The sequence below is a fragment of the Phyllobates terribilis genome, unplaced genomic scaffold (genome assembly GCF_046119375.1).
Source record: "Phyllobates terribilis strain yellow unplaced genomic scaffold, ASM4611937v1 Scaffold_8__6_contigs__length_399053987, whole genome shotgun sequence".
NCBI lineage: Eukaryota > Metazoa > Chordata > Amphibia > Anura > Dendrobatidae > Phyllobates > Phyllobates terribilis.
The window spans coordinates 289308802-289452980 of record NW_027362768.1 but is presented as its reverse complement, the minus strand read 5'-3'; the positions used below and the strand labels follow the sequence as shown (position 1 = coordinate 289452980).

Below are 144179 nucleotides of genomic sequence, written 5' to 3'. Positions count from 1 at the left end.
CTCCCCACGGGAAGAGTGCGGCCCCAGGGCAGTGTAGTGGATGGTGGGAGTGATGGTGGTGAGAGTCCCAGTACCGGTAGTGCTGGAGGCGCGAAGGAGCACACAGACAACAAGTTACAGTCCAGGGTCTTTACTCACAGTTCATTTGTTCCGGGTCACTTCTGTCAGCAGTGACCGCCCGAGCCGTGCTGCGTCCACCAGGTGTGGGGCTCGGTCAACTCCCAAGCAGTTCAGGAGCATGGCACAGGACCCCCTTTAGTCCTTTCTCTGGCCTGCCTCACCAGTGACCCACTTTTGTCCAGCTGCCGCGGACTTGTGCGGTTAAACGTGGGCCCCGTCCTCCGCTGTCCTATATGGTGCCTTCCTAGCAGGTTTGATGAGGTGTCGCACCAATAGATGATCACGACGACCGGTCTTTGGCTGAGGGTTGTTTCTCCTCCACCAACTTGGGATCCGGTACCCTTAATCTGCCTGACCCTGCACCCTGGATTCTCGTGGGTTCTTAGGGTCCCTTCCACCTTCTTGTTCCTGAGCCCTTCTGTTTCTCTGTCTCTCCTTCTCTTTCTTTCCTGTTCTGTTCCTTTCTCTTGGAGCTGAGATGAGCCAAAATCTCAGCTCCCCTTCACCTCCTCCTCGGCCTCTCACTAGGCCCTTCTGGAGTAGAGCTCCTACAGAGCCTCTACTCCCTGTCTTCTCCTCTGGCTGAACGAACCTAGAACTAAGATGGTGCCCACCTTTTATACCTCCCTCTAGCCATGAGCCCAGGTGACCAGCAACCAATGGGCTCCTACCTACGCTCAGGAACCGCCCCCTATCTGCCCCTACAGCACTGGGTGTTCCACCCCTCCCTCCCCACTCCAGCAGGGACATGGTCGGTCGTGCCTGCACTTCTGTCTAGTGGGAGCACCGTTGAGCTGTCCCTCGGAAATGGGGTGTGTGTGCTGTATGCAGCTAACTGAGCCCTGGTCCACACTCCATCCTTACCTGGGAGTGGAATATCACACCTCTGGGCTGAGGTGCAATACCCCTGTAGCGGCCGAACCCTCGGGGCGCTACATTTCCATCTCTCCTTCCCGTGGTGGAGAGGTCTAATAAAATGTTGCAGTACCAGAAGTCCCTTCTTGTAGAATTATTAAAAAAATTCTCATCTGAAAACGCTGGTGGCAGAGGTCACAGTTTGTTGGACAACCAAGGAGTATAGGCGAGGGAGGCACAAATACGATGCAGCAGAGGCAGGGGAACACTGTCAAAGGTCTGGGACAGTTTTCTCAGCCCCTCCTAGCGCCCATGCCCTGATGCGCTTGTTACTCTGACAAGGAGGGAAAAATTTGGGAAGATGCTGAAGGAGTACCTTGCTGACCGTACCAACGTCCTCCGTGATTCCTCTGTGCCTTATAACTATTGAGTATCCAAGCTGGACATATGGCATGAACTGGCTCTACGCCTTGGAGGTCCTGGCTTTGCAATGCCACTAGTATTTTGTCAGAGCGGGTTTTTAGTGCCTGAAAACCTGAAAATGCTGACAGGTTGAATGTTATCAAATTGAACAAGGGCTGGATTGGGCCAGAATTCTCAACACCACCGAATGATAGCAGCGGAACATAAAGTAAAATCCAGTGATTTTTTTTTGGGGGGGGGGGCTATTCCCATGCACCTCTTCACACCCAGACATGGGTATATGCTTCCTGATTCTGTCTATTTTATGTCACCCTCCTCCTTCTCCTTCTCCTCATCCTCCACCACCATATCAACAGGGTGACCACCATGCAACACTCACATCATTTTTTTAAGGGTGTTTATGATACCCGTAGGAATTTTTTTTAGAGACTTACCTCTAATATTCTATATGTTATACAGTATGTTCATGTATACCCACTAGGGGTAAATGTTTTTCAGCCCATGCACTTAGTGCATGGGCATTACCACTCTAGGAGACCCATTCTTTAATAATGGGAAATTTTTGAATGAAGACCTCCACTATGTCTCTTCAAAGGGGTATTGGAGTTTGTCCAAATTTTTGGCAGCACTTGTAGTCACTGCATGAGCATTACCACTATAGGAGACCCACTTCTTAATAATGGGAACAATTTTTTAAATGAGGACCTCCTCTACGTCTCTTCAAAGGGGTATTGGAGTGCGTTCAAATTTTTGGCAGCTCTTGCAGTCACTGCATGGGCATTACCACTATAGGAGACCCACTCATTAATAATGGGAAAAGCAAAGCATAGCTGGCTGATTGCTCTCTAACAATAGTAAGGGCCGCCTGATGGCCTTATAAAAATAGGCTTTGTGACTTTCACAGTCCCTCCTTCATAAATGAAACAGGATGTGTCTGATCATGTCTCACACACCTCTTGGCCAGATTAGGTAGTAACATGTTAAAATTACATTTACTGGTGAATGTATTTTTCACCGTTGAAAGCAATGCAAAAGTGCAAAAACACATAAAAAACATTACATGTGAACATAGCCCAAGGTGTGGAGGTGCATTTTTGTTTTTGGTTATTTATTTTGCCTTATATACAAGTCATTACCCTGGAAAGAATGTTCCTTAGCATTTTTTCCAGGAAAATCCATTCTGACTTCGTTTTTGTATGTTTTATTGTCAGTCCGTAAAAGTGGCGTAATACTCTGACAACATTGTTCACAGCAGTGACCTGGGAGTCAGAGATGCTTCCAGGGGTCTTCCCCATGCTGTTCCCATATCATTTGATGACTGTTTCCATTGATTTGGCCAATTTTTAGCCCCCCCTCCAGACCTCCAGGGGGGTAGGGAGCGCCGGAAAAATGCTTGAGTTTCCCATAGACTTAAATTGGGCTAGTTGCTCGGGTCGAGCTCACGAGCATTACTATTTGCTCGAGCCGAGCACCCGAGCATTTTGGTGCTCTCTCATCACTAGCTCCCCCATTAGTCCCCAAACTGTATAATGGCCACCATATTAGCCCCTAAACTGCATATCCCCCAACACAGTATGACCCCCCAACTGTGACCCCCACACAGTCCTTCATTCAGTATAATGGGCGTACACAGTATAATGGCCCCACACCTCTCCACACTGTATAATGGCCTGCACTACCCCTCCAAACAGTATAATCGCCTCCACACAGCCCTCATCACAATATGATGGACCCCCAACAAACCTTTACACTGTATAACTGCTTGCATACAGTATAATCGCCCCCACATAGCCCTCCATAAAGTATAAAGGCTTCCACATAGCCTTCCATATAGTATAATGGACCTCAACTAGACCTCCTTATAGTACACTGGGACCCACATTGCTTTCCATATAGTATGATGCACTACCCATAGTCCTCCATGCAGTATAATGCACTCCTCATAGTCTTCCATATACAAGTGCTCCTCACTACATTAGAATATCATCAAAAAGTTAATTTATTTCAGTTCTTTCATATATTATATAGAGTCATTACAAACAGAGGGATCTTTTTTTTTAAGTGTTTATTTCTGTTAATGTTGATGATTATGACTTACAGCCAATGAAAACACAAAAGTCATTATCTCAGCAAATTAGAATACTTTATAACAACAGCTTGAAAAATGTTTTTAACATCTGAAATGTTGTCCTACTGAAATGTATGTTCAGTAAATGCCCTCAATACTTGGTCGGGGCTCCTTTGGCATGGAGGCGATCAGCCTGTGGCACTGCTGAGGTGTTATGGAAGCCCAGGTTGCTTTGATAGCAGCCTTCAGCTCGTCTGCATTGTTGGGTCTGGTGTCTCTCATCTTCCTCTTGACAACACTCCATAGATTCTCTATGGGGATAAGGTCAGGCGAGTTTGCAGCCAATCAAGCACAGTGACACTGTTGTTTTTAAACCAGGTATTGGTACTTTTGGCAGTGTGGACAGGTGCCAAGTCCTGCTGGAGAATGAAATTTCCATCTCCAAAAAGCTTGTCGGCAGAGGGAAGCATGAAGTGATATAAAATTTCCTGGTAGACGACTGCGCTGACTTTGGTCTTGATAAAACACAGTGGACCTACAGCAGCAGATGACATGGCTCCCCAAACCATCACTGATTGTGGAAACTTCACACTAGACCTCAAGCAGCTTGGATTGTGGCCTCTCCACTCTTCCTCCAGACTCTGGGACCTTGATTTCCAAATGAAATGCAAAATTTACTTTCATCTGAAAACAACAACTTGGACCACTGAGCAACAGTCCAGGTCTTTTTCTCCATAGCCCAGGTAAGACGCTTCTGGCGTTGTCTATTGGTCATGAGTGGCTTGAGACAAGGAATGTGTGTCACGCTGTCTCTGTATACTAGAGGTAGGGGGCCTAAGCTGACCCTAAGCTGGGGCCCTGACTAATCCCTCAACCTGGAGGTACTGTTAAAGGTACAGAGGTCCATGCCGCCAGCGTAACCCCTACCTCCTGAGGATCCCTGCACCTAAGTAATCTAGTCCTGAGAAGGACCCCGATCACAACAAAAGGGGACAAGTAATAATATGCCCACACACAGTACTTAGACGAACGAGACAGTACAAGGGAAAAACCAAAACCACCTTGCATACAAAAACTACACAACTACAACAGAGGGAACACCAACGGGAAAGGAGATAAATGATAAAGCGAGGAAGGGAAAAAACACTCCAAATGCACTTATCTCTGAAACTCCAAATACCACGATCCGCTCTGTTAGTCTGCATGAAATGCTTTCACCGACACTTCCCTAACAGACCAGCAGGCATTTGAAGGAGCCTCACTACAGCAGCATTGATTGCAGCTGGGCGAGGCTGGACCTCGTCTAGCACAGAGAGAGAGAGAATTAACTCCCTCACTGCCGAAAAACACAAAGCACCGAAAAGTCAGCTGCGAGAAGTCAGGCTGTGTAATCGTGACGATCTTCGTGGCGACACACCCGTGACAGTACCTCCCCTTCTACGAGGGGCCTCCGGACCCTCAGGGCCAGGTTTATCCGGGTGAGTCGTGTGGAAGGCCCGAACTAATCGGTCTGCGTTAATATCCGACGCAGGAACCCACATCCTCTCCTCAGGACCATACCCTTTCCAATGAACCAGGTACTGAAGGGACCGGCGATTAAAGCGTGAATCGATGACCCTCGATACCTGGAACTCCAAGTTACCCTTGACCACCACTGGAGGGGGAGGTAAAGGTGACGGTACCACCGGCGCCACATACCTCTTAAGCAACGATCTGTGGAACACGTTGTGAATTTTAAACGTAGGGGGGAGGTCAAGACAGAATGCCACCGGATTAATAATAGAACTGATTCTGTACGGCCCGATGAACCTGGGACCCAGTTTCCAGGAGGGAACCTTAAGTTTTATATTCCTGGTAGACAACCATACCCGATCGTTCACACTTAGGTCCGGACCAGACACTCTCCTCCTATCAGCCATACGTTTGTATCGGTTCCCCATAGTATTCAGATTCTTCAGCACCCCTCTCCATACTGAAGCGAGTGATGAGGAAAATCGTTCCTCCTCAGGAACCCCCGAAGAGCCCCCCCTACTGAAAGTACAAAACTGGGGGTGAAAACCATATGCCCCAAAAAACGGGGACTTACCAGTGGACTCGCTCCGCCTATTATTAAGAGCAAACTCTGCCAGAAAGAAGCCCAGTCCTCCTGGTTCTCTGACACAAAACACCGGAGATATGTCTCCAAGCTCTGGTTCATACATTCCGTCTGACCATTGGTCTGAGGATGAAAAGCCGATGAGAACGACAAATGCATCCCCCGCTGTGCACAAAACGCCTTCCAGAACTTGGACACAAACTGAGACCCCCGATCAGACACCACCTCGGAGGGTACCCCGTGAAGCCTCACAATCTCCCCAATGAACACCTGCGCAAGAGTTTTAGCATTAGGGAGAGCCGGAAGAGCGATAAAATGTGCCATCTTGCTGAACCTGTCCACTACAACGAGTATGACCGTTTTACCCGAAGACGGAGGGAGGTCCGTAATAAAGTCCATAGACAGATGAGTCCAAGGACGCTCCGGGATCTTCAAAGGTAAGAGGGCCCCAGACGGACGGGTATGTGAGGTCTTAGAGCGCGCACAAACCCCACAGGACGCGACAAATGTTACCACCTCCTTATGTAAGTTAGGCCACCAAAACCGACGCGAGAGGAGATCCACAGTTGCTCTACTCCCCGGGTGTCCTGCAAAAACTGAGTTATGGTGTGCCTCGATCACCTTTTGTCGCAACTGATCTGGAACAAACAGTCTCCCCGGAGGTCCAACAGGGGCGTCCCCCTGAGCCTCCAATACCTCCTCCTCCAGCTCAGAGCATACTGCCGAAACCACCACCCCCTCCTGAAGGATAGGAATCGGGTCGTCCGTATTCCCGGCCCCAGGGAAACTACGAGATAAGGCATCCGCCTTTACATTTTTTGTCCCAGGACGATATGTAACGACAAAATTAAACCGGGTAAAAAACAATGACCACCTAGCTTGTCTGGGATTCAGACGTTTCGCGGACTCCAGATATAGCAGGTTCTTGTGATCGGTGATGACGGTGACCGGATGGACTGCCCCCTCCAAAAAATGGCGCCACTCCTCAAAAGCTAACTTAATGGCCAAGAGTTCCCTATTGCCGACATCGTAATTCCTCTCAGCGGACGACAATTTTTTAGAGAAAAAGGCGCACGGATGCCACTTACCAGGGGACGAACCTTGTGACAATACTGCTCCCACCCCTACCTCGGAAGCGTCTACCTCTACAATGAATGGCTGTGACGCATCAGGTTGAATGAGTATGGGCGCCGAGGCAAAACATTTTTTCAAGGAGGAGAATGCTTGACAAGCCTTGTCAGACCACCTAGAAAAATCCGTCCCCTTTTTAGTCATGTCTGTGAGAGGCTTAACCATGGACGAGAAATTACGAATGAACTTCCGGTAATAATTAGCAAACCCCAGGAAACGTTGTAGTGCCTTAAGATTCTCTGGCCGATCCCACTCAAGAACTGCCCGCACTTTCCCAGGGTCCATACGAAAACCGGACGCTGAAACCAGGAAGCCTAAAAACTGGAGTTCCTGTACGGCGAACACACACTTTTCCCATTTGGCATACAGTTTATTATCCCGCAAGATCTGTAACACCTGCCTAACGTGCTCCTGATGAGACACCAGATCCAGCGAGTAAATTAAGATATCATCCAGATATATGACAACAAACTGTCCCACCAGGCGGCGAAAAATGTCATTAACAAAGTGTTGGAACACCGCCGGGGCATTAGTCAGACCGAATGGCATGACAAGGTTCTCATAATGCCCCTCCGGAGTGTTAAACGCCGTCTTCCACTCATCCCCCTCCTTCATCCTAATCAGATTGTACGCCCCCCTGAGATCCAACTTAGAGAACCATTTGGCGCCCACGATCTGATTAAAGAGATCGGGAATAAGTGGGAGCGGATACGGATCTCGGACCGTAATCCGATTAAGTTCACGGAAATCCAGGCAAGGGCGTAGGCCTCCATCTTTCTTCTTAACAAAGAAGAACCCCGCAGCCACCGGTGAAGATGAAGGTCTAATATGCCCCTTAGCCAGACTTTCTGAAATATAATCCTTCATGGCCTGCCTCTCAGGACCAGAAAGGTTATACAACCTAGCTTTAGGTAACTTGGCCTCAGGGAGCAGTTTTACAGAACAGTCATACTCGCGATGAGGAGGTAGTTCCTGACACCCTTTCTCCGAGAATACATCTTCAAAGTCCACCAGAAATGGAGGTAAGACCCAAGGAGTAACTGCACCGATGACCGTGTTCATGCATTTTTTATTACAGAATTTACTCCATTGGCTTATCTCTCTGGTTTGCCAATTAATAACCGGGTTATGCTTAGTTAACCAAGGAAGGCCCAACACTATAGGAGTGGGAAGACCCTCCAACACGTAGCAAGACAACAGTTCTTTATGTATCGCCCCCACTTGAAGTTTTACGTCATGCACAGCTTGCAAAAAACTTCCCTGACCGAGAGGCCTGGCATCGATCGAGAATATGGGGATGGGTTTAGCCAACTCACTCAATCGCATACCTTGAACCCGGGCAAACCGAGCATCAACCAGATTAGCCCCGGCCCCACTATCCAGAAGAACAGATATCCTCTCAGTTCTCGTACCCACCACCACCTCCGCCGGTACGAGAAACTGAGACGAACCTAGGGACGAAATACCTACTCCCAGATTGCCGTCCACCACACAACCTGGGATCAACAGTTTTCCGACGACTCTTCACTCTGCAAGGGACGGGATGGACACCCTCCAATAAAATGTCCCTTTCTCCCGCAGAAGAAACACCTTCCTGTCTTATGGCGCACCACCGGTCCCCTCCCCCGAAATGATGTCCCTCCTAATTGCATAGGCTCCTCTGGACTGACCAGGGGAACCACCATATGAGGGGACCTTGTAGGAGGTGGAGTCATCACAGGGGGTAGAGTTATCCCGCACCTCTCCCGAAGCCGTCTGTCAACGCGAATAGCAAGGGCCATAGCGGCTTCCAGTGACGCGGGAGAGTCATACTGTGCCAACACATCCTGTAATTTGTCGGATAAACCTTGACAAAACTGGCTCCTAAGAGCCGGGTCATTCCACTGGGTGTCCGTGGCCCACCTACGGAACTCCGAACAGAATTCCTCCGCCGGACGATCTCCCTGCTGAATCCTACGTAACTTAGACTCAGCAAGGGAGATCCGATCTGGGTCATCATATACGAGTCCCAGAGCAGCGAAAAACCTATCCACTGACTGGAGAGCCGGGGAGCCCGGGGGAAGAGAGAACGCCCAAGATTGTGGGTCCCCTTGTAGGAGCGAGATGACAATTCCCACCCTTTGTTCTTCACTCCCCGATGACCGAGGCCGCAGCCGAAAGTACAACTTGCATGCCTCCCGGAAAACAAAAAACTTGTCCCGCCCCCCAGTGAACCTGTCAGGGAGAGGTACTTTAGGTTCTGGTCCGGCTTGCTCCTGAGGATACAAAACCTTGGACCTAACGTCCGCCAGCTCCATGGACAAACTCTGCAACTGCCGAGCTAGACCGGCTACTGGATCCATGGTAGCTGGAGAAAAACTAAGTGGTCGGTGAAAATGTCACGCTGTCTCTGTATACTAGAGGTAGGGGGCCTAAGCTGACCCTAAGCTGGGGCCCTGACTAATCCCTCAACCTGGAGGTACTGTTAAAGGTACAGAGGTCCAGGCCGCCAGCGTAACCCCTACCTCCTGAGGATCCCTGCACCTAAGTAATCTAGTCCTGAGAAGGACCCCGATCACAACAAAAGGGGACAAGTAATAATATGCCCACACACAGTACTTAGACGAACGAGACAGTGCAAGGGAAAAACCAAAGCCACCTTGCATACAAAAACTACACAACTACAACAGAGGGAACACCAACGGGAAAGGAGATAAATGATAAAGCGAGGAAGGGAAAAAACACTCCAAATGCACTTATCTCTGAAACTCCAAATACCACGATCCGCTCTGTTAGTCTGCATGAAATGCTTTCACCGACACTTTCTTAACAGACCAGCAGGCATTTGAAGGAGTCTCACTACAGCAGCATTGATTGCAGCTGGGCGAGGCTGGACCTCGTCTAGCACAGAGAGAGAGATAATTAACTCCCTCACTGCCGAAAAACACAAAGCACCAAAAAGTCAGCTGCGAGAAGTCAGGCTGTGTAATCGTGACGATCTTCGTGGCGACACACCCGTGACAATGTGACACTTGTAGCCCATGTCCTGGATACGCCTGTGTGTGGTGGCTCTTGAAGCAATGACTCCAGCAGCAGTCCACTCCTTGTGATTCTACCTCATTTTTGAATGGCCTTTTCTTATTAATCCTTTCAAGGCTGTGGTTATCCCGGTTGCTTGTGCACCTTTTTCTACCACACTTTTTCCTTTCACTCAACTCTCCATGTTGATACAGCACTCTGTGAACAGCCAGCTTCTTTAGCAATGACCTTTTGTGGCTTACACTCCTTATGGAGTGTGTCAATGACTGCCTTCTGGACATCTGTCAAGTCAGCAGTCCCCATGATTGTGGAGCCTACTGAAACAAACTAAGGGACCTTTTTAAATGCGTAGGAAGCCTTTGGAGGTGTTTTTTGTTAATTATTCTAATTTACTGAGATAATGACTTTTGTGTTTTCATTGGCTGTAAGCCATAATCATCAACATCAACAGAAATAAACACTTGAAATAGATCCCTCTGTTTGTAATGACTCTATATAATATATGAGTTTCACTTTTTGTATTGAAGAACTGAAATAAATTAACTTTTTGATGATATTCTAATTTTGTGAGAAGCACCTGTGCAGGATTTTCCCGGGCTGAGACACCATTTTACAGTAAGGACTCTTGGTGTCTGCCCTCCCTCTCTGTCATCAGCCACTAAAATGTTTTTAAGTCCAGGGGATAATTTAGGTTATATGAGTTATTAGTAGGTTTAGGCTTTTAATTATAGAGCTGTTAAGTGTTGTACACAGTGGCTGGTCCTTGGTAACAAGAAGGGGCTCCATTTCATATCTAGTGGCACTCACCAGTTTTAATAGTTAATTAATATACAATTATCTCCTCTAGGGGGCGGACCCTGGGGAGTCAGGTCTGATGATTTGGTGGCCGTTGTACACCACTGTAGCTGATCAGAGGTTTTAGCGGCCAGTGGTGGAGGCCAACGCTGCACGTATCTGTACTCATTGGCGTATACGTGGAGACGTATACATAATTCTGTGGGTTGGTGGTTAACAAGGGAGCCATTTTTGCCAAGGACTTGACCTGCAAGGTACTTATGTATTTTTTATATTTATAGGTTGTAATTTTAATAAAAAGCTGTAACCAGTCACCTTCCAACTGAAAAGCCGTGTCTGATTATTTAGGGAAGGTGGGTGGTTGGGCCGGTATTTATTTAATCCCCCCCTTCAAGCTTGGCACTTATAATGTCATGTTATATAAGAAATATTAGTTAGTTATTATTATTAGTTCAGTTAGTCCATGAATGTCTTGCAACCCTGTTAATTGAATGTGAGGGGTCCCATAACTGAGCCGTCGCTTTAATTTCTAAGCAACACACAAGCATCTGTCTTTCATCTATACTATCCCATTGGTATAAGAAAGGTATATGAGCAGAATTTTGAATATACTTGTACTAGGAAATGTTATGATTTCCTATTCTTTTTATTTATTCTGTAAAAACAATCGATACATTTGGGAAAGGTGGTGACAACAGCTCTGCATATTTATGCCACAGAAACAATATGATATAACCTGTCTGTATTAGTAGTTCAATTAAAAAATACAAGAAGACCAAAAAGGAGTGATAGACTTTACGATATAACTAAAATCTATCTAAAATCTAGACTTAACATTTAAGGCTGTCCTTCTCCGTATCTTCAATGTCAAACATGTCACCACAGAAAATAAGAAATTCCAGTGAAAAGTTACAAGGAGAACCATGCTTGCTAAATGTCTCTCCATCATCGCATGTCTTGGAGCTAGTCAGACACAGAATTGCTAAGGGACATGTGTCTTTTAAACGCCATCTATGGCGCGCTCTGTGGGAAATTACCAAATGTCTCTGGGCTTTTATCACTCATTTGCGCAGACATAGCTTGGAGTGCAGCCTCAGGCAAGATTCCTATCTTTTCTTCACATACATCTCGATCTATACTGATTCTCCAACTCTGTGGCTTAAAAGAGATTTAATAAAAGCAGCATTTATATGTCCAGTCCGAATTCATTATATTATCAGTTCTTTATATAATCCAACCTAAGTATTGGAGTATTGGAAGCTGTGAATACTATGGGTGGATACATGTAACTTAGAATCCGTAATCCATTCTAGGTTATGGTCTCTGAAAAATATATACTATATAAATAAACTGCTCAAAAAAATAAAGGGAACTCTAAAATACCACATCCTAGATATCACTGAATGAAATATTCCAGTTGCAAATCACTATTTATTACATAGTGGAATGCGTTGAGAACAATAAAACATAAAAATGATTAATGTAAATCAAAATTAATATCCCATGGAGGTCTGGATTTGGAATGATACTCAAAATCAAAGTGGAAAATCAAATTACAGTCTGATCCAACTTCAGTGAAAATGTGTCACACCAGGTGTGAGAAAGACTTAGTGCAACACAGAGGGAAAAGGGAAAGGGAGCCCAGACACTAGGGAAAGGGGGAAGTGGAGACCTCCTAGTCTGGTCTAGCATCACCCTGTCTCAACTATCGTCCCTATATTGCCTCCTCAGCAATCGCCGCATGAGCGCCTCGCCCTACTCTCTCTGGCGTATGGCTGCGGCTAGGGATGGAAGGAGATGAGCACTAGTCAACCTCCACTAAACTCTATAGACAACAAGGGTGGACAAAACAGGGGAAATGGCTTAGCTTTAGATGAACTCCAAATAAGCACACGGCCTCAAGCTCCAGAGAGGATGAAGTACTGCTCCTGCTAAGCTTCACAAGTAGAAATGGATATGGCCGGCGACTCCCTCTCAGACACTCCAGGTATATATACACCCAGGCCAGAGAGCTAATTAGTAAGACAGAGGTAGCAGCTCGGTCCTAAAGACAGCCTCTTATCTAAGAAACTGTCTGCAATGCCAAACATAGAGATCTCCTGCAACCCACTGAAGGGCGACTGTCTGTCACCTCTGACACACCTGTGACAAAATGCCTCAAGACAAGGAAATGATGCTCAGTAGTGTGTGTGGCCTCCACGTGCCTGTATGACCTCCCTACAAAGCCTGGGCATGCTCCTGATGAGGCGGCGGATGTTCTCTTGCGGGATCTCTTCCCAGACCAGGATTAAAGCATCAGTCAACTCCTGGACAGTCTGTGGTATAACATAGGGTTGGTGGATAGAGCGAGACATGATGCCCCAGATGTTCTCGATTGGATTCAGGTCTGGGGAACGATCAGGCCAGTCCAAAGGATCAGTGCCTTCATCATGTAAGAACTGCTGACACATTTCAGACACATGAGGCCTAGCATTGTCATGCATCAGAAGGAACCCAGGGCCCAGTGCACCTTCATATGGTCTCACAGTGGGTCTGAGGATCTCATTCCAGTTCCTAATGGCAGTCAGGGTACCTCTGGCTAGCACATGGGTGACTGTGTTGCCCTCCAAATAAATGTTTCCCCACACCATTACTGACCCACCTCAGTGTGAACCTGCTCTCATCCGTGAAGAGCACCGGGCGCCAATGTTGAATCTGCCAATCTCGGTGTTCTCTAGCAAATGCCAATCGCCTTGCACAGTGTTGGGCTGTAAGTACAACACCCACTTGTGGACGTCAGGCACTCATACCACCCTCATGGAGTCTGTTTCTGACAGGTTGAGCAGATACATGGATGTTAATGACCTGCTGGAGGTCATTTTGTAGGGCTCTGGCACTGCTCCTCCTGTTCCTCCTTGCACAAAAGAGAAGGTAGCAGTCCTACTGCTGGGTTGTTGCCCTCCTATGGCCCCCTCCATGTCCCTTGTGTACTGGCCTGACTCCTGGTATCTGCTCCATGCTCTGGACAATGTGCTGACAGACACAGCTACCATTCTTGCTACAGCTCACATTGCTGTGACATCCTCGATGAGCTGCACTACCTGAGCAACTTCTGTGGTTTGTACTGTAGACACCGCCTCATACTACTGTAAAGGACATATTGATATTCATGCTATGGCAACTCCATTTTGTCTGCTTGCTTCAAAATCATGTTATTATACTCTTTGCATAACATACATTCTTTCCTTCTTTCCTCTTGATTCACATGCAACTTTCCCACACTAACCTTTTCTCTCAAGAACATTCTATGAGACACCCTGATCCTGTTATCTAGCTAGTCTGAGCCGGGATGTATAACCTTGTAACTTTCCATCGTACACCGAACTAACGATAATATGACCATATGTGTATTTCCGTAATAATTGTACTAACATTGGTTCAAGCTTGTAGTATGGGTGTAGGTGATTGGCTATTGATATACTCAAAACAATATAAAATGCTAAGTAGAAATAAACGGGGTTAGAGATTCTCGAATCCTCCCAAACAGAGCTTTGCCTCCGTCTGGTTTTCTGTTGGATTGCGCAATCAACCTTGTAACATAATAATTTGACACTCACTTGGTCAACCGTGAAGGGTCATTACTGCCCTCCCTCAACACTACTGTACCTCTAGGGGTGAAAGCAATGACAAAATGCAAAAGTGACCAAAACAACCACCAAAAAGGATTAGAACAAAGAACTGGTCTATGATCACCACCTGCAGAACCACTCCTTTATAGAGGGTGTCTTGCTAATTGCCTATCATTTTTACCTGTTGTCTGTTCCATTTGCACAACAGCAGGAGAAATTGATTCACAATCAGTGTTACTTCATTACTGGAGAGGTTGATGTCACAGAAGTGTGATTGACTTGGAGTTACAATATGTTGTTTAAGTGTTCCCTTTATTTTTATGAGCAATGTATATACATATATATATTGCAGTAGGATCCTTCCTACCCACAAATGCAGGCTGTAGCCTAGGAGAGGATTCACATTAGATAGGTTCCCAGCAAACCAGAGTGCGCCTTGCGTGGGCATGGGCATGCATGAATTGGCCAAATTATGTGCTAAGCATCTCCATTTTTTCCTTATTATCTAGAGCAGTAATGCTATTCAAATTTCATATATTTCATGTTTACATGCTTTAGCACTACAGAGTGCTACTTTATTTGTTTGATATGTATAGAGATGGCTATTCTTAGTTCGCACCTGTACACACCAGTTTTCTAATTTGGAAGTGCCAGTCAGTCTTTTGCTATTTATACATATATATTGTTTCATATTTAAAAGCATACTGAATAATTCACACAAAAAAAAAGTTGTGCTGAGTTGAGATTCCATTACAGACACAGACACACATAAAATCAAGTTGTAATCTGAGGATGAGAATAAAATACAGTAGAGACCAGTTAGTAGTGGGTCACACATAACAGTGGTTTACCACAGGAGGGGTCAGTATTGGGCCATCTTCCTTTTTACTATATTAAATAATGAGTTTGTGGAGGACATAAAGAGTAGAATTTCAATATCAGTATTTGCACATGATAAGTTCCACAAGGCAATCAACACAGAGCAGGATAATTTAATGTTACAGAGGGATTGGGGAAGCTGGAAGGTTGGGCCGAGAAATGGCAATTGAAATTCAATGTAGATAAAAGTAAGGTTTGGACTGCGGAAACAAAATATACAATTATGTACTGAATGGTTAAACAATCGGAAAAGCTGTCACTGATAAAGACTTGGGTGTATAACAGCAAACTCAACTCAACTTTGGTGACCAGTGCCAGGCAGATGCTGCCAAGGCAAATAAAATAATGGGATGTATTAAAAAGAGGAATAGATGCTCACTTTGTTGCCTCTATACAAGTCACTAGTCAAGCCACACTTAAAATAATGTATACAATTTTTCTCTCAAGTTTATAAGCAGGTACATACAGTAGTGACCAACGTTATTAAAGGAATGGGTAAATTTCAGGAAAACGATGTGTTATCAAGGGTGTGTGGTTATTTAGTTGGGAAAAACAAAAGCTTATGGCCCATCATATTACAATGTACAAATATATGAAGGAACATTACAGAGATCTGTACAATGGTGATAAGGGGGCATCCTCTACATCTAGAGGAAAGAAGGTTTCTCCATCATCACAGATGGCGATTTTTTATTGTGAGAGCAGTGAGATTATGGAACTCTTTGACATGAGGTTGTGATAGTCGGTTCACTTAAAAAAAAATTCAAGCAGGGCATGGATACCGTTCCTCAACCCCTTGCCGACCTTAGACATATCTGTACTTACCAACCTTAGACGTACTGAGTACGTCATGGCTAAAATGCGGCACATGGCGCCGCAACTACGGTTGCTGTGATTGGCTGTTCAAGCAATCAGATTGCCTGAAACACTGATATTCAGACTAGGATCATTGCTGTAACAGCACCAATCATAGGCTGGGGCCTAGCAACGCTGGCGTCACCAGGGCCAGCTCTGATTGGTTCAATCGACGATGATGTTGATGGCACCAATCAGAGCACACAGAGGCGATCTGACCTCATGATGACTGCCCTCTACTTCCTCATTCTAGCTGCGAATTTGTACAGGGCGGCCACTCTGTCCCTCTGTGCGCCGTGCTGGGCCTTCGGTTCCACAGAAGCCTGTGCATCACAGATTTTGCTGTTGCTGCCTGTGCATCGCTATTCCTGCTTCTGCTGAAAATAAGAAGAAGGAAAAAAGAAGAGTTCCTAATGCCTAATCCTTGCCTGATCTTTCCTAATCCACCCCAATCCCCCTCTCCCACCTTTGGAGATTTTACACACACACACACACACACACACACACACACACACACACACACACACGTGAAAAAATGTCCTGCTCATCCCAAACCTGATATTCAGCAGAGAAGGCATATGCCTTCCTTGCCTCAAACACTCACAGTGAGGGAGAGGATCCCACCTTCCTTTATTTTTCCGACTCATCCTTTTCCTCAAGTGATACCGAACCGCCACGTAGATGCCCCAGGACAGAAAATGAACCACAGCCCACCATTACCCGTATGGACCTCATTCCCCGAAGACTGTAAGCCACATATTCCTGATTTTGTGGTGCAATCAGGAATTCAATTTGACACCACCAGCCTCCCAGAAATTGACTTTTTCAAAGTTTTTTTCTCTTAGGATCTTGTAAACCTCATGGTGGCCAAGATAAATTTGTACGCCCAGAAATTTATGTCACAAAACCGCCCTTCATCATTTTCTAACTGGACCCCAGTAGATGCAGTAGAAATAATGACGTTTTGGGGCCTGGTTCTTCACATGTGGTTAGTGAAGAAGCCAGAACTTCGGCAATATTGGAATGTTGACGTTTGTATAACAATCCAGTGTTCTAAATGGCCATGACCCATACATCTTTTGAGGCCATCCACAAATTCTTGCATTATAATGATAATGCACGGTGTCCTCCCCAAGATGACACCAACTTTGAATGACTTTTCAAACTTCGGCTGTCATCAAGCACTTCAGCAACAAATTTGCTGAGGTGGACTTTCCCCAAAGGGATATCTGCATGGATGAGTCCTTAATCCATTTGAAGGGGCGGCTCACATTCCAACAGTACCTGCCTAGTAAGCGGGCCAGGTACGGAATTAAACTCTACAAGTTGTGCGAGAGTACCTCAGGGTTACCACACAGGTTTAGAGTTTATAAAGGGAAGCACTCCCGGATTGAACCCCCTGAATGCCCCCCTGTCCTGGAGGTGAGTGGGAAAATTGTGTGAGATTTGGTGCACCCACTGCTGGATCAAGATTATCACAAAGTAGATCACTTTTATAACAGCATCCCTCTCTTCAAGTTCCTCTCTGCGTGAGGTACCGCAGTCTGTGGTACTGTCTGCAAAAATCTCAGGGGACTCCCTAAGACGCTAATTGGCCAGCTGATCAGAAATGGCGAGCGCAGAGCCCAATGTAGCGACCACCTGCTGGTGGTCAAGTACAAGGACAAGAGGAATGTCCTTTTCTTGACCACCATATATGGTGATGGTAGCACCCACAGCACTGTACGAGGTACCTCTACACAGGTCCACAAACCACACTGTGTAGTGGGGTACAACAAGTACATGTTGAGAGTTGATCTTTCTGATCAAGTCCTCAAGCCGTGCAGTGCCATGAGAAAGGCCAAGGTATGGTACAAGAAGCTGGCTGTGCATATCGTAAAGATGGCAATGTACAACGCTTTTGTGCTATCATGAATTGCAGGCCAGACTGCTATGTCGTACCTTCAGTTCCAGGAGGTAGTGATTAAGGCCCTGATATTTGGTAGTCATTAAGGAATGGGCCCCAGTACTTCCAGAACTGAATGTGCTCGTATCGTACCAGGCCAGCATTTCCCGGGGGAGGTCCCTCAAACTGCAAAGAAAAGAAGGTCACAAAAAAGGTGCTGAGTCTGTTACAATTGGCGGACACTGTTTGGCAATGCGACACCTGACCTGACAAACCTGGCCTGTGCACAAAAGAATGCTTCAGATTGTACCACACATCCATGGACTACTAAATTCATTTCTGACTTACACTACTCACATATGCCAACCTGACAAACACTACACAACTCATGTATGCCAACCTGATGCACTGTACACAATTTACATATGCCACCACATTATACAATTCACATACCAGGAAAACACTAGATCAATTCCAATACAGGATCACTTGTGGGGATTTCTACTGTTTAGGCACATCAGGGACTCTGCAAACGCGACATGACGCCCGCAGACCATTCCATCAAAGTCTGCATTCCAAAACGTCACTCCTTCCCTTTCGAGCTCTGATGTGCGCCCAAACAGTAGTTTTCTTCCACATATAGGGTATCATCGTACTCAGGAGAAATTGCACAACAACTTTTGGGGTCCAATTTCTCCTGTTACCCTTGTGAAAATAAAAAAAATGGGGTTAAAAGATAATTTTTGTGAAAAAAAAGTGATTTTTTTATTTTCACGGCTCTACGTTATAAACTTTTGTGAAACACTTGGGGGTTCATAGTGCTCACCACACATCTAGATAAGTTCCTTAAGGGGTCTAGTTTCCAAAAAAGGGTTACTTGTGTTTTTTTTCACTGTTTAGGCACAACAGGGGCTCTCCAAAAGCGACATGGTGTCCGCTCTCAATTCCACAGTTTTGAGTTGAAAAAGTCAAAACGGTGCTCCTTCCCTTCTGAGCCCTGCCATGCGCCGAAACAAATGCCCATACTACTGTATGGAGGACTATGTAGTGCCCATAATACTGTTTGGAGGTCTATGTGGTGCCCATAATACTGTATGGAGGACTATGTGGTGCCCATTATACTGTATGGAGGACTATACTGTCCGGTCTAAAATGAAAACTTTTGAATCCCCCCAGAGCGCGCACAGTGCACTGCGAGGATTCGCCGGTTTCTGAGCTATTGTAGAATTTACAATAGATATTGCTCATATAATGTAAGAAGTGAAATCTTTGGCCTTGTACTATACCTATATTTCTCTGCCGTATTTGTGCAGTATGAATCATGGTATGTGTTAAAGGGGCCCACGAAAACCTGGAGCCAGCCCTGCCTGTAGATACAGCTATCCAGCCAATCAGCAGCCTGCAGGCATATCTGTATGGGAAGTTGGCAGCCTGCAGTCATATCTATATGGGCAGCCAGCAGGCATATCTGTACGGCAGTCAGCAGCCTGCAGGCATATCTGTAGGGACAGCCTGCAGGCATATCTGTACGGGCAGTCGGCAGCCTGCAGGCATATCTGTACGGGCAGTCAGCAGCTTGCAGGCATATCTATACGAGCAGTCAGCAGACTGCAGGCATATCTGTACAGGCAGGTGGCAGCTTGCAGGCATATCTGTATGGGCAGTCGGCAGCCTGCAGGCATATCTGTACGGGCAGTCGGCTGCCTGCAGGCAAATCTGTATGGGCAGTCGGCAGCCTGCAGGCATATCTGTAGGGGCAGCCTACAGGCATATCTGTACAGGCAGTCGACAGCCTGCAGGCATATCTGTACGGGCAGTCGGCAGCCTGCAGGCATATCTGTAGGGGCAGCCTGCAGGCATATCTGTACGGGCAGCCTGCAGGCATATCTATACGGGCAATCGGCAGCCTGCATGCATATCTGTAGGGGAAGCCTGCAGGCATATCTGTACGGGCAGTCGGCAGCCTGCAGGCATATCTGTAGGGGCAGCCTGCAGGCATATCTGTACGGGCAGCCTGCAGGCATATCTGTACGGGCAATCGGCAGCCTGCAGGCATATCTGTAGGGGAAGCCTGCAGGCATATCTGTATGGGCAGCCTGCAGGCATATCTGTACGGGCAGTCGGCAGCCTGCAGGCATATCTGTACGGGCAGTCGGCAGCCTGCAGGCATATCTGTACGGGCAGTCGGCAGCCTGCAGGCATATCTGTAAGGGCAGTCGGCAGCCTGAAGGCATATTTGCAAGGGCAGTTGGCAGTCTGCAGGCATATCTGTAAGGGCAGTCGGCTACAGAAGAGGATCCTGCAAGGCGTGGGAGCGGAGGGAATCTGAGTAGAATCGTTTTGGGTTTTTTTATGCATTAAAGGAAAGTGGCATAACGGGGACATATACCAGGGTGGGTCTCATGCCAGGTGTGGGAAAGACTTAGTGCAACACAGAGGGAAGAAGGAAAGGAAGCCCAGACACTAGGGAAAGGGGGAAGTGGAGACCTCCTAGTCTGGTCTAGTTTCACCCTGTCTCAACTACCGTCCGTATATTGCCTCTTCAGCAATCGCCCTGTCTTTCCCTGGCGTTTGGCTAAGGCTAGAGATGGGAGGAGATGAGCACTAGTCGATCTCCACTAAACTCTATAGACAACAAGGGTAGACAAACAGGGGGAGAATGCTTAGCTTTAGACGACTCCAGACAAATGCGAAATTAGCCTCAAGCTCCAGAGAGCACGAAGTATTGCTCTTGCTAAGCTTTCACAAGTAGAAATGAATATAGCTGGCACCTCCCTCTCAGACACACCAGGTATATATACACCCAGGCAAGGGAGCTAATTACCAGAGGGAGGTAGCCGCTAGGTCCCAGAGATGGCCTCTTATCTAAGAAGATGTCTGTAATGCCAAACGTAGAGATCTCCTGCAACCAACTGCAGGGCGACTGTCTGTCACCTCTGATACACCGTGACAATGGGATCAAGGCGAGTATTCCGCAACAAATCGGGGTGAATTTCAATTAATTAAAATGCAAATTGCTTCTTCAGAGAAGAAGAGGACTTGTACTCTATAGCGCCACCTATTGGAAGTAGCAATCCTACAAGTCACAATCAACCCTTTAACGAGTCATGCAATATGACTTAGGATAAAAGCCAAATCAGAATCTCAATTTGCAGACACGGTGTTTCGGGCTGTTGGCCCTCGTCAGTGCAAAGTATGAGAACTGATTTGGCTAGGTGAGAGGCTCTAGACTTCCAATAGGTGGCGCTATAGAGTACAAGTCCTCTTTTTCTCTGTATACTGTATATACAGTATATATATATATATATATATATATATATATATACATACACACGAGGATGGGGGATATATATACCAGGATGGTTAAATTTTAGTTTCATCAGACAACAGGACAAGTCTCCAAAAATTAAGGTCTTAGTTCCTGTGTGCATTTGCAAACATTAATCTGGCTTTTTTATTTGTCTTTTGGAGGAAAGGCTTCTTCCTGGCCGAGTGGCCTTTCAGCCCATGTTAATACAGTACTCGTTTTACTGTGGACATTGACACAATCTTACCAGCTTCCGTCATCCTCTTCACAAGGTCTTTTGCTCTTGTCCTTGGGTTGATATGCACATGTCGGACCAAAGCATGTTCATCTCTGGGACACAGAACCCATCTCTTTCCTGAACGGTATGATGGCTGGACATTCCCATCTTGATTTTCCTTGCTGTGACAGAGTCACTGGTGAAGTATGTGATGGGGGACAAAAACACACGAGGATGGGGGACAAAAATACTAGGATGGGTGACTTATATATCAGGATGAAATGGGTGCCCAGAAGAAAAAGTATCATGAAATTTGACATAAAATATCTTCGGCACACTAGAAGCAACAATACTTATGTAATAGTGAGGAAGGATGTAACCCTCCTTTGGCACTCAAGTAGTTAAAGAAAATGTTCCCGTAGTTAGACCTCTCTGAACTGTTGTTAGGCCAAGCTAAGGGGTTAGCTGCAGTGGTCCAGTTCGTAGAGTAGAGGGGGAACTTAGTGCCATGATCAAGCATAGAGTGTGTATAAAGCTTGTTTCTGATATAATTCCTTGTGGGCTGTAGTATCGGTAACCAGCCCCAAGATGCCACTGTCCCAGGTGCAGATGCCAGTTTGAGTCTGCCAGCAGTATTGTAGACAGTGACGGGGGTTAATGGTGTGTGATGACAACCGACAGAGGGTGGGCACATTAGGAAAATCTTTGCTTAGTTTCGAGAAGCAGGAAGTGATGAGTCAGTGAGAGTTGGGACAGTGAACCGTACGGGCAGCCTGATTATATGGTGGCTGCTAGGGTAGACGGGAGCTCTGTACCCTCAGACAGTAGGATCACCAGTGTGAAGATTTCCCTATGCAAGAGTCCTGTTAGCTGGCCGGAGAAACGGAGGTATTGAGGACCCGGGGCACTTTCAGTCTGCAGGCTCCAGAGGAAGATAGGACTCCAGGCTAAGACGTGGGGGAGATATAGGATCCGGATACGCTGTTGGTATTGTGGAAGATTCTCTTGGGCTAGAGATTAGAGTCACAGAGATGCTTCACTTAAAGAGGTAACCAGGGCTGAAGATGTTGCCAGTGCCTGTTAGGGAGATGATAACCTGTCCGGCCTTATCCATTATATCTGCCTGTAAATACTGTATATATTCCTCTTCCCTAAGTAAAGTCCAAGTTATGATTAAGAACCTCGTGTCCTCTCAATTTATTGCTGCCCTGGTCCCAGAAGAGAAATGCCTGGAGACAGCCGCGATCGGATGGTCTGAAGTAATTGGAGAGCCCCACATACACAGCCACACATCAGAGGGAGGACACGTATTGTCTGTAGGGTGCCAGAGCGAGCAGGGGCTACAGCTTGCCCACGACTACCTCGCTGAGGCACCTTACATTTGGCGCAGTCGGCAGGATGCGAGCTCCTCGCATGAAGAAAATGGGGAAGAGCCGACGCAGAACACTGAAGAGAAAGTGTTGGAAGGTATGCGGCCCAAGATGGCGGCCCGAAGCATGGATTCCAAGATGGTTACAGTGGCGGTAAAGTACAGGAGAAGAACCGCCTATCGCGGGAGTGTACGGCGCCGGAGAGCGTGAAAAGACGTCCAGCCCCTACGAGTCCCGGCCCAGAGGAGGATGGGCCCAGCAGTGAAGATACGCCCCAAGATGGGAAGTCCAGTGAAGAAGAGGGAGCGGCGCAGAGCAAAGTCCGGCCCAGTGAGTACCAGCGCGCCCAGAGAAGGGGCGCGGCTGAAGGCAGAGCTGTCGTAAGTGATGTGTGACATGACAGTCGCGTCAGAAGACCAGCCCAGAAAGAGGAGGAGTTGGATGTGCAGGACGCGTGTCACCGGTAAGCGATCAGCGCCATTTTCTGTCCAGCGCACAAGGGGAAGGATGTGCCACAGTGGATGCTCTAGAAGAATGGCAGCCGGAGGATCCGAAAGTTTGATGGAGATGAGTGATAAGGAGGATATCCTGGAGATCACTACCCCAGGGGCCTCAGCCGGAAGCCGCCCACCCCCGGGCGCCGCCCGTGAGCCCACGCCATTACCACCGGTGGCCGTCCAGTGGTCTACCAGGCCTGAGCCCAAGGTGGGTCTGCTCGTCCACGAGCTACGTGTGTGGTGCTGGAGCCGGATGCCGGAAGATGCTTCCCCCTCGGCGGAGGACGAAGAACATCCCGGTGGGGCCGAAGCAGCAGCTGCAGCACGGCCTAGTGAAGGTGAGCAGCATATACTCTGATGGCTGGTCCCACACGCGACGCCCATAGCAATAACTCCCGAGGTGGCGGTAGAGACTCCCAGGCCTGAAGGTGATGTGACAGAGGCGAAGCCTCCAAAGAGAAAGGTCGCCCGCATAAACTGGTGGCAGATGGCGATGGAGGCCCTAAATACACCTCCAGCGAAGCGCCACTCCGAGCCTGTCACCTAAGATTGACCACGCGTAATCCCCTAATGACGCCACGGGAGCACCGGCAGCGGACCGATATTTTCCTGCAAGCCTGGCTGGAAGGGTCCAACGTGGCGGAGAGGGAGTCAGTGGAGTCTTCCCAGACCCGGGGGCAGGTCACGGAGTTCCACATAAAAGAAGGATATGGGTTACTAGAGGAGGAGTGGACCGGTCACGAAGTTTTCTTTACCCGTGAGGTGGTCAAGCGAGATTACCTGCCCGATTGGTTCCACAAACTGCACGTGGGGGACATAGTGCACTTCGTGAAGTGTGAATGCTCCAGAGGGTGGTACGCGGTTGCGCTCACTCGCTATTATGAATGGAAGGATTTCCTCGACAAGGATGAGGAAGTGTTCAGGCGGAGGGCCAAGAGGGAGGCTCTGCAGCGGTGGGTTAGAGAAGCCCCTAAAGGATTTCTACCCCCTCCCAAGGCCGGTGTCCCTCAAGAGGAGGAACAAAAAAAACGCCAATGGGGAGAGATCGATAGTGAAGAGGAGGAAGGCTTCACAAGCTGTGGGGCAGCTGACTCTCCCAGTGAGGCACACGCTGTCAGCTCCCTGCCAAAACACCCAGGAGGGTGAAGTAGTTAAAGAAAATGTTCCCATAGTTAGACCTCTTCTAACTGTTGTTAGGCCAAGCTAAGGGGTTAGCTGCAGTGGTCCAGTCCGTAGAGTAGAGGGGGAACTTAGTGCCATGATCAAGCATAGAGTGTGTATAAAGCTTGTTTCTGATATAATTCCTTGTGGGCTGTACTATCGGTAATCAGCCACAAGATGCCACTGTCCCGGGTGCAGATGCCAGTTTGAGTCTGCCAGCAGTATTGCAGACAGTGAAGAGGTTAATGGTGTGTGATGACAACCCACAGAGGGTGGGCACATTAGGAAAATCTTTGCTTAGTTTCGAGAAGCAGGAAGTAATGAATCAGTGAGAGTTGGGACAGTGTACCGTATGGGCAGCCTGATTATATGGTGGCTGCTAGGGTAGACGGGAGCTCCGTACCCTCAGACAGTAGGATCACCAGTGTGAAGATCTCCCTATGCAAGAGTCCTGTTAGCTGGCCAGAGAAACTCAATGGAGGTATTGAGGACCCGGGGCACTTTCAGTCTGCAGGCACCAGAGGAAGATAGGACTCCAGGTTAAGACGTGAGGGAGATATAGGATCCGGATACACTGTTGGTATTGCGGAAGATTCTCTTGGGCTAGAGATTAGAGTCACAGAGATGCTTCACTTAAAGAGGGAACCAGGGCTGAAGATGTTGCCAGACCCTGTTAGGGAGATGATAACCTGTCCGGCCTTATCCATTATATCTGCCTGTAAATACTGTATATATTCCTCTTCCTCAAGTAAAGTCCAAGTTATGGTTAACAACTTCATGCCCTCTGAATTTATTGCTGCCCTGGTTCCAGAAGAGAAATGCCTGGAGACAGCCGAGATCGGATGGTCTGAAGTAAGTGGAGAGCCCCACATACACAGCCACACATCAGAGGGAGGACAGGTATTGTCTGTAGGGTGCCAGAGCGAGCAGGGGCTACAGCTCGCCCACGACTACCTCGCTGAGGCACCTTACACTCACACAAAGTGGTTTAATTCTCTATTGTAGAAATTTCCAATTTACGACTTTTCAGCCCTTTAAGGTCTTTTTCAAGTATTATCTGCAAAAGGATAACACAGAACAGACATAGAATATTACAAAACAAAATGACCATCAAAACATCAGTGTTTAAAAAAACAGCTATATACAATTAATTTGCAACAGGAGCACAGAGATCAATCTACGAGATCCCAAACTTGAATTAGTATCAGGAAATGCATATGGCAAAATCACAAATGGATAGGGAGAGTAGGTCAGGGTATCATTGTACTGTACATATTGTAATGTCAGAATAGCATTGTACATAATGTGATTCCTGAAAAGAGAGGGAATACAAGAAACTGTTTCATCACAGATGTGCTTTACCAAAAAGCTCTATCTTTGTCTCATCGGTCCACAAGATACTTTCCCAGAAGGACTTTGGCTAACTTATATACATTTTGGCAAAGTGCAGTCTAGATTTTTTATATCTCTGTGTCCGTAGTAGGGTTCTCCTGGGTCTCCTGCCATAGCGTTTCATTTCATTCAATTGTTGACCGATAGTTTGACCTAACCCTACTGCACCCTAAACCTGCTAGACAGCTTGAATTTTTTTGGAACTTGACTGGGGCTACCTATCCACCATCCAAATGATCCTGCGTTGCTAGCTTTTTTCAATTTTTCTCTGTCATCCACGTCCAGGGAGATTAGCTGTAGTGCCTTAATTACGTTGTGCACCGTGGACAAAGGAACATCAAGATCTTTGGAGATGGATTTGTAACATTGAGATTGTTGATATTTTTCAACAATTTTGGATCTCAAGTCTTCAGACAGTTCTCTTCTCTTTCTGTTCTTCATGCTTAGTGTGGCACATGCAGACACACAATGCAAAGATTAAGTCATCTTCTCCCCCTTTTATCTGGTTTCATGTGTGATTTTCATATTGCCCACACCAGTTACTTGCCACAGGTGAGTTTGAATGAACATCACATGCTTGAAACAAAGTTGTATACCCATATTTTTGGAAAGGTATCAACAATTTTGTTCTGCCCATTTTTGGGGTTTTGTGTGAAATGATGTCCAATGTAACTTTTTTCAGTTTTTTTTGTGTTGTTCCAACACACACAAAGGAAATAAACGTGTTTGTAACAAAACATGATTAATTACAATAATTTTCTGGCGGAAATACTTAATTTTCTGGAACAATTTCCAGGGTGCCAACACTTTTGGCCATGACTATATGTGTAGTAGCAGTATTTTTACTAATAAGTGCTGTGAAGTCAATTTTAACTCTTGGTAGACATGTAAAGGGTTGTTTCAATAGGGATTGTCACTCTCTTCCTGCAAATATATTCTTGAACTGTGTATATGCAGTGAACTAACTAGTGGCATTTGCCATGTGATGTCATGTTGCATTGTGGTTTGCTATACATGTGCACAAATAACTGTATTTATCTGTTTACTACAAAATTATGTACTGGCCTTTTAAGAAATCTTAGGTCACATGTGCAGATGCTAAGCTGCACTGCACAGGTGGGACTAGAAATTTTAGCGCACTTTGTGGTCACACCATGAGATGACTAGACAGCGATACAGTGGCTAGTGAATGTACATAGTGGACAGTCACACACAGCAAACGTGCATCTATTCTGAGTTGAAGTGGATCAATATTTCAAGTTGGCCCTTTTAAGAAAGGTAGAAACCCCCAAGATCTGAAAGGGTAGTTACGAATTAGCACCTCATTAGACCTGCTCTGAACTGCTGTTATATTTGAGCCTACTCAGTGCTCAGTGGGTAGATGTGGCCCCAGATGTTGCATGTGGTTACTTGTGTGTATAACAAACTCAGGTATCCTGTGCATTACAATGTGAATGGTGCAACAAGATGGTTCCTGTTGTTCAAATGTATCCACAAACCTCTGTACCTCACCATTGATGTGGAACTGCCAACCACTGTGCCTCAACTTTGATGTGTAACTGCAAAGCTCTGTGACTCAACTTTGATGTAAAACTGGCAAGCTCCATGCCTCAACTTTGATGTGTAACTGCCAATCTATGGCCTCAATGTTGATGTATAACTGCCAAGCTCTGGCCTCAGTGTTGATGTATAACTGCCAAGCTCTGTGCCTCAACCTTGATGTATAACTGTAAAGTTCTGTGCCTCAACTTTGATGTGTAACTGCCAAGCTGTGTCTCAATGTTGATGTGTAAATACCAATCTCTGTGCCTCAACGTTGATGTGTAAATACCAATCTCTGTGCCTCAACGTTGATGTGTAACTGCCAAGCTCTATGCTTCAATGTTGATGTCTAGCTGCCAACCTCTGTGCCTCAATGTTGATGTGTAACTGCAAAGCTCTGTGCCTCAACGTTGATGTGTAACTGCCAATCTCTATGCTTCGACGTTGATGTCTAGCTGCCAACCTCTGTGCCTAAATATAGAGTTTAATCATCAGGGTTGTACTCATTTTGAAGTACTATTGGATCCTAAAATTATTTATTGAGTAAACGCTTGTTCAAGTTAATACCTGATGTGTCTCTGACTTACTGTGCCATACTTTAATGGAATACCGAGTAAAGGGTCCTGGCCACACACACTGACTTCATCCTCTTATAAGCATATGTAGAGTGCTTTTCAGGGGTCTAGGTTTTTTCCTTCAGGTTTATATACAGAGTGTTTACATTTCTATGACTTTATCTCCCATTTTGCTGCTAGTTTACTTCACTCAAATTCAATTTTTTTCTTCTTCCAAGAGTTAGTTTTTTTCAGATACAAAATAAGTGGTTCAGTCTGATCATTTGTGTTTTAAGCGGTAAAAGAATCTTGATTTTTTTTCAAGGATTCACTAGTTTATTTCCCTGCAGTTACTACCTACATTCAAGGACCTAGAAGGCATCAATACTTCCGTCCCACTTCTTTATTGTGCAGCTTTCACATTTCTATAGCCATCCTTACATCTGGAGATGAAGTGCCGGCCTGTAATGCATTCACTGACTGCTGGATCCTTTGTTGTTTAAACGCTATATACTTCTTTGTTTTCCCCAACAATGCAATGGTTGTCACTCTTTCTGGTTGTCACAACCTTTGCTTTTTTTCAAATTATATGAAACCCAATCTTTTCATTGTGTTCTATACCTTTCCTTTCTGTGTTGTTAAAGGAGTTTAGAAAGGACCTGTCAGCTCTCCAGAGATGTCTATTTTAGTGAATACTTCTTTTCTCTATGACAAATCTAGAGTATTATTTCTCTGTTATTCCTCCTAGAAATGTATAATAAATAAATTGACAACTGGGTGTTACCAGCTGGTGGTGTGTCCCTTCACAGTATGACACTGTCCAATCAGTGGTATGGTTTTTGTTCTAAAGAAGAAGTAGGTTACTTCGAAACGCGTCGACAATAAAAAAAAAATGCATATCCTTCTTGCGTGTATTTGGAATTGTCCTTCCATCCACCAGCAGCTCGGAATATCCACATTTTTTCCTTCTTCACTGTCCAATCAGGACTGACCCTGTTAGACTCAGGACGCAAAATGGTAACAGACATTTATTAATTTCCAGGAGGAATAATGGAGAAACAGGATAGTGCACAGTTGTAAGAATAGATGTTTCAGAGTTGTCATTTCATGGGGAACATGTCGCAAATTTGCCGCACTCTGCTGGGACCTGTAGTGTGTCTGGGATTTGAAGATCTCAGCGATTAGCTGAGCACAGGTCCTCTTTGAAATCTACATGGCCATTCATGAGTTAAACAGGTTTATGGTTTCTTGTGGCATGGCAGGGGTTGAGAGTTCCATGTTGTAACTCTGCTGAGTTTTTCTATTGGCTCTTGTGTCAGCTGCTAATTGGTAGAACTATGCCTCTTTCGTTATTTAAACCTGCTCCTGGCTTTCTCCAATGGCCAGCTATAGTATCACTATCCTGTGCCTGATTACTCCGGAGAAGGTGTTCTTGGAGAAACTGTTGTGCTTCTTTGAAGCTTGTGGATTTCCATTTGTTCGTGTGCTTTCCCGTCTGTCTCATTCCCTGTGTTGTCTGTACTGTAGTAGTAAGACTAGTGTCTTGCTGTCCTGCACATTAGCGAGGGCAAGGTGCAGGGTCAGTCAGGGCTTAGGTACGTGACGGTGCACTGGAGGAAGGACCCGTCTAGGGCGAAAGGGAGCACAGGAGTCAGCATAAGGTCAGTGTTGAGGGCACCATCTTTCCCCTCTCCCTATCATCAGGGCTTTTCCTTTACCAGCTCCCTCACCCTCTCCCTTTGCATCGCACACCGGGCATCTCCCACACCAGTATTTACTAAAACAGATATGTCTTGAGTGGTAGAAGGTCCACTTTAAGATGGTTTATAAAGGTCTCCAACTGTTTTTTTCTAGGTGTTACCATGGACAGACATATAAACGTGGCTTTCAAGTGGCTGGATTTTAGGATAGGCAAAATTAGCAATTGTCTAGCAACAACTTCGGTGCCCACGTTTCAGGAATTTCTAGCAGGAAGAAATTTAATAGGTATCACTGGAGTACATTGTGGAGTACATTGCGACAGTCCTAACAGATTGTTGTCAGATCCTGCTGATTTCAGCACCATAATAAGTTTCCATCTATTATGTGACATGGATAATATGAAGGGCACCACTTATTAATTTGTCCAGGGGCACACACTAACCTTAATCCAGCCCTTGGTATGAATAAAGTGCTTCTAAAAACTGTTTAAAGGGAACTTGTCTTCAGATCCATGCTGCCTTCACTACAGGCAGCTTGAATCAGAAAATTTCAGACCAAACATAATTAAAACCAAGCAATGTGAACTGAGGTCTAAGATGGTAGACATGCAAGAAATAGGAGCATGTTCACACTAGCAAAAAGAAGTAAAACCTACAAAAGACAAAAATATATCTCATACCCTACCATCATTATATATAAATGTAAAGCAAAGTTGCATAATAAATATAGGGTACTTAGTGAACTATTTTTGATCAAAAAAAGTATACAAGCCGTCCCACCAGCGGCAAGGTGACCCTAAATTGGGACGGTACCTATACTGCCTATATTAAAAACCTTACAGTATATCAAAGTTGAAGTAATGCATATAAAAGGGTAGACAAATAGGACCGGGTCCCAACTCCAGACCACCCAGGCCCGTGGTAAGCTACATATATACTAATCAGCTCAACAAAGGGGATGCCACACCCTTAAATTGCACAGAATGCAAACAAGACAAAAAACCAAGCAATGTGAACTGAGGTCTAAGATGGTAGACATGCAAGAAATAGGCGCATGTTCACACTAGCAAAAAGAAGTAAAACCTACAAAAGACAAAAATATATCTCATACCCTACCATCATTATATATAAATGTAAAGCAAAGTTGCATAATAAATATAGGGTACTTAGTGAACTATTTTTGATCAAAAAAAGTATACAAGCCGTCCCACCAGCGGCAAGGTGACCCTAAACTGGGACGGTACCTATACTGCCTATATTAAAAACCTTACAAAACATAATTAAAAGCAGCTTATTGCTGGAAGATGCCAGATATACTCTTGTGCTCCTCTGGTTTAGTCCTGTCTATTTAGCTCCTTGTTGTTATTATTATTATTCTTTGTTTTGATCTCAGCTTGTGTTTCTGACTATTCTTACATATTCTGATTTTGTACTTTTCCTTCCCTCTTGGCTCTGACCTGACTACTTGACCACTCCTGCCAGCCTGCACCACCGAACAGCAGCTTATTCCGTGGTCCCGGCCCAGGGGCCCCTTTTTAGGTCCAGAATGATCCCTGTACAGAGGTTAAACGGGGAAAGCCAGGGCAACACCTTGGATCTGGTAAGCAGAGGCGCCAAGTATGTCCATGGTAGCCAATTTTAGAGCTGCCAGACAGCCACTGACAGTGTTCCTACACCCTTATTATAAGACCCATGGGCAATTTGAAATCACTTTAGCAGAAGACTCAGGCAATGAAAACACCTCTTTATCAAGACTTTGACCAGTCATGGTTTCTCAAAGGGGACCCATCACTATAAATATGCTTTTTTTTACCTGGTATAAATGCTGCTGTTCTCCTGAATTCTTTTGTCCCTGCTCCTCTCCATTCCTGAGATATAACCTCCTCTTCCTTGTATATAAATCATGTCTTTTTATCAAAGTGGGCGTGGTCCCTAACAACTCCTTGAGGAAATCTTCTTGAGGACCACGCCAAAAAGACATTTATATACAAAGAAGAGGAGGCCGTATCTCGGGAACTAAATGGCGCAGGAACAAATGAAAAACAGCACCAAATTCAGGAGAACAGCGGCATTTACACCAAGTTAAAAAATAAGAAAATGACATATTTAGTGACAGATCCTTTTAGAGCATTGCTAGCATGTATATTTCTAAATCAATTCTCCGGAGCAGTTTATTACCCTATTTTATTTATTTTCTATTGTGTCACGCACATTTCTCCCTGCCACTATCTAATTTCCCTGTACCTGACAATTTCACAGGGAGCCAATTAACCTATTGATATGTTCCCGGTGTGTGGGAGGAATCGTAGAACCCAGGGGAACAAATACCTACAACGGGAAGAACATACAATTTCAATCCAGGACACTCTTGCCCTTCTGTATCTATCTGGGAATATTATATATTTATTTAAAATCTGATGTACGTTTTAATTGCCATCTTTAATCTTTTCACCCGCTTGACGGATCATACGAAAGAGAGTCGGGGCTCGCAGATTTGACGTCTGTTATAAAGCATGAGTCGATCCTGGAAGCTCTTCTATTCCTTCTTTCAATTTATTTCCTCCACACTGCGGGGTTGAAGCACTGGGATTTAACGCGGGTTCACTGATTACTAATAGGTCAGGTTGTCATTCTCACAGTATTTTACCGGGTGACATTCCTGCTGACATAATAAGAATCTATATGAGGCAGCTTGTACGACTCAACCCTACCTCTCCGAGTGCTCGTCTCTTCTCATTAGGCTTAACACCAGCACAACCATTGATTATGTGGATCTAAAGCCTATTTCTGGCCTTCTGGTTGCCCGACATGGGCACCTTGGTCAGCGACACCAATACCATGGCAATTTTATTTATTTTTTGCTTATCTAATTGCTTGCCTATCTGCATAGCAGAACTACAATCAGTGAGGCCACATAGACGTCAATTCTCCATTTATAGAGCCATGTAATCCATGTACCCAATTCAGTAAACCTTGGGCAATTTTTATTGACTGTGGAAGCTGGCAGTAATCCCACTTACAAAAAAAAAAGAAATGTGCCATTCACAAGCTCATTTTCTCCAGATCTATCCATTTCACGGACTTAACTCTTACATGGGCTCTATTTTCAGCATGGGGGTCAAAGAATAAATTCAGAAAGCATTTTTGTAAAAAAAAATAATAGAAGCGTGCAACAAGAGAATAAATCTGCACCGCATGAGAGAGATTTCTTGAGCGTTTTTTTTTTCTTTACAATGACACCTTGAAATCTGAGATAATAATGAGGCACGCAGAGATGGGATATTTAATAAAATGCTGCCCCCTAGTGAGGAAATTGAAAAATAACACTCAATTTAGGCTCCGCTCCAAAACATAAGATTTCTCCGCATGCTTCATTTTTCTCTTCCCTTTCGAGTGCAAGAAAATCAATACTACTATGCTTACAACAACTTGAATGTACGTAGGAAAGATTTATTTCAGATTAGGACTAAAGTTATAAATGATGCTTTGTTTTCTACATTTCATGGAGTCTAGAGACTAAGCAAATAAAAAATCCCTTCGGAAATAGCAAATCCACCACCAGTACACATTGCTCTTCTAGCTTGGAGGAAACATTTGACCATATTAGAAGGAGGCTAAATTCCGGGCTCCTTGCACTGACCTTACAACAATTTTTTTACCGCAAAATTGCCCATTCGGGGTATATGCCCACGTATGGGAAATATTATGGATGTTTCTTATGGATTTGTGCATTGAAAATTTGCAGCAGATAACAGTACGAGCCGTGCAGGTGAGAATTGTACAAATCTCATCCACATGTTGTGGGGATTTGTCCGCACAGATTTCTGCTGTGCAGAATATGAAACATGTCAATTTCAGAGTTTTAGAGCAAATTATACAAAGAGAAGTTATCAAGGTTCTAGAAGTCACCGGCCGGGAGACAGTAATACCCAAACACAGAGCGATATATAACCCCCATCCTCCACCCACTGTTTCATTTAGTCTAGGGATACATAGAGACTTTGGTCGCGACACTTGTTGCGCGGTCAAAGTTCGCTAGGTATTGCTGACATATCGCAACGCAATACAATGCATTGGTCCCATTTCAATCTTTAGGGTACTGTGACTGTGAAATGCAAGTGAATGGGGTTGCTGAGGGTACTGTGACTTGCTTGTTGCAGTGCCCTCTGGGTTGCAACGCAACCCCATTCCCTTGTATTGCGCTGCGATGTAGAAGTGACACCAAGCGAACTTTGGCCACTTGACAGGTGTTGTGGCCAAAGTCGCTGCGTAGTCCCAGCTTTGTTTGTGCCAAATAGTGGTTGGCTTGTAACAATACAATGTAATATGATGTTATACCAATTACATTAGTAATAACATTAGAAAATGAACAAATTAATTAATTAATTAATTAATACATTATAGATAAATATTACTGGATGTAACGCACTTAGATTTTGGAAGTTTATACATGTGTGATTTAGCTAAAACCAGTTTGCCCCTTTACAACCTGAGGCTATGAGCTTTTACACTACAGTAGCCTAGGCATGTGCCTAGAGTGCACGCCTACTACAGATAATAACCCAGGCCTCATTCTAAAATACAGCCAAGGTCATGTTCTCCTCAAATTGAGCACATAGTGATTGGTATTTGTGACGACCCAGTGTTTATTCTTAATTATGCCAGACATATTGTTCAGTAAGTCAAGCGACATGAGCCATTGTTAATATGATCCTGTACATTGACTCATGTTAATATGTGGAATGCCTGTTGATTATATATTGTATCACCCCCTTATTTTTACTAGTCTATAGACTCTGGAGGACAAATATGCAGGTTAATTGAACAATCGATGTTTGTTAATTTGTTGAATGCCTGCTGATTACATTTTGTATCAGCCCTTGCAGTTTACAAGAGCAGTGTTCCCCAACTCCAGTCCTCAAGGCCCACCAACAGATCATGTTTTCAGGATTTCCTTAGTATTGCACAGGTTTTGGAATTATTGCCTGTGCAGATGATGTAATTGTCACCTGTGCAAAACTAAGGAAATCCTGAAAACATGACCCGTTTGTTGGCCTTGAGGACTGGAGTTGGGGAACCATGTACTAGAAGGCAAATATGTAGGTTAATTGAATAATAGAACAATGAGGTATTACCTCCCCCCACCTTTCCCCAAACCTGTGGGATAATGCCCAGAATGACAACTGTAGGTATAAAAGGGACCTTTATCCCTTTCCAGTAAAACTCTACAGGATATCAGCTTAAAGGACCACGGCTCCAGCTGGTGGAATACAGAACTGCTCCACTGCCCATCACTGAAACCACAAAGACGATTGGAGAACCCAGGTTGGGGAAATCAGGTCACCTGGCCACACACCTCACTGTACTCGGCTTCCTAAGCCTACCACTACCTCCTCTCTGTGGCTGTCAGCCAAAAGCGGGGTGCTGCTGGTTGGGGTAGTTGTCCCTGGATTCCCAGAAGTAACAGAGGTTCTAATCCCCAGTGAGCCAGCAGAAGACTCTGAGACTCTGTCGTTTGCACCATTTTGGGTTTTTGCTGAGACTGTACTATATGTTGTTGACTGTTGGTGATCCAATTAAGTATCACCGCAGTGTGTTACCCTCACCCTGTGTTGTCTGAGTAGTATTCTGCCCACAGAGAAGGATTACGGGCGTTCAGTCGGATGAGCCATGGCCCGTGCAATCTTCCTAAAGACAGCCAGGCCAGAGGATGAGAACACCTACTGAGCCTCGTGTCTCCACAGTATGCAATTAAAGCGAAGCTATCATGAGGATTTTATACCTCAAGCTAATGGCATGTATATACAGGCGCTTCCATGCTGAATAAATCGATACCTTGATTGTAGAAATCTGTTTTGGGGTTTCTGAGAAATCCATCTTTGAAATCATACGGAGGAGGTGGCCCTGGGCGGGGAATAGAGCTGGAGTGACAGAGGCTTCAGATCTATGATAGTCCTTTAGACTCATTTGAGTATCAGTTCAAACACGGATTTCACAGTAATGGAGGAACGGACCGGCCATGTAAAAGTATTACTGGGCTTGTCTTTGAAAGAGCCACATGAGCATATAAATTTGTTTAGGGGGGGGTGTTAAATTCTGATGACAGATTAGCTATAAAGTAAGGGGTGAAATTTTCACCAAAATACGTAACAAAAATCCATGTTATTCTGCAGATTAAATCTACATGTAAATTTGCAGTGAAAAAAAATTCCCTTATAGTGCAGTGTATTTGAACATCACTAAGAGATGTGAAAGTGTTTGACACAGACAGACGCCTAGATATTGCAGTTTTTGTAGGGAGCAACTTACATAACAAATCTCTGCACAGATAATAATGGCTGCTCTATGATCTATTCTAAGAGTGGACCCATGTACAGTACAGAACAGCAACTATACAAATGGTTACACCAACAGATCAAAGTGTTTATTTGGGGTGTTGAGCAGAGTCTTGGGTGGTTTGTACAAAATAAAGGCTCAGTCACACGTCCGATTTTTCAATGATCAGAGTGTGGTCTGAATATCATCTTTTCCATTCTGACAGTCCATGAAAATCGGACTGTACTTGGATGTCATCAGAGTGCGGTCCAATTTTTTCATGGACCCATAGACTTGCATTGCCAATTTTGATCAGAATCCTGGATCAAAATTGGACACGTCTCCGATATTTTCCGCAAACCACTTGGTCTGAGAAAAATATTGGACATGTGCACAGCCCCATAGAATAACACTGGTCTGAGTGCAGACGATGTTTTCTCGGATCGCACTAGGACCGAAAATACGCTCGTCTGCACGAGCACTAAGGCATACTTACCAACTTTATATGAATGGCAACTGGGAGATGCAGCGCCGAGTGGTAAGAACATTGTAACACTGAAAATTTTTGGATGTCGTCATGCCAGTTTTCAAGATTAAGCCCCTGCATGCCCACTACCATCTTCCTTTTTGCCCCTTCCTGACCCTGTTTCTCGGCTTCCTCAGATGGCAGGACACAAAAAGACTTATGGAATTGCTGGATTCTAGGGGATTAGGGCAGGGCCTGAAAGATTTACCAATTTGACACATGATCGCGGGGTGTCGGTGGGTTGGCATGACAACCGGGGGTCTGCAGAAGAACCCCGTGCTTGTTATTGCTGATCTGCTATGAACATTGGCCCATGGCTGGCGTTCATAGAAGATTATGATTTTTGCTACACATAGTGTACACAGGGCTAGTGTATTCATAAGAGGAGTTCTTCGCCTGCACTCACACTACAAGGTGATGACTGACAGCTGCACTCCCCATATAAATACATTGATCTCTTAAAGGAATATTCCCATCTCAGCCATTCATGGATGAAATTAAAATATCTACCTTTGTGCAGCGGTCACAGTTAGGACTGCAGAACAGCTGAGCAGGCTGCTCTATGCTGTTTATTCAACTCCTATGGAAACGACAGACACAATTAAAGAGGTTGTTACCTTTCAGTGGTGTACCACCAATGGCGGCAGGCCACGCGGCTGCTATGGGGCCCATCAGCCAAGGGGACCCGGTGCCAGCAACGGCATCAGGCCCCTCCTCCGCCCGTCATTGCAAGTTCAACTGTATTGGCATCTTGGATGCTGTTACAGTTGAAAGAAATTATGAAAGAGGGAGCATCAGCAGACGCTTCCTCCTAGATCATTCTTCCTCAGCGATGACATCACTACATGGCGCCCGCTGTGCTGAGATGTGCAGGAGCTTCAGAATGCTCGCTGCAGAGACCGGATCAGCAGGGGAATGAGGAGGAGAGGTGAGTATTGTTTGTTTTTCTGTTATTTTTAATCAGCGAGTACATTATGGTGGTCATAATACTGTATGGAGAACTATGGGGAGTGCATTATACTATATAAAGGACTATGGGGAGTGTATTATATTGTATGAAGGACAATTGTCAATTGAAAAAAGCCTTGGACAGGCTGAAATGTTTTTTTTGAGCTGTGGAATAAACGAATTGACCACTAACACGTGAGTGCCATTATACTATGGGGAGTGCATTATACTGTATTGAGGACTATGGGGGAGTGCATTATGCTGTATGGACTATGGAGAACTAAGGGGAGTGCATCATACTGTATGGAGGACTATGGGGGAGTGCATTATGCTGTATGGACTATGGAGAACTAAGGGGAGTGCATCATACTGTATGGAGGACTATGGGGGAGTGCATTATCCTGTATGGACTATGGAGAACTAAGGGAAGTGCATTATACTGTATGGAGGACTATGGGGGAGTGCATTATCCTGTATGGACTATGGAGGACTAAGGGGCGTGCATTATACTGTATAGAGGACTAGGGAGTGCATTATACTATATAGAATATGGAGGACTAAGGGGAGTGTATTATACTGTATGGAGGACTATGGGGAGTGCATTATACTATGAGGAGTGCATTATACTGTATGGAGGACTATTGGGTGTGCATTATACTGTATGGAGGACTATGGGGGGTGCATTATACTGTATGGAGTACTATTGGGAGTGCATTATACTAAAGAGAGGACTATGTGGAGTGCATTATACTATATGGAGGTTTATGGGGAGTGCATTATACTGTATGGATGACTATGGGGAGTGCAATATACGGTATGGATAACTATGAGGAGTGTATTATACTATATGAAGGACTATGGGGAGTGCATTATTCTATATGGAGGACTATGGGGAGTGCATTATTCTATATGGAGGACTATGGGGAGTGCATTATTCTATATGGAGGACTATGGGGAGTGCATTATACTATATGGAGACATTATAGAGTGTGGAGAGGTGTGGGGCCATTATACTGTATGTAGGCCCATTATACTGCATGGAGAGCTGTGTGGGTGTCACAGTTGGGGAATTATACTGTATTGGTGTCATCATAATTTGCAGGGGGAGTTGAGGTGGGGTACAGTAGGGTCATCATACTGTGCATGTGGAGGTTACTGTGGAGGAATGCACTGTGGGAGTATCATATAGTGTTTGGGGGGCACTTTTGTTGGCATCATACTTTATGGGGACAATGAAAGAGGAATCTAGTCCTCCTTCAGCAGGAGGAAAATTACTTTGTAAAGGCTGCATTTGTGAGATCTGCTCTTCTGTGACCCTGCTAAATATTCATAATTTTTGGTTTTGTTGGGGGAAGGCAATTAGAACTTCTGCTATGGGGCCCCATGATTTCTATGTACACCCATGTTCCCTTTCAAAGATTATTGCTCCAGAGGCTCAATAAAAGCCACAATAAAAACTTGTTTTTACTAGCCCCACCCACCCAGGGTTCCAGCTCTGCCTCTTCAGTCTTTGTTGATCGGCTGCAGCGGTCACATTGTCAGCGATGCAGCCATTCACAGGGACCATTGGTATGTCGGCATGGCTGCTGCGTTAGGTGGTTGGCTGCAGTACTTGTTTTTGACGTTCTGCTGCAGACAATCAAGAAAAAATTACTCAAGCAGCTGCGAGAGGTAGGGCTGGACCCCGGGAGTGTGAGTAAAAGCTCAGTTTGTTTGTTTTTTTAATTTTGCTTCTGGAAGTTAAGGAAAAGGAAGGCACTATACATGGCACACACACCCTGTGTCACGGGTGTGGCAGATGTGACAGGCAGTCGCCCTGCAGTTGGTTGCACAAGATCTCTTCGTTTGGCATTACAGACACCTTCTTGAATCTGTCTCAATCTAGGATCCAGCGGCTACCTCCCTCCTGCTAATTGACACACAGGCTCAGTGTTTAAATACTTTCTCTTTGCAGCAGGGTGGTGCCGGTGATATTCACGTTCCCTTGTGAAGGCTTGGAGCTTCTGCAGTCAGCTTCTTCCTCCCTGGTGCTAGGAGGACGTTTGGTATAATCTCTCTGAAATCGGCTCAAGCTAAGTTACTTTTCCCCGTGTGTGTCTCCCTTGTTGTCTTTAGTTGCTAGTGGGGACTGACTAGTGCTCATCCCCCCTTCCCTATCCAGGGCCTGGCGCTAGGGAGATACAGGGCTTAGGTTCCTGTGCGGCGATTAGTGAGGAACCAATATAGGGATGATAGGGTAGTCAGGGTGATATCAGATCAGCCTAGGAGGTCTCCACTCCCCCTTACCTTAGCGTCTAGGCTCCCTTCCCCTCTTCCCTTCGTGTTGCACGTGGTCTTTCCCACACCTTGCGTGACACCCTGGCTGCATGTCTATGACAGGCACACATACCTGTGCAGCTGTCTATGACAGGCACATGGGCACACACCTCTGCAGCTATCTATGACAGGCACATGGGCACACACCTCTGCAGCTGTCTATGACAGGCACATGGGCACACACCTCTGATGCATGTTGCATACATACATGCATATAATTGCTAATCACACACCTTAGGTACCTGCCCATTACAAACTCATAGGTCAATAGGTCATACACACATATCACACACACAGAAGGATCCCCTGGCAAAGCTTGTGCAAAACACACATTGGAGTGCAGGACAGTGCAGTGCAGGCTAATCTCTGGGTGTGTGGAGGATATGCTTACCTGGATTGTGGGTATTGACATTTATTGCAAATGATAATGATTGGTTAAACTTTTCAACTATCCTATGAGCCTGTCGGACAGGTTAACAAATGTCCCAGGTGCCGCCAAAGCTTCCCTTAACCTTCCGATACACAGCGCTTCCTGAAGGTTTCCTGTGGGTGGTGATGCCAGACTAATCAGACTCACATATAGTAAGTGGGAAATGGGACCTGGGCTGTAAAAAGGGAATGTGGTTATCAAAAAAAACCAGAACACTGTGGGTGGGGGGAAACATTTATCTTTGCATTGGTACAAGTCAAATTTATTAATGTTTTACGCCATTTATCACACCCGTGTTCAGTGCCTACGCCGAAACCTAAACATGACGAGATAAGGGGGCATGATTAAATATTTGGCTTTAAAGAAGTTGTCCACTACTTTTTCAGTGATGACCTAGCCTTAGGAAAGGTCATCAATGTCTGATTGGTTGGGGTCCAACACCCGGCACCACCGCCAATCAGCTGTTATTATTAACAGGAGGTAAAGGAGGAGAGAGGACCCTGCCCACGAGGGCTCACAATCTACAAGGGATGGGTGAGGATACAATAGGTGAGGGTACAGCTAGTCGTGCAGCGGTATGGTGGAGCAAGGATTACTGCAGGTTGTACGCTTGTCGGAAGAGGCAGGTCTTCAGGTTCCTTTTGAAGGTTTCCACAGTAGGCGAGAGTCTGATATGTTGGGGTAGAGCGTTCCAGAGAAGGGGAGATGCACGGGAGAAATCTTATATGCGATTGTGGGAAGAGGAGATAAGAGGGGAGTAGAGGAGATCTTGTGAGGATCGGAGGTTGCGCGCAGGTAAGTACAGGGAGACTAGGTCACAGATGTATGGAGGAAACAGGTTGTGGATGGCTTTGTATGCCAAGGTTAGGGTTTTGAACTGGAGTCTCTGTGTAATGGGGAGCCAGTGAAGGGATTGACAGAGGGAGAGGCCGGGGAATAGCGGGAGACAGATTAATCAGTCAGGCAGCAGAGTTTAAGATAGATTGGAGGGGCGCAAGAGTGTTAGAGGGGAGTTTACAGCAGGAGGTTGCAGTAGTCGAGGTGGGAGATGATGAGGGCATGCACTAGTGTTTTTGCAGATTCTTGGTTGAGGAATGTGCAGATCTGGGAGATATTTTTGAGTTGGAGTCTGCAGAAAGTGGAAAGGGCTTGGATATGTGGTTTGAAGGAGAGATTAGAGTCCAGGGTTACCTCGAGGCAGCAAGCTTGCGGTATCTGGGAGAATGAGCAGTCATTTACTTTAAGTCATAGGTCCGTTGGGGGGTTGAGCGAGATGGGGGAAAGATGATGAATTCTGTTTTGTTCATGTTAAGTTTTAGAAACCTGGCAAAGAAGGATGAGATAGTGGACAGACATTGTGGGATTCTGGTTAGTAGGGAGGTGATATCGGGTCCAGAGAGGTAGATCTGTCTGTCATTAGCATAGATGTGATGCTGAAAGCCGTGAGACTATGAGCTGCACCAGGCTGAAGGTGTAAATGGAGAAGAGCAGGAGCCCTAGAATGGAATCTTGCGGGACACCGACAGATAGGGGGTGAAATGAGGAGGTGGTGTGTGAGTAGGAGACACTGAATGTCCGGTCTGTTAGGTATGAGGAGATCCAAGATAGGGCCAAGTCTGTGATGCCAAGAGATGAGAGAGTTTGTAGTAAGAGGGAATGTTCCACTGTGTCAAAGGCAGATGACAGGTCCAGGAGGAGGAGGACAGAGTAGTGTCGCTCGGATTTGGCGGTTAGTAGGTCGTTGGTGACTTTAGTCAGGGCGGGTTCAGTGGAATGGTGCGGTCGGAAGCCAGATTGTAAGCGGTCAAAGAGGGAGCATGAGGAGAGGTTGGAGGACAGTTCAAGATGGACGTGTTGTTCCAGTAGTTTGGAGGCATAGGGGAGAAGTGATATGAGGCGATAGCTAGACAGGGAGGATGGGTCAAGGGAGGGTTTTTTGAGGATGGGTGTGATCGAGGCATGTTTAAAGCATGAGGGGAAGACACCAGTTGTTAGTGATAGGTTGAAGAGATGGGTTATGGTTGGGGTAAAGACTGTGGTAAGGTTTGGGATGAGGTGGGACAGGATCGGGTCAAGTGCACAGGTGGCGAGATGTGATCTTGAGAGTAGAGCGGAAAGTTGATCTTCCTTGGAGGCGGAGAAGCTGGTTTTGGAGGAGGAGGGCTGAGTAGTTATGGGGAGGGGCTGTGGGGGTTGAAGGCCAAAGCTTACTCTGATGTTACCAATCTTCTGCTTGAAGAATGAGGCAAAGTCTTCAACTGAGATGAGATGAAAGGGAGGAGGCGCTGGGGGACAGAGGAGAGAATTGAAAGTGTTGAATAGCTGTTTAGGGTTGTGAGACAGGGAGGATATAAGAGATGAGAAGTAGGTGTGTTTTTCTGCAGTGAGTGTGGACTTGAAAGTAGTGAGGGACTGTTTAAATGTGATGAAGTGCTGTTTGGAGTGGGATCTTTTCCATCTCCGCTCAGCCACTCTGGAGGCCCGTTGCAGTTCTTTAGTCAGGCTGGTGTGCCAGGGTTGCCTGTTGAGTTTGCGAGCTTTGGTATGTATAAGGGGGCGACCGAATCGAGAGTTGCAGCTATTGTGGTGTTATAAAAAGCAGCAGCAGCATCTACATGGTGTAAGGAACTTATGTCTGTAAGAGGGAAAAGGGATTCAGAGAGTGAGTGTAGGTCAAGGTGTTTGAGTTTTCTGCGAGGGTGTGCAAGTTTGTGGAGTGGGGATTGTGGCCCTGGAGAGGAGAGGGTAGAGAATGTAAGTAGGTTGTGGTCAGAAAGAGGGAGAGGTGAGTTAGAGAAGTTAGATAGGGAACACAGGCGGGTGAAGATGAGGTCCAGTGTGTGGCAAATCTTTGTGAGTGGCGGCGGAAGACCATTGAGCGAGGCCAAAGGAGGAAGTGAGGGATAGAAGCTTAGAGACAGCTGAGGGGCAAGTGTCAATGGAGATGTTGAAGTCGCCCATGATGATAGTGAAGATGTCAGCGGAAAGGAAGTGAAGCAGAAGGTGGTGACTGGCCCTGGGGGGCTGTAAATGACAGCCAGTTGGAGGTTGAGTAGATGCACACACAGCGCACCTCAAAAGAAGGGAGAGTAATGGAGGGCAGCAGTGTAATTGGAGTGAAGGCGCTGTTATCTGACAGGAGAAAACCAACTCCTCCGCCATGCTTGCCAATGGGGCGGGGGGTGTGAGAAAGAAATCAATAGGAGCGGATGTGTAGTACTCTGCGGCAGCCACTATCAGAAGAAAGAGCAGTTCCGCAAGTGAGTACTTCCGGCCAGTGACCGCTGACATCGATGACAGCTGATTGGAGGGGGTGCCGGGTGCCGGACTCTGGCCGATAAGACATTGATGTCCTTTCCTAACCATAGGTCATCAATCAAAAGGCAGTGGACGACCTATTTAAGTACGACATAGTTATGATTGCGTTTCTACGTAAAAGTTGCAAAAAACAAGTCCTATATTCTAGACAGGTCATATCTATCTTAAAACAGGCGAGGGACACACAGTCGTGTTACCTTCAAATTTAACATCAATCAAGTCGCAATTTGCACAAAATTCTTCATTAAACTGCAACATTTCAATAACAGTTAACATGCATACAAAAGAGCAATCTGCAAAAAATAAAAATTTGAAATGCTGTGCTCCATCTGACACATCGCTCTCAGGCTCTTCTCTAACATTGCCAGACTTAGTGCGGTTGGCCCCACCAGCAGACTTTTTTTCTCTTTAAATAAATGCATGTATTTGGGGATAAATTAGGTTTTCGCCAAAAATGTTTGCACCAGTGTACTATTACAGAATCTTTGCTTGTCTGCAGTTTTAACTTCGATGTGGTCTCAGAAAAAGACAGCTAAAAGTGTTATAAAGTCCTCGCCATACCATCATAGAGAGCTCACTGACTGATTCTCAGTTAGCTCATTCTGCAGCCAGCACTAGACAGTGCAACCGAGGCTATAAAAGGCAAACCGTGCAAAATTGTCAATAAGACCAAATTGCAAAAACGATTTTTAGCCCAAAATACATTGGGTTAAAGGGGCAATGCAAGAACACTATGTAACAGACACTGGCTGCTTGGTTTCAGCCATGTCTCACTGTGCTCTTCACTTCCCTCTCTGCTGCACCTTCCACAGCACAGGTCACTGCACACTGGTGACAGGTCACTGCACACTGGTGACAGGTCACCTAATCACTTCTCCTAAAGCTCATGTTGAAAACAGTCCTTGCCACATCTTCAGCACAGCCCCGCCCACTTCAGTCACGATCACATGGTCAATGACGTCATGAAAGGTCCTTTACTCACCATTGAATTGGTGCAAAACGACTGACTTCTCCCCCACACGTGATCTATCACGTGTCATGACGTAAGCAAAGGTCCTTAAACCTTTCTATTTGTTGCTATGGTACCCGGAGCGTCTATAGCAAAGATTAGAGCAGTGGGTGCTGTCGGTAACGCCAGGAAATACCGACCAGAGGGGTGCTCGAGGCGGAAGGATAGCAGGGAGCATGGTGAAGCTGTCAGCCAAGTGCATCGTAGCTGGTGAGTCCTGTCCTGTCCCCCATGCAGACTGATCCTCCTGTGCAGGCGATATTCATATGTCAGCAGTAATGTCCGGCAACAGACATTGCTCGGGGTCATATACTTGTAGAAATCGGATGTAGAGACCATGGGGGAGCCAGCAGATAGTGTCATGCGGTATTACTTCTTACATGCAGCGTTTTTTTGGTGGGGAATGCAATTCTTTAGGCTATGTTCACACATTGCGTTTTTTAATTCAACTTTTCAGCTGCGTTTTACAGTACCAGCAAAGTCTATGAGATTCCAGAAATGTCATGCACACACATTGGTTTTTGTTTGATCAGGATTTTGTGCTTTGCATGTTTTTTTTTGCAGAATAGATCATGTCACTTCTTTCAGCGTTTTTTTCCCACCCATTGGAAGTAATGGGTGATGAAAAAAATGCATCAAAATCGCAGGTGTCAGGTTTTTCAGTGTTTTTTGTGCCAAAACCAGGATGAGATTTTTTTTTTTCTCTGAACTTTATATACATGCATAAAAGAGACAAAAGGACAGTGAAAAAAAAAAACGCACCAAAAAACAAGAAAAATCCTGGCAAGAGATCGGGATTTGCTGCAGAAAAAACGCAATGTGTGAACATAGCCTTATAATAAAGCCGTGTTCACACGTAGCATACATGCTGGCTGCAGTTTTGGACGTGATGTCATAAAACTAATGTCAATTGTGTGGTTAAAAACTGTTGAGCTGTGATTTTTTTTTTCCATTATTTTTCTCCATGGAGAGCCTGAAATAAGCACAGCTGTGTTTTTAGTGCACGATCAAAGCGTTTCTGTACTTAAAAAAAAAAAAAAACCATAAAAAAATGCTTCAAATCTGCACCAAAAATGCATGAAATCTAGGAATCCTGCAGAAAAATAATGTACCATTTAGGGGAATGTGTTCACACAGTGTTTTTTTTTTTTTTTTGCAAAAGCTGTTTTTTTTCCCACATGAAGAACAGGTAGGAAAAACGCTGCTTATATTACTTGTGTTTTTGATGCATTTTTCATGTGTTTTGTTGATGTGTTTTGTGATTTTTTTATTTACGGTTAATTGAATAGGTAAAAAAATGCAGCAAAAACGCTGAAAGAATTAACATCCTGCAGACTAAAAAAAAAAAAAACACTATATGAATGAGATTTTAGAAATCTAATCTATTTTGCTGGTAATGTAAAATACTGCATTTGTTTGCTGCATGGAAAAAAAACAATGTGTGAACAAGCCCTTACACTACACGCAAACAGACAGTGGTAATCAGTCAACACTATTTACTAACACAGAAAGTAAATCTATCTCTCTGTATATATACAGTGGTGAGAAAAAGTGTTAGCTCCTTTCCTGATTTCTTATTCTTTTGCATGTTTGTCACAAGTAAATGTCTCAGATCACAAAACAAATGTAAATATTAGACAAAGATAACACAAGTAATCACAAAATGCAGTTTTTAAATGAAGTTCTTTATTATTAAGGGAAAAGGAAATCCAAACCTACAGGGCCCTGTGTGAAAAAGTAATTGCCACCTAAACTGGTTGGGCCACCCTTAACAGAAACAACTGCAATCAAGCATTTGCGATAACTGGCAATGAGTCTTTTAAAACGCTCTGGAGGAATTTTGGCCTAGTAGGAATAGGAGGCGAATGTGCAGTACCTCGCGGCGGCCAATACAACAAGTTCCGCAAGTAAACACCGATAGCAACTGATCGGCGGGGGTGCCAGGTGCGAGACCCCAGCCTATCAGGCAATGATGCCCTATCCTACGGATGGGGCATCAATGTAAAAGTAATGGACAACTTCTTTAAGCCATTCTGAGGTATACTTGCTGGTGTGTTTTGGATCATTGTCCTGCTGCATAACCTAAGTGCACTTCAGCTTGAGGTCACAAACAGATGGCCGGACATTCTCCTTCAGGATTATTTGGTAGACCGCAGAATTCATGGTTTCATTTGCCGCAGCAAGTCTTCCAGGTCCTGAAGCAGCAAAACCGCCCCAGACCATCACACTACCACCACATTTTACTGTTTGTATGATGTTCCTTTTCTGAAATGCTGTGTTACTTCTACGCCAGATGTAATGGGACATACACCTTCCAAAAAAGTTCAACTTTTGTCTCGTCAGTCAACAGAATATTCTCCAAAAAGTCTTGGCGATCATCAAGATGTTTTCTGGCAAAACTGAGACAAGCCTTTATGTTCTTTTTGCTCAGCAGTGCTTTTCATCTTGTAACTCTGCCATGCATGCCATTTTTGCCCAGTCTCTTTCTTATGGTGGAGTCATGAACACCGACCTTAACTAAGGCAAGTGAGGCCTGCAGTCCTTTGGATGTTGTTGTGGGGACTTTTATGACCTCTTGGATGAGTAGTCACTGCGCTCTTGGGGTAATTTTGGTCGGTCGGCCACTCCTGGGAAGGTTCACCACTGTTCCATGTTTTCATCATTCACCATTTGTGGATAATGGCTCTCACTGTGGTTCGCTGGAGTCCCAAATCTTTAGAAATGGCTTTATAACCTTTTCCAGACTGATAGATCTCAATTACTTTGTTTCTCATTTGTTTCTGAATTTCTTTGGATCGCAGCATGATGTCAAGCTTTTGCGGATCTTTTGGTCTACTTCACTTTGTCAGGCAGGTCCTATTTAAAGGGGTATTCCCATCTACAAGATCCTATCCCATTATGTAGTAGGTGTAATAATAATATTAGCAAATACCCCCAATTAGAAATGTAGTATAGTATTTTTGATTCACTATCTCTCTTTCCTCATGTGCAGGTATTGCCGGACCTTAGGTATCCATGGTTACGTCCACTGATCAAGTCAGTTAGTTAGCTAGTTGCTAGTGTTCGTAACCATGGATACCTAAGGTCCTGCAATGCCTGCACATCAGGAAAGAGAGATAGTGAATCATAAATACTATACTACATTTCTAATTGGAGATATTTGCTAATATTACTATTATTGCACCTACTACATATTGGGATAGGATCTTGGAGATGGGAATACCCGTTTAAGTGATTTCTTGATTGAGAACAGGTGTGGCAGTAATCAGGCCTGTGTGTGGCTAGGAGAATTGAACTCAGCTTCCCATAGATGTGATAAATCACAGTTAATTTATATATTTTAAGGGAGGGGGTGGCAATCACTTTTTCACACAGGGCCCTGTAGGTTTGGATTTCTTTTTCCCTTAAAAATAAAGACCTTTATTTAAAAACTGCATTTTGTGATTACTTGTGTTATCTTTGTGTAATATTTAAATTTGTTTTGTGATCTGAAACATTTAAGTGACAAACATGCAAAAGAATAAGAAATCAGGAAGGGGGCAAACACTTTTTCACACCACTATATATTTATACAAGTAAGCATTATATTGTGGATAACAGTAGCAAGATCAATACAGTATATTATGACACTATCAGTACACTGTGATGCAAATAACTACGATCTATGCAGCGTTCTATTATATACACTGTCTTTATGATCTCTCAGTTAAACAACGGTTGATGAGTGATGCTTAGCCTTTATGTTTCAGCTTAAGGGACGTCACTCTCGCTACTAGACCCATCACAGTCTTATTCTGTTCTAGCAACTCCGATCGTTACACTGGCCCTAGTGGGGGTCACCGGTATTTCCTGCTAGGCCGCAAATCCTAGATATGTGAGTCACTTGGTAAACAGTGTACTCGTCACTGGCTGTCTCCGTTCCCTGAAGCATGGCCCAGGCCCACACCCTGTACCATACGTCTATGCTGGAAGTAACAGTCCGATTCACTCCGAGCTTCTTTTAAGCCTGACAGGCATTCCTCCTTATTCAAAGATCAGCGTCTGACCTTCGGTGCTTGACCTGCAAACTCGGGTCTTCGATGCTTGACCTGCGACGTCTAGCCTGCTCTGGGATCAGATCACTCTCAGTTAGTTCTGCTGCAGAGGTGGCCACGAGCTCCTTCCGCTGTTCACGTGTTCTCTTCCTTTCACATCTTGGCTCCAACTGAACTCTGCTTCGCAGTCCCGGCCTTTTATATTGCACCACAGCTGTCACCTGGCCCGGAGTCCCCTTCAAATTCTTCCGTCCAGGGAACAACACTCTCCATCCTTCAGTTCCTGCCTATCCAGTCCAACCAGCAGATGGCGGCATTTACTTGCAGGTACTGTGATATGTTGACTGGTTGCATCTTCTGTTCGACACCCCCTTACACAACTCCTTCTTAAATGATAAAGTGGTCTGAATAAAACAAAAAAGCACATACCTCCCGAACCATCATGTTCCAGTGATGTTGGCACTGTACTTCTGGCAGTAACTTGCCGTTCTTATTCTATGTGAGCACTGCAGATCAGAAAGGAATCTAGGTTTTTCTGTGGCAAAAATTCAGTTTGCTACCCCGTCCTATACACAGCTTATGTGATCTGAGTAGCCATCATGTGACTGCTTATATGTGATTTGCATACTTAGGCCACAGCCCTACAATCAGTATTCGGTCATTATTGTTTCTCAGGAGTGGGAGCTAAAACCAGGTGAGGAACAATCAGAGAAAAGGTATAATAGAAACAAGTCACCAATTCTGCATTTATCACCCACTCCTGGTTTTGGCTGCCACTCCTGAGAAAGAATACTGATAGTGGGGCTGTGGTCTTAGTCACATGCCGACTAGCTGCTCTTCCTAATTTTTTTAATCTTCAGTAAAAAATTATAGTCCCTGCTTCATTGAGAGAATCAGAAAGAGAAGCTAGTTAGTATGTGACCATAAGTGTGAAAATAGCATATAAGTGGTCATGTGATGACAGCTGGCATTGCAAGCTGTTACGCTCACGTCCAGACTGTTTGGCGTGAGCGTGGTTAGTGGTCCCACTGGACCATGAACCGAGGAGTGCCTGGAGGGGCGTGACTAGGGGCCTCTCCAGATCCAACCACGAACACACTGCGGCTTAATCGACTCCGTGGTCCGAGGAGGGACGTGGGAGGTGGCCCAGTTGCTACTCCAGGTCAGACCCCGGTCACAGCTGTTGACCCACACCGGGGAATGCAGGAACGGGCAGGTTTGGCTGGTATGCAGACAGGCGGGTACTGGCAGGCCCGGCTGGTATGCAGACAGGCGGGTACTGGCAGGCATGGCTGGTATGCAGACAAGCGGGTACTGGCAGGCACGGCTGGTATGCAGATATGCGGGTACTGGCAGGCTCGGTACTGGCAGGTAGGAAAACAGAGCCGCAGGTGCAGGGGGACGAGCGGAGCAGAGCAGAGCCACAGGTGCGGAGGACAAGCAGAGCAGAGCCGCAGGTGCGGAGGACAAGCAGAGCAGAGCCGCAGGTGCGGAGGACAAGGAGAGCAGAGCCGCAGGTGCGGAGGACAAGGAGAGCAGAGCCGCAGGTGCGGAGGACAAGGAGAGCAGAGCCGCAGGTGCGGAGGACAAGCAGAGCATAGGCAGAGCAAGGTAAAGCCGCAGGTGCGGACATACAGGACAGGGCTCTGTTCACATGGAACAGACAGGGAAACACAGGAAGATAGCTTGAACACAAGAGGTAGATACAGAGGCAGGGAAACGGGACAAGCAGAACCAGATACACACAAGGTACTTGCTATGAAGTAGCGAGTGGACACAAAACTCACAAACAGAAGTACAGAGACAACAAGTAGGAGTTAGGTACTGGTTCAGACACTGCAGGAAAAGGGAAGGATAGGACATAGAGACAAACAGGTAACGGGCTAGGACACAGTTCAGACAAGAACTGACACTGGAACGAGATACAGGAACGAGCCTGGGCATTCAGCCTCCAGGATGGCAGAAACAGACAAGAATCAGGACAGGACCTGGCAACTCAGTTGCACAGAACACACTGAAAGAAGGTGTTGCTCAGGCACCTCCCACTGGGTGGGGGAGGTTTAAGTATCCAGTGACTCACAGCAATAGGCTGGGGACGCATTAGGACTGCGCACACTGTAACTTTAAGAATCAGGAAGTAACAGCGCTGCCGTATAAGCCATCAGGCGAGAGACATGAACAAAGCAAGAAAGGGAGCATATTTTGCAGCCTGGACTGGTAGGTAAGTTGGCGGTCTTGCATGGTGGGAGATGGTAAGCCATGCCAGCACGCCGCCAGGGATTTTACAGAAGCAGAGCTGAAACCTGACAGTGAGTATATTACATGCTGTAGGATTGGCATGCTATAGTGCGGAATTTTATAATTAATACTGTAACCATTAACTTGTCATAAAGCACAATATCTTATTAACATAGCCATGTATCACGTTATCTGACTAGTTATGAATTGCTACAAGTGTGCAGTATCAGAACCAATAGCAGTACAGAAATACATCACCAGAACCACCAACAGTACATAAATGCATAACCAGAACCATCATTAGTATATGCATACATCACCAGTACCACCATCCAGGGGCGTATATAGGAATCATGGGGCCCCATAGCAGAAGTTCTAATTGGGCCCCCGCCCCACAAAAAATAAATAAATATTTGTCTGTGTCACAGAAGAGCAGATCTCACAACTTTCATGCCTTTACACAGTAATTTTTCCTCCTGCTGAAGTCCTAGATTCCTCAGTCATTGCCCCCATAAAGTGTGATTCCAACAAAAGTGCACCCCAAACACAGTATGATACCCCCATGGTGCATTCCACCACATTAACCTCCACATGCACAGTATAATGACCCTATTGTACTCCACCTCAACTCCCAAGGCAAAGTATGGTGACCCCAACACAGTATGATCCCCCAACTGTGACCCCCAAAGCTCTCCATACACTATAATGTGCCTACATACAGTATAATGGCCCGCACGAGCCCTCCAAACAGTATAATGGACCTCACACAACCCTTCACACTGTATAATTGCTTTCATACAGTATAATGGCCCCCCACATAGCCCTCAAAATATTATAATGGCTCCACAGCCTTCCATAGAGTATAATACACCACCGATAATCCTCCATATAGTATAGTGCGCCCCCCCATAATCCTCCATATAGTATAATGAACTTCCCATGGTCCTCCATAGAATATAATGCACTCCCCATAGTCCTCCATACAGTATATTACACACCCCATAGGGTAAAATGCAGCCCCCATATAGTATAATGCACCCCACAGTCCTGCAGTATTATGGGCACGATGTACTCACTGATTTTAAAATACCATATATTTTAAATAAGCCGACCCGAGTATAAGCCGAGGCCCCTAATTTTACCACAAAAAAACTGGGAAAACGTATTGACTTGAGTATAAGCCTAGGGTGAGAAATGCAGCAGCTATTGGTAAATTTCCCCATCCTGGTATGTGTGGCACCCCCTCATCCCCCATCCTGGTATGTGTGGCCTCCCCAACCCTGGTATGTGTGGCCTCCCCAGTCCCCCAATCCTGGTATGTGTGGCCTTCCCAGTCCCCCAATCCTGGTATGTGTGGCCTTCCCAGTCCCCCAATCCTGGTATGTGTGGCCTTCCCAGTCTCCCAATCCTGGTATGTGTGGCCTCCCCAATCCCCGTATGTGTGGCCTCCCCAGTCCCAGAATCCTGGTATGTGTGGCCTCCCCAATCCCCAACAATCCTAGTATGTGTGGCCTCCCCAATCCCCCCCAATCCTGGTATGTGTGGCCTCTCCAATCCTGGTATGTGTGGCCTCCCCAATCCCCCCCCCCAATCCTGGTATGTGTGGCCTCCCCAATCCCCCCCCCCCCCAATCCTGGTATGTATGGCCTCCTCATCCCCCAGTCCTGGTATGTGTGGCCTCCCCAATCCTGGTATGTGTGGCCTCCTCATTCCCCAATCCTACTATGTATGGCCCCAATCACTGCGCACATAAAATAATAAACACTTATACTCACCTTCCTTCCTCACCTCTGCTCCAGCGCTGAGTCCTGTCAGCTGCAGCTCATGTCGGCATCTGAGCAACGCGCACTCTCAGAAGCCGAGGTGAGCTGCTGCTGCTGCCGGCACATTCACGCTACTCCATGCCTGGACTATGGGCATGGGGAAGTGTGAATATGCTTTCTCTTTAGCAGAGGGCACTGACAGCAGGAGCTGCGACTCAGCGCTCCTCCTTGGCCGCTACTTAAGAGAATGAATATTCCCTCTTCTCCATGCCCATGGGAGTAGAGAAGAGGGAATATTCATGTCCCTTTAGCAGCGGGCACACGAGGTACAGTAGCTGCAGCAACGGCTACTATGTGTGCTCGCTCCTCCACCGCCGCAACCTCCCTCCCCCCAATACTCACCTATCCTCCTGGTTCCCACGCTGTTTGGGGACCTCCCGGCTCACAGGCCCCCTTCCGGTCACGGGCCCCATAGCAGTGGCGTGGTCTGCCGCCATTGGCGGTACGCCACTGCCACCATCAGTACATGAATACATCACCAGTACCATCATCAGTACAAGACTACATCACCAGAACCACCATCAGTACAGGAATACATCACCAGCACCACCATCAGTGCATGAACGCCACTGCCACCATCAGTACATGAATACATGACCAGTACCATCATCAGTACAAGACTACATCACCAGAACCACCATCAGTACAGGAATACATCACCAGCACCACCATCAGTGCATGAATACATCACCAAGCTTATGTGAAAAAAGGAGCAATCAGCTCACCTGTCCAGGTTCATGGCAATATATTCCAGTAATAGCAACAGTCCAAACGATAGTCAGCACTTATATCTTCTTAAAATAATTGCTTTATTGATCCAGTAGTATAAATGACACAAAAAATGGTTAAACACAGCAGCACAAAAATTAAAAAGGCAGAAAAGAAATATCCGTTGCGCTCCCAGGCAACATGTTTCAGACCTGCATGGCCCTTTGTCAGGTCAGCCCCATATGTAATTTTATCGCATGAACCTACAAATCCCAGTGTGTCCTTAAAAATGGTAAGGGGATATATATATCTCACCAGAACCACCAACATAACACAAATACATCACCAGGACCACCATAAGTATAGGAATACATTACCAACATCATTATCAGTGCGTGAATACTTCGCCAGAACTACCATGTGTTCACAAATACATCACCAGAACCACCATCAGTACAGGAATACATCACCAGAGCCACCATCAGTACAGGAATACATCACCAGAGCCACCATCAGTACAGGAATTCATCACCATACATATTGTATGAACCTACAACTCCCAGTAAATTCTTAATGGTTAGAATACACTGGGAGTTGTAGCCAGCCATCATTAGACTGTGGACCGTACAGGAACCACAGTACTGCTGAGATGAAGTGAGTATCACAAATAGACATTTACATCCAGGTACCTTTATAGATGACATCATCTGATTTGGAGTAATTTTCTTTCTTTTTTACTCCATCTTGTCCAGACGCCATGATGATTTCCCTTATCCACATCTCATCTCTGCAGGCTTCCCTCATCTCCGGTCTTCTGTAGCACATCGCCACATGATATTCCTAAAAAATAACAGTGTCATTATAATCTCCCCGATTAAAAATATCTGCCCTGCCCTGTGCCCCTGAATAAATAAATGCTACTCATTGTGCTCACTGCACAAAACATGACCCCCACATTGTCCCTCTTATGATACATGGCCTCCACAGCGTACTCTTCTTTCCATACTGTGCCCCTCTTCACACTGTCTTTTCACACTATCACCCCTATACTGAACAGTTTCTATACTGTGCTCCCTCATCACACTCCCCCTCCTCAGCAAACTGTCCCCTCCATGCTGTGCCCTTACACTGTCCCCCACGATGCCCCCTCTCTACACTACCCCTCCCCATGTTCTATCCAGTCTCTATACTGTGAGCTGCACACTGTCCAATCACTTGATTTCCCCTACCATATGTCTCCTCACACTTTTACCCCCTCCATACTTTTGCCACACAAGATCCCCTTCCTTCACCCCTCCCCCAATAACACTCTTGTTTCTTCGGCTTCATTGGAGCACTTGCCTTACCACTAACCACCTCCTCTGCGGCACAGGAGTGACGTCAGTAGCGGCCTAATGGTGCTCCCCTACTAATGTGTTCCCCGGGCAAATGCCCTGCCTCCCCCACCCCTAAATATGTCCCTGCTGCAGCCTTTCAACAGCCTCAAATGGGCTGCAGCCTTCATAGTTTCCTCAGAAGGGATAGCTCTGTCTAACAGAAGTGTGAAGGCTGCAGCTGATCAGTGGACGCTGATTGGTTGCAGTGCTCACATGGCATTACAATGGGTGACATTGCTGGTCCGGAAGGTACCGGTATGTTCTTTTTTGTTTAATTGAGGCCACTTTAACATGTAAGAAGGTTGTCTTGTAGTGGATAGCCCCTTTAAAAAAAACACGGCTCGTCGGCCTTGAAACTGGAGCGCGACCTAAAGGTGCCAATAGAATTGTTATTTATTTTTTTAGATGGAAGCCTCTATTTTAATAGCATATTTCAAGGGAATGTTCACACTCCATCTTTTTGTGATGCTTTTTGAGTGGGTCTGCTAAAAATAATGGCTGAAAAATTAATGAATGGTCCTGTTAATTTGTATGGGAGAATGACTTGCTGTTCATATCTTTAGGGTGTTGAGCGTAAAAAGATGCAGTGTGAACATACCCTAAGAGATCAATAATGACAACTCTTATTGTATGTTTCCTGCTGGTGCCAAATCGCCGTCCTCACAATCCACGTCATAACTTCTGATAAAATCCATCAAGATACTTGATCGGGAAGGTGAAACCACAGGATGTTGATGACCGCACTGAAGCATCAAGGATGGAAAGCAGAAGTGCTGTCATCAGAAAACATGCTGCTGACATGGGACTGCAACTTATTGAATGCACAATTAAAAAAATCTCCCATGTAGGGAAATGTCCCCGATAACATACAGTATGCACCGTTTTTACATGCCTGGGTTACTCTTATTAATATCCTGTAAAATTTATGTATTTCATTGCTTCCTGTAATGTTTTCTATAACTCCTCCAAATGCTGCACATAACTGCTCTCCAGAGCTCGTAAAATTGCTCAAAAAAGTGTCCAGAAACGTATATTGCTTCCCATAAATGTCCCCTATAATTCATGCTGTAGATCATATTGCAATGTAGAACTTCTTCCTATATTCTATCCACATTAGATCTTTCCATATCTGTTATAGTGGGTCTGCTCCAGCCTAATCTTGGAGCTGTCAAATTAAAGCTGCACTCTGAAACGCTGTAATATGTACACATTGAATATATGAAATTGGAGCTGCATTACTGCTGTAGAAAACATGTTACAAAATGAAGGTACTTAGCTCACAAATTGGCCAATTTGTGTGAGCCCAATAGCCAGCGGCAAGGCGTACCCCTTTATTGGGACCCTAAACCTAACATGATGCCTCTCCAGGCAGGGGCGTACATGGGAATCATGGGGCCCCATAGCAGAAGTTCTAATTGTTGCCCCCCCACCCCCTTAAAAAAAAACTGTAAATAATTGTCAGGGTCACAGAAGAGCAGATCTCACAACTTTCTAGCGTTTACATAGTAATTTTCCTCCTGCTGAAGTCCTAGATTCCTTTTTCATTGCCCCATAAAGTATGATGCCAACAAAGGTGTCCCCCAAACACTATATGATACTCCCACAGTGCATTCCTCCACATGCGCAGTATAATGACCCTACTGTACCCCACCTCAACTCCCAAGGCAAAGTATGGTGACGCCAACTGTGACTCCCACACAAAGCTCCATATAGTATAATGGGCCTACATACAATATAATGGCCCCACACCTCTCGACACTCCACAGAGTATAATGCACTCGCCATGGTCCTCCATACAGTATAAGGCACTCGCCATGGTCCTCCATACAGTATAAGGCACTCGCCATGGTCCTCCACGCAGTATAATGCACTCGCCATGGTCCTCCACGCAGTATAATGCTCTCCCCATGGTCCTGTATGCAGTATAATGCACTCTCCATGGTCCTCCTCACAGTATAATGCTCTCCCCATGGTCCTCCACGCAGTATAATGCACTCGCCATGGTCCTCCACGCAGTATAATGCTCTCCCCATGGTCCTGTATGCAGTATAATGCACTCCCCATGGTCCTCCTCACAGTATAATGCACTCCCCATGGTCCTGTATGCAGTATAATGCACTCCCCATGGTCCTCCTCGCAGTATAATGCACTCACCATGGTCCTCCACGCAGTATAATGCAGCCCCCATAGGGTAGAATGCAGCCCCAGTCCTCCAGTATTATCAGTACACACTGATTTAAAAATAAATAAATACATACTAACCGCTCCTCGTTCCCCGCTGCTTCAGTCTCTGCAGCGCGTCTCTCTCATCACCTCAGGAGCTGACAGCTCCACTGTCTGACGCCGCTGCGTTAAAAGCAGAGGAGGAACGATTGGAGAGGGAGTGTCACATGACGCTCCCTCCTCTATCATTGCTTTCAACCAGGGCCGACTCCAGGTTTTTGTGGGCCCCGGGCGAAAGAATCTCAGTGGTCCCCTTTAATACATACCACGACGATTCATGATGCACAGATAAGGCTGAGAAAATATAGGTATACAACACAGGGCCCAGCCTGCCACCACATCCTTCACATATGCAGACATGCGCACACACACAGTATGCAGGCGCACACACACACACACAGTATGCAGGCACGCACACACACACACAGTATGCAGGCACGCACACACACACACAGTACACAGACACAGCACGCACACACAGTACGCAGACACGCACGCACACACAGTACGCAGACACGCACGCACACACAGTACGCAGACACGCACGCACACACAGTACGCAGACACGCGCACACACAGTACGCAGACACGCACGCACGCATACACAGTATCCAGACACGCACGCACACACACAGTACGCAGACACGCACAGTATGCAGACACACACACACAGTACGCAGACACGCACGCACACAGTACGCAGAAATGCACACACGCACCCGGTACGCAGACATGCACGCACCCACATGGTACGCAGATATGCACATACACAAACAGATACGCAGGTATGCACACATACAGACATACGTACACATTCTTAAAAACACAAATATATATATACACAGTCAAACACACTGACATACACACAAGACACATTAGAAATATATTTAATATGGGGAATCTGGCGACAAGCCTTGCTCACCTGCCCCTTGGCCTGTGTCCGGTCCAGTTGTGCAAGGCCGCTGGCTTGTCTGATGGCCATCACAGGCCCAGGACCATCAGAGGGGCCCACTCGCCGTCGGGACCCAGACCACTCCCCCAGCATCTCCGCAGGGAGGACATCTGGCGGTGTTTGATTGCCGACACTTCATCAGGGCCACCCTTCATCAGGGCCACCCTCGGGGCCTCCCTTCATCCAGGCCTCCCTTCATCGGGGCCCCCCTCGGGGCCTTCCTTCAAGCTCCGCTGCTTGATTGCTGCCGCCACCCTCCAGCACTGTCTTCAGGCATGGTCACGCGCTGTGAGGCTGTTTCTGCTAGTAAGGACGGCAGGGGCGACACAAGCACAATTAAAAGTGCAGTGTCGCCTCTGCCGTGTCATTACTACAAGACACAGCCGCACTGCGCGCAGCCATGCCTGATGACAGTGCGGGTGGCGGCTGCTATCAAGCAGCGGAGGGGGGAGTGCTATGGGGCCCCCCTGGCTCACGGGCCCCGTAGCAGTCGCGTGGCCTGCCGCCATTGGCAGTTCGCCACTGTCTCCAGGGCTAAAAGCCTACAATTATAAGGGCAGGTAGGATCAACCTCTATTTAAAAACGCCTTAGTCTGATGGGAGGAGGGCACAGTCAGAGGACGTGTACTACAAATATCAAAAAACTGACCGGCACTTCCAAACAGAAAAAGACAAGTGTGAACAGGTGCACACGAAGTGGCCAATTTGTGCGCTAAGTACCTTCATTTTTTATATGTTTTCTACAGCAGTAATTCAGTTCCAATTTCATATATTCCATTGTTCAATACTATATCGTTTCAGAGTGGGGCTTTACTTTGTTAGTTATATAGAGTGGCTCTATTAGCTTGCACCTGTTCACACTTGTCTTTTTCTGTTTGGAAGTGCCGGTCAGTTTTTTGATATTTAATCTTAGAACTGTGTGATGTCGAACTGTATATATACTGTATTTTGCGGTTTATAATTGGTAGAGCGGGTTGCCGCTGGCTGTGGCAGGACAGGGTGTTTAAAGTTGGGAGATGGCTTCGGGCCCCATACTGTCTGCCAAGTTCTGCTGGAGGTGTTCGGTGGTGCGGGGGCTCGGCCGACATTTTGTGGAAGACGGAGCCCCGCACCTTCCATGCTGTCCTATGCGGTGGACTCCAGGAAAATGGCTGCCGGAGGCGGCGCATGCTCAGATTGAGATCTCGGCACAGATCTCGGGAGACGAGTCCACCGCATAGGACAGCATGGAATGTGCGGCGCTCCCGCTTCCACAAAATGTCGGCGGAGCCCCCGCACCACTGAACACCTCCAGCAGAACTTGGCAGACAGCATGGGGCCCGAAGCCATCTCCCGACTCCGAACACCCCGTCCTGCCTCCGCAGCATCTCCTGCCTTGCCAGCAGCAACTCTGGGACCCCGCTCCACCGCAGCCGGTAAGGTGATTTTGCTTTGTAAAGCGCACCTCTATTTTCCCCCCAAATCTGGGGGGGGGGGGAGTGCGTCTTATGAAGCGAAAATACGGTATACACATATATTTTTAAACGTTTTTGGTCTGTAGTCATTATGCAACTGCATACTGGCAAATCATGACAGTGTGTGATGTGCGTTTTTGGTTTGTTTTTTCAGCGTTTTTTTCACCACCCATTACTTCCAATGGGTGAAAAAACTGAAAGAAGTGACATGATCTATTTTGCAAAAAAACACGCAAAGCACAAAATCCTGAACAAAAAAAAAAAAAACATGATGTGTGCATGAGATTTCTGGAATCTCATAGACTTTGCTAATACTGTAAAACGCAGCTGAAAATTTGTATAAAAAACGCTGAAAAAACCATGATGTGTGAACATAGCCTTAATCATTTGGACATATCCCAATGAGCATTGGGGCCTTAGAGCAGGCCATACATGTAAGATACGAGTTGGCCAAAATGTCTGTTTTTAACCATATCAGCTGATCAACATTTACATGAACATAACCACAGATTAAGTAAACTCCCTTCATGGGACAGCTTCTTTAAATACTGTATGTTGCTGATATACAAGTTTAGTCTGGCATGTTGATCCTTTGTATGAACAATCTGACAACCTCACATACAATTCTGACCGATCACAATCTTCTGTATATGGCCAGGATTCTTCTTTATAAATTGCTCCCGAAGCCCCGTACGAGTCTGAGCTAGCACCAATAAATACCAGTTGCTGCTGCCGTGGTGAATCCTACTCGCCCATTCGTACCTAATAGGCTGTGTGCCCACGTAGCGTTTTTCAAGCGTATATGCTGCGGAATTTCCGCAGCGTAAACACTTGAAAAACGCATGTATATCCGCACCCCATGGTCCCCAATGGCATTCCGCAATGTCAATGCCCATGCTGCAGATTTTTCCGCAGCGAATATGCTGCGGTCAAAAATCCGCAGCATGTTCATTAATTTTGCGGAAGCGCTGCGGAATCAATGTGCGGATGGTACCCAAGTCTGGATGAGAGGAGACTCTCATCCAGACCTGGGTACCAAAGAACCTGTAAAAAAAAGAATAAAATAAAGTTTATACTTATCTTCTGATGTTTTCCCTCCGTCGCGCTGTTGTCTGAAGGACCTGCCACGTCATTGAGTCATGTGACCCATCACATGACTCAATGATGTCACCGCAGGTCCTGCACACAACAGCGTGAGCCGCTCAAGACTCCGGACGGGGCAGAGAATGCATCAGAAGGTGAGTATAAAGTTTATTTTTTTATTTTTTACCATTCTGAACAAGTTGTCAAGCACTTTTCCAAGTGATGCTTGGAGAAGTGCTTGATAACCCGCATGCGGAAATGCATGCAAAGACGCCTCACAAACGCTTCTACCTGGCGGGAAAACCGCATGTAATATCCGCATGCGATTTTCCCGCCAGGGAGAAGCGTAAAAAATATGCTTCAGGTCCGCAACGTGGGCACATAGCCATACAGGTGGATGTTCCTGTAAAGGGAGAGGTGGCACTAAAGCTTATGGGGCTTCAACAGGCAAAAAATGCTTATTTTGTTATTTTTAAGCATTGACTCATTTTTCTTCTTTTATTTTTAGACTCTGTATCCTGCCACAGTTACAGTGGCATGTAAAAGTTTGGGCACCCCTAATAAAAATTACTGTTATTGTGAACAGTTTAGGAAGTTGAAGATGAAATGATCTCTAAAAGGCCTAAAGTTAAAGATGACACATTTCCTTTGTATTTTAGGCATAAAAAAAATATATATATTATATATATATAATTTTTTTCATCTTTTACATTTTAAAAATTGCAAAAAGGAAAATTGGCCGATGTAAACATTTGGGCACCCTGCATGGTTAGTACCTATTAGCACCCCCGTTTGAAAGTATCACAGCTTGTAAACGCTTTTTTCAGCCAGACAAGAGTCTTTCAATCCTTGTTTGTAGCATTTTCATAAATTGTTTCTTGGAGAATTCTTCCAGTTCTGTGAGATTCCTGGGTCGTCTTGCATGCGCTGCTATTTTGAGGTCTAGTCACAGATTTTCAATGATGTTTAGATAAGGGGACTGTGAGGGCCATTGTAAAGCCTTTAGCTTGTGCCTTTTGTGGTAGTCTATTGTGGATTTTGACGTCTGTTTAGGATCATTAGGAGACGTCCAGGGGGCTACATACAGATAGCAGAGATACAGTAAATATGTAGCAGAAGTCCTGGAAGCTTTAGGCAGAACGGAGACATCACTGTAGACAGGTAGCAGAAGTACTGAAAACCGCAGACAGGACGTGGTCCACTGGCAAACTGAGAGTTAATACAAAGACACAGGTGTGTGTATTGGTAGGTCTTATATAGGCCGGTCTGATGTTGATGACTCATCGTGAATCTGTCCATACATATAAAATAAAAGTTAGCCAAAATGTCCAATTTCAACCATAATGGTATCGGTGTTTCGACTGAGGACTGACCATTGTTAGTTATTGTTGAAAATACCGGTTGGGCATATTGATTTTTTATCAGCTGCTGATATGCACTGGCTGCATTATCAACTGAGAAAATGCCACTATTTACAGTCTAAGGCTATTTTCATACTAGGTGTTTTTTTATGCAGCAAAACCTGATCTCTTGGCAGGAAAGAAGCAGCATCAAAAACCCAGTTTTTGGTGCATTTTTTGCAGCGTTTTTTGCTGCATTTTTGGTGCATTTTTCAGGATCCCAAAGTTCAGCTTTGCTTCCACCACAGAAGCATTAACACAGGTAACCAATGCAAGACATATGTTCATGAAAAAATACACATTACAAGTTTAAGTGGGGGGAGGTGCATTGGTCTGGAATAGTTTACCTAACACACTGGCAGAGCATTGAGTTTGTAGGACACTTTCACACTTTGGTTGGTCATTAAGTTGTTCAGGCATTGTTCAATTTCACACTTTGGTTGGCCACATGTATTGTTCAATCTCACACCTTGGTTGGCTAATGTTTACTTTGTACACATCACTAATTTAATTAGACTATACTCATCCTAACTGTCATCTCAGGTGACCAAAACAAGATGGTAAACTTGGAAAATCACAAAAATAAATGGGTTTCACATACTTCTGTACTTGCTTTTTTTCACTAAAAACGCAGCAAAACGTTCACACTAGATGTTTTTTCAGCATTTTTTGCACCACCCATTGCTTTCAATGGGTGAAAAACGCTGAAAGAAGTGACATGCTCTATTGTGCAAAAACAACATACAAAGCACAAAATACTGAGGACAAAAAAAACAAGATGTGTGCATGAGATTTCTGAAATGTCATAGACTTTGCTGGTACTGTAAAACGCAGCTGAAAATTTACATAAAAAAAAAAAAAAAAAACGCATTAAAAAAACGCTGAAAAAACACCTAGTGTGAACATAGCCTTAGATGTATTTTGGCCTGTCGACGAATGATGGTTTGTCAAGCCATTTTCATCTCTTGTGTGGAGGCCTTAAGGATAGATCATCAACATTATATGACCGGACAACCCCTTTAAAGGGAATCTGTCACCAGGTTTTGGCTACCTCATCCGAGAGTAGCACAATGTGAGGGCTGAGACCCTGATTCCAGTGATGTATCAGTCACTGGGCTACTTGCTGCACTTTTGATAAAATCTGTTTTCTCTGCTTTACATCTAGCAGTTCTCTAACAGCTGAGCTCTGTATAACTCCGCCCACACCACTGATTGGCCTCTTTGTTTGTACACTGTGCATAGGTAGAAAGCAGCCAATCAGTGTGGTGGTGTGGACATATAGAGCAGGAGGACTACATGGCACCAGACAGCTAGTCCTCTAATGATAATTTCCTGTTGATTAAAATAGTGATTTTATAAAAACTACAGCAAGCAGCTCAGTAAGTGACACATCGCTGGAATCAGGGTCTCTGCCTCTAAAACATGCTGCTCTCAAACTAGGTGGCAAAAACCTGGTGACAGATTCCCTTTAACTCTAGTATTACTTCCCAGAAATCATCTCATCACACTATTTCCTATCACTACGTTGCTCTAGGTCTGCTGGGTGTTATTATAGTATAACCAGTCCTTGACATATAAAGTAATCATGCTCTGTCTCTATTTACGCCATAGCCTCGTTTCATGTAATCTCTTGTAACCTGCATTACAATCACACAGTTAGCACTGACACGTTGGATTTCTAGCACCTGCGTGATACCAGTACCCGAGGAGAATGCTGGAGCCGCGATACTCGGGGCATTCTGTTTATATGACACCAAGTCACAACTCCTTATTGGTCTAAAGTGGCCGAGAAAGTGGCAGCACTTTGATTATACACATTACCATATTGGATATACAGCGCACAATACCACACTGCAGGGTACGTGATTACACGGGTAAAGGAATTGCATGTCTTGAGAAATCGAGCTCTGAGTACCTTTAAACAGACAAGAGAGCAGCAGAATTACTCTTCGTAATTACAGACCCCCGAAGAGCTTATTGCTCTCGTATTAAGGAAAGAGCGAGACCTTTATTGGGAAAGAAAGAGAGCCGATCAGCCTACCTGAGATTTTCCAGTCTCTCCATGTCCTGTCGCTGGTAATGTTATGCCTTACACTGCATGTTCAATGGCTACATTCAATGCCGAATAAACAGTCAATTTTTCCTGTTTTAAGAGAAATAAACCGTTTTTATTTAGTTGCAATTTTCTCTTAAGTTACTGCTCGTATATCTAAACTATAAGGCTTATGAAAAGGCGTCTTCTAAAAGAGCAGCTGGTATTGGCCACACATCTTATTTGGAGCACCTATCTTGGAGGTATGTTTCCGGAGAATCTCCTGACCTGTACCCCCATCAGAAGGCTGTGACGTATTCCTGTGTCCCTCTGTACAGTTAGGCAAAACTTCTGACTTATATCTAGTATGTACTGAAAAACTAGGCGTGAACATGGCTTTAAGGGCGCAGTCAGAATGCTGTATAACACGAATGACGATCGCGACGCATGCCTGGACTGGCCGGCGGCTCTCCTGACCCGAGCGTGACAGCTGCATGGAAATACATGCTGTCACGCTTGGGTCAGGAGAACCGCCGGCCAGTCCGAGCATTGCAATGTGATCGTTTGACTGCTCCCTAATAGGTATGGAGATTCTTATAACTGGAGATATGGAATGTCACGCTCGCAGGTGGCGCACGTGGTTCGTGGACCCACTGTGCCACGGGTCCTGGAGTGCCTGGGAGGGGTGTAGCTAAGCGTCTACTTGGTGTTCACTGGAGCTCCTGAAGGTGGAGTCAGACTAGAGCTGCAGGAAGCCACCAGGTACCATTCCCAGGTAGTCCCTTGTACCGTAGCTGCCAATCCCAAGGGATCGAGTTCGCTGGACGGGAAGACATGACCAGAGTCACTGGAGAGTAGGATTCGGAGACTGACTGACAGTCTGGATAACGTGGATCTCGGAGATAGGTTCTCTTTCAGACACGCAGTTTATCGGGAAACAGTTCATATACCGCCGACCCGGTTTCAGAGTTCGGATACCACCAAAGCGACCACAGGATCACGTACACACCATAGTAGACTAATGGGATGACACAGGATAAGGAAATAACTATAACAGACTAAGGATGTTGGACCAGGCAACATACAGTTGCAAACACCAAGACCACTAACAAACTAGCTATAGGGGTTTCTCAGGCACCTCCCTATTGGGAAGGATGCCTTATATACAAGATACCTCCCAGCTATTGGCTGGAGGCATGTCCGCACACTGCCCCTTTAAGAGCAGTGGAGCTCGCAACTAGCCGCGCTGCTGGAAGACAGTGTGGCGTGCACAGAGGGAGGAGGAGGAGCGCAAGGAAGTTGCTGCGGTTGGGTCAGTGAGTATGTGGGCGACCCCGCATAGAGAGAGCTGGGGAACCATGCGGAGGCGCTAGCAATGGCTGTTACATGGAAGATCAAGTGGTGAGCATTGGTGCCTCCTCTGTTATCCTTTTACATTAGATATGTCACAAGGCCCTTTTTATAGAGTTATCACGTAAACAGAAATTTTCATCCGCACCACCCTTTAGGCCTTACTCAGATGTCTGATTTTTTTTTTTTGTGTTCGAGAAATTCAGACCGATTGTTCTGATCAGAGTGTGGTCCAAGTGCAAAATCGTACCGTGCTCAGATGTCATTAGTTTGGTCCGATTTTTTTTCACAGACCCATTGACTTGCATTGCCGATTTTGATCTAACATTTGGATAAAAATCGAACATGTCTCCGATATTTTCCACGGACTACTCGGTCCAAGGAAAAAACAGACATGTGAATGGCCCCATGGACTATCACATGAAAATCACGGACATCACTCATACGCAAAAATTGGACATCTGAATGAGGCCTTATGGTGTCCCTGGAGTTAATATGACAGGTGCTGTCCTGATAAGACTTAATTTATGTACACCAGAATACCCTTTTATCACCTGTGCACTGAATAGGTGATTATTGTTAGATTAGCTGGATCTTCAGCCTTGTTCTCCATTACTCCTGCACTGGCCAAAAGACCATGGCCAGGAAGTGTTGAATGGAGCAGCTGGTTATTCTAAGTGTATGGCATTGAAGATCTCGAGCCCAGCACTGTTCTAAAGGCTGAGAATAGAGCAGCATTAGTAACCAGCCTTTCCATTCATCTCTTCCTGGCCATGCTACAAGTTAGGCCATATTCACATGTTCAGTATTTGGTCAGTAGTTTAGGTCAATATTTCTAAGCCTAAACCAGGAGTGGGTGATAAATACAGAAGTGGTGACGTGTTTCTATTATACTTTTTCTCTGATTGTTCCACTCCTGGTTTTGGCTTACAAATACTGATGTAAAATACTGACCGTGTGAACATGGCCTAAGAGCCTGGATAAAGCTCAACACATTTAAGCAGCTTTGAAGGGAACCTGTCATGTCCCAAACGCTATTAACCTCCAGTTATGGGGTTAATAGCTTTCTAAAGTCACACCGCTGCTGCACTGAAAGCTCGGCTGCAGGAAGGAAATTCATTTTATTCTTCCTGGCAGCCTTCAGCTTTCAGTCATAGAGGCGCAGAATCAGTCACCCCTCAGTACATAATGGACAGTGGCTGTAACCACACCCCGGCACTGACTGACAGCCGTCTCAGCTGTGTATCTACCTAGCTAATTCTTCTTTTTTCAATTAGGAATATGACCTCACATGATTAAAGAAACTGACCAAGCACCATACCGCCCAACATTTGAAGAAGAGAAAGAGGGACAAATCACGTGACATGCTTAGCGCACCATGGCAAATTTTTACCATGCCCCTAGTCACTCCCATTTACCATTTCTTTCTACCCTGGCAAGAGGAGATGTCAGAGGGGCGATGGCAGTGAGGGACATTCAACAGACACCTGAGACTGCAGGACATAGACTCAAATCTGGGACTGTCCGCTGTATCCAGGACAGTTGGGACCAGAAATGAGCGGATGGATTTGTTATGATCTGCAAAAAGTACTAAGGAAAGATAGGGGAAAGCTGTCCCTACAGTAAGACTAAGCTGAATCCCTACGATGTAGTGGGCTGACTGTTCCTAGCGAACAGACCCTCCTTAGTCCTCGGCTAGTCTGAATGAAGACCTATAGCATAAGGGAAGGGGTCCCTAAAAGAACTAAGGACTGGGACAAAAATGGGACACCTAAACAGAGAAGTTGTTGCAGAACACAAAAAGACATACTGACAAAAAGGTACTAGAGGTCCCAGAAGGACCAAGCAAACTGACAGAGAAAGGCACAGAAGCACCTGGCTAAAGAAACAGTCAAACACTGAAGTCCAGCACAGCCAAAAGGGCGGTGCTGGAATATAAAGGCAGATGGTCACGTGACCGCAAAACACAAGATGGAAAAAACTAACAGGAGGGTTCTAACAGTACCCCCTCTTTTATGAGGATCCTCCGGATCCTACAGGTCCAGGCCTATCCGGAAACCTCTTGTGGAAAGCTTTAACAAGCCTAGGAGCAGAGACATCATCCGTCCTTACCCAGGAGCTGAGTTGTCTTCGGGACCGAAACCCTTCCAGGAGACAAGATACTGTAATCTCCCTCTATGCCATCTAGAATTCAAGATACGAGAAATTTCATATTCCACCACAGGAGGAACTGTGACAGTGGCGTCCCTATCTGATACATCAGCCTTTTTCAACAAGGTGTTACGGATCCGGGTGTTGGAACCTCTGTGCTGCGGTGCAAGGAGGGACCAGAGGGGCGTAACTAGGTATCAACTCGGACTGACCAAGGTCGTACGGCGGCTCAATCGACTCTGTGACCAGGGAAGGACCGAGCAGAGGGACCAGGTGCTACTCTGGGCCAGACCTTGTATGAGAGCAGGTGACTCCCATGGGTCAGAAGGCAGGGACTGACCGGTACAGCAGATGAGCACAGCAGGCAGGCTGACGGGTTATCCGGGTAGACTGACTGGCAGACATGGCAGGTAACTGGGAGGAGCCTCCAGGTAGGCTGACACAAAGGCACGGCAGGTAACTGGTAGGAGCCTCCAGGTAGGCTGACAGATAGGCAGAGCAGGTTACTGGTACGTTCTACAGGAAGGCAGGCAAGCCAGGCCCATAGACAGACTGGCGGATTTGGATCATAGGCAGACCCTCGGGCTGGAGAGTACACTTGGCAGGCGGAGACAGGAAAGTCAGACTGGCGGGCTGGACTGGTAGTCAGGCTGGCGGACTGGACTGGTAGTCAGGCTGGCAGACTGGATTGGTAGGCTGGCGGACTGGACTGGTAGTCAGGCTGGCGGACTGGACTGGTAGTCAGGCTGGCGGACTGGACTGGTAGTCAGGCTGGTGGACTGGACTGGTAGTCAGGCTAGCAGCGGGACCTGAGGGCTGAAGCAGAGTTTAGGACACAAAGCTACAACCTTGCACGGACACCCCCATTTTGGAGGAGGTGCCTTTTATATGACAGGTCCTCCGGCCGTTGGCCTTGGACTCCTTAGGACGACGCGCGCGGCCCGTTTAAGAGGGAGGGAGCACGCGCGCCCTAAGCACAGTGCCCGGGAAGCTGCGTGCGCCGGCAGAAGCAGGAGCGCCGGAGGACGCCAGGCGGGGAGCGCGCGGTAAGAGGGACGGCGTCTCTGCCTGTCAGGGGGCAGAGACGCCGATACTACACAAGGAAACATGAAACACAGGATTAATCTTCCCGGAAGTAGGGACATCCAACCTAACAGCAGATGGGTTAACTACCTGAAGCACTTTAAATGGACCCACAAACTTAGGACCCAGTTTTTTAGAGGGAATCCTCAACCGCAGGTTCTTTGAGGACAAACAAGCCATGTCACCCACAGTAAACAAAACCTCCTTACGTTTCCTGTCAAAATACTTCTTGGACTTCTTGTTAGCCTCTTGAAGGTTGCAACGTACATTAGTCCAAACTCTCTCCAAATCACCGGAAAAATTCTCCTCCTCCGGCACCGCCGACCCCAATTTGGAGAACGAACCAAAAGACGGATGTCTCCCAGTACAACAAAAAAAAGGAGAACACCCAGCAGAGGAGGATGTATGATTGTTAAGCGCAAATTCTGCGAGAGGCAGAAACTCAGACCACACCTCTTGATTGTCCGCCACAAAGCAGCGCAAAAACTGTTCTACATCCTGGTTCTTTCTTTCAGTCTGTCCATTAGACTCAGGATGATAACCAGACGAAAATGACAAATGGACTCCCAACCTGTCACAAAAAGCACGGCAAAAGCGAGCCACAAACTGAGGTCCTCTATCAGAAACAATATCCGTGGGAACGCCATGGAGCTTGACAATCTCCTTAACAAGCGCCTTAGCGAGTGTCTTGGCGCAGGGCAACTTAATGAATGGAACCAAATGACACATCTTACTAAAACGGTCCACGACCACCCAGATGACCGTAAAACCCTCGGACATAGGAAGATCAGTAATAAAATCCATAGTGAGATGCGTCCAAGGCGCACTAGGAACCTCCAGAGGGCAAAGCAACCCCGCAGCAGGAGTATGTGAAGCCTTTGACCTAGCACACACAGTACATTGACGCACCCACTTGATGACTTCTTTCTGCCACCCAGGCCACCAAAAACTGCGACTGATAAGTCTCTTAGTCTCCGAAATTCCTGGACGACCTGCCAATCGAGACTCCTGACACTCCACAAACAAATCTCTCCTAAAGGCTCTAGGCACGAACAACCTCCCATGGGGAGTGTTAGATGGAGCATCATCTTGAGCATTCAGAATCCCATTCTCCAAAATGGAGTCCAAAGCCGCCACCACAACTCCTTTCTGCAAAATGCTCTCCTCCTCCTCGGCACCGACCGTAGGAGAGAAGCTACGAGATAAAGCATCGGCTTTAACATTCTTAGTACCAGGGATATAGGTAACAGAAAAATGAAACCGAGAAAAAAAAAGTGCCCACCTAGCTTGACGGGCATTCAAGCTCTTGGCAGCATCCAGATACACGGTGTTCCAAATTATTATGCAAATAATATTTTCTCAGATTTTCCCAAATTACCTATATGAATTGCAGTCATTGTAATTTTCCAGTCAAATAACTATTAGAGTACAATTAAAAGGTTTTTGTACAAACTGCCTATGATAACAGTATATTTTTAAAAAAATAAAAAACTCAAACTGTACTCAAAATGCATGTTCCAAATTATTATGCACAGCAGAGTTTTCAACCTTTTCATTTTAATAAAGAACAAAAAAATGGTCATTTTTTGAAATTATAAGCATTAGCAGGTTATTACAAACTGAAATCAAACAGTTTTCAACTCAAAACTTTATTCTAGGTGATGTAACATTTGCACATAGGACCCCTTGTTCGAAAGGAGCTTCTGAACTTTCTCGTCCATTGAATTTGTCAGGTTTTGGATGGTTTTTGCTTTAATTGTTTTGCATGAGGACAGAATACCCTCCCAGAGCTGTTGCTTAGATGTAAACTGCCTCCCGCCATCATAGACACTCCTTTTGATGATGCTCCAGAGGTTCTCAATGGGGTTGAGGTCAGGGGAGCATGGGTGCCACACCATAAGTTTGTCCCCTTTTATGCCCATAGCAGCCAGAGATGCAGATGTGTTATGTGCAGCATGAGACGGGGCATTATCATGCATGAAATGATCTCGATTGTCCAGATGGATGGAGTGGAGAATGGCTGGTTGATGGACACCCCATGCAAACACGGCTACGGCGCTAACAAGGAGGAGGTGGAGTAATGTTTTGGGCTGGAATCATGGGGAGAGAGATTGTCGGCCCTTTTAGGATCCCTGAAGGGGTAAAGATAAACTCCATAATGTATGTTGAGTTTCTCAAACAGCATTTCCTTCCATGGTTCAAGAAGAAGAAACGTGTATTCCGCAGCAAGATCATTTTCATGCATGATAATGCCCCGTCTCATGCTGCACATAACACATCTGCATCTCTGGCTGCTATGGGCATAAAAGGGGACAAACTTATGGTGTGGCACCCATGCTCCCCTGACCTCAACCCCATTGAGAACCTCTGGAGCATCATCAAAAGGAGTGTCTATGATGGCGGGAGGCAGTTCACATCTAAGCAACAGCTCTGGGAGGGTATTTTGTCCTCATGCAAAACAATTAAAGCAGAAACCATCCAAAATCTGACAAATTCAATGGACGAGAGAGTTCAGAAGCTCCTTTCGAACAAGGGGTCCTATGTGCAAATGTTACATCACCTAGAATAAAGTTTTGAGTTGAAAACTGTTTGATTTCAGTTTGTAATAACCTGCTAATGCTTATAATTTCAAAAAATGACCATTTTTTTGTTCTTTATTAAAATGAAAAGGTTGAAAACTCTGCTGTGCATAATAATTTGGAACATGCATTTTGAGTGCAGTTTGAGTTTTTTATTTTTTTAAAAATATACTGTTATCATAGGCAGTTTGTACAAAAACCTTTCAATTGTACCCTAATAGTTATTTGACTGGAAAATTACAATGACTGCAATTCATATAGGTAATTTGGGAAAATCTGAGAAAATATTATTTGCATAATAATTTGGAACACAGTGTAGATCAAATTCTTATGATCTGTGAAATAGGAAATCTAGCGCCTTCCAAAAAATGACGCCAATGTTCAAACGCGAGTATAATAGCCAGCAACTCCCGATTTCCAACATCATAATTCAGTTCGGTTTCCGATTTTTTTTTCGAAAAGAAGGCACAAGGATGTACTCCATCCTTGTTCTCCTGAGACAAAACTGCTCCGACCCCCACCGATGATGCATCGACCTCGAACCAGAAAAGGCTTGGTCTCATCAGGCTGCATAAGGATAGGGGCAGAACTGAACCTCTCTTTGAGATACTCAAACGCTTCAATGGCTTCAGTAGTCCACTGGACCATATTCGCACCTTTCCTGGTGAGATCGGTCAGAGGCTTAACAATTACAGAAAAATTCTTAATGAATTTCCTGTAATAATTGGCAAAACCCAAAAATCTCTGTATAGATTTCAAACCAATAGGCCTAGGCCATTCCTGCACAGCCTGAACCTTCACCTGGTCCATCTCAAAGCCCTCATTGGAGACAATGTAGCCCAAAAAACTAATTTTCTGCACAGCGAACTCACATTTCTCCAGCTTAGCAAAGAGTGAATTATCACTCAATAACTGCAAAACTTCACGTACACTCTGCCAATGGGACTCTAGATCTGGTGAATAAATCAAAATGTCATCCAAATACACAACCACATTCTTACCAATCAAAGGTCTCAGGATGTCATTAATAAGGTTCTGAAAAAGTGCAGGTGCATTGGTAAGACCAAAAGGCATCACCAGATTCTCAAAATGACCTACCAGAGTGTTAAAAGCAGTTTTCCATTCATTACCCTCCTTCACTGGTAACAAATTGTATGCCCCCTGGAGATCAATTTTAGAGAACCACTTGGCCCCCACTGACTGGTTAAACAAGCCAGGAATTAACGGCAATGGGTAGGAATTGCGTAAGATAATCTTATTTCACGAAAATCCAGACATGAACGTAAACCCCCGTCTTTTTTTTTAACAAAGAAAAATCCAACTGCCACAGGCGACTTAGAAGGTCTAATGTGACCAGCAGCCAGGCTAGTCTGTATGTACTCCTCCAAGGCCTTTCTTTCTGGAATAGTCAGATTAAACAAGCGACTCTTGGGAACAGTAGCTCCAGGAACAAACTCAATGGCGCAATCATAATCCCTATGAGGAGGTAAAACTTGCGACACCTCCTATGAAAAAAACCTCCAAAAATCTTGAACAGGTACAGGTAATTCCCTTTTTTCGACAGCCGCAATGCGACCATTACAACATTTATCATAGCACTTCGGGCTCCAAGACTTAATCACATTAGTAGACCATTCCAGCAAAGGATTGTGCAGTTTTAACCAAGGCAAACCTAAAACGACCGGAGAGGGTAAATTATCTAATACAACCAAGTCCAAAATTTCTTGGTGAACTCCATTGATAGTGAGGGGAAATGCAGCAACCTTGTGAGTAATACATTTCAATGGAGTGTTATCAATTGCAGTCACAGAAATAGGTGATGACAAAGGTTTGGATTTCAATTTAAGGTTTTCCAAAAACCCTTTATCACATTAAGTGTTGAACCACAATCCACAAATACCTGAAATTCAATCAAATTTTCCTGCAAAGTAGTACTCCCAGAAAGAAATACTCCTGCAGAGCGTAAACAAGCTATACGGGCGTAACTGACCTTTTTTTTTCTTTACTTAAACGAAGCTCACAATACTTAATCAAATGGTCAGCTTTACCACAATAGAGACACAATCGCTCAGCGAACCTCCGGTCTCTTTCCTGAGAGCGGAGTGACATCACCCCAACCTCCATCGGTTCTCCGCCGTCAGAGCAGATTTTTTGGGGACTAGGACCTGACATTACAGGAGTCTTTACCTCATTCACCCTGGACCTCAGTCTCCTGTCCACATGAACAGCTAACTGCATGGCATCCTGCAGAGTCTCAGGTGCGCGGAATGCAATTAGCAGATCCTTAACCCTTTCACTCAGACCAGCAAGAAATAAACATTTCAGCGCAGGATCATTCCATTTGACTTATGAAGCCCATCTCCTGAAGTGTGTGCAATAATTTTCAACATCTGACCCCTGATTCAAACGCCTGAGTTCTGCCTCAGCAGATGAGATTCGATCAGAATCATCATATAATAGCCCCATAGCAGAAAAAAATTCTTCTACAGACCTTAAACACAGATCATTAGGTTGGAGAGAAAAGGCCCACCCCTGTGGTTCATTGCGCAAAAGTGACATAATAAAACCAATGCGCTGTGATTCATTCCCAGAGGACCTTGTTCTCAAATGAAAATATAACAAACAAGCATTTTTAAAAGAAAAAAAATCGTGTTGTTTACCATAAAAAACATCAGGCAGTCCTACCTTGGGTTCCACAAAATGCGCTTCAGAACAGCTACTCACGTGTTGCTGGAGCTCGGCCACCTCCAGAGACAATCCCTGCAAGCGTTGAGCCAAATCCTGGACGGAAACCATACTGATCCCCGAATTTCTTTCCTTAGTTTTTTTTTGGCTGGACTTACTGTTATGATCTGCAACGAGTACTAAGGAAAGATAGGGGAAAGCTGTCCTTACAGTAAGACTAAGCTGAATCCCTACGATGTAGCGGGCTGACTGTTCCTAGCGAACAGACCCGCCTTAATCCTCAGCTAGTCTGAACGAAGACCTATAGCATAAGGGGAGGGGTCCCTAAAAGAACTAAGGACTGGGACAAAAATGGGACAACTCCTAAACAGAGAAGTTGTTGCAGAACGCAAAAAAGACAAACTGACAAAAAGGTACTAGAAGTCCCAGAAGGACTAAACGAACTGACAGAGAAAGGCACAGAAGCACCTGGCTAGAAAAACAGTCAAACACTGAATTCCAGCACAGCCAAAAGGGCGGAGCTGGAATATAAAGGCAGATGGTCACTTGACCGCAAAACACAAGATGGAAAAAACAAACAGGAGGGTTCTAACAGGATTCACGGGACTCTGGTCCAGCGTCCAAGTCAGTGGTACCAGGCTGCTGACTAGTCCGGAAGGCCGCAAATCTTTTACCTTCTGGCGTCCCTGCCGCGGCATTTGATTAGCCAGGGCAGCACGACGTCATCTGTACGTCCTGCTCATCTCTAGATGGGACCTATGGATTTATTTTCTATTCATTCATTCACAGTCTGAGCCGCCAGACCTTTCTCATCTTTATGTAGCTTCACTATATGACATCTTCTCTGATTATTGCATTTTTAGTCCTTTTCCCCCTTATTTGATATTTTTTGGTGCAGATGGGAAGCAGCATTTTAAGTGTTTTTTTATAATACAGAAAAGCTTTGATACTGCACTTAAAAAGTAATTGCATTTTTTTTACATGTGTTTTTTTTAGGCTCCACATAGAAGCCCCTAGAGAAAGAAAAGCACCAAACCCATCTTTAGACGCACAGGGGGCGCAGTTTTCATGAAATCACATCTACTTTGCTTGGACAGTTAAACACAGCATAATTTCTGTGCAAAAAAAGTAGCTGAAAAAACGCAGCATTTACGCTACATGTGAACATGGCCTAAATGTCCAAGCAAAGTGGACGTGAATTCATGAGAACTGCGCCCCCTGTGCGACTAAAGACGGTGTGAACTGTGGTTTTGGTGCTTTTTTTCTTTATAAGCTTCTATGGGGAGCCTGAAGAAAAGTCATGTAAAAAAAAAACGCTGTTGCAATTTTAAACGCACAATAAAAGATTTTCTGTATTATTAATAAAGCTTTAAAACAAGGATTCACACCTGCACCAAAAACTCATCAAATAAGGGGGAAAATACATAAAAGAAACGCAACAAAAAAGCAATAATCATAGAAGATTGTTATTGTGTTTGTCGCTGCGGACACCTGCTGAAAAAAAGCACAGCAATTATGTCTGAACACTGCCTGAATGTTACATTTTTATTACATTTTTTATGGGTTTAATAGAGAAAAAAGTCAATCAAGCCATCTTCTTCCACCAGTTACCAATCACCATTAATAATCTGATTGTTGTGTTGTGCGAGTCATTACGATTACAGGGACACCTAATATGTCTGCCATTTGATGATTTGTAATGTTTTATTATTTTTTTTTTTAAATCTCAGTATAATTGACGTTATTGTAATTGTTTTTTTTATTATTTTTTAGTAATTTTTATAGGAAAAAAATATTTTTTATTCTCCCTATAGAACACAGGGACATAGAAATACTCTGCTGTGTGCAGATGTATCTCTATGCATCAATATCATCTTCCTGTGGGTTGACGACCTGCAATACAGATCAGGTACACAAAATTCTCCCAGTGACATCACTGGAGCCTGATGTTCATTGTGTTAGCTCCTGCCAGCAATTATAGAGGTTGTGGGTTCAAGTCGCGGGGAGACTTACAAAAAAAGAGAAAACAGTATTTTTTTTTAATTGTTTTTTATTATTTTTTAATAGTTTTATAGTAACAAAAAAAAATTGACTTTTTCTTCACCTCACATAGAGATACACTGCTATGTACAATCTATGCACCTCTATAATGTGCTTCTGGGTTCACGGTCTGCAATACAGCTCAAGATTTCCAAATTCTCCTATCTTCATCAATGTGGACTGTGCCTCATAGCTAGAGCTTCTGCCTGATGACATGAAAGTTGCAAATTAGATTCTATGGGAGCCCAGAAAAGAGAATTATTTAATTTATGTATTTGTGAGCAGAGATGATGGCCCCGCCCCTGGAGGAGGAGCTACAGTCAGTGAAGAGTGTGAGAGGAAGTCGGGACAAAGCCCTGACGTGCCAGGACAGTGGGACTGAGTCCTCAAATCGGGACAGTCCCGCTGGATTCAGGACGGTTGAGAGATATGGCTGAATACTTTTAAGCTCTGTAAAAGGAAGTTTATTTTCCCTGCATGACTCATCAGTCACTGCAAAAGTCCCTGGCAGGAGGGAGGAGGTCAGGAGTTAAAGAGAGAAATGTTTGCAGGGAAAAGAGACTTCCGGTTTCTAAATAGAGAATAGAAAAGGGAATAATATACTGAGTAGAAAGACAAAATGAGCAATTATAAGTACACAGTGCTGTATAATATGATGACTGCAATATATTAAAGAAGTTGTCCACTACTTGGACAACTTCTTGTCATAACCCACGCTTGGCTCCAATAACATAAAAAAGCTTTTGCTCCCCTCCCGTACTGACAACGTTCCCGTGATATCGTCACCCTCTCTTCTCGGGGCCCCTGTGCTGTTGTGACACGTGACGGTGGCGCCCAATCAGCGCTGGCGTAATTGTCCCCACCTTCTATCGAATTGAGCATGAAGAGGAAGTCCGAGATCAGCTGCAGCCCAGCTTCCTCTTCATGTTCGATTTGTCCGAAGACGGGGACAGTGATGCCAGCGCTGATTGGGTCTCGTGTCACAACAACCGCATGAGAGCATCAGGACCGCGAGTGCTGACAATGCTGGAACAGCCCCGGCACGGGAGGTGAGTATAGGCTTTTATATTCTATCGAGGCCAAACATTTAGATCAAGAAGGGGTTGCCCTAGTCGTGGACAACACTTTTAAGAGGATAAAAAACTTTGATGGGAGTGCTTCTTTAACTCACTCACCTATTCCCCATTCAAAAAAAAAACATTTTTATCATACCTCCCAACTTTTTAAGACAAGAAAGCGGGACAAATTATGTGGCCAGCCGCCACTAATTTTCACCATCCCCCAATCCACGCCCAATTAGCATTTCTTTCTACCCTGGCAGGAGGAGATGTCCGAGTGGCAGTGGTAGTGAGGGACATTCAGCAGACGCCCGAAACTGCCGGGCGTAGACCCAAATTCGCTGTATTCGGGATGGTTGGGACTAGACATGAGCGGATCGATTCACTTGACTCCGGTCAGATCAGTGGCACCTAGCGGCTGGACAAGATGCCTGCCAATCTCTTACCTTCCTGTGTTCCCGGCACGGCTTTTGATTTGCCAGGGCCGATGTGATTTCATCTATGCGTCCTGCTCATCTCTAGTTGGGACCTGTGGATTTATTTTTTATTCATTCATTCACAGTAGTAGCAACCAGAACCTTCTCATCTTTATGTAGCTTCACTATATGACATCTGGCTTTTTTGTGTCTGTAAGGCCGTGTTCACATGTTGCATAAATACTGTGTTTTTTGTTTTCTACAGGTGTCCACATCTTTCTTTTAGGCTGTGTGTTCATGATGCGTTTTAGGGCGTTTTCGCTGTGTTTATTCCCCGCAGAATTGGGCCAAAAACACCAAAGAATCCTTCTGTCAGCTAATTAAATAAGAATCCTGTAGTTCTGTGTGCATGATCAGTAATTTTCCTTTGAGTATTTGCATTGCGTTTAAATCTGCAGCATGTCCATTCTTTTTGCGTTTTGCCTTGTTTTTCACCCATTGACTTCAATTGAGTCAGTCAAATCCACAGCAAAAACGCAGGTGTAAAAATTTTGCGGATTTGCTGCGGATTTTTGCTGCGGATTTGAGTGACTCAATTGAAGTCAATGGGTCAAAGACGAGGCAAAAACGCACAAAGAATTGACCGCAGGTCACATGCGTCGGCTGATGAGAGACTAATCCTCCCATCAGCCTACTGCTGCTGCCGCTGATAATAGCAAGGGCAGGCGCCGCTGATGGGAGGAGTAGTCTCTCATCAGCCGGCGCTTGTGACCTGTGGTCAACAAAAAAATTAAAAAAAAATAATAATTAAATATTAAAATAAAAATAAAAAACACTTTATACTCACCTAACACCAAATCCCCGATGCCTATATCACCTGTAAAAATAATAAACCACCATATTCCTCATCTGTCTGCCGTAATCCATAAGTGTCCGGCAACGATCGGGTCATTTATAGAACAGTCGCATCCGGAGATGTGACTGCTCTGTCCAGCAGCCGGTGATACACGGACAGGAGCATAATGGCTCCCATAGTGTATAGTACTGAGCTGCTGTGAGAGAGGTCACACGAATTCATCAGCTGATGAGCTCATGTGATCTCACGGCACCGCCGCTGCATGAGAAAATTCCCACGCAGCAGTGGTGCAGTAAGTGAGATCACCGGATCTCATCAACTGATGACCTCTCTCACTGCATCTCAGCGCTATACACAGACACAGGAGTGATTACACTCCTGTGTCATTGTCAGCCTGCTGTCTTGTAGAGCAGACAATGGCTTCAAATGGATTAGGTGAGTATAAAGTTGCTTTTTATTTTTGTTTTTTTACAGGGGACAATGGCTTCAGGGGATTAGGCGTTAGGTGAGTATACTGTATTTTTTATTCTTAAATAAATTATTAAAACCGTGTGGACTTTTATTTCAAATAAAGGATTTTTTTCAGGCCTTGTGTTTATTTCCAAACCTTTACTATGGGGTTAGTAATGGGCGTGTCTTATAGACGCCTCTCCTTTACTAATCTCTGGACTTCTTGTCAGCTGCCAATACAAGGCTGACATGACCCCAACTTTATTACCCCACTTGCCACCGCACCAGAACGAGTGGGAAGAGCGAAATGCCATATTTGATGCATTTTATTGCTGCGCCATTTCTAGGGCCGCTGAGGGCTGATAATATTAGCCTCGGAGGGGGCCAGGATCCATGGCCGCTTCCCTGGCTATTAATATCAGCTCACAGCTGTCTGTTTAGCCTTTGCTGGTTAGATAGGGGGTCCCTACGTCAATTATTTTCTGGGGTGCCCCCTGTAATCTAGCCAGTAAACGCTAAGCAAACAGCTGTGGGCTATTAATATCCAGGGAACATTTTTGGCTAATGGCCCCTTCCCTGGCTAGTAATATCAGCCCCCAGTGGTTGGCTTTCCCTCTGCTGGTTATGAAAATGATGCTCGAGCCCACGCCATTTTTTTTATTTAACTCTTCATTTGATTTCATTTATAAGAAATCCCATGCCCACTGTGTTTGTTTTTGACACTGTGTAAACTCACCAGCAGCATGTCAATTTCTGTAGCAGAGACGCAAGTCTCTGCTGCAGATTTTGACCTATTGAAATGTCATTACATGCTGTGGATCCGTATGTACTGAAATAAACAAGTGCGGCATTAGAACGCAGCGAAAATACGCTGCGTCTAAAGCGCTGCTGGTTTCTGTTTGTGGGGACGTACCCAAAGGCTAACCAAACAGCGTGAGCTGTTATTAATAGCAAGGGAACATGTTGGCCTAATTGCCCTTTCCTAGGCTAAAAATAGCAGACCTCAGCTGCCCCAGAAATGGCCACCAAGCCCTAGGTTTAGTAATGAAGAGGTGTCAGCCAGACACCCTCATTACTAAACCTTTATGTAAACAATTAAATAAACACACACCAAGAATAAAACACTATTTGAAATAAAACTGACAAATTCTTTAATCATTTAAATTAACCCAATATTCTCACCCCAGGTCCGACGGTAATCCAAGGGTTAAAGTGATGTCCCACATTTCTTTTTTAAAATATCTTTATATAGCTCCAAAAAGCATTCATTGCTGTACATACGCAGCAAAAACGCACGTCTTTTTCCACATCGTTTTTGCTGCCAAAAGATGCAGAAACCTTGCAGAAATTTCTGCAATCAAATACTCAACGTGCGCACATACCCTTATTGCCCCTCTAGAATACAGAGACCTAAAAGTACACTGTTATATACAATGTACCTCTATGCCTCAGTATAATCTGCCTGTGGTTAGTGGCTGCAATACAGATCAAGTATACAAGATCCTAGTGACATCACCAGATCCTGTGGCTCAAACACTTTAGCTCCTGCTTGCAATTATAGAGGTTGTCGGCTCGAGCCCTGGTGAGATTCACAAAAAAAGCGAAAATGACTTTTTCGTAATTGATTTTCATTATTTTTAGTAGTATAGGAACAAAAAATCTGACTTTTTCTTCACCTGTAGAATAAAAATACATAGAAATACACTGCTATATACAATGTATCTCTATGTATAATAGTATAATCTGCTTCTGGGTTCACTGACTGCAGTGCAGCTAAAGATTATCAAATTCTCCTGTCTAAATCATTGTGGACTGTGGCTCATCGCTGTTATCTGCAGACATGATATCGTCGGTTCAAGTCTTGGAGACAGCAGATGACAAGAAGGGAATAGTTAAATTCAGTTTATTCCCTAAGCAGAGAGATGCAGCTCTGCCCCCCGAGGAGGAGAAGCTACAGAGCGATGAAGACGTCTGAGAGAGGTGAGTATTTAGATATCGGGACTGAGCCCTCAAATCGGGACAGTCCCGCTGAATCTGAGACGGATGGTAGCTATGTATTTAGTATCTTGTGTCTGTAATGTCTGATCTTTTAAAATGTAAAATTAATTTGATGCTGCCTTTTTTGTCTGTTGTTGATGTGTCATGCTTTAAATAAGCTGCTTTGTTTTTGATACTTCCTGGTCTTTGCCTTTTACTTTATTGATCCAGTCATGTGCAGATGACATGAGTTGTTTTTTTTTCCCTGCAAATTTTCCGCATCTAATACAATTCTATGGGGAAAATCTACATACAATTTCTCTTGGGTACGCTGAGTTTTAACATGTTGCGGACTTGAAACAGGCACCGCAGGTCAATTTAAGGCTGAGTAAAAATAAAGAACAATGGGCATGAGATTTCTATGAATCTCATCCTCTTTGCTTTAACTGTAAGACGCTGTTTTTTTTGCATAGCTAATACACGTAGAGTCAAAATCTCATCATGGGAGCTTAAAAGGGTTGTCCAGATCCATCACTAAGTCTGCAGTCTCTTTAAGTGACTGCAGACTTGTGAAGCCTCACATCGCACATAGTGCGCGCTGTGAGAATACTCCTGTGCCGGTGGCGAGACAGAGCGCTCATGTGACAGCAAGTTTGCAATATGCATTCAGTAGTGTTCAGAATAGTGTGCTTTAAGAGCCAGGTACGTATTAATACAACCGGTCGATTGCGCCTGCACATAGTACCGGGTGTGAGCTGTGACAATGTGCTGGGAGCGGTGCCGCACCGCTCCCGGCACATTAACCCCCGGAATGTCGGTCGCAGCATTTTGGAGGTAAGCGCTGGTACTGGTTGTCATGGTGACCCGGATTTTGTCATGATGTCATCATGACAACATCCAGGTCACCAGGCAGTCGGAAGATACTTTGATCATGCGCAGTGCACGACTGTATAGTACAGGAATGGTGCTCCATCCCTATGCTATACAGGCGATCAGAGTAAAAAAAAAAAGTGAAAGTCCCATAGTGGGACAAAGTATAAAAATCTAAAAAAATGTTAGAAAATGAAAAAAAAAATTGTAAAAATATTTAAAAAAAAATAATCCTCAAATATAAAAATATAATGTACCCATCAATAAATATTATTATGAAAAAAAAGAAAAGAATAAAAGTACACATCTGATCTATAAAATTGTCCCACTAGTTAACCCCTTTAGTGAACACTGTAAAAAAAAAAAAAAAAAAACGAAGCAAAAAACGATGCTTTATCATCATACCCCCAAACAAAAAATGGAATAAAATGCGATCAAAAGATAAATATAAGTAAAAATTGTACCACTGAAAACGTCATCTTGTACCGCAAAAAACAAGCCGCCATTAGTTCCATCAGCTGAAAAATAAAAAAGTTACAGCTCTCAGAATAAAGCGATGCAAAAAATATTATTTTTTTCTATAAAATATCTTTTATTGTGTAAAAGCGCCAAAACATAGAAAAACAATATACATGTGCAATCTGCATTTTGTTTGAATGCAGATTGCACATTTTCTGTTAGTACAATAAACCTCATTTCAAGGCAAAAACATTACTGTGTCCAACAGTTATTAAATATATCAAACTGAAATAGCTGTTGCAAAAACACCAATTTTTATAAAACAATAAGCTTAAGATTAATAGGGGTGCCCAAAATTTTTCATATAACTGTAAATGTGGTACCCCTGTAAACGTACTGACCCGAAGAATAAAGCTACCTTATCAATTTTATCACATACGGAACGGCATAAAAATTAAAAAAAAACAAAAAAAAAAAACAATTCCTGAATTGTTGTTTTTTGTTTATTCTGCCTCACAAAAATCAGAATAGAAAGCAATAAAAAAAATGTCACATGCCTGAAAATTGTACCAATAAAACGTCAACTTCGGCCGAAATATGGAAAAATGATAGCTCTCAAAATATGGCAATGCAAAAACTAGTCTGCAACAAAAAAAAACGTCTTTTAGTGTGTGACAGCTGTCAGTAATAAAAACCCGCTATAAATCTGGTATCGCTGTGATCGCACCGACCCGAAGAATAAAGTCGTCTAATCACTTATACCGCACTAGGAACGGCGTAAAAAATAAATGCTAGGGTTAGGGTTGTGCTAGGGTTAGGGTTGTGCTAGGGTTAGGGTTGTGCTAGGTTTAGGGTTGTGCTAGGTTTGGGGTTGTGCTAGGGTTAGGGTTGTGCTAGGGTTAGGCTTGTGCTAGGGTTGGGCTTGTGCTAGGGTTGTGCTTGTGACGCGCCCCCTGGGACATATTCCTTTTTGAGGGGAATACCCGGCACCGGATCAGATGGGGGGGTTTGTAGTCTCCGAGCGGCTGTGACCCGGCCCGTGCCCAGGGCGTCAAGCTCAGTGTTATGTGGCAGTCCTACAGATGTTATTAAGAGTTCTTTTGTGTCGACTACGCCACCCGTTGTGATGCGGTCACTGTGGCCGCCGCTGCAGCAGGGTCCGCTGAGGCTGATGGTGGGTGCGCAGCTTGGTGGGATAACCCCCAACGGGAGGGGTATAGCCTCAGAGGGGACAGGCGCAGAGGATGGGGGTTGTGGTGGTGTAGTGCAGACGGCAGTGAAGACAGAGTCGGGTTGTGCAGTTAAGGGTGTTTACTTACTGCAGATGTTGTACTGGTCACTCCAGCTGCTAGTGACCACCCGAGCCGTGCTGCGTCCACCAGGTCCTGGATCCAGCCAACCCCCAAACAAGTCCGGAGCGTGGCCCTGAGCTCTCTTTCTGTCCCGTTCTCTGGCCGTCCCCACCAGTAATCCACCTAGGTCCAGCTCCCTCGGGCCTTCTGTTGGGACACCCTTGGCCTTGGGTTCCCTGACCCTTCATGTGGTGTGCCTTCGGGGTGGATGTGATGGGTGGCCGTGGCAGATGCTGCCCACGGCCTCCGGTCTCTGGCTAGGGTGTGTTTTCTGCCCCCACCAGCTTGGGTTCCGGTACCCTGTGCCGACTCCTCACCCAGTGCTTTAATTTGGGTTCTTGGGTCCTCTCTGTTTTCCCCTCTGGGTACTCCTTCTTTGCTCCTCTCTCACTCAGGGTCTCTCTCTTGCTGCAGGCTGACTTCCTCTCTGCTTGCTGTCTGCTCCTCTGCAGCTGTCTTGCTGTCTGCTCCTCTGCAGCTGTCTTGTTCTCTGCATCTGACTTGTTCTCTGCATCTGACCCTGATCTTTGATGGTGCCCACCTTATATACACCCTCTATGTGTGAGCTCAGGTGACCAGCACCCAATGAGCTCCTATCTTTACCCAGGCTGCTCCCCCTATCTGCCCCTACACTACATGGGATGTACCACCCCCCTCCCACTCCAGCCAGGAACAGACTCGGTCGTACCTGCACATTTCTAAGTGGGAGTACCGTCGGCCTGTTCCTCGGAAATGGGATGTATGTAGTGCATGCAGCCTACCGAGCTCAGTTCCACTCTCCATCCTTGCCCGGGAGTGGAATATCACACCTCTGGGTTGAGGTGCAATACCCCTGTAGCAGCCGAATCCTCAGGGTGCTACATTCCCCCCTGGTAAATCACAGCACGTCCTCGGGCTGTAAAGACAAAAACACCAAAACATACAAAAATTTTTTTTTTTTCATATAAACATAATAAAACATATAAAACATTATATATATAAAACTTTTCATATAAACATTCTCGTAGTCGTTTCTTGTTTCAGGTTCCTCCTCCGGACACTGTGCAACGTGTGTCCGGGAAAAGTGCGACAGTCTCTTAGAAAAACTGGTTTTCCTATAAAACCGGTAGGGGGCGCTTTAGGAAGCGCAACTATATACAGGGGAAGTTGGCCGCTCTCAGTCCTCGGCCAGGTAGAGGGAAGGGAATGGCTGCTCACAGTCCTCAGCCTGTGGGATTAAGGGGTTAACGGGTAAACAGTTCACACTTGCTGGTCCCAACGGGGACTATATATATATGTATCAACAGTTTCTTTGGTACCCGGTCGGGTAACTATTTACAGCACTTGCTCTGCCGCACTCAACGGCGTCTTCCTCCTGCTCTTTGCTTACAGCTGGTTGTTACTTCAGACCCGTCCGGGTCCTCTTGCTCCTCCTCCTCGCACCGCAACTCCTCCTCCGTCAGGCGGTGTACGTGGAGGGCGTAAGGTCCTTTGGCACACTTGTGCCGGGTAAAGGTGACCTCGTCTCCGATGTAGAGGTCACGACCTCTGTGCCCCTCCGGCAGATGGGACTCCACGTCTCTGCGCGTGACAAAGACGTCGCCGGGGGTGTTGTTGTCTCGGATGAAGCCCCACCCATGCTGCTGGTTGAACTTGATCACTGTCCCGATGGTGCGGGGACAATGCGCTGCACGGGGGTCCCTCCTGGTCCGGCTCTTCTGCTCGGCGCTCCTTATTTGGGCCTGTTGTTCCCGGACCCGCCTCTCTCTCCGCTCCCTCGCGAACTCTTCGAGCTGCTGTCGGCAACACTCAGCGCGCTCTGCTGCAGCTGCCCTAGTTTCCTGAGTGAACCCCATTAGATCTTCTCCGGTGGGGTCCCACTCAAACTGTGCTTCCGCTAGCGGGGGCGAGATCCGTGCCACGGGCTTCGGAGCCGGAATCAGGGGTGCACACATGGCCCCAACCCTCCTCTGGTGCTCCAGTTCGTGATACTTCTGGGGCCAGATGAAAGGCTGCCCGTCCGGCCACGTGTGCTGGGCAAACAAGTCCTCTCCCAGACGCGGCACCCTTGGTTTTACGGGTGCGGGCGCGGTGGTGGTGGCGCCCGGATTGCCCAGGCCTTGCGGCCAGGCCTGGGGCACCTGGAAGGTGAAGGGCACCGTTAGGACGGCGGCGCCCTGGGCTACCTGGCCTTGCGGCCAGGCCGGAGGCTCCGCGGAGGTAGGGGGCGCTGTTGGTGAAGCGGCGCCCGGGGGTACTAGGCCTTGCGACCAGGCTGGTGGTATTTCCTGCTTTGTCACGCTCCGGGTCGAGGCGCGTGACGTCACAGGGGTCGCTGCGGCGGCTTCCGGTCGGGGCCTAGTCCATAGCGGTGACATGGCGGCTACGGGCACAGCAGGGGGACTTTCGGGCTCTGCGACGGGGAGCTGGGGCAGGTAAGCGGTGTCACGGCTTGGGGTATAGGCGTCCCCTTTACCTGCCTCCATGCGTTCGGCTCCCTTCTCGGCGCCGTCTCCGGCCTTGGGTCCTCCCGCGCCATCCTCAGAGGCGGTCTCCTTCCTCATCTCGGCTGGCGTGCTCCGGGTCTTGGTTTCAGCTTGCGTCTTGGTTTCAGCTTGCTGGGCCATCTCCCGGCTCCACTCCGCCAATATCTCGCGCTGTACCCGGGCCATCCTCCGTGCGAGGCCCTCCAGGGCAGTCTGTGCACACTCCCGGTCTCGGGGGAGCTGTGCAAGGACCTCCACTAGGCCTAGTGGGGTCGTGGTGTCTAGCAGGCTCCTGACCAACGGGTCGGTGCTGCTCTGCTCTTCTTCCAGCAGGCTCCTGGCCAGCGGGCCGGTGCTGCTCTGCTCTCCTTCCTCGGTCTTTAGCAGACTCCTGGCCAGCGGGCCGGTGCTGTTCTGCTTTCTCTCCATATCCGGGTAAGCTTCTCCGCTACTCCTCGTTAGACTTCTTGCCTCCGGGTGCGCTCGCTCCAGACTGCTCCAGGCGGCACCCATCTTCGTTCTTTTCTTTCGTCTCCTCCCACTTCGAGGGCGGTCCCGAGGCAACTCGGTGACTGTCAGCTCCAGGGGTAGTTCTTTCACGCTGACAGACACCTCCAGCATCACAGTCTCTGTTGGTGGGGGCGGTTTCCACTTTTGGCGCCATTTTCTGTCCTGGCCCACGATGGGAGGTGGCCTCTTGCCCTCCTTTGGCACGCCCATAATGGCGTCCGCTGCTCTTCCAAGGCGGGAAATCTGCGGTTTTGGCGGGAAGCGTCGCCCAGTGGCGGGAAACTCTGCAGATGGCGGGAACAAGTTGGAAATGGCGGACAATCGGCGGGAAACGACTGGTGATGGAGTCCGATGGCGTGGACCCTCCGGAACCGGCGGGAGACTTCTTTCTGAGGTAAACTTGCACTTTTCTTCAGGCACGCAGTACCCGGGTGTTGCGGGCACGTAATCCTGCCGACTACGCCAAAGTTGACGCGCCCCCTGGGACATATTCCTTTTTGAGGGGAATACCCGGCACCGGATCAGATGGGGGGGTTTGTAGTCTCCGAGCGGCTGTGACCCGGCCCGTGCCCAGGGCGTCAAGCTCAGTGTTATGTGGCAGTCCTACAGATGTTATTAAGAGTTCTTTTGTGTCGACTACGCCACCCGTTGTGATGCAGTCACTGTGGCCGCCGCTGCAGCAGGGTCCGCTGAGGCTGATGGTGGGTGCGCAGCTTGGTGGGATAACCCCCAACGGGAGGGGTATAGCCTCAGAGGGGACAGGCGCAGAGGATGGGGGTTGTGGTGGTGTAGTGCAGACGGCAGTGAAGACAGAGTCGGGTTGTGCAGTTAAGGGTGTTTACTTACTGCAGATGTTGTACTGGTCACTCCAGCTGCTAGTGACCACCCGAGCCGTGCTGCGTCCACCAGGTCCTGGATCCAGCCAACCCCCAAACAAGTCCGGAGCGTGGCCCTGAGCTCTCTTTCTGTCCCGTTCTCTGGCCGTCCCCACCAGTAATCCACCTAGGTCCAGCTCCCTCGGGCCTTCTGTTGGGACACCCTTGGCCTTGGGTTCCCTGACCCTTCATGTGGTGTGCCTTCGGGGTGGATGTGATGGGTGGCCGTGGCAGATGCTGCCCACGGCCTCCGGTCTCTGGCTAGGGTGTGTTTTCTGCCCCCACCAGTTTGGGTTCCGGTACCCTGTGCCGACTCCTCACCCAGTGCTTTAATTTGGGTTCTTGGGTCCTCTCTGTTTTCCCCTCTGGGTACTCCTTCTTTGCTCCTCTCTCACTCAGGGTCTCTCTCTTGCTGCAGGCTGACTTCCTCTCTGCTTGCTGTCTGCTCCTCTGCAGCTGTCTTGCTGTCTGCTCCTCTGCAGCTGTCTTGTTCTCTGCATCTGACTTGTTCTCTGCATCTGACCCTGATCTTTGATGGTGCCCACCTTATATACACCCTCTATGTGTGAGCTCAGGTGACCAGCACCCAATGAGCTCCTATCTTTACCCAGGCTGCTCCCCCTATCTGCCCCTACACTACATGGGATGTACCACCCCCCTCCCACTCCAGCCAGGAACAGACTCGGTCGTACCTGCACATTTCTAAGTGGGAGTACCGTCGGCCTGTTCCTCGGAAATGGGATGTATGTAGTGCATGCAGCCTACCGAGCTCAGTTCCACTCTCCATCCTTGCCCGGGAGTGGAATATCACACCTCTGGGTTGAGGTGCAATACCCCTGTAGCAGCCGAATCCTCAGGGTGCTACACTTGTGCTAGGGTTGGGCTTGTGCTAGGGTTGGGCTTGTGCTAGGGTTGGAGTTGTGCTAGGGTTGGAGTTGTGATGGGGTTGGGGTTTTTTCGAAAGTAAAGAGAAAAAAAATGATGACGATATGGCGACTAGTGTTGAGCGCAAGTGCTCGCTACTTGAGTTTGCATCGGGTGCTCAGGTATGCACCAAGTATCCCGGTTGCTTGAGTGACATGCTCGAGTCTCTGCCCCATATGCTTCACGGCCAAAAAAAACTAGCTGTTATTGCCTGCCATGCATGAGCGATCCCCGCATGGTTTTTTTTGGGTGTCTAACAACCGTGAAACATGCAGGGCGGGGACTCGAGCATGTCACTTGAGCACCCGCGATACATGGTGCATACCTGAGTACCCGATGCAAACTCAAGTAGCGAGCACTTGCGCTCAAGACTAACAACAACTTATTCAGTATGATGACCTAATGTTATCAAATTCTGTGTCATACCTTTGGGTTCAAAATGTTCACTATACCCCTTGATAAAATCCTTGAGGGGTCTAGTTTCCAAAATGGGGTTCATTTGTGGGGGGTTTCCACTATTTAGGCACATCAGGGGCTCTTCAAATGCGACATGGCGTCCGCTCTCAATTCCAGCCAATTTTGCTGGAATTGTCACACCGTGTTCCTTCCCTTCTGAACTCTGCCGTGTGCCCAGTGTATTTTCCCCACATATGGGGTATCTGCATACTTAGGAGAAATTGCACAAAAGTTTTTGGGGTCCATTTTCTCCTCTTACCTTTGTGAAAATAAAAAATTTGCGGCTAAAACATCATTTTTGTGGAAAAAGTTTGATTTTTTTTTATTTTTACGGCTCCATGTTATAAACTTCTGTGAAGCACCTTGGGGTTCAGGGTGCTCAGCACACATCAAGATTAGTTTCCTGAGGAGCCTAGTTTCCAAAATGGTGTCACTTGTGGGGGGTTTCCACTGTTTGGGCACATCAGGGGCTCTCCAAACGCAACATGGCGGCCGCTATTTATTCAAGCAAATTTTACATTCAAAAAGTCAAATAGCGCTCCTTCCCTTCCGAACCCTGCCGTGCGCCCAAACAGTGGTTTTCCCCCGCATATGGGGTATCTACTTACTCAGGAGAAATTGCACAACAAATTTTGGGGTTCATTTTTTAATGATACCCTTGTGAAAATATAAAAATTGGGATCTAAAGTAACATTTTTGTGAAAAAAAAATAAATGTTCATTTTTTTCTTCCACATTCCAAAAATTCCTGTGAAGCATCTGAAGGGTTAATAAACTTCTTGAATGTGGTTTTGAGTTCCTTGAGGGGTGCAGTTTTTAGAATGGTGTCACTTTTGGGTATTTTCTGTCATAAAGACCCCTCAAAGTCACTTCAAATGTGATGTGATGTGATCCCTAAAAAAATATATTTGTAAATTTTGTTGTAAAAATGAGAAATCGCTGGTCAATTTTTAACCCTTAGGCTGTGTGCCCATGATGTGTTTTTTAAGCGTTTCTTCAGCATCAAAAACGCTGCAGAAACGCTTAATAAACGCTTGGTAGAAGGCTTGCCATGTTCCCCAATGATAATCCGCATGTGCTGTGCATGCTGCGGAAATTTCCGCTGCGGATTATCATTGCAGAAAAATCCGCAGCACTACCAATTATTTTGCGGAAGCGCGGCGTTTTCGCCGCCATTGACTTGCATTAGAACGCATGGATTCCGCTTCACTAGATAAGCACATGCGGATTCCATGCGTTCAATGTGCGGATGGTACCCGGGTCTAGAGAAGAGGAGACTCTCCTCCGGACCCAGGTACCATAGAAACTGTAAAAAAAAATAAATAAAAATAAAAAAAAAGAATAAAATAAAAAATAAATATTATATTTACCCTCTGGCGGCCCCGATCACGATGGACTGGAGGACCTGCGCTGACGTCATAGTCATGTGATGGGTCACGCGATGCTGACGTCGGCAGGTCCTTCAGTGTACCGCGATCTGCCGGCAGTCAGCAGCGAGTGAAGCAAGACTGTGGGGGCCATCGGAAGGTAAGTATAGATTTATTTTTTATTTTTTGACATTCTCTCGGGTCACACTATATAAATCCATGTCGGTTGCATGGATTTATATAGTGTGACCAAGTTGACAAGCACTTTCCAAGTGATGCTAAAATCGCTTGGAAAGCGCTTGACAACCCGCATGCTTAAATGCATGTGAAGAATGCTCCATTTCCGCATGTCCCTGGCAGGAAAAACGCATGTACAATCCGCATGTACAATCCGCATGTACAATCCGCATGTACAATCTGCATGCGTTTTTTCTGCCAGGGAGATGCAGAAACGCTCAGGAAAAATTCGGAGCATTTCTGCATCGTGGGCACATAGCCTTATAGCTCCCTAACAAAATAAAAATTTGGTTACAAAATTGTGCTGATGTAAAGTAGACATGTGGGAAATGTTATTTATTAACTATTTTGTGTGACATACACTACCGTTCAAAAGTTTGGGGTCATTTAGAAATGTCATTATTTTTGAAAGAAAAGCTCATTTTTTTTCCAATGAAGCTAATATTAAATGAATCAGAAATACACTCTATACATTCTTAATGTGGTAAATGACTATTCTAACTGCAAGCGTCTTGTTTTTATTGCAATATCTACCCAGGTGTATAGAGGCCCATTTCCAACAACCACCACTCCAGTGTTTTAATGGTACATTGTGTTTGCTAACTGTGTAAGAAGGCTAATGGATGTTTAGAAAACCCTAGAAAACCCTTGCACAAGTATGTTAGCCCAGCTGAAAACGGTTTGGCTGATTTGATAAGCTATAAAATTGACCTTCCTTTTAGGTAGTTGAGAATCTGGAGTATTACATTTGTTTGTTCTATGAAACTTTCCATGCGAGAAATTGCCAAGAAACTGAAGATTTCCTACAACGGTGTGTACTACTCCCTTCAGAGGAGAGCACAAACAGGCTCTAACCAGAGTAGAAAGAAGTGGGAGGCCCCGCTGCACAACTGAGCAACAAGACAAGTACATTAGAATCTCTAGTTTGAGAAATCGACACCTCACAGCTCCTCAACTGGTAGCTTCATTAAATAATACACGCGAAACGCCAGTGTCAGCGTCTACAGTGAAGAGGCGACTCCGGGATGCTGGCCTTCAGGGCAAAGTGGCAAAGAAAAAGCCATATCTGAGACTGGCTAATAAAAGGAAAAGATTAAAATGGGCAAAAGAACACAGACATTGGACAGAGGAAGATTGGAAAAAAGTTTTAAGGACAGACGAATCAAAGTTTGAGGTGTTTGGATCACACAGAAGAACATTTGTAAGACGCAGAACAACTGAAAAGATGCTGGAAGTGTGCCTGACGCCATCTGTCAAGCATGGTGGAGGTAATGTGATGGTCTGGGGTTGCTTTGGTGCTGGTAAAGTGGGAGATTTGTACAAGGTAAATGGGATTTTGAATAAGGAAGGCTATCACTCCATTTTGCAACGCCATGCCATACCCTGTGGACAACGCTTGATTGGAGCCAATTTCATCCTACAACAGGACAATGACCCAAAGCACACCTCCAAATTATGCATGAACTATTTAGGAAAGAAGCAGGCAGCTGGTATTCTATCTGTAATGGAGTGACCAGCGCAGTCACAAGATCTCAACCCCATTGAGCTGTTGTGGGAGCAGCTTGACCATATGGTACGCAAAAAGTGCCCATCAAGCCAATCCAACTTGTGGGAGGGGCTTCAGGAAGCATGGGGGTAAATTTATCAAGGTTACCTCAGCAAATTAACAGCTAGAATGCCAAAGGTCTGCAATGTTGTAATTGCTGCAAAGGGAGCATTCTTTAACGAAAGCAAAGTTTGAAGTAAAAAATTATTCTTTCTCATAAAAATCATTATTTCTAACCTTGTCAATGTCTGGACTATATTTTCGAATCATTTTGCAACTCCTTTGATAAATAAAAGTATGAGTTTTCATGGAAAACACAAAATTGGGTGACCCCAAACTTTTGAACGGTAGTGTATCTCTCTGATTTAAGGGCGTGGAAATTCAAAGTTTGAAAATTGCAAATTTTCAAAATTTTCGCCAAATTTCATTTTTTTTTCACAAATAAATGCAAGTGATATTGAAGAAATTATACCACTATCATGAAGTACAATATGTCACGAAAAAACATTCTCAGAATCAGGGAGATCCGTTGAAGAGTTCCAGAGTAATTACCTCATAAAGTGCCAGTGGTCAGAATTGTACAAATTGCCTGGTCATTAACGTGCAAACCACCCTTGGGGTAAAGGGGTTAAGGGTGAATCCTGCACATGTTGTACATGCATTTCTCCTTGAAAGCCTGAGAAATATGGGTCATTTGGGAAATTGTTCAGAAAAACAGCGTACTTTGATTAAAAAGTTGATTGGAGAGAGTAAAACTTATAAAGAAGTGCAGACAATGATAGGCTGTTCAGCTAAAATCATCTCCAATGCTTTAAAATGGAAAGCAAAACCAGAGAGACGTGGAAGAAAATGGAAGACTACCATTCGAATGGATCGAATAATAGCCAGAATGGCAAAGCCAATGATCAGCTCCAGGATGATCAAAGACAGTCTCAAGTTACCTATGAGTACTGTGACAGTTAGACGCCTGTGTGAATCTAATCTCTTAGCAAGAAGTCGCCGCAAAGTCCCACTGTTAAAAAAAACAAAAAAAAAAAACACATGTCCTGATACGGATACAATTTGCCAAAGAACACATCAGCTGGCCTAAAGAGACATGGAAAAAAAATTTGTAGACTGATGAAAGTTCTTTTTGGGTCCAAGGGCCACAGACAGCTCATCAGATGACCCCTCAAACTCTGCATTCAAGCCACAGTACACTCTGAAGATAGTGAAGCTTGGTGGTGCAAGCATCATGATATGGGCATGTTTCTCTTACTATGGTGCCGGACCTATTTACCACATACCAGGGATCATGGATCAATTTTCATATATTAAAATACTTGAAGAGGTCATGTTGCCTTACGCTGAAGAGGATATGCCCTTGAAATGGGTGTTTCAACAAGAAAATGACACTAATCACACCGGTAAGCGAGCAAAATCTTGGTTCTAGTCCAACAAAATTGAGGTTATAGAGTGGCCAGCCCAATCCCCGGACCTTAATCCGATAGAACACTTGTGGGGTGACGTCAAAAATGCCATTTCTGAGGCAAATCCAACAAATGCCAAAAATTGTGGGATGTAGTCAAAGCATCCTGGGCTGGAATAACAGGTGACAGGTGCCAGAAGTTGGTTGACTCTATGCAACATAGATGTGAAGCAGTTCTAAAAAAACTGTGGCATACAACTAAACATTAGGTTAGTGATTCACAGGAATGCTAAATCCTCAAAAAAAGACAGTACATATTGCGAGTTTGTAAAGACAAATGCAGACACTGCTATTTTTTAAAACAGCCCAATATTCATTTTTTGTTATTTTCTATAAAGTAGTTAAAAATTATATACATTTCTCTTCATGTTTTGAATTAGAAAACAGTGTGCAATGTTCCCAATGCAAGGAAATAACAACTAGTGTAAAGATTGTGTGCTTGACTCATGTTTTTTAGCACACTGCTATTATTTTGAACACTATTGTACATCCGGCAACATTCCGATTAGACATGTGTGGCCTCGCTCAATACACATAAGTGCACGTCTAGTCGGAATGTGGCCGGGAGTATGCATATCGCATACTTGCTGTCATATGACTGCTCAGTCTCTCCCCGTTAGCACCGGAGAGTCCTCACAGTGCACAGTCACATAGAGAGACTGCAGACTTTCATGAAAATCCCGGACAACCCTTCTTGACCTAAAAAAATTATGGCTGCTGAAAAAATTATAGCACAAATATGGAAAATCGCCAGAGCATGAAAGAGTTAAAGGGAACTTGTCATGTTGAAAATGTCATCTGACCTGTGGGCAGGATGTTAAAGAGCGGAAGAGCTGATCAGATTGCTGTACATTTTTATGGGAAAAGTTTCAGCAAAACTTGCATTTATTCATTGAAATCCCTATTTTCTGTATGCAGGAGTCCAGTGGTAGGTCCTATTTGGTGATTTACAGTCTTACCTGTTTCACTATTCATGCAGAGATAGCTGATAGCTTATGCATAAAAACACCAGAGATTTCAATGAAGAAAATACAAGTTATGCAGAATTTTTTTCCCACAAGACTTTGTATAATTCTGCTCTGCTTCGCCTTCTCTATACAGTGCTGTCCACAGATTGAACTACATGTACAACATGACGGACTAACCTTAAAGGGGATTTTAACCTGTGCTTTCTCCTGGGCTCACAATATGGGTGCAGTCAGATGGCCATATAACACAGACGATCATCGCGTCGCAGTGCACAGACTGGCCGGCGGCTCTGCTGACCCGAACATGATAGCTGCATAGAAATGCATGCTGCCATGCTTGGGTGAGGAGAACCGCCGGCCAGTCCGAGCATTGCGGTGTGATTGTCGCCTATGTTATACGGCCGTCTGACTGCACCCTGTCAGCAGTATTTAACTACTGTAACATGGCCACCGGACATGTCCTTGAGGGGAGATATGTATCGTTGAGGTTGGTAGCTTCAGTGATGTAAAACCGGAAAAGCATGTTCCAGCACACATAGTGCTGAGAGGGTTAATAGGGCGTATCAGGGCCGGTTTTTCCGAGCAGTCATAAGAGACGGGTGGGATTGGCTGCTCACATATCCCCACCCAAACGTGTATGTATAAAATGGAGACCGAGTGTCTCATTCAGTAGCTGTGTCTGGAGATGTGTGGATCTCCAGAGTGTTGGTCTGTGTTAGGATCTAAGGACTGGTCTGTAACCTGAGCGGACGAAACCTGCAACCTTGTATGGACATTTTACTTTGTGTTTACACTTTATGCCAGGAAAGGTTGTGTTTTTGTTTTGCTTCCTGAGCGGTTTATGCTATTTAATAGCATAATTCAGCCTGGATTTCCCTGAAAACGCTCCTGTGCCTACCTCAACCGCATCCGAGTGAGTACAAAACCCTACAATTGGTGCTAGAAGCATGGGCACAAATCCCAAGGGGCAGTGTGACTGCTACTGAAAACCGTTTATGTCCTGGGTGAAGGCCGCCAGCCAGCAAGGGATGTCTGGCAGCAAGGAGGAGATGATTAAGCAACTGGTGCAGGCTAACCTCCAGCAGCATCAACAGCAGCAGCAGATGCAGCAACTACAGCACAAGCAGCTGATGGAGCTCCTTGCCGAGGTGATCCGTGGCAGGGCAACCGCCCCATCCCCTACTCCAGGTGATGACTCTCACGTGAGGAAGACGGTAAGGAGAGCATTGCAAAAGAAGACCCCGGGTGATGACTTCGAGGCGTTCCTGACGGTCTTTGAGAGGGTGGCAGAGCGGGAGAAATTGCCTCTGGAGCAGTGGGTGGAGGTTTTGGCACCATATTTAACTTGTGAGCCGCAGAAAGCTTATTATGACTTGGCCTTGCAGGACGCAAAAGAGTATCCCAAATTAAAAACGGAGATCTTGGCGCGCTTGGTAGTGACTCTGACTGTCAGGGCGCAACGGGTGCACCACTGGGCCTATTGCAGTGACAAACATCCCCGTTCCCAAATGTTCGACCTCTTACACCTGGTCCAAAAGTGGTTGCAACCTGAATCTTCCTCCGCAGCACAGATGGAGGAGATATGGTCGTCATAGACCGGTTCATACACTCCCTTCCGAGGTTGGTGCAATCCTGGGTTGCCCAGGGGGATCTCCGCAATGCCGATGACCTGGTGGGGTTGGTTGAAAGGTACCAGGTGGTAGAGAGTTCATTGGGGAAACCAGGGGTTGTAGCGTCTCCATACTGGGGTTCCGAAAAGGGAGCGAACACCCAAAAGAGGGGGATTAGCTCAAGTGGTAGAGCCACATCTGGGGGGGCGTCCTAGAGCCCACGAGGGATCGGAGTTGCTGCCCAAGGTCCCGCCCCATAACGTAGTATGTTGGAGATGTCATACACCAGGTCACATAGACGCCCATTGCTCCATGATCAACGAGCCAATGCGCTGTTCGTACTTTGCTTATCCAACCTGCAGTGCTGTTCTTCAACCAGGCGAGAGACCGCAGGCATGCCCCGTATCACTGAATGGAGTGCAAGTGACTGCTCTATTAGACTCGGGGAGTTTGGTAACCCTAGTAACGGCCACAGTTTCTCATTGTCTGGTTCCGGGGAAAAAGGTCAGCGTCCGTTGTATCCATGGGGACGCTAAGGACTACCCTGTGGCCTGAGTGGTCATAGACACAAACTGTCGCGCCGAGTCCCATTAGGTGGGTTTAGTCAAGGACCTGTTGAACCTTGTTATAATAGGGCGAGGCTTTTCCTTGTTTTGGGACTTGTGGGAGAAAGGGAGGAAACCAGGTTGTCCGTAGAACAACCAGGTTGCTCCTGAAGAAACCTCATCACAGGTCCCCGCTGACGGGTTTCCTTTTAGTGTGCTTGTTGGGGATGAGGATGAGGCAGCATCCCCGGAGGCCAACAGCATCCCATGAGCTGGAGGTGTCCAGGGGAAACTTTGGAACCGCCCAGCTCAGAGACTTGACTCTAAAAGGGGCGTTTGATAATGTCACTGTCCTGAATGGTGTTGCTCAAGAGCCGGGGGCTGACACCCGATATCCGTACTTTGCCGTAAATGGGAAGTTACTATATCTGGTCACCAAGCTCAGAGGGGAGGTAATCGAGCTGTTACTAGTGCCAAGGCCGTACAGATGCAGGGTGTTAGATATGGCCCATGCACATGTCTTAGGTGGTCACCTGGGGTAGAAAAAACCCAAGAAAGGATTCTCCAGAGGTTCTACTGGCCCAGTAATCACAGAGAAATTGTAAATTATTGAAGGTTATGTCCTACTTACCAGCTGACCTCCTCAGTAGCCCACTTCCGTAGCCCCTTAGTGCCGTTGCCATTCATTGAGATGCCATTTAATCGCATAGCCATGGATCCAGTGGGACCCCTGGTCAAGTTCGCCAGAGGACATCAGTATATCCTGGTGGTACTGGACTATGCTACACGCTATCCGGAGGCCGTCCCACTACGTAACTCCTCTGCCAAATGAATAGCCCAGGAGTTGGACCTCTTCTTCTCTAGAACGGGGTTGCCTAAAGAGATCTTAACCGACCAAGGGACCCTATTTATGTCAATGGTGATGAAGAAGTTGTGCAAAACCCTGCAAATCACACAACTCAAGACCTCAGTCTATCAGCCCCAGACAGATGGCTTAGTGGAGAGGTTTAATAAAATCTTGAAGGCCATGTTAAAGAAGGTCGTAGAGAAAGATGGCCGGGACTGGGATGGTCTAGTGCCGTACCTTCTGTTCTCCATCAGAAAAGTCCCACGGGCCTCTACTGGGTTCTCCCCGTTTGAGCTGTTATATGGCAGACACCCCATCGGACTCCTGGAGGTAGCAAAGGAGACCTGGGAGGCAGAGTCTACACTCTACAGGAGTGCAATGAAACATGTGGCCCAGATGCAGGAGAGGATTGCAGAGGTGATGCCCATTGTGAAAGAATACCTCCTCAAAGCACAAGAGGCACAGTCGAGGGTGTACAATAAATCAGCGAGGGTGAGACACTTCAACCCTGGGGATTGGGTACTAGTGCTGGTGCCTACGGTGGAGAGAAAGTTCCTGGCCAAGTGGCAGGGCCCCTATGAAGTGGTTGAAGAGCTTGACGACGTCAACTATAGGGTCCACCAACCTGGGAGAAGGAAGCCCTACCAGGTGTACCATGTAACCTCATTAAGCCGTGGTGAGACAGGTATCCTGTGGAAGCTCCGTGTTTGATGACGAAGACTGAAACCGACGTGGAGGAAGTCAAGGTGGCAGAGTCGCTGTCACGTGCCCAGATGCAACAATGCCAAGAGTTGCTGCAGCGGAACAGGGACCTGTTCTCGGATCTACCGGGCTGTACTCAGGTCATAGAGCATGAGGTACTTACAGAGCCCCATATCCGAGTGAATATGAAGCCATATCGGATTCCTGAAGCCCGCGGAGAGGTAATCTTGAAGGAGGTGAAGCGCATGCTGAATCTGGGGGTCATCGAAGAGTCCAAGAGTGGCTGGTCCAAGTGACTCGCCCAGAGGGATGGGGACGACTCGGTACCCGGGCCTTCGCCTGGCCTTGAGGATGTCGCGGTGGTCGGCTCCCGGGCCCGTACCCTGGGGTCAGCTTTTAAAAGGGGATTATTTGTTAACTCTATGAAAGTTCGTGACGCCACCTGTGGTTTCTGGTGAGAATCACCAGCACTGCGGCAGTCCACTGAGGCCGATGATGAGGCAGCTCGATGGTATAGCTCCCCACAGGTGGAGCTAGGCCTCAGGGCAGCGTACGGAGAGGGGGATGCAGGACAGACGAGACCCAGCCGTGTCAGAGCAAGAACGGGGACGGACACGGTAGTCACTTCAGTACCTTTTACTGGTGGTAGTTCAGGCACATCCCGGAGCACTGTAAGGTGAAGGGTGCATATCGGGATCCTCCCCAATGAGCGGGTGTAGGGCCTCCTGTTTCTTGCCTCTGCGTAGTAAGTTCCTGACCTGCCTGAAGCTAGGCCTAACTTTATCTCTGTCCTGCACCGACTGATGTTGTGGTAGGGCCTTCTCTTGGAGTGCACACTCCCAGCTTACGGAGCCTATGTGTCTCCTGGCTCTGTTACGTATCAGCTCTCTGGTGAACCTGGGACCTGTAATTCTCCAGGGATTCCGGTTATGCCTTACTGGGTCGTAGAGATCCCGGTAAGCTCGGACCCGGTGTCCGGTGTATGTTTCGGGGTGAGCTGGGTAAGCTCCTCTGCCCCCACTGCTACTCACTTTCCACTCGCCTTCGGCCACGCTCGGGTCCTCACTAGGCTACTCACACTAACGGCAGCTTGCCGCTCTTCACCGCTCTTACAGGCGTCGGCACACCTTGGGCTCACTTGAGCTACAACTGCGTCTGGACTGGGCTCCACTGCAGGCTGACCTCTCTCAGACTTGACTCTCTGTAGACTCCAGACTAGACTGAGCTCGACTCTGTGTTCAGGTCTGTACTTGCTGAACTCTCCAGAGGAACTCCTAACTGCCTAGCTCCACCTTCCCTATTTATATCCCTAACGGGCTCCCTCTGGTGGTCTGAGGTGAAAGGTGGAGATGTGTGAATGTTTATGGCGGCCTCTTGTGGAGGATTCCATCAATACACCCTTCTAGGATCTGTGGCTCCAAGCACAGCTGGGCGCCACACAGGAACTCAAGCAAGCCCTGTGTAAACAGCCGGTGTTGGTGGCATCGGCTCCCGAAGGAGTTTGTGGTACAGACGGACACATCAGATGTCGGGCTGGGTGCAGTCCTTGCACAAGAGATGAACGGCGAAGAGCACCCCATAATGTATTTAAGCCGGAAGCTGATGTCTTGTGAGAGAAATTACCCCATAGTGGAGAAGGAATGTCTGGCCATCAAGTGGGCGCTAGACACCCTAAGATACTACCTCTTAGGCAGGAAGTTCAGGCCGGTGTCAGACCATGCCCCACTAAGGCGGATGAGCATGAAGAAGGGGAACAATGCTCGAGTGACCAGGTGGTTCCTAGCTCTTCAGGAGTTCAGCTTGTAGGTAGAGCATTGCCAAGCAGTTTCCCAGGCCTATGCTGACGTATTGTCAAGGGTCCACTGTATGTTAGCGGAAGGTGCCAAGCCCCCCGGCTTTGGACAGAGGGGGGGGGGTTATGTAAGATGGCCGCCGGACATGTTCTTGAGGGGAGATATGTGTCGCTGAGGTTGGTAGCTTCAGTGATGTAAAACAGGGAAAGCATGCTTCAGCACACATAGTGCTGAGAGGGTTAATAGGGCGTATCAGGGCCGTTTTTTACGAGCAGTCATAAGAGATGGGTGGGATTGGCTGGTCACATATCCCCACCCCAGGGTGTGTGTATAAAATGGAGACCGAGTGTCTCATTCAGTGGCTGTGTCTGGAGATGTGTGGATCTCCAGAGTGTTGGTCTGTGTTAGGACCTAAGAACTAGTCTGTAACCTGAGCGGACAAACCCGCAACCTTGCATGGACATTTTACTTTGTGTTTACACTTTATGCCGGGAAAGGTTGTGTTTTTGTTTTGCTTCCTGAGCGGTTTATGCTATTTAATATACCAGCCTGGATTTCCCTGAAAACGCTTCTGTGCCTACCTCAACCGCAGCCGAGTGAGTACCAAACCCTACACTACATACCGAAGCCAGGTCTATAAGGTAATTATGTGGCAGACCCAATCACATGGACAAGAGGTTTGCTCTGTGCAATAACATCTGTGACACATGGACTGTGCTCATCAGAAGACCTGTCTCGACCACGTGGTCTCATTACCTGAGTGAACGGCATATATGGAACAGTCGGGTTGGGTCTTCCGATATGAGCATGGTCTGTGTTTCGTGGGTATGTGACCCCAGCCTTACAGAGGAGATTTCAGAGGCTCCAGTAAAAGTTTCTGTTTTTCGGTACAGTGGTCCAGACCCCCAGCTACCGCAAACATTTACGTCTTACTTTGCCCCCTGTTTTTAATAAATCCTCACTTATTATGTCACTTCTGACTCTTGCTAATAAGCCCTGACCGCTGCACGTTCTTACAGGCCTATAGTCATGTTGGTTGAGAGACTATTTCCCAAATGTGCTTTATAGATGTATTCCTAAATCCTAATAAGTGCAGAATACTAAGCAGTGGGATTGGAAAATGACAACTTACTAGGCCGATTCCCACGCTCGACTGTCTCTCACTCACGGTTCCCACATAGCACCTCTTCACTCCTAGGAATTAGTTTTCTATGTTAACTGTCTTAAATCACTCTGAAGTACTTGTAGGCCTTATGAAGATTAGCATTTACATGAAGGTGGGTGTTCTCGCTGGAATACAAGAAGTGCTTTCAGTATAATGTAGGCACGGGGATCCTTCATCTCTGCTGCTGCTCCATTCTGCCATTGATGGGACCTGGTGTTATGTGCCAGGATGGACAGAGAAGTCGGCGTCCTAATAACCAATAGATGCAAAGCTCTGAGTGATGTCAGACAAGTGGGCATCATTTTGTCATCTGCTGTGTAGCCCAGTAACATGCAGCAGTAGTCAATAGCTGTGGTCTTAAAGGGGTTTTCTCAAGTTGAATCTTCAGGAGCGCACCTCTCCCAGCTTCCTGCTTTGCCGAGGACAGTGCACTCCTCTAGATTGATAGTCTGACCCAGCAGAAAGGCCGTGCTCCTGCTACAAATTGTGCTTTCTTCCAGGCTGGAAGCTTTGCCTCTTGTGGCAAAGTCACTGGTAAGGTACTGAAGGGGAGATATGTATCAGTGAGGCTGTTGGCTTTAGTGATATGAACCTAGGGAAAATGCTCCAGCACAGTAAGTGCTGAATCAGGGTTAATCCGCCATTTTTAAGGGCTAGGTTTTATGTGAGCATCTGTAGAGTGGGTGGGAGGCTGTTCACCATATCACCACCCTAGGGTGGGGTTTAGAAGGTAAACAGTCAGCCTTCTGAGTCATTCAGTGTTCGATGTGCCTGGAGGCGAGAAGAGCTCCAGAGCTCTGTTCATAGTACAGGCTAATTACTGAACCCTGTTGTTTTTCCTCAGTGGGTGGATCTCTGCAGCCATATGGGCTGTGCTATATGTTATCTTTTGTTTTCCCGTTATGCCAGAAAGGCCATGTTTATTTAAACCCTGCACTGGTTTATGCCGTATTTTTTAATAAACCAGCAGAAGATTAAAACGAGAAACGTTCCTGTGTCTACCTCTGTGAGCAGCTGAGTGAGCCAATCTACCACACTTTGCAGATGGAGGAAGCGCAAGGTGACTGAGGCTGGTCAGATCCACGATCCAGCCAGTTTTAGAGCAATGCAAGCAGGCTGTAAAGCATGGTGATGCTGCATGCTTCTTGCCTATTTAACAGGCTAGGCTGGGGCTGCAAGGTGGTCGGTAACCTAGGCAGTGAGAGAAAATTTAATAAGGGTATGTGCACACGTTGTCTTTTTCTGGTGGATTCTGCCTGGAAGCCTCAAAAAAAATAAATTAAAAAAATAATGCACAGCGATGACAAAACAACTTGCTGTGCACATGTTCCATCCTTTTTAACTTCTTTCAACTGCTTCAGGTTTCAAAAGCCATAAAGTGGCTAGAAGAAATGACTGGTCCATTCTTTTGCTTGGAACCCACGACTATTTTATATAAAAAGAAAATTTCAAAAAGCCTGCAGCAAAGACACCTCAAAAGCAACAAAGATGCTTCAGAAAAAATACCGGCGGATTTCTGAGGCATCTTCTTTATACACTATACAGGTATGGCGGTGTCTATAAGACTTTGTGTGCACATACCCTTGACAAGACTTTATAGTGCTTTCTTTGGTATTAAGGAGTGCTATTTTCTCATCCTCTAAAGTATTAAATAAATAATTTCCATATTTCCCCATGCCAGCGCTACGAAATCAAGCCTTGAAGCCTCGAGATTCATTTAGAGGCATGTCCGTGTTCTCCAAGTGCATAACCTCTCCCTTCATGCACCTCTAGGATAATTGGATAAGGCTTGATTTCTCTGCACCACCACATTGGATTACTATAAAACAAGTCTTATTTTTATTGTTGTGCCAAGATCTATATAGCCAGATAACCTCATTGTGCAAACCTCCAAACAAGATCTACACTTTTTCTCATTCTCTCTCTTACTTTCTCAGTGTTTGTTGCTCACTCTCACTTTCTCACTCTCTTTTAGTCACTCTATCTTTTTCTCATGATCTTACTTTCTCTCTTTCACTCTCTTACTCACTCGCTCACTTTCTCTTTCACTCTTTTTTGCTCACTTTCTCTTTCACTTTCTTTTGCTCACTTTCTCATTCTTTTGCTCTCTTTCACTTTCTCTCTTTCACTTTCTCTCTTTCTCTTTCTTTTGCTCGCTTTCCCTCTTTCTTTTGCTCACTTTCTCTTTCTTTCTTTTGCTCAGTTTCTCTCTTTCTTTTGCTCACTTTCTCTCTTTCATTTCTCTCTCTCTTTTGCTCACTTTCACTTTCTCTCTTTCTCTTTCTTTTGCTCACTTTCTCTCTTTCTTTCTTTTGCTCACTTTCTCTTTCATTTTCTCTTTCTTTCTTTTGCTCACTTTCTCTTTCATTTTCTCTCTTTCTTTTTCTTTTGCTCACTTTCTCTCTTTCTTTTGCTCACTTTCTCTCTTTCATTTTCTCTCTCTTTTGCTCTCTTTCACTTTCTCTCTTTCTCTTTCTTTTGCTCACTTTCTCTCTTTCTTTTGCTCGCTTTCTCTCTTTCATTTTCTCTCTCTCTTTTGCTCACTTTCTCTCTTTCACTCTCTCTTTGTCTCACATTCTCTCTGTCTCGGGTTTCGGAGCGGGTATTGGGTTACTGGGATACATAGTTTTTTGGAATTTAAAATAAAGTAGATTTATTTATTCAATACATTTTACAGTAAATTAAAATGGCGAATCACTGTTAGATTATTCTGTATTATTGTGTCATCACTGAGTCTATAGATTATTTTATCTATTAATTTACCTGTGATGACTGGCAGTATGATGGGTTTATGCTTTCTGCTCCACAGGTGACTCCACCGTTGGGAAGAGCACACTGATCCAGCTTTTCCGTAGTGATGGAAGCCACTTCCCAAAGAACTATAGTATGGTATGATAATGATAACAGTTTATAAACCTATCGCATAGCGATTTTCCAAAATTAATAACAAATTGGTAAAAGGCAGCGATGAGACAAAATAATAAAAGAAACATTACTCACCTGATCAATCCCCACTGCTCCAGCACCTCTGAAGAACGGTTCTTTAATTATTTCTTTTGCATTATCCCCCTTTAGCCATTTATTTGCTGTTCTCAGAAAACCCCTTCAGGGGCCTGAATGTAAATTTTGCCCAGTTATGGAGCATGAAAGGCGTAACGAAACAGATTCACCAACCACTAGTCAGGGAAAGCTATTTTCATAAGCTGTACTGCAGCCATAATTGTTTGTCGCTCACCTTTTCTGGAAACATATGATGAGTTAAAATTTTTGAGTAATTTTACAAAAGTAACAACTCTAAGAACCAAAATTTAACATGCTTTTGTTATATTTATCAGAAAAATAATTATTCTAATCCAAGATAAATAATGAAATCCCAATTAGCCATTATAAAGTCTTTAGAGTAAGGCCAAACAGAGCAGCAGCATTTTTCAATTTGCTTTTTAAACAATTACAAAATTTTGGAGAACAGGTGCTTCTTCCGCAAAACGGTGCAGCCCATAGAATTATATTAGAATAGAATCTAAAAGAATATTATTATTTAATACTATAGTATTAGTAAAAATATTATTTCTACCAGTTCAGGTGTTCATGGGTTAATGAGGAAGGCAATCAGGTGCTAAAGTGTTATTGAGCCAATCATATCCACAGCTCGCGGCTGCACTGCTGAGAATTTGATTTGTTTTGCTGCAGTGAGTGTGGACTTGAAAGTAGTGAGGGACTGTTTGAATACGATTATGTGTTTGTTGGAGTGGGACCTTTTCCATCGCCGCTCAGCAACCCTGGAAGCCAGTCTCAGTTCTTTAGTCAGGCTGATGTGTCAGGGTTGCATGTTGATTGTGCGAGCTTTGGTATGTGTGAGGGGAGCGACCGAATTGAGAGCTGCTGTTGCGGTGTTTTATAATGCGGCAGCAATATCTGCATCATGTAAGGAATTAATGTCTGTAAGAGGAAGGAGGGATTCAGAGAGTGAGTGTAGGTCAAGGTGTTTGAGATTTCTGCAAGGGTGTGCAACTTTGTAAAGTGGGGATTGTGAACCTGGAGAGGAGAGGCCAGAGAATGTGAGTAAGTTGTGGTCAGAAAGAGGGAGAGGTGAGTTAGAGAGGTTAGATAGGGAAGAGAGGCGGGTGAAGATGGGGTCCAGTGTGTGGCCATCTTTGTGATGACCATTGAGCAAGGCTGAAGGAGGGAGTGAGAGATAGAAGCTTAGAGGCAGATGAGTGGGACGTGTCAATGGGGATGTTGAAGTCGCCCATGATGATAGTGGGGATGGAAAGGAAAGGAAGTGAAATAGCCTGGTGGTGTAGTGGTTGAAGAAAGTGATGGCTGGACCTGGGGGGCGGTAAATGACGGCCAGTTGAAGGTTGGAGGGGGAGTAGATGCACACACAGTACACCTCAAAAGAGGGGAGAGCAACGGAGGGCGGCAGTGGGATTTGGGTGAAGTAGCAGTTATCTGATAGGAGAAAACCTACTCCTCCGCCATGCTTGCCACTGTGGCAGGGGGTGTGAGAAAGGTGGAATCCACCGTACGAAGGTGCAGCTGGAGAGGCCGTGTCAGAGGGGGTGAGCCAGGTTTCGGTGATGCCAAGGAAGGAAAGTTTGCTAGTAATGAAAAGATCATGGATGTAGGGAAGTTTGTTGCAGACAGAGCGAGCGTTCCATTGAGCTCCTGTTAGTGGGACTGGGGAAGTGAGGGCTTGGGCGGATGGGTATAAGGTTAGAAAGGTTGCGAGAGTTTGTGACAGATCGTGGATAGGAGGTGGAAGTGACTGTGGGGATGTGGTGAATAGGGCCAGGATTTGGAGAGATATCGCCGGCAGTGAGAAGGAGCAAGGAAAGTGTTAGCAGGTGAGAGCAGGAGAGGGCATGAGGTGGCTGTCTGTGTTTGGAGACACAGGATTGTATGTTGAGGAATAGTTCTGAGGAGGAGGTGAGATGAATGGGGAGGATGGAGGGAGAGATGACCAGTTCCTTACTAGGTGTAGAGATTGGGGAAAGTGGAGGACTATAGGGGTGAGAGTGAAAACAAACGCAAACATTGTTTACTTTGCCTGGGTATCCAGTTACCTTCTGTTCTCTTCTGATCCAATTCAATACATCTATTATCTATTAAGTAAATTAGGATACTTGCATTTTTTCATTGCGTTTTTTACACATGTATTTATCATATTTTTGACGCTGCATTTTATTTAAAAAATAGAAAGGCTATGTGCACACTTAGTTGTTTTTCAGAGCAGAAACTAAGCGGAAACTCAAGTTTGGCTATGTGCACACAGAGTTTCCCGAGGAGTTTTTGGAACAGAAACTGTGTGCAAACTCAAGTTTTTGAGAAGTTTTGAGATTTGGAGAGTTTCCGTTCAGAGGCTGCTCCGTTTCTGTTCCAAAAAAAACTACTCGGAAAACTCTGTGTGCACATAGCCAAACTCTAGTTTCCATGTTGCATCTGGTTGTGCTCTGGTTTTTAACTGATCTTCTTTTTGTTTTATTAATATGGATCCTTTCCAATCAGATGACAACGGTTCATGTGAACAGAGCGTTATGTTACTCTATCTTAAAACCTCATGGAAAGGGGACTAGGTTCAGCAGAGCCAAGAATGAGATTGTGTATTTCCAGATTATAATCTTGGCAACAGTTGGTAAAAGAATCATTTAAGGAGGACTCTGACTAATGAGTGTTTCTTTTCTCAACAGACAACTGTCATGGATGTCATAACGAAAACTGTGCAAATTCCAGATACAGGCGATAGTGTGGTGAGCACATATATGGTTGCTTCCTCCTGGGTTTATGTGTTGTATTTTCACTAAGGCCCCAATTCAACATTTACATTTTTTTAAGTGACTTTTCTTTTTTGTCTTGTGGCATTCGTTGACGTTTTTTGTGCCAAATGGCGTGCATGGGTTGGGAATTTTGAGCAAAATCAAAGATGCTTTTTTCTTTTTTATCCTTTTATTGCGCCTTTAGAGCAAAAAGTTGCACAATCCTTTAAAACGTCATGCATTATTTTCCACTGCTGAAAATAAAATGACAGATTTTGCTCTGTTGACTGGAGTATCATTGAACCAAAATTTTGCACCATTTCAAAAAGTCGCCATTTTCTCCAGTTTCCAGCGCCGCCCCGGTCCTCGTCTCACTCATGTGATTCCTATTCAGACTCTACAGAACACACTGTGGTCTACATGTGTGGCAAAAGTCTCTTTTAGGGCAGGTGAAAACGGCTGTATTTTTTTCTCATCCGAGAGAATGGGGCGATTATGTAAATCACCCTCTGATCATAGTGTGATCCAATTCTCTCGGATGTGGAGAAGAAAAAAACGTCTCCATCTTCTCCATTTGTGAGTCCATTGAAATTGGACTGCACTCAGGTGTCATCTGAGTGCAGTCCTATGTTTTCCATGCACTCATTGACTTGCATGGCCAAGTGCTATCCGAATATCAAATCAAACTCTGGCATGCTGCAATTTTTACTCGAAGACACTCTGTCCAAGGAAAGAATTGGACATGTGCACGGCCCTATAAACTAACATTAGTCAGTGTGCGATCCGTTTTTTTTGGATCGCACTCAGACCAAAAATACGGTTTTGCGCATGAGGTCTTACAATGTAGGTCTATGGTTCTGATGCTCCACAGTCTTACATTGTAAGTACGAAGGGACGTTTCCTGACTCTGTTGTCAGATAACCCCCAGATTTCTAATACAAATGTGTATGTGCTAAAGGAGAACCTCTTTTTTAGGGGAAATGAAACATGAAATTATGGTTCCGCATTTGAAGCCTTATCCGAATATTATTGAGTTGTTGATGGTCTTTTGGCAAAATTGCTATGTCTACTTGTGCCACAATTATTTTATATTGTTATAATGCTGCTCAAATTAAATATAAAGGAACTTTTAAAATAGTATTGATTAAAAATATCCTACAACTTTGTGTTCCCAGCCCCAGTGCAGGCCAATGTGTCCCCATGGAAACGGACTATTGACCCTGTGTGGTTTATTTCGTCAGTCATACTCTTTGCATTTTCTCCTCCTCCTTCCTCTCCTCCTCCTTCCTCTCCTCCTTCCTCTCCTCCTCCTTCCTCTCCTCTTCCTCCTTCCTCTTCTCTTCTTCCTTCCTCTCCTCCTCCTCCTTCCTCTCCTCTTCCTCTCCTCCTCCTTCCTCTCCTCCTCCTTCCTCTCCTCCTCCTCCTCCTTCCTCTCCTCCTCCTCCTTCCTCTTCTTCCTCTTTCCTCCTTCCTCTTCTTCCTCTTTCCTCCTTCCTCTTCTTCCTCGTTCCTCCTTCCTCTTCTTCCTCCTTCCTTTTCCTCTTTTTCCTTTTCCTCTTTTTCCTTTTCCTCTTTTTGCTTTTCCTCTTTTTCCTTTTCCTCTTTTTCCTTTTTCCTCTTCCTCTTTTTCCTCTTTTTCCTCTTTCCTCTTCCTCTTTTTCCTTTTCTTCTTTTTCCTTTTTCCTCTTTTTCCTTTTTCCTCTTCCTCTTCTTCCTCTTTTTCCTCTTTCCTCTTCCTCTTTTTCCTCTTCCTCTTTTTCCTTTTTCCTCTTTTTCCTTTTTCCTCTTTTTCCTTTTCCTCTTTTTCCTTTTCCTCTTTTTCCTTTTCCTCTTTTTCCTTTTCTTCTTTTTCCTTTTCTTCTTTTTCCTTTTCTTCTTTTTCCTTTTCCTCTTTTTCCTTTTCATCTTCCTCTTCTTCCTCTTTCCTCTTCTTCCTCTTTTTCCTCTTCCTCTTTTTCCTTTTCCTCTTTTTCCTTTTCCTCTTCCTCTTTTTCCTTTTCCTCTTCCTCTTCTTCCTCCTTCCTCTTCTTCCTCTTTCCTCCTTCCTCTTTTTCCTCCTTCTTTTTCCTCTTCTTCCTCTTCCTCTTCACCCTCTTCTTCTTCCCTCTTTTTTGTCTTTTAAATAAATCTGCCCTCTAATTTATCAAACATAATTAAAGAAAAATAAATTACAAGTTGGGGACAGATGGAAAAGAGTCACAATAAAATATGGTTGTGAAGATGTACAGATAATGTCAGATTACGCTATTGAACGCAAAGGAATGTCACAATTCTGTGCTAAATAGAAAAACATGGGGAAAAGCCAACATACAAATGGCTTTCAGTTGATAGGAAACTAGGAAACTGAATCACGGAAACTAGTGCCAGGTAGCTGCTGCCGTCAGACCATCATAGCGGGGCTGACTGACAGATTCTCAGTTAGCTCATTCTGCAATACAAAGGCTTCAGAAGGCAAATGGAGCAACATTTTTAATGAAACCCAAGTGATTTCTAGCCCAAATTCAGTGCATTTATTAAAAAAAAAAATTCTCCATGGGTGGATACCCCTTTAACTCTGCTTCATTAAAAATATACATTGTTGGGTTAAAGTTTCTGTTCCTGCACTCTTGCTGAAGCCAGTCTGGTCGCCATCTTTAAGACACGGTGTCGCTGAACCTTCTGTGGGATCCGGCAATCACATGACTACTGGTGTCTGCCCGGAAGAGCCGCTGGGTTCTGACAGATAACAAATTAAAAGAAAAAATATGTTCATCTTTCATGACCTCTTGGTGGACAAATTATGTAAAAAATATATATAAACATGTAAAACCTCTTCCAAAAAAAGTAATGTCTCTACCGTTAAAAATGATATGAAATATAAGATTTTTTTTTTCATATGAAATACATTTTATTACATACATATAACAAAAAAACGACATATATTAGGTATCCACACAACCATAATAACCCGGAGAATTCATCTAATAGACTATTTAGTGTGAAACATGAACATTAAAAAAATATAAACTAAACAAAAAATGTCTTGGCTGGTCATTAAGGCAGTAAGCGGTTAAATTTATAACGCCAAACTTGGTTGGGTGTTTAAAGGAGCTGTACAGGATAAGAACATCAGTGCCACTGCTGTCCACAGGTTGTATGTGGTATTGCAGCTAATTTTCATAGATTTTGCATTGTTTCTGAAAGAAATCAGCCATAGTTTCTAATCTACATCTATAAGAACTCTTAGAAGCAAGCTCAGCTTTTGCTTTTTGATGGGTTTAAAGGTCAACTGCAAATTTGCTGATCTCTACAAGGAAAAACAAAGGGGGCGATTCATCAAGACCGGTGATTCTCCCACTGGTCTTGATGAGGAGTGTTTTGGAGCAGACACTCCTGATTCCTTAAGAGGCTCACGCCCCTTAATAAATCAGGCGAGGCGCGTAGTGGTGTGCACGCATTGTCGGACTGGGCAGACAAGGGCCCACCAGTAACCAACCCCAGGGCCCCACTTTTCAGCTACATGTAAATGTGCCATTTACAAATTTATATAACAATGAACTGGGTAGATTGTTAAATGAATAAGATGCTGCCTTTGTCTGTACACAGTGACTCAAGTATATTGTGCCAGTTACCGATCATATAAGAGCTGGTGGCCCACCGGAGGATTCTCCTGTTCTCCAGTGGACCAGTCCAAGCCTGCGTGCACGGATATGTGCGCCTCCCACAAATCCCACTCCAGCCCCTGCTGGAGTAAGATTTATCTTGTAGCAAAGCCACTACTCAATCCACCCCCAACCCAGCTCCACCTACTTTGTCGGAGCTGGAACAAGAATTGCGTGAACACACAAAAACTTTGCTTATGCTCAAAAAAATGTGACTTTTCAAAGCTTTTTTCACCAAACGTCTTGCAATAAAGCTTTGATGAATCGCCCCGCCATCTAGTGTCAGTAGCTACTCTGAGTAACCTGCCCTTTAAAGGGAGCCTGTTACTTTTTTGATGTTGGCCAAAACCACGGGCAGCATAGGTCATAACCTGGCAGCACGATTGCAGTCAGATAGTATGTTTGTCTCTAAAATGTCACGGCATTTCAGAGAAAGCATAGTTTGAAGAGCCTGCAGGACCATAGGAAGAGACAGGATCAATCCGCCCCGCTCCAACTGATTGACAGATCTCTCCCTTTGTACACACCTGGATGGGGGCAGGGAGAAATTGGGACCACATCAGACTCTTCTTGTCTATTCCTATAATCTCCAGCAGGCTCTTCAAATTATATATAAAGAAGGTAAAATCCGGTGCCACATGCGATAAATCCTTTTACTCCAAAATTAAAAATCACAATATGTCCCTAGGAGGGGAACAACTGGACGCGTTTAAAGGATACAGCCCCTTATTCGTCAGAATGTTTACCCTGAATGCCGCAACCGTGCTGCCAAGCTCTTATTTATGCTGCCCGTAGCTTTGGTAGCATGAATCAAATGACAAGTTCCCTTTAACAAGCCTTGAAACTTAACCAAGAATATGAGCCAGAGGGAAGGCTATCTGTAGACAGATGTTTTGGGGTTGTTGCGCACTTTAAATGGAGAGCAAGGTACTGGTTTGGTTAGTGAAAGCCCTTTGCTCTAGCACACGAGGGGTGATGGTACTTTTTCTCCTTACAGAGAACGCCAGCTGGTGTAGGGAGTCATACAGGCCATATAATGTACCCTGAGTTTAAAAAACGCATGAAAATTAAAGGGGTTGTCCACTACTTGGAAAACCCCTTCTCAATCCCTAGTAAAATAATGACACTTATACTCGCGTCCGTTGCCAGCGCCATTCCAGCAGTGTCGACACTTGCTGTCCCGGGGATCGCTTGACGTTATGTCATGGGATCCCTGCAACCGATCAAAGCTGACTTCACTCTCCTCTTCTATAAATGTAATTGACATCCGGAGGAAGTGCAAGCTGAGGCTGCTCTCTCACTTCTTTTGGGTGTCTTGATTTGTCCGAGGAGAGGAGAGTGAAGCCAGCTCTGATTGGCCGCAGGGATCGTGTGACATAACAATGTCACGTGATCCCAGGGAGAGTGAGTGTGTGTTATTATTTTACTGTTGGAGACAGCGATTCCGAAGGGGTTGTCAGAGTAGTGGAGAACCCCTTTAAGTCTTCTCCAGAAGAAAGAAAACTCGCTCTAGTGCCACTTATTGGAGTTTATACAATCGAGACCTAGGTCATAGAGCCAATCCATACTCTGTGCTGTTCTAGCAAGTGGCAAGAAACCCCAAACTGCTGTGCATCAATGGGTGTCTCTTCTTTTTGGAGGAAACTCGGGCAAGTTAACGGGTCAAACACTGGTGAAACGAGAGACTCCCTACACCGGCTGGCGAAACAGTACCCCCGAGAGTAACAGTGCTGTGACATGACTACTGAGCTATTTCTTTATTAATAGTATATTAGGCTATTTCTGTCATTCCCTAATCCATTCTTTGCAGTGACTGTAATGTATAGCTTTGCTTGAATCAGTCTGATCCATTATGTCTCCATTTTATACAGATCGTAGCATTAAGCGTAGCAACATAAACAGGGATGATATACAGAGCGACAATTGCAGAAAAGAGTAAACTGTACAGGGTCTCAAAGCATAGTTACACTTGCTTACATCTACATAAATCATAGGCATATGAAAACCGAGCTTTCTTACAGGAGCGCAAGATAAATCATTCCTAAATGTGGTGAGTGCTCAGTTCTTGTGCAGGACAGCTAATCCTTAACACTCGGGAAACAAGTCAATTAATCAGGGGATCTGAGACAAGTTCAATTCATCAGCTCAATCGGGACCCAGGCAGATCCTACTAACCAGGACTTCCAGACAAATATGCAAGTGCGCTCTATCAAATCAATATCGGAACAAGATTGTGTTCACACGCGGCTTCACGGCGGTTTAGCCATTGCTGTATCCGACTCCATTTAAGCAGGTTTAAATCACGAGGGTCACTTATAGTTTATCAAAAATAGGAGATGTCTTCGACAGATTCTTGCTAAAAAAAAATAGTCGTGATCAAGTGCCAGCATTGGAAAGATCACCGTAAGGCCAAGGTCACACGATCATATTTGCTCTCATCCAAGAAAATTCTAAGCACCCTGATCGGAGCTTGATCGGAGCTTGATCGGAGCTTGATCGGAGTTTGATCGGAGTTTGATCGGAGTTTGATCGGAGTTTGATCGGAGTTTGATCGGAGTTTGATCGGAGTTTGATCGGAGTTTGATCGGAGCTTGATCGGAGTTTGATCGGAGCTTGATCGGAGCTTGATCGGAGCTTGATCGGAGCTTGATCGGAGCTTCTCGGATGAGAAGATGAAAAAAAAAATTCTCCATGTTCTCCATTTTATCAGTCCATGAAAATTGGACCGCACTCCAATGTGATACAAGTGCAGTCCAAGTTTTTACCACGCACTCATTGACTTACATGCCTCAGCCCAATCCAAATATTGGATGCAAATCGTGCATACTGCAATTTTTTTTTTCTCCTCAGACAGACTGTGTCCGAAGAAAATACCGGTCTTGTGCCCGGCCTTATAGAATTAAATTGGTCCGGGTGCGATCCAATGTTTTGTCAGATCGCACTCCAACTGAAAATACAGTCGTCTGCACAAGCTCTTACACTGAAAGGAGGGTACCTAATAATTTAATTTAATATCTAGGTCCCCAAACTCCCACCAGTCACTCAAAAAAACACTGTGCGACAGGCAGAAGCGCTGAGTTTCTGCATGAGCGCATGCACAGAGTGATGTATGGACTCCATAGAAAGCCACTGAACCTGTGCACATAGTTGAGTACAGGCTCTTGCAGGAGCTTAGTGCTGATGAGCAGAGCAGTATTTTGAACGACCGGTTGCAGTCTCAGGAACTGGACCCACACAGTTTTACACACATTAGGAAGGTATGGGATATTAAAGAGATATACCAGTTGGACAAGATTATCACCTATCCAAAGGAAACGCCTATTCCAGTGGTCAGACCCCCCATAGTTGTGAACGTGGCCTCACTTCTGTTCTGTGTGAAGAGATTACCCTCCAGACTTACAGGTCCAAGAGCCTAGATTCAAAAGGAAACCATCCCCAGATATCACAAAACAAACTGTATATATATTTAAATATATTCAATGAGGCTGGTGTACTTATTTTGAAAATACCAAAATGGCTATATAATCCTTTACTGGCTTTTTTTTTGTACTATATACTAAAATTTAGAGATGTACTCATAAAATTCTTGTTTTGATGTCGGGCAGTAAAATTTTCAAAAATGATTATACAGCCATCCTGACATATTTTTTTTCAAACTGAGTACAACAGCCCCGTCAGGTCCAAGATCTATTTAATAATGTATTCCGTTTGGATTGTGAAATCTGGTAACAGATCGGCTTTAAATAGGTGATTAGAAGCGTTCATACTTCAACGGTTTGTAGTAGCAATCTTCTCGTCAGCTCCTCAGCCATCACATGCAGCTCTCATGTCTGATAAGTAGATCTTACTTAATTACTAGAGAGCTTTAAAAAAAACAAACATATTTTAATTCACTCAGGTGTACTACGCTTTACTTTGGTTTATTTCCTTCTTGTAGGAGCTTTTCCTGTGCGATTCTCCTGGGAAGGCAATGTTTTATGAGATGACAGAGATATTGGTGAGTCTTTTTTTTTCGCTTTCATTTCAATACTTATTTGCAGACTTTCAGAGTGACTTAAAAGAAAAACAGTTTAAAAACAGTAAGTGTTGAGAATTTGCTAATGTGGGATTACTATTGGGAATTGTAATATTAAATATTAACAAGAACACACAACAGGCAGTCTGCATTCAACATCTATATTCCTCTTATTAAGGCATTAGAAAAATGTTGTCCGAACCCACCAACCAGCTCCGGTAGTTGTGAGTGACTACAGGGAAAATATAACTTCATTTTCTCCCTGCAGCCGCTCCTCTAATTAGAAAGCCTTGTATGCTTAAAATGGTATTTATCTGCAGATTATCACTCTGGGCCCGATTCATCATTTGGAATTTCTTGAAATCACTTTTTTCTGTTTTTGTCTTGTATTTGCTTATGTTTTCTGCCAAATTCTTCAAAATGGCGCATGTGGATCATTTTTGTAACTCTTTAACACTTTTTGTAACTTTTTCAGACCATTTTTGTGACTTTTAAGCAAGTCACAAATCCCTTTAAAAAGTTGCCAAAAAAATGCGCCAACGTGAAAACTCCTCCAAAAAAACTTTTTATAGGGGGTATACCGGAGTGGAAAGCCCCCAAAAATGTGACATTTGGTAAATGTTGCATTTCATGAATCTGTCCAAAATATCTGGATAAGCAAACTTGTCTAGCAGAAATGAGAAAAAAAAAAAAACGATAAGAAAGACAACTTAAAAAGGGACATAAAACCTATAGAGAATAAGGCGCAATTACAAAAGCTACTAAAAAAAAGGAGGAAATTATCTAAAAAAAACCCCAAAAACTGGAGAAACAGAAGTGATGATTCTGGGCCTATGTCTGCAGGTAAATACTTTTGTTGTTTTCTTTGTTTTTTGTTGTCATGTTCCCTTTAAAAATGAGGACGTTGGAATTGCTCCAGATTTTCAGACTAGCCATTTCTGCGTTTTTGCCATAATTTTCTTTATTAGACAAGATGCTTAAAGGAGTAAGTTCTGGTCTGCATGAGATGGCATTGGCTCCTCAATGATGTTTCTTACTCTTCTCAGTGGGATCAGCCTGGTGCCCTGTGCTTGGTATTCGATGTCACAAGCGAGTCTTCATTTAGTAACTGTGCAAGGTGGTTACAACGAGTAAAATCCAAGACTTCGAGCCCTCACTTACCCGGTAGGTAAAGCCGATGCTCAGGAAGTCATATGTAAGATATGTAAATATAAATTGTGAGGGAGCGGGTGATGGTTATACAACTAGTGCTAGAGAAAAGACTATCTTCAATCTAGATGTAGCTTTTCCAAATGACCCCCTAGAAATGGACGTAGTAATCTGATTGGTTGTTGTCCGCATCTCCCCCGAATCTTCTCTTGCACTAGTCTTATAACTCACCTTCTCTAATACGTCTGTCATCACCCTCTCTCATTATTTCTTGTCCTGTCAGGAGTTCTGGTGGGAAATAAGACAGACCTAACTGGCCGTAGAGTAGTGGAGAGGATCCAGGCTGAAGAGTGGGCAGCGAGCCACGGGCTGGAGTATTTTGAGACATCAGCGGTAATTACATCCTGTGTATAAAGCAGATAACTTAACAGAAATACAGATTATTTTTGGCTGTGTGTGGAACAAGGCATCTGTCTCTCCCCAGCTCTAGTACAAGGAGGCTTTGTTAATCTTCTGTTCCTTGTCAGTAACTCTTCTTCTTAGTATATTTGATTATTGGAATATTAGTTTAATTGTTTTTTTCCCAAACTTTTAAGTTATCCCATACCCATAGGATTAGTGATAGCTTACTGATCTTAGGGTCCGACTACTGGGACCCTCCGTGATCCCAAAATTGGGGGTCTGGAATCCGAAACTGGGTTTTGTAGAGCCCCGTCTTGAATAGAACAGAGGTTCACATGCTCAGTGTTGGCTATTTTCACCAGTTCCATAGACAATGAAAGGAAACAAGCGCTGCACTCATTTTTTTTTTTTTACAGTACCTTAGGCAATGTATGGAGAAGAGGCTGAGTGTGCGTACCTCTGCTCCATTCAAGACAGGGCTCTACAAAGCCAGGATCCAAAGCCCCGATCTCGGGATCGCAAGAGGCAGGGCTGGCTCCAGGTTTTTGTGGGCCCTGGGCTTAAAAGTCTCAGTGGGACCCTTTAACACATACACGATTCATGATGCACAGATACCACAGAGAAATACATATACAGTGGTGGCCAAAAGTATTGGCACCCCTGCAATTCTGTCAGATAATACTCAGTTTCTTCCTGAAAATGATTGCAATCACAAATTCTTTGGTATTATCTTCATTTAATTTGTCTTCAATAAAAAAACACAAAAAGAATTGTCCTAAGGCCAAATTGGATATAATTCCACACCAAACCTAAAAAAGGGGGTGGACAAAAGTATTGGCACTGTTTGAAAAATCATGTGATGCTTCTCTAATTCGTGTAATTAACAGCACCTGTAACTTACCTGTGGCACCTAACAGGTGTTGGCAATAACTAAATCACACTTGCAGCCAGTTACCATGGATTAAAGTTGACTCAACCTCTGTCCTGTGTCCTTGTGTGTACCACATTGAGCATGGAGAAAAGAAAGAAGACCAAAGAACTGTCTGAGGACTTGAGAAACCAAATTGTGAGGAAGCATGAGCAATCTCAAGGCTACAAGTCCATCTCCAAAGACCTGAATGTTCCTGTGTCTTCCATGCGCAGTGTCATCTAGAAGTGTAAAGCCCATGGCACTGTGGCTAACCTCCCTAGATGTGGACGGAAAAGAAAAATTGACGAGAGATTTCAACGCAAGATTGTGCGGATGGTGGATAAAGAACCTCGACTAACATCCAAACAAGTTCAAGCTGCCCTGCAGTCCGAGGGTACGACAGTGTCAACCCGTACTATCCGTCGGCGTCTGAATGAAAAGGGACTGTATGGTAGGATACCCAGGAAGACCCCACTTCTTACCCCGAGACATAAAAAAGCCAGGCTGGAGTTTGCCAAAACTTACCTGAGAAAGCCTAAAACGTTTTGGAAGAATGTTCTCTGGTCAGATGAGACAAAAGTAGAGCTTTTTGGGAAAAAGCATCAACATAGAGTGTACAGGAAAAAATAGAGGCATTCAAAGAAAAGAACACGGTCCCTACAGTCAAACATGGCGGAGGTTCCCTGATGTTTTGGGGTTGCTTTGCTGCCTCTGGCACTGGACTGCTTGACCGTGTGCATGGCATTATGAAGTCTGAAGACTACCAACAAATTTTGCAGCATAATGTAGGGCCCAGTGTGAGAAAGCTGGGTCTCCCTCAGAGGTCATGGGTCTTCCAGCAGGACAATGACCCAAAACACACTTCCAAAAGCGCTGTAAAATGGTTTGAGAGAAAGCACTGGAGACTTCTAAGGTGGCCAGCAATTAGTCCAGACCTGAATCCCATAGAACACCTGTGGAGAGATCTCAAAATGGCAGTTTGCAGAAGGCACCCTTCAAATATCAGGGACCTGGAGCAGTTTGCCAAAGAAGAATGGTCTACAATTCCAGCAGAGCATTGTAAGAAACTCATTGATGGTTACCGGAAGCGGTTGTTCGCAGTTATTTTGGCTAAAGGTTGAGCAACCAAGTATTAGGCTGAGGGTGCCAATACTTTTGTCTGGCCCATTTTTGGAGTTTTGTGTGAAATGATCAATGATTTGATTTTTGCTTCTTTCTCTTTTGTGGTTTTTCCTTGCAAGCAAATTAAATGAAGATAATAATACCAAATAATTTGTGATTGCAATCATTTTCAGGAAGAAACTGAGTATTATCTGACAGAATTGCAGGGGTGCCAATACTTTTGACCACCACTGTATATGTATATATGTATATGTATATATGTATATGTATATATACAGTGCCTACAAGTAGTATTCAACCCACTGCAGATTTAGCTGGTTTGATAAGATGCAAATAAGTTAGAGCCTTCAAACTGCAAACGAGAGTAGGTTTTATGAACAGAAGCATAAATCTTACAAACCAAAAAGTTATGTTGCTCAGTTGAATTTTATTAAATTTTAAACATAAAAGTGTGGGTCAATTATTATACAACCCCTATGTTTAATATTTTGTGGAATAACCCTTGTTTGCAATTACAGCTAATAATCGTCTTTTATAAGACCTGATCAGGCCGGCACAGGTCTGTGGAGTTATCTTGGCCCACTCCTCCATGCAGATCTTCTCCAAGTTATCTAGGTTCTTTGGGTGTCTCATGTGGACTTTATTCTTGGAGCTCCTTCCACAAGTTTTCAATTGGGTTAAGGTCAGGAGACTGACTAGGCCACTCCAACACCTTGACTTTTTCCCTCTTGAACCAGGCCTTGGTTTTCTTGGCTGTGTGCTTTGGGTCATTGTCTTGTTGGAAGATGAAATTACGACCCATCTTAAGATCCTTGATGGAGGAGCGGAGGTTCTTGGCCAAAATCTCCAGGTAGGCCATGCTATCCATCTTCCCATGGATGCGGACCAGATGGCCATGCCCCTTGGCAGAGAAACAGCCCCACAGCATGATGCTGCCACCACCATGCTTGACTGTAGGGATGGTATTCTTGGGGCCGTATGCAGTGCCATCCAGTCTCCAAATGTCACGTGTGTGGTTGGCACCAAAGATCTCGATCTTGGTCTCATCAGACCATAGAACCTTGAACCAGTCTGTCTCAGTCCTCCAAGTGATCATGAGCAAACTGTAGACGAGCCTTGACATGACGCTTTGAAAGTAAAGGTACCTTACGGGCTCGTCTGGAACGGAGACCATTGCGGTGGAGTACGTTACTTATGGTATTGACTGAAACCAATGTCCCCACTGCCATGAGATCTTCCCGGAGCTCCTTCCTTGTTGTCCTTGGGTTAGCCTTGACTCTTCGGACAAGCCTGGCCTCGGCATGGGAGGACACTTTCAAAGGCTGTCCTGGCCGTGGAAGGCTAACAGTAGTTCCATAAGCCTTCCACTTACGGATGATGCTCCCAACAGTGGAGACAGGTAGGCCCAACTCCTTGGAAATGGTTTTGTACCCCTTGCCAGCCTTGTGACCCTCCACGATCTTGTCTCTGATGGCCTTGGAATGCTCCTTTGTCTTTCCCATGTTGACCATGTCTGAGTGCTGTTCACAAGTTTGGGGAGGGTCTTAAATAGTCAGAAAAGGCTGGCAAAAGAGATCTTTAATCCACACATGTGAAGCTCATTATTCTTGGTGTCTGAACTACTTCTTAATACTTTAATGGGACCAAACAGAATTCTTGTGGTTTGAGGGGTTGAATAATAAATGACACTCTGAATTAACTTTTTACGGTTTAAAAAAAAAAAAAAAAAAACAGCAAAATTTGCTGCAGTGCATTTCCCACTTCCAGGCTGATCTACAGTACAAATGTCACAATGCCAAGTTAATTCCGCATGTGTCAACCAGCTAAATCTGCAGGGGGTTGAATACTACTTGTAGGCACTGTATATATGTGTATATATATATATATATATATATATGTGTGTGTGTGTATATATATATAGTACAGTGCCAAAGATTTGACTTGCTTCTTACATTACTTGAGTGATATCTATTGTAAATTCTACAACATCTCAGAAACCGGCGAATTCTCGCAGCGCACAGTGCAGACCTCCATACAGTATTATGGGCACCACTAAGTCTTCCATACAGTATTATGGGCCCCATATATTGCTCCATACAGAATAATTGACTCCATATAATGCTCCATACAGAATAATGGACCCCATATAATGCTCCACACAGGATACTGGCCCCCATAAAATGCTCCACGCAGAATACTGGCCCCCATATAACGCCCCATACAGAATACTGGCCCCCTTATAACGCTCCATATAAAATACTGGCCCCCATATAACGCTCCATATAAAATACTGGTCCCCATATGATGCCCCATGCAGGCTGCACCCCCATATAATGCCCCATGCAGGCTGCGCCCCCATATAATGCCCCATACAGGCTACGCCCTCATATGATGCCCCATGTAGGCTGCGCCCCCATATAATGCCCCATGTCTCCTGGGCCCCCATATAATGCCCCATGTCTCCTGGGCCCCCATAAAATGCCCCATGTCTTCTGGGCCCCCATATAATGCCCCATGTCTCCTGGGCCCCCATATAATGCCCCATGTCTCCTGGGCCCCCATATAATTCCCCATGCCTCCTGGGCCCTCATATAATGCCCCATGCCTCCTGGGCCCCCATATAATGCCCCATGCCTCCTGGGCCCCCGTATAATGCCCCATGCCGGTGTCCCACATAATGCCCTATGCCGGTGCCCCATATAATGCCCCATGCCTCCTGGGCCCCCATATAATGCCCCATGCAGGTGCCCCATATAATGCCCCATATAATGCCCCGTGCCTCCATACATAAAAAAAAAATAAAAAATCAAATGCTCACCTGCTGTTGCTGCTCTCATCGACGCCGATGCTCCGGACTCCTCAGCCGCGTTGCCGTCTTCCCGCTCTGCGCTGTGACTGCTCAATAGAGGGCGTGGTGGAAAGACTTCATCATGTCCTCTGACCTGAGACGTCACAGTGCAGCAGCCGTGGAAGATGCAGGACTCGCTGCGGAGGCACGGGGAGAGGTAAGTATTGTGCCGGGGCCCTGAGCAAGCAGGGAAAGTGGGGGGGGGGACGGGCGCTGGCACCACACTCCTCCGCTCATGGGTCCCATAGTGCACCGAGGTGCCCGCCGGCGAGTGGGCATCCCCGCCTGCTCAGGACCCCGGCACTTGCCCGGGTGCTGACGCCGGGCCTGACGAGAGGTCCTAGTAGTTAGATTTTCCCCCAGCAATTAGGATAGATAATAAACCAGCTTGTTTCCATGGAGCTCTGCCACTGGTGCCTGCCCAGACCTTGGCCGAGAGTGCGCAGTAGTCCCCTCCCAAGAGAGGAGCTGACTCCTGACATCCTACTCCGCTCTCTCCAGCCCACTGAGTTCTATACAGCAGTTATTTGCTCACCTCCTTTCCTCTCTCTTTCTGACAAGCTGCTGTTCTAAATCTTGCAAAATCATCAGCCTTGCAGATTTCAGAGCAGGTTTCGATATCACGGCTCTCCCTTTCCTGAGCTGGGTGCTTCTTCAAATGCACTGTTATCACTGGTGATAGCAGTATACACCCAGAACAAACCTCTGATAACTGAATGTGTTACAGCAGAACTTGTGCTGAGCTTTATAGATCTACTAATAGTCTCCTACTCACCAGAACTGTCACTCAAAGAGAAGAGCCCGCCCTGCGAGAAACCAGGAAGTAAAGAGACCGCATAGCTATGAGCTGCTCAAGAGACATCTTGAGAATGAGCCTTTAAGTCCCCCCAGAACAGCTGCTCAAATATGCTCTCTGTTTTGGTTTATTGAGGGCTTCCCTGAGCAAGATACTCCTCTTCTACTATTGCCTTGTGCCATAATAGGACATATGGGCAGGAGTTTTCCTTGTGGACAACTTCTCTAAGAGACCCCATGGTGGCACTTATGAGTCACTGGCTGTATCTTATGGAGGCTCTTTGGCTGGCAAGGAAATATTCTAGTTTAATCACTTACTGGGGACTGTAGGGGCACAAAGGAAAACGCCAAAGAATTCGACATGAATGTCAGTTGTGGGCAGGTTGTACTTTTCATTTCAAAGTGTTGGGTATGTGTATACTATACTGTTTTAATCTGACAGCCAAATCATTCTTAAGGAAATTCTGCTAAAATGAGTTTTTGGAATAGACTGTCCTACAGTATGCTTCACTTTCTGCGATCAATGGGGTAAAAGCTGAGCTTGGCGATATATTCTTTTCCATTTTGTTTAATCTTTTTGTGTAAAAAGCTGTAATTCTGCCAAGACTCCTAGAGTAAGCCTGGGAGTCCGGGATCTTTCCCCCACAGATGTAGTGATTGACAGATATTCCTGTGTACAGTGCAGAGCCTTTGGATTCACAAGATAGAAATACCGTAGATATCTGTACAATGCCCGCGCAACTTCACAGGATTACGGGATTGATGTCTGTACTAGATCTTCTGTCCCTGTAGACGCTGTGCTGACGCCTTACATCACACAATATCTTTATTCCAGAAGGAGCTGGAGAACTTTGATCAACCATTTCGAGCCTTGGCCAAGACATTCCATCATCTCTACCAAGAAAGAGTAGAAACCTTCAAAAGTCTTCTGTAAAGTCCTTGTTGGCAAAGTCACTGATTGCAGCAAATGTCGGCTGTGGAGATAATGAGTCAAAGTCAATGGGGCTGATTTATTAAAGTTTTCTAACTGTGACACAGTGCAAACCTAAACTAGACACGGGATTGCAATTTCGTCCACGAACCCACTCGACTTTCTGATAGACTCCTTGTCCAATATGGCAAAAAAATAATAATTTTAACACATAATAAATGTGTTGAAAGGCATGGAAGACAATTGTAGTTTTTTTTGGTGCAAATTAAAGGGGTTAAAACACCGTGATAGGTGACAACTTGCTGATCGGTGGGTGTCCCGCCACTGGGACTTGCACTGATCTGCAGGACAGGAAACTTTTATCCCGGTTTGAACAGCACAGCAGTGCTCATTCTCCGCCGCTCTATTTGTTCCCTGTGGGGCCACCGTGCACTTGGCTATTTACGATAGTCCCATAAAGAATGAATGGTGTGGCGGTCGAGCGTCCAACTTGCTGCGCCATATTGTAACAGGGATTAAAATTATCTGCCAGTGATAAAAATTCCACATTCCCAAGCAGTGGGACAACTACCGATCAGCAAGTTATCACCTCTTGCCTTATTTTAACTGGACAACTGCTTTTAAAGGGAATCTGTCAGTAGGATGAACCCTCCTAAGCCGTCTATATGGGCAGGTAGGTCATATACATCTTAACGCTAATTTACATATTAAGAAGATTGTGAATTATTTTCGATTAAGACATTGGATTGCAGATATCAAGGTATCATTTTATTCAGCTTCCTATGACCTACATGTCCATATAGATGGCTTAGGAGGGTAGATCCTACTAACAGAAGCCAGATTTCTGCTGCATGTAGCTTAGTAAATCTGCCCCAATGTGTGGATGAAATAAGTAGGACTTCTGCCTTATTGTGATGTTTAAGGTGATTATTTCTTGCATCTATTTGTATGTGTTTTACCACTCTACATATATCTGTTTCTAAACAAAAATAAAGATTTATACAAGCTTTTCCTTATAATGAGAGGTTTACTTATGCATATGTGACTGTATCAAGAGGTTTACAGAAGTGAAATGTGTGAGAAGAAGCCATGATGGTTGCTTATCTATGAATACTTTTCTAGTTAGTAAAGTATAAACTTGTAAGGAAACAAATTATACCAGCTAATCACAGTAGAGGTGATAAATGTCTGAATGCCGGGGGTCCTACAGCTGATACCTCCATGATCACTAGAGTGGGGATTGCGAGATCTCGTTCTCCTTGTCGCGAATGGAGCAAGCCATAGACTTGCATTGGCCCTTGTCATCTGTGCTGCCGGTAAAAAACAGACATGGGCACCAGCAGTATAGGTTATAATGGGTACATGTGGCAGCTGTGAAAAAACTAATGCCACACGTACTGCAAACACGGACATGTGAAGGGGGCTAACAGGATAATCTGCCAGTACTAAGGATGAATGATGAGATTGAGCAACCGAAATACCTTCTGTTCTGCTAGCGGTTAAAGGGAACAGGTCATTTAGATTCACCCTGCTGAAATCACCGGCAGCATGAATCAGACACTGGCTGCATTGGTCTAGCTATGTATGCTTTAGGCCAGGGTCATATGAGCGTTGATTCTCTCTTCCGAGAGAATCTGATTGATCATGTTAATGACATTCTGATCTGAGTTTGATCAGGGTGTCAACTTAGTGTGATCCGATTCTCTCGGATGAGAGAACCATAGCACACTGTCAGGAGAAGATGGAGAACAAAATTTCTCAATCTTCTCCATTCTGTGAGTCCGCGGAAATCCAACTGCACTCCGATGTCATCCAAGTGCAGTCCAATGTTTTCCACGCACCCATAGACTTGAACAAACTCCACACAAACTTTGCTTTTGTGACCAGGGCAGTGATGTTTTAAAATGTCCCTATTTTTTATGACAAAACAGGCGAGTTTGAACCTTTTTATTCCCATAATATCAGGGGAAAAACAGGAAGTAAAATTACTGAACGGAGTTTATGGGAGACCTCAAAATGTTACCATTAGTGATGGCTCTCCAAGCGGTGGCACCAAGCTTCCCTGCTATGTTTGCCATTGGGACAGCAGGGACAACCACTTACTAGCCAGGAAGAAAGCCATGTTACAAGGTGTGATCAGACTTGGCCATTGTTCCTCTTATTTCCCGTTGGCGGAGTTGTGAATGATATTTTACATCTCGGTACAGAGAAGGCACTTACTGCAGCCCCTATCCACACCGGGGCCCACAATCTAATTATCTGATGTCAAGTGCACACACTCTAAGGTCAATTTCATAGGAAGCCACTTAACATGTATATATGCCTTTGGTGTGTTGGAAGAATCTGCTTTCCTGGGAGAGAAAGCAAAATAGCTGCACTGGTCAAAAAGCTGCTGATAAAATTGCTAGCTACTGTGTCACCCAGATATCACTCGATACAAGGAGTATTGGCTTTTTGACTTGGCTACATTTTTCCTTCAAAGGATTGTCCTATTAAAGCCATTGTTGGCCATCAATGTCTGATGGGTGGGTTTATCAATGTTGGAAAAGTTGGATTTTTCAGGAGGTCATATGGTCACCACTTTTTATTTCTTTTTTTTGCATTCATGTTATATGATGTTTTACATGTTGCACATGTTGACACAGGGTGCCGTTCCATGGTTGCAGTAAGACCACCCCATCTCTCTCCAGCATCATGCTATGCCCCTAATACAGTCACTGTGACATACATTAATTAGGATGCATACCGGGTTCCTGATATTAGGTTGCGGCTTTCTCAGCCAGAACCTCCTGGAATTGTTTCCTGACAAGTCCCATTCATCCTGGGGAGCAGAGAGTGAGGGTCTTCTGGGGGAGGGGATGGAAGAAAATGGTTGAGAGAATAGAATATAGAAAAAAAAGATAGTGACGCTTAGAAGACCTATAATCTGCGAGAATCCTATATATACCAATAATGAATGCTATGTGTGTATGCGGCTGGCTTTATTAGATGTAAAAAATCAAAAATTTACATGTGAGCTAGTACAAATAGTTTCTTCACATTCAGGGGATATTTACCAAATGTTTTTTTATATCCTGTATATTTTGTATTTACACATTTTATACTTTCTACATCGGCAACCAGAAAAGACTATCACAATTTTGGTATAGGACATTTGGTTATATTTATGTATTTATTTTTCTTATGTTCTCACAAAAGTTATGTTCTCACAAAAGTTATTACCATTACCGTGCCAAACAAAGTTACAAAAAAGAATATTATTGTCACGATTCCACCCCTCAGTGTGTTTGGGATGCAGTTACTGATGGCTCAGCCGTCCAATCTGGTGCAGGGGCATGCTGAAGCTTTCAGTACTTTGACAGCTCAGTATCCAGTCTGGTGCAGGGGCATGCTGAGTTGTCAGTACTTTTATTGACAGCTCAGTATCCAGTCTGGTGCAGGGGCGTGCTGAGCGGTCAGTACTTTTATTGACAGCTCAGTATCCAGTCTGGTGCAGGGGCGTGCTGAGCTGTCAGTACTTTTATTGACAGCTCAGTATCCAGTCTGGTGCAGGGGCGTGCTGAGCGGTCAGTACTTTTATTGACAGCTCAGTATCCAGTCTGGAGCAGGGGCATGCTGAGCTGTCAGTACTTTTATTGACAGCTCAGTATCCAGTCTGGTGCAGGGGCATGCTGAGCTGTCAGTACTTTTATTGACAGCTCAGTATCCAGTCTGGTGCAGGGGCGTGCTGAGCTGTCAGTACTTTTATTGACAGCTCAGTATCCAGTCTGGTGCAGGGGCGTGCTGAGTTGTCAGTACTTTTATTGACAGCTCAGTATCCAGTCTGGTGCAGGGGCGTGCTGAGTTGTCAGTACTTTTATTGACAGCTCAGTATCCAGTCTGGTGCAGGGGCGTGCTGAGCTGTCAGTACTTTTATTGACAGCTCAGTATCCAGTCTGGTGCAGGGGCATGCTGAGCTGTCAGTACTTTTATTGACAGCTCAGTATCCAGTCTGGTGCAGGGGTGTGCTGAAGCTGTCAGTACTTTAATTGACAGCTCAGTGTCCAGTCTGGTGCAGGGGTGTGCTGAGTTGTCAGTACTTTTATTGACAGCTCAGTATCCAGTCTGGTGCAGGGGCGTGCTGAGCTGTCAGTACTTTTATTGACAGCTCAGTATCCAGTCTGGTGCAGGGGCGTGCTGAGCTGTCAGTACTTTTATTGACAGCTCAGTATCCAGTCTGGTGCAGGGGCGTGCTGAGCTGTCAGTACTTTTATTGACAGCTCAGTATCCAGTCTGGTGCAGGGGCGTGCTGAGTTGTCAGTACTTTTATTGACAGCTCAGTATCCAGTCTGGTGCAGGGGCATGCTGAGCTGTCAGTACTTTTATTGACAGCTCAGTATCCAGTCTGGTGCAGGGGCATGCTGAGCTGTCAGTACTTTTATTGACAGCTCAGTATCCAGTCTGGTGCAGGGGTGTGCTGAAGCTGTCAGTACTTTAATTGACAGCTCAGTGTCCAGTCTGGTGCAGGGGTGTGCTGAAGCTGTCAGTACTTTAATTGACAGCTCAGTGTCCAGTCTGGTTCAGGTGTGTTCTGAGCTGTCGGTGTTTTGATTGACAGCTCGGCTGTCCAATCTGAGACTGGCATGTGCTGGGCTGTTTCCTGCTGTTCATTGTACTAGGTTCATTGCCTTGCTTCCTAACTAGGCTGTTAGTCCCAGACCTCTGCAAGACATAGAAAACCAAAGTGTGTTTGGTTTTCTCTGTGCCTAGTGTTTTGCTTTATAATCTTTTGTTGCCTGACCTTGGACTTCGTTCTGACCATCCGTCTGTTTAACCCCTTTGCTCTGATCCGCTATCCTCCTGGTATTTTGACCTTGGACTGTTACCTCACTATGCTGTCTATGACTTGAGAAGATGCAACATAACCTTATATTTCTCCTGCAGTTTCGACAAATTGACGGTAGACCATGTAATGAATGGATAGACCGGGTTCCACCCGAGCTACTACAGATGTTCACTCTGGCTCATAAAGGGGGTCTCAATTTGGGAATCTTCTTCTATAATGTCTATATGTCTTACTAGGGCATATGAAAACAGAGGTGTCAAGAACAGACTATCCCTAAAACCTGCCCTGTCAGCAGTAGACCTCACACAGTCAGATCTCTGCCGGTTGGTGAGAAATAAACTTTCACTGCAATATTACGAAATTATTAACGGCAACTCTGAAACATCAAATAGATATTCTACAGGAATAATTATCATATTTCTTATAAAAAAAATACTAATCATGGCCCAATTGTCAGTTCCCAAAAATAGTCCATCCAACCATTTATAGTCAAAATTGACTCGGTAGTCTATTCCAAGACCATCATCATCCAGCTCACACTGTTATTCAGAAGAATCTTATGCACTGAGATAGAAAAATAGCTGAACACGTCTGCTCCTACCTGATAGACTGTAGCAGAGAAGAGTAGGATGAAACATGGACACCCTACGGATTATACAAGCTTGGACAAGTGTACAAACAAAATTGGGCTTTTCTAGGTTAGAATATGAAAGTGGAATATTAGGCAGTTATACATCATAAATGAGCATTCCCACAACTTTTCTGAGCCTTTAGTAGATTTTAGTGCAAATAATGTCATTTTCTGCTGGATAGCACCAATTCCCGAATGTCCTGGTACCAGATGTAAAGAACCTAATTTTTCAACCTGGAATGGACTTCCCTTCATCACTTGTTTGAGATACCTCTGTGGTAGTAAATCATGTTCATCCTTTGACTCTTTCATACAGTCTCAGACAATGATTGGCTGAGTGATCTTTTCCTATATATTGAGAGTGACCATCAAGAGCAGTGGGAGATTGGTGAGGTTAGTATTATATCTTAAGTATTACATCTTTATGCTATGCTAGGTACAGATAGTACTGTCTCTCCAGATCTCTGTGCCTGTGCATGCTGTAGATACAGATAGTACTGTGTCTCTAGATCTCTATGCCTATGCATGGTGTTGGTACAGATAGTACTGTGTCTTTACATCTCTGTGCCTATGCATGATATTGGTACAGATAGTACTGTGTCTCTACATCTCTATGCCGGTACATGATGTTGGTACAGATAGTACTGTGTCTTTACATCTCTGTGCCTATGCATGATGTTGGTACAGATAGTACTGTGTCTCTACATCTCTGTGCCTATGCATGGTGTTGGTACAGATAGTACTGTGTCTCTACATCTCTGTGCCTATGCATGGTGTTGGTACAGATAGTACTGTGTCTCTACATCTCTGTGCCTATGCATGATGTTGGTACAGATAGTACTGTGTCTCTACATCTCTGTGCCTATGCATGATGTTGGTACAGATAGTACTTTGTCTCTACATCTCTGTGCCTATGCATGATGTTGGTACAGATAGTACTGTGTCTCTACATCTCTGTGCCTATGCATAATGTTGGTACAGATAGTACTGTGTCTCTACATCTCTATGCGGGTACAGATAGTACTGTGTCTCTAGATGTATGTGTCTATACATGATGAAGACACTAATAGCAATGCCCCCTGTCTCTCCCTGTATAGTGAATCATCTAACAACTTCTGATTTATTCAAATCGTACTAGGCAATGAATATAGGACGTTTCCACATGGCCAAGGATGGGATTAAGCCGGAATTAAAAATGCAACGAGATCATAGATTGTTGGTTCAGTCTCGGTCTATACTGCTCTCTGTTTTCACCTTAGATCTTCATGGGGCCCCTGCTCTTGCCTCTTCGGCTGTCCTGTCTCTCTCCATTCTCTACCAGTTTCGGTGGAGGCAGGAGAAGAACTTTCTAAAACTCAAGAAGAATGAGTCCATCGTCAGACTCCGGCAGTTGGAATCTTGACCATCACAACCATCAGTTACTGATTTCTATGTATGAAATATTTATGTAATATATTTATTTTACAGGGAAATACATATTTGTTGGATAGTTGAATAAAGAAGGTTCAGTAGCAGGACACCCTACAACTTGTTGGAGACCCATGAATATATAGAAGGGTTTCAAACACTCCATTCAGTCAGTTTGGTCTTTTAAAATATGAACATGGAGGGAACAAAGTGTTCATTTGTTTGATTCATTTTTGTACTCTTTTGATGTGGGATTCAACAACAGGTTCCCTACTTAATAGGGAAGGGTGTGATTTCTCAAGCTGTCCCCTCTCACCCCCCCCCCCCAAACTTTATTACAACCATTCATTCTGAAAAGTAATATGACAAGGCATTGACACTGACCCAATGAGTTCATGATGCTGAAGATTTTTTACTTAGTCAGGGGCTCCATTAAGTAAACAATTCTACATTTTGTTTTTGCCTGAAGAAAAAAAAAAACACAAAAAACCTCAGTTTAACTGAACTCTACATTTCAGGAAATCAGAACTTCTATCCATGACTCCCCCCTCCCCCTTGGGCATCCAAATATGTGATACACCCCCACACCATGGTCACCCTTACTTCTTTGTCTAGAATGTTTATGAAGATCCTTTCATTCCCACAAGGTTTCATTCACAAATTACAAGCCTCCTCAAAATTCTGATCTTTCTTGTTAATCCCACACAGATCATGTAACATCATTTCAAATGTTAGCAAATGTTCTCAGTGAAACCTTGAATCATTTTCCTTAGCAACCCCCATAATTCTCCTCCATATTCACAAACCTCAACATCGTTATTATGACTGCCTCTGAAACTTCTCCACCTGCCAGCATTAAATTGTTTTTGTACAGTGGGATTCCTTTGTTGCGTTCTGTCTAATTAATGGCAACAACGTTACATTAGCGAGGGATAAAAGAGAAAATATGTTAAATGCCGAGTGTATAGCAGGGTGAGCGGTACTGCAAAAATGATCCTCCTGACATGGGCGGGTTTTCTTGCACCGCACAATGGTAAAAGCTTCGAAACTCCAAATCCACAATGTTTGAGTAAAGTAGTACATAATATTTGTAATACTTAGAGCTCCCTGGTTTATTTCTGCAGTTTCCTTTTGCTTTTTGGTTCAAATACAAGAGGAATTACAGTAGCTAAAGTGGCAAAAGCTCTTCGTCTTCAGACTCCCGTTTTTCACGTGCGGATTTTTCGTGTACTAGTTATAGTGCTCACATGTCCATGTTTTTTATGGACCTAGTGTTCGCAAAAAAAATCACAGCAACATGTTTTTAATCAGAATTGCAGATGAGAATCACCCATACAATGTATAGGTTTGTGAAAATCACGCGCACAGACGCCACCCATATGTAATCCATGTGCTGTCTGTTTTTAACATTGCAATGGAGAGGAGAAGCTTTGGAATTTTTATTTTTATTTTTGCATACAAGGAAATCACTGATCTAAAACACTGAGAAATATTAATCAGATTTTTTTTTTTCACACCTAAAATGAGGCTACATTCACTCATCCATTTCCGTTTTTACATCTGTGGAAAAGGGACTGTTTTTCTCCCACGTTTCTCATCTGTTTTTTTTTCTTTAACTGCAGCAGGTAGACTGTCTGAACTTTTGCTTTATATGTTGTTAAAGGGAACCTGTCATGTGAAAAAAAACACTATTAACCTGCAGATGTGGGTGTGAGCATTCTGAACCTGCCTGGGCCAGCACTGAGAGTCCCGCTGCCGGGAGGAAATTAACTTTAATCCTCCCGGCAGCGTTCAGGATTCAGACACGGTGGTGGTGCCTGTGCTTGTTCAGTCACCGCTCTGTGTATAGAGAGCGGCGGCTGTAACCCCACCCCCGGCACTGACTGATAGCCGGCCTCTAATTTGGGGTTGCCTAGTCTGAAGACATTAGGGAACCAATGATATCATCAAGATCTTATCAAATGTTTAATGCCCATTTTGGTAAGTTGCTTTCTACATGACGCATCATTTTGTTGCATATATTTGATACAGCTCCATTTTTTTGTGTCCCTTTGTCTGGATTGATTCGAGTGTTAAACAAAACCCCAATCCCAGATTGTTTGGAAAACTGTCTTGAAGCCGGGAGGAACGAAAGAGATCATTGAAGGCTAATTGGTACAAGCCTACTTCACAACCCTCATATCTTCCCTATCCTACAACCCCAAACAGCTATTCAACACTTTTAACTCTCTCCTCCGCCCTCCACTGCCGCCTTCGACCTCCATCATCTCTGCTGAGGAGTTTGCCACACACGTCAAAAACAAGATTGACCAAACATGGCAAGTCTTTAATGTCCGACCACCACAACCCCTTTGTTTTCCACACCATTGCCCTACCCCCATAACCTCTCACCAACATCACGGAAAGAGACCTTACTCGTCTCCTCTCCAAATCACATCTCACCACTTGTGCACTCTACCCCATCCCACCTCCCCAACCTCACCTCCACACTCATCCCATCCCTAAGCCATTTCTTCAACCTATCACTATCTTCTGGTACTTTCCCCGCTGCCTTCAAACATGCCACAATCACGCCCATCCTCAAAAGGCCATCCCTCGACCCAACCGCCTTGTCCAGCTACCCCCCCATATCGCTGCTCCCATTTGCCTCCAAACTCCTTGAGCAACAAGTTCACACTGAACTTTCCTCCCACTTCTCATCTAACTCTCTCTTCGACAACCGACAATCCAGCTTCCGCCCCCACCATTCCACCGAAACTGCCCTTACCAAAATCACCAATGACTTAATTACAGCCAAAGCTAACAGACAATTCTATGTACTCCTTCTTCTTGACCTGTCCTCTGCTTTCGATACAGTTGACCACTGCCTCCTGTTACAGATCCTCTCTTCCTTTGGCGTCAAAGACTTTGCCCTATCCTGGATCTCCTCATACCTTTCTAACCACACATTTAGCATCTCCCACTTCCACACTACCTCCTCACCCCACCCCCTCTCTGTTGGAGTCCCTCAAGCTCTGTCCTAGGACCCCTACTCTTCTCAATCTATACCCTTGGCCTGTGACAGCTCATAAAATCCCATGGCTTCCAGTACCATCTGTACGCTGATGACACCAAGATCTACCTCTCTGGCCCAGATGTCACTTCTCTGCTGTCCAGAATTCCAGCATGTCTAGAAGCCATATCCTCCTTCTTCTCCTCCCGCTTCCTCAAGCTCAATGTGGACAAAACTGGACATCATCTTTCCCCCATCTCGCATATCTTTCCCACCTGATCTTTCTATCACAATAAATGACTTTACTCTTTCCCCTGTACCGACAATCCGCTGCCTCGGAGTAACCCTTGACTCTGCCCTGTCCTTCAAACCTGACACCCAAGCTCTCGCCACCTCCTGTCTCCTCCAGCTCAAAAATATTTCCAGAATCCGTCCTTTCCTCAACCCTCAATCTACTAAACTGCTTGTGCATGTCCTCATCATCTCCCATCTCGACTACTGCAACATCCTCCTTTGTGGCCTACCTGCTAGCACTCTCACACCCCTCCAGTCCATCCTTAATTCTGTTGCGTGACTGGTCCATCTCTCGCCTCGTTACTCCTCTGCTACCCCTTTTGCAAATCCCTTCACTGGCTCCCAATTGCCCAGCGTATTCAGTTCAAACTACTAACACTGACCTACGAAGAAATCCATAACCTCTCTCCTTCGTATATCTCTGAACTAATCTCCCGATATATTCCCTCACGTAATCTCAGATCCTCCCAAGACCTCCTTCTCTCCTCCACACTTATTCATTCCTCATGCAGTCGCCTTCAAACTTTCTCCCGAATGTCCCCCATCCTATGGAATTCTGTGCCTCAACACGTCCGATTATCACACTTGGATCCTTCAGACGGAACCTGAAAACCCATCTCTTCAAACAAGTGTACAGCCTGCCATGACCTTGCTTTCTGCCACCTCAACAATACCGGAGCTACTGCAACCCCTCAACCTACTGTCTCCTTCCCCATTCCAGTAGAATGTAAGATCACAAGGCCAGGGTCCTCTTCCCTCCGTACCAGTCTATCATTGTTAGTTTGTTTACTGTAAGTGATATCTGTATTTGGTATTAACCCCTTCTCATGTACAGCACCATGGAATCAATGGTGCTATATAAATGATAATAATAATAATAATAAAATAGGAGTTGTACAGGACTTTTACATTGACTTTTGACATTACATTGACATTTTACATTTTTACATTGACTATTGACATACGACTTTTAAGATAGATCATCAATACCTGATCATTGAGGGTGCAACACTTGGTACCCCCATAGATGAGCTTTTCCTGGGGTGTTTTCAAATCAATAGGGGGTGAATGTGCAGTACCCAATCGCGACCACTATACAGTTGACGAAGCTGTGCAGCTCCCCAACTAAGCACTTCCAGCTGGCACTGGGACCAGCTCATCAGCAAGGGTGCCAGGTGTCACACTCCCACAGGTCAGATATTGATGACCTATCCTAACTAAAGGCCATCAATGTAAAAATTATTATTATTTATTATTATAGCGCCATTTATTCCATGGCGCTTTACATGTGAAAAAGGGGTATAATACAAGAACAATTACAATAATCTTGAACACAATGTGACAGCGACTGGTACAGGAGGAGCGAGGACCCTGCCCGCGAGGGCTCACAATCTACGAGGGATGGGTGAGGATACAGTAGGTGAGGTTAGAACTGGTCGTGCAGCGGTATGGTGGAGCGGTGGTTACTGCAGGTTGTAGGCTTTTCGGAAGAGGTGGGTCTTCAGGTTCCTTTTGAAGGTTTCCATGGTAGGCAAGAGTCTGATACGTTGGGGTAGAGAGTTCCAGAGTAGGGGGGAAGCACGGGAGAAATCTTGTATGCGATTGTGGGAGGAGGAGATAAGAGGGGAGTAGAGAAGGTAATCTTGTGAGGATCGGAGGTTGCGTGCGGGTATGTAACGGGAGACTAGGTCAGAGATATATGGAGGAGACAGGTTGTGAATGGCTTTGTATGTCATGGTTAGGGTTTTGAACTGGAGTCTCTGAGCAATGGGGAGCCAGTGAAGAGATTGACAGAGAGGAGAGGCCGGGGAATAGCGGGGGGACAGGTTGATTAGTCGAGCAGCAGAGTTTAGGATAGATTGGAGGGGTGCGAAAGTGTTAGAGGGGAGGCCACAGAGCAGGAGGTTGCAGTAGTGAAGGCGGGAGATGATGAGGGCGTGCACTAGTGTTTTTGCAGATTCATGGTTGAGGAATGTGCGGATCCGGGAGATATTTTTGAGTTGGAGTCGGCAGGAAGTGGAAAGGGCTTGGATATGTGGTTTGAAGGAGAGTTCAGAGTCCAGGGTTACCCCAAGGCAGCGAGCTTGAGGGACTGGGGAGAGTGGGCAGCCATTGACATTGATAGATAGGTCAGTTGGGGGGGTTGAATGAGATGGCGGAAAGATGATGAATTCTGTTTTGTCCATGTTAAGTTTTAGAAATCTGGCAGAGAAGAAGGATGAAATAGCAGACAGACATTGTGGGATTTTGGTTAGTAAGGAGGTGATATCGGGTCCAGAGAGGTAGATCTGTGTGTCCTCAGCATAGAGGTGATAATGAAAGCCGTGAGACTCTATGAGCGGTCCCAGGCCGAAGGTGTAGATGGAGAAGAGCAGCGCTCCTAGAACTGAACCTTGGGGGACACCGACAGATAGGGGGCGAGATGAGGAGGTGGTGTGTGAGTGGGAGACACTGAATGTCCGGTCTGTTAGGTATGAGGAGATCCAGGATAGGGCCAAGTCTGTGATGCCGATAGATGAGAGAGTCTGTAGTAAGAGGGAATGGTCCACTGTGTCAAAGGCAGATGACAGGTCTAGGAGGAGGAGGACAGAGTAGTGTCGCTTAGATTTGGCGGTTAGTAGGTCGTTGGTGACTTTAGTCAGTGCAGTTTCAGTAGAATGGTGCGGTCGGAAACCAGATTGTAGGCGGTCAAAGAGGGAGCAGGAGGAGAGGTGGGAGGACAGTTCAGAATGGACGTGTTGTTCCAGTAGTTTTGAGGCATAGGGGAGAAGTGATATGGGGCGATAGCTAGACACAGAGGATGGGTCAAGGGAGGGCTTTTTGAGGATGGGTGTGATTGAGGCATGTTTGAAGCATGAGGGGAAGACACCAGTTGTTAGTGACAGGTTGAAGAGGTGGGCTAGGGCTGGGATGAAGATAGTGGTAAGGTTTGGGATGAGGTGGGACGGGATTGGGTCAAGTTTACAGGTGGTGAGGTGCGATTTGGAGAGTAAGGAGGAAAGCTGATCTTCAGAAATGGTGGAGAAGGTGGTTTTGGAGGAAGAGGGTTGAGTAGGTGTGGGGAGGGGCTGTGGGGGCTTTAGGCAAAAGCTTTGTCTGATGGTGTCAATCTTCTGCTTGAAGAATGAGGCAAAGTCTTCGGCTGAAATAAGAGGAGAGGGAGGAGGCACTGGGGGACGGAGGAGAGAATTGAAGGTGTTGAATAGTTGTTTGGGGTTGTGAGACAGGGAGGATATGAGAAATGTGAAGTATGTTTGTTTTGCTGCAGTGAGTGTGGACTTGAAGGTAGTGAGGGACTGTTTGAATGCGATGAAGTGCTCATGGGAGTGGGACCTTTTCCATCTACGCTCAGCAACCCTGGAGGCCCGTCGCAGTTCTTTAGTTAGGCTGGTGTGCCAGGGTTGTCTGTTGATTGTGCGAGCCTTGGAATGTGTGAGGGGGGCGACCTAATCGAGAGCTGCAGCGGTTGTGGTGTTGTATAAAGTGGCAGCAACATCTGCATCATGTAAGGAACTAATGTCTGTAAGAGGGAGGAGGGATTCAGAGAGTGAGTGTAGGTCAAGGTGTTTGAGATTTCTGCGAGGGTATGCAAGTTTGTGGAGTGGGGATTGTTGCTCCGGGGAGGAGAGAGAAGAGAATGTGAGTAGGTTGTGGTCAGAGAGAGGGAGAGGTGAGTTAGAGAGGTTAGATAGGGAACAGAGGCGGGTGAAGATGAGGTCCAGTGTGTGGCTGTCTTTGTGGGTGGGTGTGGAAGACCACTGAGTAAGACCAAAGGAGGAAGTGAGGGATAGAAGCTTAGAGGCAGCTGAGAGGGAAGTGTCAATGGGGATGTTAAAGTCGCCTATGAGGATAGTGGGGATGTCAACGGAGAGGAAATGAAGTAGCCAAGTGGTGAAGTGGTCAAAGAAAGTGGTGGTTGATCCTGGGGGGCGGTAGATGACAGCCAGTTAGAGGTTGGATGAGGAGTAGATGCGCACGCAGTGCACTTCAAAAGAGGGGAGAGTAATTGAGGGTGGCAGTGGGATATGAGTGAAGGAGCAGTTTTCTGAGAGGAGGAAACCTATTCCTCCACCGTGCTTGGCGGTGGGGCGGGGGGTATGGGAGAGGTGGAATCCGCCATACGAAAGTGCAGCAGGAGAGGCTGTGTCGGAGGGGGTGAGCCAGGTTTCAGTGATGCCGAGGAAGGAAAGCTTGTTAGTGATGAAGAGATCGTGAATGTAGGAAAGTTTGTTGCAGACGGAGCGAGCGTTCCATAGAGCTCCTGTTAGGGGGACTGGGGAAGCAGGGGCTGGGCGGATGGGTATAAGGTTAGAAGGGTTACGAGAGTTTGGGATAGATCGTGGGTAGGAGGTGGAAGTGAGTGTAGGGATGTGGTGAGGAGGGACAGAATTTGGAGAGATGTCGCCGGCAGTAAGGAGGAGCAGAGAAAGCGTTAGTAGGTGGGAGCAGGAGAGGGCATGAGGTGGCTGTCTGTGTTTGGAGGCAAAGGATTGTATGTTGAGGAATAGCTCTGAGGAGGAGGTGAGATGGGTGGGGAGAATGGAGGGAGAGATGAAGAGTTCCTTACTAGGTGTAGGGATTAGGGGTGGTTGTAAGAAGTGAAGGATTAAGGGGGTGAGAGTGAAAACAAAGACAAACATTGTTTACTATGATTTAGTATCCAGTTACCTTTAGTTCACTTCAGGTTCAATTCAGGATTAATTCAAATTTCAGACACTTCAGCTAATGGACACTTAAGGTGATGGACACAGACTAAAGTCTGACACAGACTCCTGGCCCACAATATATTTGTAACAGAATGCATTCAGCTGTGAACCAGCGGGAAGTGGTCTGTGCTCATCTTGATCAGCTGATTAGATTGAGCCAGATGCTGGATACTCAAAGACTGAGTAAACAAGGTCATAAATGAAAGTGGGGGGTAGCTGGTGTAAGTTGGGTGACATACCATTACAAAGTAGGAACAGAACGGAATTACAGGCAGCCCCTGTAATAGAAAGCTGAATTGAAGGATAAAGTTATGGATGTTATAAAGGTTGTATCTGTCGGTGACTTACTGCCATCCAAAGTTATAATTATTGTGAGTCTCCCACTTCATGAACCAATAAGTCTCAGAAACATGTCTTTGGGGACCACATTACGACCAGTGAGTAAATGGTGTTTATAGAATTATTTTCTAGCAGTAATACCCATATCACAACTGCTCTGATCGCCCCAGGCACAGTCAATGGCTGTGTCCAAGTCTCATTAGGGCCTTCAGGGCTGCAGACTCTTTCTTGCCTTGAGGATCATTTGAATCTGGAATCTTTTTACTATAATTGTGCTTTTTATCTTCTTGGCTCAGGATGTTTGTGTTTTCTACAACTGGTCAGTCTGGCCCATCCCTGTGTATGTAGAATTAATGGGAAAAAGCCCAATTTCTCTGAGATCCCCTAAAAAGAGGACATTTTGCGCTTTTTTTTATTATTTAAACAAAGTATATCCTCCAATTGCTGCTACTCCACTGATTGTGGAACAGTTTTTCTTTTTCTTCTATGCCCCTCTGTTGCAAAGTTATGCCCCCTGGATACCAAGAGCAAAATTTTTCTTTCAGCCAACTGGGCGTATATCAACAGAACTTCACCTTTTCATTTATGATGCTGACCAATCAAAATACAACCACACCCACAAGACATTCTGTGGCGTATGCCCGGTTGGTTGGAAGGAAAATTTGCACCTTTATTATCGAGGACCATAACTTTAGAACAGAGGGGCGCAGAAAAGAAAGAAAAACAGTTCCAGAATCAGTCTGGTTGCGGCATTTGGAGGAGGTACTTAGTTTAGATTTAAAAAATCCAGTGACAGTCCCCCTTTAATGCCTTAGACAGCATCCGAGCCCTGGTTCTTGTACAGAAATTGCAAGCTGCTTTACACAACTACAGATTTTCATACAAACACAGGACGTCCAGTGTTGGCTGCCATAACATGTAATTTTTGTCTTGCTTCCTAATTTATTGCTCAGGTCCATTCTTGTTTTTTGGTTTCTGTGTTCTGATAATAAAAGGTAAAGTCTTTGCTTGAAGGGGCTCAGGCAAAGCTAGAACATTCCTGTAGAATATGGCAGATTCATAAATGTGTTCAGTTCACAAGGATTAAAATTCTTCACATCAGAATTCTCACCTACAATTAGTGTGAAAATGAATAATGAAATTTCATCTCGAAATTAACACTACAGTCTTTTTAGTATGAAAAAGACTTCGAGTATATTATATATCATGCAGTACCTACCAGGTAATGGATACGTGAAGCTTTTGTGTATTAAAGGTTCTATTGAGCATGTGCAAAGGTCATTGTGAAGGGAGGGGAAGCTATAATATCACCTATTATGATTGGTAAAACTGTGTTACCAGCTGTGTATAGAAGTGCTACCTGTCATTCTTATTCTGCCAGTGACCATAATGAGACACCTGAAAACCAAGAATGTAACAATCGTGGTCGGGTGCGACCGGGCCTGTGCAAGAGAGGAGCCCGCCGACGCCAGCACCTATTTCATCTGGATGTGCGTCCAAGGAGACATTATGCAATGAAAAATCCGGCAAAGACCCGGGACTGTTGGGCAACAAGAATCCTACATCAGATAAGAACAGGACAACATTCTTCTCCCTAAACTCCAACCATTGTCTCCTCATTTCCCAGATGTTTACAGACTATTGTAAAAAGAAGAGGAAACCATACACTGCTGTAGATACGGCAAAGTCCTAACATTTTTGAGATTTGTTGCTGACGTCCATTTCTAAATGAGTTACTTTTTTCAAATAAAATGGAAAAATGTCCAATGTTCATCTGTTCAGTGATCAATGTTCTGTTGTGAATAAAATATGGCCATAGGAGATATCCAAATCATTGCATTCTTCGTTTTCTTTATATTGGCGTCCCAACTTTTTAGAAATTGAGGTTGTACTTGGGCTCAAAACTTAAAAAGAACCAATCGGCAAGTTTTTACTTATGGAAGTAGTAGTGGTATGGCTGTATGATACCTGCCTTGTAGAGATCCGATGTCCCAGTCATGAGAAAACTAGTATTGAAGCTATGTGCAAATCTGACTAGATGTGCACTGGGGGCATGTCAGTGTACTGACACGCCTCTAGTGCAATTCCAGCCTTATTTGCATATGACTTCTACATTCAATTTCTCATGACTTGCACATCCGATCTCTATGACAGGGCTTTTTCCTTGGGGTATGTTCACATGTGCAAGTTTTGGTGCATTGCATTATTAAAGCTCTGTCCCTCAGGCTTTATTTTGGGCATGTTGTGGTTATGCGTGCCCAATGTGTTGCATTTTTATGCATACTGGGAGGAAAGTTTGAATTCATTTGTGGCACTTTTGTGGTGTAAAAAGTTAGCAAATTGAGGTAAACGCCGTATTTGTGCGATAATTTGAGACATTTCGTGAGTGTTGAGAAATGCGGACATTAAAAACTGGGGGTGGTCAGTCACAGTAGATTGTCATAGCGGGTATAGATGACATTTTCTGTCTTCCTGACAGTACAAGATGCACGTGTGTCACCTAATGAATTTGGAGCATCGCTTCTGTTTAAGACCATCGTGTGGACCTCTCCTTTCCCCGCACAACCCTGTTGACTTGACAATTGCCTTGGCATAAAAATTGCTTTTAACAGAAGCCATCCAGATATGGCTCCAGGACATCAGTACTTAAAATAGTATTCCCATGTCAGTCATTTCTGGCATGTCCTGTGGATATGGTGACGCGCCCCCTGGGCCATATTCTTTAGGGGAATATCCGGAGCCGGATCAGATGGGAGTTGTAGTCTTCCGAGTGGCTGTGACCCGGTCCGTGCCCAGGGTGTCAAACTCAGTTGTATGTGGCAGTCCTACAGATGTTACTAAGTTCTTAATGTCGACTACGCCACCCGTTGTATTGCGGTCACTATGGCCGCCGCTGCAGCAGGGTCCGCTGAGGCTGATGGTGTAGGTGCAGCTTTTGATGGTATAACCCCCAACGGGTGGGGTTTAGCCTCAGGGGGTCAGGTGCAGAGGATGGGGGTTGTGGTGGTGCAGCATAGATGTTAAAGGAAGACAGAGTCGGGTTATGCAGTTAAGGGTATTTACTCACTGCTGATGTTCCGGTCACTCCAGCTTCAAGTGACCTCCCGAGCCGTGCTGCATCCACCAGGTCCTGGATCCAGCCAACCCCCAAGCGAGTCCGGAGCGTGACCCTGAGCTCTCCTTCTGTCCTTTCTCTGGCCGTCCCCACTAGTGATCCACCCAGGTCCAGCTCCCTCGGGCCTTCTGTTGGGAGACCCTTGGCCTTGGGTTCCCTGACCCTCCACGTGGTATGCCTTCGGGGTGGATGTGGTGGGTGGCCGTGGCAGACGCTGCCCACGGCCTCCGGTCTCTGGCTGGGGTGTGTTTTTGCCCCCACCAGCTTGGGTTCCGGTACCCTGATGCCGACTCTTCACCCGTGGATTGGATTTGGGGTCTCAGAGTCCTCTCTTCTGTTTCCCCCTCTGGGTCTTTCTCTCTTTTCTCCTCTCTCACTCTGGCTCAGGGACTGCTCTGCTCCTCTGCTTCTTACTCTGACAGACTGACCTGCCTGCAAAGACTGACTGACTGACCCTGTTCTTAGTTGGTGCCCACCTTATATACACCCTCTATGTGTGAGCTCAGGTGACCAGCACCCAATGAGCTCCTATCTTTACCCAGGCTGCTCCCCCTATCTGCCCCTACACTACTTGGGATGTACCACCCCCCTCCCACTCCAGCCAGGAACAGACTCGGTCGTACCTGCACATTTCTAAGTGGGAGTACCGTCGGCCTGTTCCCCGGAAATGGGATGTATGTAGTGCATGCAGCCTACCGAGCTCAGTTCCACACTCCAACCTTACCCGGGAGTGGAATATCACACCTCTGGGTTGAGGTGCAATACCCCTGTAGCAGCCGAATCCTCAGGGTGCTACATTCCCCCCTGGTAAATCACAGCACGTCCCCGGGCTGTAAGACATAACACCAAAAACATACAAATTTTTACATAAACATATAAAACATATAAAACATTATATATATATATATTTCAATTTAAAACATTCTCGTCGCCTCTAGCTCCTCCTCCGGTCACTGTGCAACGTGTGACCGGGTAAAGTGCGACAGTCTCTCTAGAAAACTGGTTTTCCTATAAAACCGGTAGGGGGCGCTTTAGGATGCGCAACTATATACAAGGATATGGCCGCTCTCAGTCCTCGGCCAGGTATTAGGGAGGAATGACCGCTCTCAGTCCTCGGTCAGTGGGAATTAAGGGAAATACGGGTAAACAGTTCACACATGCTGGTCCCAACGGGGACTATATTAGCAACAGCAACAGTTTCAGTTTCAGTTTACGGTTTCAGTTTACTGTGCCCCGACGGGCAACTATATACAGCTTCTGCTTCGCTGTCCTTAGCGACGGCGTCCTCCTGCTCTTGCTTTATGGTTACCTTTGGCTCTAGTTTCAGACCCGTCCGGGTCCTCTTGTTCTTCCTCCTCACACCGCAGCTCTTCCTCCGTCAGGCGATGCACATGGAGGGCGTAGGGACCTTTGGCACACTTGTGCCGGGTGAAGGTGACCTCGTCCCCGATGTAAAGGTCACGACCTCTGTGTCCCTCCGGTAGGTGGGACTCAACGTCTCTCCTGGTTACGAAGACGTCGCCTAGGGTGTGGTGGTCTCGGATGAAGCCCCACCCATGCTGCAGGTTAAACTTTATCACAGTCCCGGTGGTGCGGGGACTATGCGCTGCACGGGGGTCTCTCCTGGCCCGGCTCTTCTGCTCCGCGCTCTTTACTTGAGCTTGCTGTTCCCGGACCCGCCTCTCTCTCCGCTCCCTCTCGAAGTCCTCGAGCTGTTGGCGGCAGCACTCAGCACGCTCCGCTGCAGCTGCCCGAGTCTCTTGAGTGAATCCCATAAGATCTTCTCCGGTGGGGTCCCACTCAAACTGTGCTTCCGCTAGCGGGGGCGAGATCCTCTTTACGGGCTTTGGAGCCGGGATCAGGGGTTCATCCAGGGGTCTCTCTCTCCGGAGTCGGGGATGGTGAAACTCCGGTGGCCATATAAATGGCTGCCCATCCGGGCACGTATGCTGGGCGTACAGGTCCTCTCCCAGATGCGGCACTCTTGGTCTTATGGGCGCGGTGGTGGTGGCGCCCGGGTTGCCCGGGCCTTGCGGCCAGGCCTGGGGTATCTGGAAGGTAAAGGGCACCGTAAGGACGGCGGCGCCCTGGGCTACTTGGCCCTGCGACCAGGCCGGGGGCTCCGCGGAGGTAGGGGGCGCTGTTGGTATTGCGGCGCCCGGGGGTACTAGGCCTTGCGACCAGGCTGGTGGTACTTCCTGCTTGGTCACGCTCGGGGTCGAGGCGTGTGACGTCACAGGGGTCGCGGCTCCCGTTTGAGGCCTAGTCTGCGGCGGTGACGTTGCAGCGACGGGCACGGCAGGATAGACTTCGGGCTCTGCGACGGGGAGCTGGGGCAGGTACGCGGTTTCCCGGTCTGGGGTATAGACGTCCCCTTTACCTGCCTCCACTCGTTCGGCTCCCTTCTCGGCGCCGTCTCCGGCCTTCAGTCCTCCCGCGCCATCCTCAGAGGCGGTCTGTCTCCTTGTCTCGGGTGGCGTGCTCCGCTGACAGGTCTCGGTCTGCTGGGCCATCTCACGGCTCCACTCCGCCAACGTCTCTCGCTGCACCCGGGCCATCCTCCTTGCGAGGCCCTCCAGAGCGGTCTGTGCACACTCCCGGTCTCGGGGGAGCTGTGCTAGGACCTCCACTAGGCCTAGTGGGGTCGTTGTTTCCAGCAGGCTCCTGACCAACGGGTCGGTGCTGCTCTGCTCTCCTACAGTCGTCTCCAGCAGGCTCCTGGCCAGCGGGCCGGTGCTGCTCTGCTTTCTCGCCATCTCCGGGTAAGCTCCTCCGATATTCTTCTCCAGGCTTCTTGCCTCCGGGTGCGCTCGCTCCAGACTGCTCCAAGCGACACCCATCTTTGCTCTCTCCTTTCGTCTCCTCCCACTTCGAGGGCGGTCCCGGGGCCACTTGGTGATTGTCAGCTCCAGGGGCAGTTCTTTCACGCTGACAGACACGTCTAGCATCACAGTCTCTGTTGGTGGGGGCGGTTTCCACTTTTGGCGCCATTTTCGGTCCTGGCCCACGATGGGAGGCGGCCTCTTGCCATCCTCTGGCACGCCCATAATGGCGTCCGCTCTCTTCGGAAATGGCGGGAACCGCTTCCCAGTGGCGGGAAACTCTGCAGATGGCGGGAAAAAGCTGTTAATGGCGGACAACCGGCGGGAAACGACCTGTGATGGGGTCCGATGGCGGGGACCCTCCGGAACCGGCAGGAGACTTCTTTTTGAGGTAAACTCGTTCTTTTCTTCAGGCACGCAGTACCCGGGTGTTGCGGGCACGTATCCTGCCGACTACGCCAAAGTTGACGCGCCCCCTGGGCCATATTCTTTAGGGGAATATCCGGAGCCGGATCAGATGGGAGTTGTAGTCTTCCGAGTGGCTGTGACCCGGTCCGTGCCCAGGGTGTCAAACTCAGTTGTATGTGGCAGTCCTACAGATGTTACTAAGTTCTTAATGTCGACTACGCCACCCGTTGTATTGCGGTCACTATGGCCGCCGCTGCAGCAGGGTCCGCTGAGGCTGATGGTGTAGGTGCAGCTTTTGATGGTATAACCCCCAACGGGTGGGGTTTAGCCTCAGGGGGTCAGGTGCAGAGGATGGGGGTTGTGGTGGTGCAGCATAGATGTTAAAGGAAGACAGAGTCGGGTTATGCAGTTAAGGGTATTTACTCACTGCTGATGTTCCGGTCACTCCAGCTTCAAGTGACCTCCCGAGCCGTGCTGCATCCACCAGGTCCTGGATCCAGCCAACCCCCAAGTGAGTCCGGAGCGTGACCCTGAGCTCTCCTTCTGTCCTTTCTCTGGCCGTCCCCACTAGTGATCCACCCAGGTCCAGCTCCCTCGGGCCTTCTGTTGGG

General features: G+C 45.6%; 1 protein-coding gene across 3 annotated transcripts; it reads left to right on the top strand.

Annotated features, from left to right (window-relative positions):
• The first annotated feature begins 44324 nt into the window (after positions 1 to 44324).
• Positions 44325 to 139023, top strand: IFT27 (intraflagellar transport 27). Of its 3 annotated transcripts, none has more exons than XM_073644369.1 (7): positions 44325 to 44544; positions 103270 to 103349; positions 106151 to 106210; positions 113795 to 113854; positions 114919 to 115036; positions 115305 to 115414; positions 138605 to 139023. In XM_073644369.1, the coding sequence occupies exons 1-7, from the start codon at positions 44511 to 44513 to the stop codon at positions 138605 to 138607; spliced, it is 465 nt and encodes a 154-aa protein (XP_073500470.1). In that variant the 5' UTR covers positions 44325 to 44510; the 3' UTR covers positions 138608 to 139023. The 3 variants fall into 3 exon arrangements, with proteins under 3 accessions (XP_073500470.1, XP_073500469.1, XP_073500468.1); XM_073644368.1 differs by lacking the exon at positions 138605 to 139023 and adding an exon at positions 121891 to 122005; XM_073644367.1 differs by lacking the exon at positions 138605 to 139023 and adding an exon at positions 121934 to 123021 and having other exon boundaries at positions 44326 to 44544.
• Positions 139024 to 144179: the final 5156 nt, after the last annotated feature.

Excerpts from the sequence above, each read along its gene's own strand:
- IFT27 (XM_073644367.1), top strand. The coding sequence starts at position 44,511 with ATGGTGAAGCTGTCAGCCAAGTGCATCGTAGCTG. Across the intron at positions 44,545-103,269 it reads AGCCAAGTGCATCGTAGCTG|GTGACTCCACCGTTGGGAAG; the intron begins GTGAGTCCTGTC and ends TCTGCTCCACAG. Across the intron at positions 115,037-115,304 it reads TTCGAGCCCTCACTTACCCG|GAGTTCTGGTGGGAAATAAG; the intron begins GTAGGTAAAGCC and ends TTGTCCTGTCAG.